Source organism: Xenopus laevis, chromosome 5L, assembly GCF_017654675.1.
Source record: "Xenopus laevis strain J_2021 chromosome 5L, Xenopus_laevis_v10.1, whole genome shotgun sequence".
Taxonomy (NCBI): domain Eukaryota; kingdom Metazoa; phylum Chordata; class Amphibia; order Anura; family Pipidae; genus Xenopus; species Xenopus laevis.
Genome location: NC_054379.1, coordinates 169,737,762 through 169,847,838, shown reverse-complemented (window position 1 = coordinate 169,847,838; position 110,077 = coordinate 169,737,762). Strand labels below are relative to the sequence as shown.

General features: G+C 45.2%; 6 protein-coding genes and 1 non-coding gene across 16 annotated transcripts; 5 read left to right on the top strand and 2 right to left on the bottom strand.

The window, feature by feature from the left end:
* Positions 1–12,416: 12,416 nt before the first annotated feature.
* LOC121393969 (late cornified envelope-like proline-rich protein 1) lies at positions 12,417–12,839 on the top strand. Its single transcript, XM_041563835.1, has one exon. The coding sequence runs from the start codon at positions 12,417–12,419 to the stop codon at positions 12,837–12,839; it is 423 nt and encodes a 140-aa protein (XP_041419769.1).
* A 2,667-nt stretch (positions 12,840–15,506) lies between these two features.
* Positions 15,507–15,578, top strand: trnae-uuc. Its single transcript has one exon. It is a non-coding gene; the product is annotated as a tRNA-Glu (tRNA).
* A 216-nt stretch (positions 15,579–15,794) lies between these two features.
* Positions 15,795–31,640, top strand: snx17.L (sorting nexin 17 L homeolog). 4 transcript variants are annotated; one of them, XR_005961426.1, is made up of 17 exons: positions 15,795–15,953; positions 16,247–16,382; positions 19,492–19,566; positions 19,963–20,080; positions 20,389–20,453; positions 21,417–21,527; positions 21,618–21,708; positions 22,037–22,124; positions 22,194–22,263; positions 23,448–23,540; positions 25,577–25,780; positions 26,257–26,373; positions 27,871–27,948; positions 28,051–28,122; positions 29,493–29,534; positions 30,215–30,753; positions 31,083–31,640. XR_005961426.1 is itself a non-coding variant. In XM_018261867.2 (16 exons), the coding sequence occupies exons 2-16, from the start codon at positions 16,323–16,325 to the stop codon at positions 29,690–29,692; spliced, it is 1,359 nt and encodes a 452-aa protein (XP_018117356.1). In that variant the 5' UTR covers positions 15,795–15,953; positions 16,247–16,322; the 3' UTR covers positions 29,693–29,707. The 4 variants fall into 4 exon arrangements, 3 of the variants coding, with proteins under 3 accessions (XP_018117356.1, XP_018117353.1, XP_018117355.1); XM_018261867.2 differs by lacking the exons at positions 30,215–30,753; positions 31,083–31,640 and adding an exon at positions 29,618–29,707; XM_018261864.2 differs by having other exon boundaries at positions 15,796–15,953; positions 30,215–31,640.
* A 4,314-nt stretch (positions 31,641–35,954) lies between these two features.
* Positions 35,955–42,334, top strand: preb.L (prolactin regulatory element binding L homeolog). Of its 4 annotated transcripts, none has more exons than XM_018261905.2 (10): positions 35,955–36,172; positions 38,168–38,323; positions 38,556–38,757; positions 38,904–39,124; positions 39,481–39,561; positions 39,733–39,857; positions 40,312–40,485; positions 40,564–40,636; positions 41,189–41,348; positions 41,480–42,334. In XM_018261905.2, exons 2-10 carry the CDS (start codon positions 38,189–38,191, stop codon positions 41,572–41,574), a joined length of 1,266 nt encoding a protein of 421 aa, XP_018117394.1. In that variant the 5' UTR covers positions 35,955–36,172; positions 38,168–38,188; the 3' UTR covers positions 41,575–42,334.
* A 4,950-nt stretch (positions 42,335–47,284) lies between these two features.
* Positions 47,285–63,465, bottom strand: abhd1.L (abhydrolase domain containing 1 L homeolog). Of its 4 annotated transcripts, XM_041563666.1 has the most exons (11): positions 63,360–63,464; positions 62,905–63,091; positions 59,657–59,794; positions 58,695–58,855; positions 57,929–58,111; positions 55,817–55,862; positions 55,553–55,665; positions 54,759–54,932; positions 52,644–52,692; positions 51,813–51,978; positions 47,285–48,038 (listed from the first exon to the last, which is right to left on the bottom strand). In XM_041563666.1, exons 3-11 carry the CDS (start codon positions 59,762–59,764, stop codon positions 47,869–47,871), a joined length of 1,170 nt encoding a protein of 389 aa, XP_041419600.1. In that variant the 5' UTR covers positions 59,765–59,794; positions 62,905–63,091; positions 63,360–63,464; the 3' UTR covers positions 47,285–47,868. The 4 variants fall into 4 exon arrangements, with proteins under 4 accessions (XP_041419600.1, XP_041419603.1, XP_041419601.1 ...); XM_041563669.1 differs by lacking the exon at positions 63,360–63,464 and having other exon boundaries at positions 62,905–63,112; XM_041563667.1 differs by lacking the exon at positions 63,360–63,464 and having other exon boundaries at positions 62,920–62,990.
* Positions 63,466–67,289: 3,824 nt separating this feature from the next.
* cgref1.L (cell growth regulator with EF-hand domain 1 L homeolog) lies at positions 67,290–74,139 on the top strand. The gene is made up of 6 exons (XM_018262194.2): positions 67,290–67,444; positions 70,590–70,679; positions 71,089–71,151; positions 71,687–71,757; positions 72,167–72,291; positions 72,997–74,139. The coding sequence occupies exons 1-6, from the start codon at positions 67,305–67,307 to the stop codon at positions 73,456–73,458; spliced, it is 951 nt and encodes a 316-aa protein (XP_018117683.1). The 5' UTR covers positions 67,290–67,304; the 3' UTR covers positions 73,459–74,139.
* Positions 74,140–81,591: 7,452 nt separating this feature from the next.
* Positions 81,592–97,755, bottom strand: emilin1.L (elastin microfibril interfacer 1 L homeolog). Its single transcript, XM_018262176.2, has 8 exons — positions 96,356–97,755; positions 90,444–90,569; positions 89,738–89,952; positions 87,315–89,471; positions 86,549–86,674; positions 85,987–86,004; positions 84,983–85,117; positions 81,592–84,320 (listed from the first exon to the last, which is right to left on the bottom strand). The coding sequence occupies exons 1-8, from the start codon at positions 96,547–96,549 to the stop codon at positions 83,995–83,997; spliced, it is 3,297 nt and encodes a 1,098-aa protein (XP_018117665.1). The 5' UTR covers positions 96,550–97,755; the 3' UTR covers positions 81,592–83,994.
* Between the last annotated feature and the right edge of the window lie 12,322 nt (positions 97,756–110,077).

The window sequence follows — 110,077 nt, the reverse complement described above, 5'->3', positions numbered from 1 at the left end:
TCATTTATATCATAAGCACATCTGTCTTGGGACTCGTATAATATGGTCTTTAGATAATACCTGAGCACAATCAACAATGTATTGTAGGTATTTCTGTTTGTGTCCCTTTAAAATATGCAGCAACCTGTTGATTTTAACTAAACACAAAGCCTAGTATTTCTATCTGAGAGGAACTTGTCTGGTGGTCCCATTGTGGATTGTTTATTTAGGAATATCTGATTTGCTTCCTGGTACTACTTGCCCTTTTATTTTTTTTTAGTAACGAGGTTTATTTAGGGTGTTATGAATTTGTCCATCCATATATTTCAGACCGTGTTGAGCTTGTTTGGGTATCCCCTTTGTAAATATATATATATAATATATTTATATATATATATAATACACAAAAGCCATGAATATCCTGTAAATTATATCCTTATAAACGGTGAGTTCTGATGTCATCAGTTATAAACGGTGAGTTCTGATGTCATCAGTTATAAACGGTGAGTTCTGATGTCATCACTTATAAACGGTGAGTTCTGATGTCATTTCTGTCACATGACTCACTGAAACTTGTGTATTATAATAAATAAAGTACCCCCAGTTGTAAAATATAAGGATATTAGAAATTACCTCGGAGTTCCATGACCTGTATAACAACATTTGGCCTTCGGCCTCGTACTTTTATATGGTCATGAAACTCCTCGGTAACTTATAATATCCTTATATTTTACAAGAGGGGCTACTTTATTCACTATATAATGTATTTATTTAGCCGGATATTATTGTTTAGCATTGTGACCATTGCTGCTTTGTCGGTGCTACAGCTGATTTCCAATTCATTGGTTTTTTTGCGTATAAAAATAGTGCCAATAGCGGGTTTTCGAATTTTGCCAGATTGGGACATGACTTCCACCTGGTTAAGGAGGATTAGTAGAGGTTCTAGTTGGAGTGAGATGGGAGCAACATCTGAGCAACCCTCTAGTAAATTTGTATGTGACGGCAGGACCACATCGGATGTAGAAAGTCGCTGGGATGTGACTGCGTTTTGGACACTCATCAGGTACAGCCTGATTTATGTTATGGAATCTAAAGTATGTTCTATGGAGATACCTGAATTGGATCCTTTGGTCTCTCACACTTATCAAAGAGTCATAAGATGATTCTACCCCACATCTCCAGTGATAGGGATGGACTGGCTGATAGGGATGGCTTTAGTAGCCCCCCTGGGGGGGGTGTATATTCCTCTAGCCTTGTGGGATCTGTGTCTAATTGGGGTGGGGTAGTTGGACAGTAATGCCGTGTCTTAATTGTAGGTATCGAAATAGCAATTTGTTTGGGAGGTTAAATCTGGCTTTGAGATCTTCCAATGTTAAAAGTTTGCCTCGATCAATTACGTCTCCAATATATTTTATTTGGAATTGTGCCCAGAGTGAGGGATCTAGGATGGCTCGGAGGTGTGGTAGTTTGGGGTTAAACCATAGGGGTGAAACCTGTGAGCAATTGTTTTTATCCCTAGGGAAGTGTTTTTGAGCTAATCTCAGTCAGTTATTGTGGCCCTCGTGGTTTGTTCTTGTTAAAGGAGAAGGAAAGGCTAAAAATAAGTACGTTTTATGAGAAAGGTCTATATAAATAGACAAAACAAACACCACGGGGCCCATTTACTTAGTTCGAGTGAAGGAATAGAATTAAAAAAAACTTCGAATTTCGAATGTTTTTTTTTGCCTACTTCGACTTCGAATCGAACGATTCGAACTAAAAATCGTTCAACTATTCGACCATTCGATAGTCGAAGTACTGTCTCTTTAAAAAAAACTTCAACCCCCTAGTTCGCCACCTAAAACCTACCGAAGGTCCCTATAGGCTTTGGAACAATTTTTAGGTCGAAGAAAAATCGAACTATTTGCGGTAAATCCTTCGACTTCGATGTCGAAGCATTTCCATTAATTAACCCTCGATATTCGACCATAAGTAAATTTGCCCCCACATTTCTTTCCTTCTATTGTGTACTCATGGGCTTCTGTATCAGACTTCCTGTTTTCAGCTTAAACCTCCAGGGCTAGGGCTTGAGCATGCTCAGTTTGCTCCTCTCTCCCCTCCCTGCTGTAATCTGAGCCCAGAGCTATGAGTGAGCAGGGAGAGACTCAGGCAGGAAGTGATGTCACACCAAGCTAATATGGCAGCTGCTATCCCAAAGAAACAGAGAGTTTCAAGAGCTGATTACTCAGGTATGGTAAATCATTCTACAGAATAAATACAGTGTAATAGTTGCACTGTTGTGGCTAATCTATTGGCAATAAACTGCCTCCGTAGCTTTACTTTTCCTTAATACCTAATCCTCTGTGAAGCAGGTTTTTTTAATGCCTCCGAGGATCCCACTAAATGTGACTCAAGTATAGTGGCTGCATTTGAGCCTGTCGGTGAAGCCCACAACCATGACGTGGCGAGTCTAGCTGACAATTAGTACATACGCATGTTGGGTGCAACTAGTCCCCCGGCATTTATGGGGAGTTGTAGTGTGGCTAGGGAGACTCGGAGGGCAGAGTTGGCGCAGTAAAGTGATGTAAATAGCGAGTCTATTTTTTTATAGAGGGAGTGGGGGACTGGCGAAATACATATGTAAATCGTTGAATTAAGAGCATTTTAAAAAGGTTGATTCTTCCTAGAGTCGTCAGCTGTGCCCAAGTTTTGATTTTGCCCTCCAAGCTAACAATGTTACATACTTATATACAGCAGGAGGGCTGCAAGTTGGGCATCTCTGATTTATTTACTCCCTACTAGATGGGGTGCCAGCCCTCCAGCACTATAATGGGAATCCAGACCAGCAACGTTACACACAGATGAAGGAAAACTGACTCTGACCCAGGGAGAGGTGCGGGGCTGCTCCAATCTAAATATGTGTTTTACTTGCCCTTTAAATTCTATTTGGGCTGTAAGCGTGACTGGTACCAACAGCTTAGCTCGGGGGCGACCAGCAGCTTTATACATCTCATTCCCTAATGTGTCCTGCAGCCTCACCCCCTGCCAACCCTCCTGCCAACACATTCAGTGACCGGGATGAGCTCATAATGCAGAGACATTAAATCTTGGCTTTTTCTGTTTCTCTGCATCTCTATCCAATTATAATTGTCTGAATCACTTTGGGGACTCCCATGGCCCTGCTGCTAATCCCACTGTATATGTATTATACCCCCTTATATATTCATATATAGTGATCATATCCCCTTATATATTCATATATAGTGATCATATCCCCTTATATATTTATATATAGTGATCATATCCCCTTATATATTTATATATAGTGATCATATCCCCTTATATATTTATATATAGTGATCATATCCCCTTATATATTCATATATAGTGATCATATCCCCTTATATATTTATATATAGTGATCATATCCCCTTATATATTTATTTATAGTGATCTTATCCCCTTATATATTTATATATAGTGATCATATCCCCTTATATATTTATATATAGTGATCATATCCCCTTATATATTTATATATTGATCATATCCCCCTTATATATTTATATATTGATCATATCCCCCTTATATATTTATATATAGTGATCATATCCCCTTATATATTTATATATTGATCATATCCCCCTTATATATTTATATATAGTGATCATATCCCCTTATATATTTATATATAGTGATCATATCCCCTTATATATTTATATATAGTGATCATATCCTCTTATATATTTATATATAGTGATCATATCCCCTTATATATTTATATATAGTGATCATATCCCCTTATATATTTATATATAGTGATCATATCCCCTTATATACTTATATATAGTGATCATATCCCTCTATATATTTATATATAGTGATCATATCCCCTTATATATTCATATATAGTGATCATATCCCCTTATATATTTAATACATTCCTCCATAGTGTCGGCACTCACGAAAAACGATCTTCGCTTGCCTGGGTGCAGAAACAATAATTTCATCCACAACGATCCCAAGGAATCCGCACTCACAGGTCTTAAATAAAATTAAAAATATTTATTAGAACAGATGACTAACGTTTCGGCCTCTCCGAGGCCTTTCTCAAAGTGTTCAATCTACAAAAAACATGCCTTATATACACACAATCTGGCGGGAAACAATGGTAGCTCTGACGTTTGTTGCTCGTCAGAACCAGAGCGACTAATTTGTACTAGACAATCACAAATCCATTGTACATCGTTATAAGATACGCATTGCAGTTAAGTCTGACAATATAATAAATACAAGTTAAAACAATTTAAAAACCAATATATCAGGGCACTGTATCATAATAACTATTTTGTAACCATATGCTGATTGTTTATACTAATAATTTATAACAGTGTTACCAGTGCCACTGATGTAACATTCTTTGAGGATGTATAAAAGGTCCTGACTGTAACGCTTCCTGCTGCTTCACTTATTGCTCCCTAATGCTACAACTTTAATCATATGTATCCCCACACTAAATAGTCTTCCCACTATCTATAAGAAGTGTGTAGACTCTATCTTACAAATGATAGTGTAGTTAACCCACTAGGTGCTGTTTAATAGAAATTGGCCGCTGTGGTGCCCGACTGGAACATCTGTTAACAAAATATCCTAAACACCTCCCCTCGTGACACTAATCATGCGTATCTCTATAGAAACCCCCATAATACGTTAATATGTGGTTAATCAAAATCCTCCGTGCTGTCTATCATCATACCGTAGTTTCTAACTGTGTAAACAACTCCCATATTGATCAGCAAAAAATAATAACATACAATCATGATTAACCACATATTAACGTATTATGGGGGTTTCTATAGAGATACGCATGATTAGTGTCACGAGGGGAGGTGTTTAGGATATTTTGTTAACAGATGTTCCAGTCGGGCACCACAGCGGCCAATTTCTATTAAACAGCACCTAGTGGGTTAACTACACTATCATTTGTAAGATAGAGTCTACACACTTCTTATAGATAGTGGGAAGACTATTTAGTGTGGGGATACATATGATTAAAGTTGTAGCATTAGGGAGCAATAAGTGAAGCAGCAGGAAGCGTTACAGTCAGGACCTTTTATACATCCTCAAAGAATGTTACATCAGTGGCACTGGTAACACTGTTATAAATTATTAGTATAAACAATCAGCATATGGTTACAAAATAGTTATTATGATACAGTGCCCTGATATATTGGTTTTTAAATTGTTTTAACTTGTATTTATTATATTGTCAGACTTAACTGCAATGCGTATCTTATAACGATGTACAATGGATTTGTGATTGTCTAGTACAAATTAGTCGCTCTGGTTCTGACGAGCAACAAACGTCAGAGCTACCATTGTTTCCCGCCAGATTGTGTGTATATAAGGCATGTTTTTTGTAGATTGAACACTTTGAGAAAGGCCTCGGAGAGGCCGAAACGTTAGTCATCTGTTCTAATAAATATTTTTAATTTTATTTAAGACCTGTGAGTGCGGATTCCTTGGGACCCTTATATATTTATATATACTGATCATACCCCCTTATATATTTATATATAGTGATCATATCCCCCTTATATATTTATATATAGTGATCATATCCCCCTTATATATTTATATATAGTGATCATATGCCCTTATATATTTATATATACTGATCATATCCCCCTTATATATTTATATATATATAGTGATCATATCCCCCTTATATATTTATATATATAGTGATCATATCCCCCTTATATATTTATATATACTGATCATACCCCCTTATATATTTATATATAGTGATCATACCCCCTTATATATTTATATATAGTGATCATATGCCCTTATATATTTAGACAAATACAAGAGTCCTCTGCACTCAACTCATTATCAATATATTTAAGACAGAGACATTTTGTGCTACTGCTACTGAAAAATGCCTTACCCTTTAAACAACACAGGGATTGTTTGTCCATATTTTGCAATATATTTAAGCTGAAGAACTACATCAAAGTCATCCCATATCTGGCCAGTCCTACCCTCAACTTTCATCTGATTCATTAAGAATTCAGCTCTCTTGCTTTCCACTGATTGGTTACCAGGCAGTAACCAATCAGAGACTTGAGGGGGGGCACATGGTCCATAACTGTTGCTTTTGAATCTGAGCTGAATGCTGAGGATCAATTACAAACTCACTGAACAGTTATGTCCCATGTGGCCCCCCTTATAGTCACTGACTAACTCAGAGTTAGAGAGCTGAAAAGCAGGAAGTAGTGTTCTGGCTATTATGTTACACATCCACTCACTCCAGCCTTTATACATTACATTTTTGGCTAACTAACTATATCAGATACATTTTTATTTTGCACAGACTATTTATTTAGCCAGTTTTTATTTTTACACCGAACTGTTCTTTTAAGACCTACCCTCAAATCCATATGCGTCATCCTCCCCTGTGGATAATACAACAACCCCCCAACACATGATTAAACACCTTAGGGGCCCTTAACAACAATTTCCAAATGCTGACAGACCCCTAACAGGCTTACATCCCACAGGTCGTGTAGGGCAAGCAGAGAATGGCACACATAAGCAGCACTGGGCAAGCAGAGAATGGCACACACAAGCAGCACTGGGCAAGCAGAGAATGGCACACACAAGCAGCACTGGGCAAGCAGAGAATGGCACACACAAGCAGCACTGGGCAAGCAGAGAATGGCACACACAAGCAGCACTGGGCAAGCAGAGAATGGCACACACAAGCAGCACTGGGCAAGCAGAGAATGGCACACACAGGGAGGGAAGGTAGAACAGAGCAGGAGACAGGGAAAGCTCTCAGTCTAATATGTACTACATACAGTGACACAGTGCTGGGGCCCCATTAGCATTTTGTATAAAGTGAGAACAGGAGAACAATGTGGCAGTTTCACTCTGGGTCTCAGGTAGAACAGTACAGGGGCTTTAGGATAGAAACAATAGAGGGGTCTCAGGTAGAACAGTACAGGGGCTTTAGGATATAAACAATAGAGGGGTCTCAGGTAGAACAGTACAGGGGCTTTAGGATATAAACAATAGAGGGGTCTCAGGTAGAACAGTACAGGGGCTTTAGGATATAAACAATAGAGGGGTCTCAGGTAGAACAGTACAGGGGCTTTAGGATATAAACAATAGAGGGGTCTCAGGTAGAACAGTACAGGGGCTTTAGGATAGAAACAATAGAGGGGTCTCAGGTAGAACAGTACAGGGGCTTTAGGATAGAAACAATAGAGGGGTCTCAGGTAGAACAGTACAGGGGCTTTAGGATAGAAACAATAGAGGGGTCTCAGGTAGAACAGTACAGGGGCTTTAGGATAGAAACAATAGAGGGGTCTCAGGTAGAACAGTACAGGGGCTTTAGGATATAAACAATAGAGGGGTCTCAGGTAGAACAGTACAGGGGCTTTAGGATAGAAACAATAGAGGGGTCTCAGGTAGAACAGTACAGGGGCTTTAGGATATAAACAATAGAGGGGTCTCAGGTAGAACAGTACAGGGGCTTTAGGATATAAACAATAGAGGGGTCTCAGGTAGAACAGTACAGGGGCTTTAGGATATAAACAATAGAGGGGTCTCAGGTAGAACAGTACAGGGGCTTTAGGATATAAACAATAGAGGGGTCTCAGGTAGAACAGTACAGGGGCTTTAGGATATAAACAATAGAGGGGTCTCAGGTAGAACAGTACAGGGGCTTTAGGATATAAACAATAGAGGGGTCTCAGGTAGAACAGTACAGGGGCTTTAGGATAGAAACAATAGAGGGGTCTCAGGTAGAACAGTACAGGGGCTTTAGGATAGAAACAATAGAGGGGTCTCAGGTAGAACAGTACAGGGGCTTTAGGATAGAAACAATAGAGGGGTCTCAGGTAGAACAGTACAGGGGCTTTAGGATATAAACAATAGAGGGGTCTCAGGTAGAACAGTACAGGGGCTTTAGGATAGAAACAATAGAGGGGTCTCAGGTAGAACAGTACAGGGGCTTTAGGATATAAACAATAGAGGGGTCTCAGGTAGAACAGTACAGGGGCTTTAGGATATAAACAATAGAGGGGTCTCAGGTAGAACAGTACAGGGGCTTTAGGATATAAACAATAGAGGGGTCTCAGGTAGAACAGTACAGGGGCTTTAGGATATAAACAATAGAGGGGTCTCAGGGAGAACAGTACAGGGGCTTTAGGATATAAACAATAGAGGGGTCTCAGGTAGAACAGTACAGGGGCTTTAGGATATAAACAATAGAGGGGTCTCAGGGAGAACAGTACAGGGGCTTTAGGATAGAAACAATAGAGGGGTCTCAGGTAGAACAGTACAGGGGCTTTAGGATAGAAACAATAGAGGGGTCTCAGGTAGAACAGTACAATACAGGGGTCAGTTAATGTCTGTAGTAACACCATTTAAAGGGGACCCGTCACCCAAAAAAAATATGTATAATCCTATTTTATCACATTAGTCAAGCAAAATGAACTTTAATTACACTGTATAAATGATCTGAATCTTGTCTCCTTCAGTCTGGGAATTCATAATTATAACAAGCAGGCAGCAGCCATATTGTGGGACACTGTTATTAAGACAAGCCTTGTATCATCTCAGAATCTTGTTTGTGCACCAGAATGGGGGACCTGATGTCCATCCCCATGTCCTGGTTACACAATTAAATGGTGAAGAGATTGGGGGACCTGATGTCCATCCCCATGTCCTGGTTACACAATTAAATGGTGAAGAGATTGGGGGGAATGTGGGGAGAGCAGTGACATGTAGGAAGTGCTGAATGGAAAGTGAAAGTAATTGCCTAAGGCCTAGAGGAGGGGCAGACTATATTTGATTGACAGATGAGATATTTAAATGAGCTATAAATGCTTTAATAAAAAATAGAAATTGGTTTTCATGTTTAATTTGAAAAGGACTTTTATTATACAGATTTATGTGTCTGGGTGACAGGTCCCCTTTAAGTAGTGATCAGACACAGCAGGAAGACTTTCTTTCATGTGGGGGGCCGCACAAGGGGGGTTGTGTCCGCCAGTTGGACAGAGCTGATATAGAGGAATAGGATTGTGTCCCACCGAGTTGTTGTTTGTCACATAATATAAAGAGAAGCTGGTGAGGAAATTGTATGAGTTGTCGGAGAGGGGTGTGGGGGCTCTATAATAAGAATAACGGGGCGCAGTTATAATAAAGTGAAATAATAATAATAATAATAATAATAAAGACCCAAATTAAAAGGTGTGACATTCAGTGCTGCTTTCATTGAGCAAAGACACCCACAGTCTGGCTCTGTATCTAGTGTTGCCGGGGCCGGTATTACAAGTTACTGCCAGTGGATCTGTAACACCATCTGCAGAATCCCTTGCCCACCGGTGACCACTTACATTTTCTCCAGCTTCTGGTGATGCTCCGCCCCTTTTTGCACCAAAGTCCGCCCCTTTAGTTCCCGCCCCCACCACTGCCCGATCCTTTTTTTTGTTTAAAAGGTGGCACCCCTTTCTGTATCTGGGGGGGCATGTTGGGAGAATAAAACAATGACTCTCATGTGACATTACAGCTGATTAAAGGGGAAGTACAGATAATCTACTTTATAAAAGGGGAGGAACCCCTAAATGTTCCTCTTTAGAGCTGTAGGGTAATACATCACTTAGTGAATTTGGGGAGTGGGGACCCCGAGAGTGAGACTGAGATAGTGACAGACAGGACATATTAGGAATGAGGCAGTCAGTGTGGGGTTAATAATCCCCAGGGCACCCACTAGAGGGGACTACATTACCCTGTTCTGTCTCCTCCTCCAGCTGGGGAATGGTTCAGTCCAATGTATCACTGGGTCTATTTGCCCATCATTGTGCAGAGGAGACACAGAGTGAGACTTACAGTTCTGCTACATCACAGGTTCAGCTGGACAAGTAATGAGGGGCAAGTAATGAGGGGCAAGTAATGAGGGTCAAGTAAAGAGGTGCAAGTAATGAGGGGCAAGTAAAGAGGGGCAAGTAATGAGGGGCAAGTAATGAGGGGCAAGTAATGAGGCGCAAGTAAAGAGGGGCAAGTAATGAGGGGCAAGTAAAGAGGGGCAAGTAATGAGGGGCAGGAGGGCAGTTAATTTCACCCCCGGGCACATTAGAGAGGGGGGGGTCAGGTCAGACACAAAGGTTAGACCTGCAGAACATTTGCCCCAAGCTCAGCTCAGACGTCACTAACTGCCCCCCTGGAGTTGTCTGTTTGCCCCCCGGGGGCATTAGGGGGGTCCTGGCCCAGAGTCCAGAGCTGCAGCCTGAGTGTCCCCTGAATTACAATATGGGGGGGGGGCCCAGTACAGACTGTTCCCCCACCCTTGGCTGGAATCATGGGGCCCCCCTGCTGCCTCTTCTCTCCCCTCCCCCTCACTCCTTCTGATCCTGATCCCTAATAGTCCCCCCCCCTCTCATCAGCTCCTCATTCATCTGTGCTCCCCCCCCCACTGTAACCCCCTCACTGCCAGACTGAGTGTAACCCCCTCACTGCCAGACTGAGTGTAACCCCCTCACTGCCAGACTGAGTGTAACCCCCTCACTGCCAGACTGTGTGTAACTCCCTCACTGCCAGACTGAGTGTAACCCCCTCACTGCCAGACTGAGTGTAACCCCCTCACTGCAAGACTATGTGTAACCCCCTCACTGCCAGGCTGTGTTTAGTCCTCTCACTGAGTGATTATGACCCTTCTGGACTTTTCGCCCTTTGGTTATAGGGACATATATTTTTTCTGCAGATTTTCATGAAAAAGCAGAGGAGAAGGGGGGACAGTTTAGTGATGGGGGAGATGCGGGTGAGTTGGAAAGCAGGTGACAAATTGCAGTGAAACCTGCAGAGGAAAGGACCTGTGTGGCCCCTGAGGGTGCAGAGAGGAGCCCCATGCAGGTCAGTGAGAGAGATGCAGAGCCCATTGCTGAGCCTGTTTCTGTGGCTGCTCTGGTGCTGCTCACTGGGCCCCCCACTGTACAAAGGGCAACCAGCCCACACTCACCTGGGAACCTGCAACACCTGTGTGGGTTGGGGGAGGAGCTCATGGAGGCTACAGAGGAAGGTGAGGGAGGGGAACACAGGGTTATGCTTAATACTCCGATTGCTGTTGGTTCTTTGTACAACTGTAACTCCCTGCAGTGTAGAAAAAAGCTGGTTGATGATCCAGTGGTGATGGCAAAGGCTTTTAATGTAATCGAAATACTGCGGAAGAGGAGAAGAGCTGAGTAACATTGAAGGGGTGGTTCACCTTTAAGTTAACTTTTAGTTATTCTAAGCAACTTGGCCTTCATTTTTTCTTTTGTATAGGTTTTAAATTATTAGCCTTCTTGTTCTTGTTCTGACCCCATTTAAAAACAAAAAAGGCTACACATTTATCTTTATTGCTACTTTTTACTACTCATCTTTCTATTCAGGCTTCTTCTATACATATTCCAGTCTCTTATTCACGTCAGTGCATGGTTGCTGTGGGAATTTGGGCCCTAGCAACCAGATGGCTGAAATTGCAAACTGAAGAGCTGCTGAATAAAAAGCTAAATAACTCAAAAACCACAAATAATAAACAATGAAAACCAATTGAAAAGTGTCTCAGAATATCCCTCTTACATCATACTAACAGTTAATTTAAAGGTCAACAAGGTGCATTAGACATGTACCCCATTTATCTCCGATTGCATTTTAGAGAATAGTTGCACTCAATGCTGATACATCCCATAATAAATCTCCTGTTATGCACCCCAGGGGGCATTTGGCGGGGAACTGCTGTCTGAAGGTGTTTCTCAAGGTGTGTCTCAAGGTGTTTCTCAAGGTGTGTCTCAAAGTGTGTCCCAAGTTGTGTGCCAAGGTGTGTCCCAAGTTGTGTGCCAAGGTGTGTCCCAAGTTGTGTCTCAAGGTGTGTGCCAAGGTGTGTCTCAAGGTGTGTCCAATGTGTGTCTCAAGGTGTGTCCCAAGGTGTGTCTCAAGGTGTGTCCCAAGATGTGTCTCATGGTGTGTCTCAAGGTGTGTGCCAAGGTGTGTCTCAAGGTGTGTCCCATGGTGTGTCTCAAGGTGTGTGCCAAGGTGTGTCTCATGGTGTGTCTCAAGTTGTGTCCCAAGGTGTGTCTCAAGGTGTGTCCCATGGTGTGTCTCAAGGTGTGTCTCAAGGTGTGTCTCAAGGTGTGTCCCAAGATGTGTCCCAAGGTGTGTCTCAAGGTGTGTCTCAAGGTGTGTGCCAAGGTGTGTGCCAAGGTGTGTCCCAAGGTGTGTCTCAAGGTGTGTCCCAAGATGTGTCCCTAGATGTGTCCCATGGTGTGTCTCAAGGTGTGTCTCAAGGTGTGTCCCATGGTGTGTCTCAAGGTGTGTCCCAAGATGTGTCCCATGGTGTGTCTCAAGGTGTGTGCCAAGGTGTGTCCCAAGGTGTGTGTCTCAAAGTGTGTCTCAAGGTGTGTCCCAAGATGTGTCCCATGGTGTGTCTCAAGATGTGTCCCATGGTGTGTCTCAAGATGTGTCCCATGGTGTGTCTCAAGGTGTGTGCCAAGATGTGTCCCATGGTGTGTCTCAAGGTGTGTCCCATGGTGTGTCTCAAGGTGTGTGCCAAGATGTGTCCCATGGTGTGTCTCAAGATGTGTCCCATGGTGTGTCTCAAGATGTGTCCCATGGTGTGTCTCAAGGTGTGTGCCAAGATGTGTCCCATGGTGTGTCTCAAGATGTGTCCCATGGTGTGTCTCAAGATGTGTCCCATGGTGTGTCTCAAGGTGTGTGCCAAGATGTGTCCCATGGTGTGTCTCAAGATGTGTCCCATGGTGTGTCTCAAGATGTGTCCCATGGTGTGTCTCAAGGTGTGTGCCGAGGGCCATGTCAGTAAGGAGTGCAACTAAGTCAGGTGTAATGTAATATGGATTTGTTCTCCCAGAGTTGGGGGGAATTAGCTGAGGAGGAACTGGAGAGAATAGAGAAGGAGGAAAGGAAGGAAATGATGAGTCACAAGGAGGAAAGAAGAAAAGCAAATAAGGTTTCCTCTGCACTTTCATCCAGGATACAGGATTACACTTAGTTCCCAGGGTAATTGTGAGGCTGATTTGGAATCAGAAATAACTGAGGAAGAGGAGGATAGAGGGTGTCAGAGTCGCCAATTAGCTTCTGCACAGTAAATGTGTGTATGGCTTTAAGAACATTTTAATTTCCAAATTTTATAATATGCAAATGTAATTGTCTTTTCTTTATTGATTGTATGCCGTGTTATCTTTGATTTTATTATTAATTTAAAAAAATCCTATCTGATACCCTGGGCTCCCAGCATTCACCCCAGTTCTTAAACTGCACCTCCCACCCCCACAAAGCAGCACAGAGTGGGCACAACTGATTGTTTCCCAATTCCCGAGCCCCTTGTAGAACCGGCCGAAGCCTCAGGGAAACTTGTGTGAGGGATGAGCTGAGTCGGCAGGAACAAGGCGCTGAATCAGTTAATTCTACAGGAACAGTAAATTGTCCTCTTGTTACTGAATCATTAAGGGAAAGTGGATTATTGGGAGAGAATTAATTAGTGGGAGTGGTGGGGGGAGGCCATAAATAAAAGGGATCTAATGGTTGGGGGAGTCAGTGACTTATTCTCTGCTCTTTGTCTCCCTCTGTACAGCTCTGGGGGTGCAGCCTTGGGGGGCAAAGTATAATGTTTGTCCTGCTGATTTACTGATTTGATGGGGGAAGCCTGTCGGAGGGCCCCATACATGGGCCAATAAGTTGCTGACTCGGTCTGTCGGCAGCTTTTATCAGCCCGTGTGTGACCACCTTAATACAGTGGGTGTAGAGTAGAGAGATGTATTAGGAGAAGATTGTGGTGTTACAGACAGGAAAGTGTTTGAGGATAGTGGGGAGTGGAGATCTGGTGATACTGACTACCTGACACTAGGGGGCACCACTATATAAATAACTGATGAAGATCAGTCTGTGAGGATTGGCAGCTGTTTCAGTGGGGCAGTCTGGGAGGGGGGGGAGGGTGATATTGGGGGGGGCAGTGATATTGGGGGGGGGGTCAGTGATATTGGGGGAGCAGTAGGTGATGTTTGAGGGCAGCTCAGGGGGAGGATAATGATGAGATTATCAGTGACATTTGTAACTAGAACTGGTCTCTTGTGTCACTAGAAAAATGTCCCTCCTGCCCCTCCATTGTCCTCTAGTGTCACTTGTATTCCTTATGTCTAGAAATGGGGGTTATGTGTATAAATGGGGGTTATGTGTATAAATGAGGGGTTATGTCTATAAATGGGGGGTTATGTGTATAAATGGGGGTTATGTGTATAAATGAGGGGTTATGTGTATAAATGGGGGGTTATGTGTATAAATGGGGGGTTATGTGTATAAATGGGGGGGGGTATGTGTATAAATGGGGGGGGTTATGTGTATAAATAGGGGGTTATGTCTATAAATGGGGGTTATGTGTATAAATGAGGGGTTATGTGTATAAATGGGGGGGTATGTGTATAAATGGGGGGGTATGTGTATAAATGGGGGGTTATGTGTATAAATGGGGGGTTATGTGTATAAATGGGGGGGTTATGTGTATAAATGGGGGTTATGTGTATAAATGGGGGTTATGTGTATAAATGGGGGGTTATGTGTATAAATGGGGGTTATGTGTATAAATGGGGGTTATGTGTATAAATGAGGGGTTATGTGTATAAATGGGGGGTTATGTGTATAAATGGGGGGTTATGTGTATAAATGGGGGGGTTATGTGTATAAATAGGGGGTTATGTCTATAAATGGGGGTTATGTCTATAAATGGGGGTTATGTGTATAAATGAGGGGTTATGTGTATAAATGGGGGGTTATGTGTATAAATGGGGGGGTTATGTGTATAAATGGGGGGGTTATGTGTATAAATAGGGGTTATGTCTATAAATGGGGGTTATGTGTATAAATGAGGGGTTATGTGTATAAATGGGGGTTATGTGTATAAATGGGGGGGTTATGTGTATAAATGGGGGGGTTATGTGTATAAATAGGGGGTTATGTCTATAAATGGGGGTTATGTGTATAAATGGGGGGTATGTGTATAAATGGGGGGGTATGTGTATAAATGGGGGGTTATGTGTATAAATGGGGGGGTTATGTGTATAAATGGGGGGGTTATGTGTATAAATGGGGGGGTTATGTGTATAAATGGGGGGTTATGTCTATAAATGGGGGTTATGTGTATAATAAATAAATGGGGGGGTATGTTAGATGAAACATTAATGCGCAGGGTCTGGGTCAAACCAAATCTGATACCCCAGAATGTGGAACCCCCCCCCCCTTGTCTCCTCTCACCCCCCCATGACAGAGAAGCAGGAGGATCAACTGAAACTGACACATCACATGGGGGGACGACACAGTGGGTTCATATAAAGGTCAGGAGAAGTTTGGGGGGGGTCCGGGGGTGCCAGAGATAAACTTGTCCCCAAACAAAAGGCTCCGACTGTTCTTATTTGAGGCACATGGAGTTTCCATGACAACCTGCTGCTCCTATAGAAGTGACACATGAGCGAGTCTTAGAATCACGTGTCTCCCATATGGTCTAGCGGTTAGGATTCCTGGTTTTCACCCAGGCGGCCCGGGTTCGACTCCCGGTATGGGAACTTGGCTTTTGCTACTCGGACCCGTGGGGTCACTTCAGTTTCTATTGGGGCACAGGCAACACTATTACCCCTGTGCAGTGTGTGAGTTGTGACATTAATAAATAACGTGTGTGTGTGCAGTTTGTCACTAGCAGCAGCCAATAAGGGAAGTGCATGAGAGAATAGGGGAGGAGCCACAGAGCGAGCGAGTTGTGTTATAACTTGAGAGGTGGGAGGAGCTGACAGAAAAGGTCTGTGGAAGGGATATTCCTATCCCGGGGCGGAACCAAGAGGGCGGGGCCACGTTTCCGGCCGGAGGGGATTGTTGCTACTCTACCAAACTGACCGGAAACAGATCCCGCGGAACAGAAGTGGTGCCAGAGTGAGGGAGAGCGGGTAAGTGTCTGGTTAGTACTCGGCCCGTGTCCTCAGCTGTCATCTCCCAGACTCCCTGTGTGTAACGTTCCTTCCCCTTATATTGGGCCCAGCCCCTGCCTGACGTGTCCGACCCCTCTCTGTTCTGTCACATCCCCCGACCCAGTCTGTACCTCCTGCTGTTCATTTCTCCACTCTCCCCCCAAGTGTCAGTTCTACCGAGTTCTACTCCCAGACTCCCCATGTTCCACCCACATCTCTGTATGTTACTCCATGAGACCCTCAGTCTGTAACCTCACTCTCCTCCTATCCAGGCTCTGCTCTATCCTATGGTCTCTGTCACGTGCCCAGTGGCCCCTGATTCATTACTGGAGGCTGCCCTGTCCCATCATGCATTTCTCTATCCCTGAGACGGAGTCGCGCAGTTCCGACAGTGGAGCCCAGTATCTGGTGAGTGGGACCAGCATGGGGTGTGTAAGACCAGTATGGTGGGACCAGTATGGTACGAGTGGGACCAGTATGGGGCGAGTAAGACCAGTATGGTGGGACCAGTATGGGGCGAGTGAGACCAGTATGGTGGGACCAGTATGGGGCGAGTGAGACCAGTATGGGCTGAGTGGGACCAGTATGGGGTGAGTGGGACCATTGAGACTAGTATGGGGTGAGTGGGACCAGTATGGGACGAGTGGGACCATTGAGACCAGTATGGGGCCAGTGAGACCAGTATGGGGCGAGTGGGACCAGTATGGGGCGAGTAAGACCAGTATGGTGGGACCAGTATGGGGCGAATGAGACCAGTATGGTGGGACCAGTATGGGCTGAGTGGGACCAGTATGGGGTGAGTGGGACCATTGAGACTAGTATGGGGTGAGTGGGACCAGTATGGGGGCGAGTGGGACCATTGAGACCAGTATGGGGCCAGTGAGACCAGTATGGGGCGAGTGAGACCAGTATGGTGGGACCAGTATGGGGTGAGTGGGACCAGTATGGTGGGACCAGTATGGGGTGAGTGGGACCATTGAGACTAGTATGGGGTGAGTGGGACCAGTATGGGGGCGAGTGGGACCATTGAGACCAGTATGGGGCCAGTGAGACCAGTATGGGGCGAGTGAGACCAGTATGGTGGGACCAGTATGGGGTGAGTGGGACCAGTATGGTGGGACCAGTATGGGGTGAGTGGGACCATTGAGACTAGTATGGGGTGAGTGGGACCAGTATGGGGCGAGTGGGACCATTGAGACCAGTATGGGGCCAGTGAGACCAGTATGGGGCGAGTGGGACCAGTATGGGGCGAGTGAGACCAGTATGGTGGGACCAGTATGGGGCGAGTGAGACCAGTATGGTGGGACCAGTATGGGGCGAGTGAGACCAGTATGGTGGGACCAGTATGGGGCGAGTGAGACCAGTATGGGCTGAGTGGGACCAGTATGGGGTGAGTGGGACCATTGAGACTAGTATGTGGTGAGTGGGACCAGCATGGGGTGTGTAAGACCAGTATGGTACGAGTGGGACCAGTATGGTGGGACCAGTATGGGGCGAGTGAGACCAGTATGGGGTGAGTGGGACCATTGAGACTAGTATGGGGTGAGTGGGACCAGTATGGGGCGAGTGGGACCATTGAGACCAGTATGGGGCCAGTGAGACCAGTATGGGGCGAGTGGGACCAGTATGGGGCGAGTAAGACCAGTATGGTGGGACCAGTATGGGGCGAATGAGACCAGTATGGTGGGACCAGTATGGGCTGAGTGGGACCAGTATGGGGTGAGTGGGACCATTGAGACTAGTATGGGGTGAGTGGGACCAGTATGGGGGCGAGTGGGACCATTGAGACCAGTATGGGGCCAGTGAGACCAGTATGGGGCGAGTGAGACCAGTATGGTGGGACCAGTATGGGGTGAGTGGGACCATTGAGACTAGTATGGGGTGAGTGGGACCAGTATGGGGCGAGTGGGACCATTGAGACCAGTATGGGGCGAGTGGGACCAGTATGGGGCGAGTGAGACCAGTATGGTGGGACCAGTATGGGGCGAGTGAGACCAGTATGGTGGGACCAGTATGGGGCGAGTGAGACCAGTATGGTGGGACCAGTATGGGGCGAGTGAGACCAGTATGGTGGGACCAGTATGGGGCGAGTGAGACCAGTATGGTGGGACCAGTATGGGGCGAGTGAGACCAGTATGGGCTGAGTGGGACCAGTATGGGGTGAGTGGGACCATTGAGACTAGTATGTGGTGAGTGGGACCAGTATGGGGCGAGTGGGACCATTGAGACCAGTATGGGGCCAGTGAGACCAGTATGGGGCGAGTGGGACCAGTGTTGGACCAGTGAGACCAGAATGGGGTGAGTGAGACTAGTGTTGGACCAGTGAGACCAGTATGGGGCGAGTGGGACCAATATGGGGTGAGTGAGACCAGTATGGGGTGATTTCTAGGCAATTCTCCAGCCTTTTTAACTCTTTCACTTTAGGGCTATTTGCTGGGGGCAATGTTTAGTTGGGAAATGTCAGACATTGTGTGTAATTATATAGGGGGCACTGAAATCCCCCCAAGCTTACCCTTCCCACACACACGTGTATCAGTTCACTACTACAGACTTACACTGACCCCTTTATACGGGGGAATTGTCACTAACAGTTAGTTGACTCCACTATAGGGATCTTTTATTTATGAATCCAAAATGTGTGTCTCTCTACTGCACAGTGCGGAGCTTTGCTGAAAGCAACATATTGTGCTCACTATTGTCCAGTGTTGCAGCCTTGTGTGTGTGTCACACTGTTGTGTCTCGTGCCCTCGTTTTATTTCATTCCTCGTGCAACACAATCACCCAATTCAATCAAACTGTCCAGAGTGTCCAGACCAGTGAGTGTAGGAGTGTCCAGACCAGTGAGTGTGAGTGTAGGAATGTCCAGACCAGTGAGTGTGAGTGTAGGAATGTCCAGACCAGTGAGTGTGAGTGTAGGAATGTCCAGACCAGTGAGTGTGAGTGTAGGAATGTCCAGACCAGTGAGTGTAGGAATGTCCAGACCAGTGAGTGTAGGAATGTCCAGACCAGTGAGTGTAGGAATGTCCAGACCAGTGAGTGTGAATGTAGGAATGTCCAGACCAGTGAGTGTAGGAGTGTCCAGACCTGTGAGTGTCCAGACCAGTGAGTGTGAGTGTAGGATTGTCCAGACCAGTGAGTGTGAGTGTCCAGACCAGTGAGTGTGAGTGTAGGAGTGTCCAGACCAGTGAGTGTGAGTGTAGGAGTGTCCAGACCAGTAAATGTGAGTGTAGGATTGTCCAGACCAGTGAGTGTGAGTGTAGGATTGTCCAGACCAGTGAGTGTGAGTGAATATTGTGCAGTATATGGAAACAATATTGGGAATATCAGTTGGTGTGAGAATAAATCAGAAGAGGAGGATCATTTCCTGTTTGTGCAGGTGCAGATGTGCTGAATCAGCAGATGGGGGGGGGAAACGCTACATCCTGAATTTGTACCCGGTGTGACCCCTGAGATTAATAACCAGGGAAGCCACTCCCACTGCAGTGTATACTATCCTGAATATTATCCTCCTCCCTAGGCCTACAATATCCATGTGAATGGAGTCCTGCACTGCCGTGTGCGCTACAGCCAACTCCTGGGCCTACACGAACAGGTGAGTCCGACCCCACTAGGGTCAGCCGAGTCCGACCCCACTAGGGTCAGCCGAGTCCGACCCCACTAGGGTCAGCCGAGTCCGACCCCACTAGGGTCAGCCGAGTCCGACCCCACTAGGGTCAGCCGAGTCCGACCCCACTAGGGTCAGCCGAGTCCGACCCCACTAGGGTCAGCCGAGTCCGACCCCACTAGGGTCAGCCGAGTCCGACCCCACTAGGGTCAGCCGAGTCCGACCCCACTAGGGTCAGCCGAGTCCGACCCCACTAGGGTCAGCCGAGTCCGACCCCACTAGTGCCATGGAGAGCCCTGTGACACGTTGCTATGGGAGACAGAGGTGGGTCCTGTAAGCTGCTGAATATACTGACCCCCTATCCCAATCTCTTCCCTTGTGCAGCTGAAGAAGGAATATGGGAACAACGTCGTCCCTGCTTTTCCTCCCAAAAAGCTTTTCACCCTGACACCAGCAGAAGTGGAGCAGAGAAGGGAGCAGCTGGAGAAGTATATGCAGGCAGGTGGGTACAGGTATATGTTACCTGCAGTCTGCCCCTCCCACTACTGGGTGACATCAAAGGAGGGGGGTATGGGATGTGGATTCTGGTGACTGAGTAATAAAGTTGCATGGCAGTTTAGCCTCCAGCACAGTCTGCAGTTTGTGTTGATTACAGAAGCATGTGGATTTCATATATTGCCAGTATTACAGAGACTTACATGATATGGGACACTGAGCCTGCCATTTCCTCTGAAAGAAAAACAAATAGGGGTGACGCATGGCTCCCTAAATGTTTAGTTACTGCCAGTGACCTTTGTCTTGTGCCCACAGTGCGGCAAGATCCGGTACTGGGAGCCAGTGAAACATTCAACAGCTTCTTGCGCCATTCCCAGCAGGTGAGCCATTCCCAATTGCCAGCAGGTGAGCCATTCCCAATAGCCAGCAGGTGAGCCATTCCCAATTGCCAGCAGGTGAGCCATTCCCAATTGCCAGCAGGTGAGCCATTCCCAATTGCCAGCAGGTGAGCCATTCCCAATTGCCAGCAGGTGAGCCATTCCCAATTGCCAGCAGGTGAGCCATTCCCAATTGCCAGCAGGTGAGCCATTCCCAATAGCCAGCAGGTGAGCCATTCCCAATAGCCAGCAGGTGAGCCATTCCCAGCAGGTGAGCCATTCCCAATAGCCAGCAGGTGAGCCATTCCCAATTGCCAGCAGGTGAGCCATTCCCAATAGCCAGCAGGTGAGCCATTCCCAATTGCCAGCAGGTGAGCCATTCCCAATAGCCAGCAGATGAGCCATTCCCAACTGCCAGATGAGCTGTTACCACGCCACGCTATGGGGGTAACACAAAGTGGTTTAGGGGTGGGCTTGCTTGCTCGGGATCCCACCCATAATGTAACTGTTGCTTTGCAGCCTCTTGTATTATGTTTATTTCTTTATAGCAGCCCATGTGTACCCAGAGCTGTGCACCCCTCAAACATAATTGGGGTACAGTTACTGGATATGAAACAATGAGAATTATGCTAGGAGTGCTAGAAATTTCCATACAAAAGTAAGAATGAGTCCCTGCCCTTAAGAGCTTACAGTCTATGGTGGAGGAGATCAGACTCAGCCTGGGGTTTTTCGCTAAACTGAGGGGAAACCAGCAGAGTGGGCAGCATTACCTGTGCCCCTGGTACTCCTGTTACTCTTCTGTTACTGCCCAATACCTGCAATGGCTGGCTGAATAAATAATTCTAGTGGCAATCTCTGAGTAATCCCCGTGCCCAGGAGCTCCAGCAGATCCATACAGGGTGCAGCCGGGGCACAGTTAGTAGGACTTTATATCACTACCCCTCTGTTTATTCTCTGTACCCCCAGGAGACCCAGCAGATCCCCACAGAAGAAGTACAGCTGGAGGTGTTCCTATCTAATGGGCAGAAGGTCAAAGTGAGCATTCTTACATCAGACCAGACGGAGGATGTGCTTGAGGTACTCCCACTCTTATCCACATTGTCCATTAGAGCTCTAGTAGCACCTACTATTCACCTATCATCATCCCTTTTGTTTCCTCTTTCCCAGGCTGTGACCAGCAAACTGGATCTTCCAGAGGATCTGATTGGCTACTTCAGCCTCTACCTCATTAAGGATACAAGTGACGGCTCATTCTCCTGTGAGTAACTGCACGTCCCCCTCAGCCTGTGTGTTGTACAACTGTGAGTAACTGTGGCTGGGTCTGTGTGTTGTACAGCTGTGAGTAACTGTGGCTGGGTCTGTGTGTTGTACAGCTGTGAGTAACTGTGGCTGGGTCTGTGTGTTGTACAACTGTGAGTAACTGTGGCTGGGTCTGTGTGTTGTACAGCTGTGAGTAACTGCACGTTCCCCTCAGCCTGTGTGTTGTACAACTGTGAGTAACTGTGGCTGGGTCTGTGTGTTGTACAGCTGTAACTGTAACTATTGCATTCCTATTCCTTAATATTCCTCTCTGCTTTTACAATTAGTTGTAAGGAAGTTACAAGAGTTTGAATTGCCGTATGTGTCCCTGACCAGCCTGCGCAGTAGAGAGAATAAGATTATCCTCCGCAAGAGGTAAGTGTGTGACATATACAGGGGCTACTGTATAGGAGCATGTGACTACTATATCCCTGTGTTTCACAGTTACTGGGACTCCTCCTATGATGAAGATGTGATGGAAAACAGAGTTGGGCTCAATCTCTTATATGCGCAGGTAATTGATTCACCTCCTGTTCTCTAAACAAACAATCCTAATATTATCAACTGATCCCTTCCACTCCCTTTATCAGCTTAGTCGCTCTTCTCTATACTTTCTATATTTCATTACTGTCCCTTATATATATATATATATATATATATATATATATATATATATATATATATATATATATATATATATATATATATAGTGATCATATCCCCCTTATATATTTATATACAGTGATCACATCCCCATATATATTTATATATAGTGATCATATCCCCCTTATATATTTATATATAGTGATCATATCCCCCTTATATATTTATATATAGTGATCATATCCCCTTATATATTTATATATAGTGATCATATCCCCTTATATATTTATATATAGTGATCATATCCCCTTATATATTTATATATAGTGATCATATCCCCCTTATATATCTATATATAGTGATCATATCCCCTTATATATTTATATATAGTGATCATATCCCCCTTATATATTTATATATAGTGATCATATCCCCTTATATATTTATATATAGTGATCATATCCCCCTTATATATCTATATATAGTGATCATATCCCCCTTATATATTTCTCTTCTTCAGTGGAACCAATCCCAACTTGTCTTTCCCCATAACTAATCCCTTCCGTTCCCTTTATCAGCTTAGTTGTTTTTTTCTGTACATTTTCTATTTCATTCAAATCCTGGGTGATTACTGATGCCCAAAACCTCACAGCAAATTCTAGTTGTGGTATAACCAGCTCTGTATAAAGGGGAAGAATGTCCGTCTCTTCTTGTGACTATTCATCATTTAATACAGGACAGTTCCAGGCTTGCCCTGCATTGATTGGTCAGTTTATTAGTCACATGTTTTGCATTGCTAATAGGAAGTAGGAACTGTACTTTGGAAAATGTCAGAGAAGGAAAGTTCCGTACACACAGTAAATCATTCTTTATCGCCTATTTCAGTGCAAATACGGAAGAACCCCCATTTTACATTTTTCAGGGGACCAGAAAAAAAGTGTAAAATCAAGGAAAATGTGAAATCAGAGATATGTATAGAGTATAATACTTAGGTGGGACCCCTAAAGAAAGATATAAGTTGAGGGGAGATGTAAAACTGAGTGTAACTGGTGAGTAAGAATCCCGTGTCTCTCATGTGGCTGCTCTGATTTACAGGCAGTCTCTGATGTGGAACGTGGTTGGGTGCAGGTAACAAAGGAGCAGCATCGGCAGCTGAAATCACTGCAAGAGAAGGTTTCCAAAAAAGAGGTGATACTTTTACCTACTAAATTCTCCCAGCCCCCAACCTCTGTGTTGCACTTCACTTACACCCGCCTCCACTCTCCTGACATCTCCTGTTGTGTCTGTGTGTTACCTACCTGTGTGTGTGTGTCTGTGTGTCACCTACCTGTGTGTGTGTCTGTATGTTACCTACCTGTGTGTGTCTGTGTGTTACCTACCTGTGTGTGTGTCTGTGTGTTACCTACCTGTGTGTGTCTGTGTGTCACCAACCTGTGTGTGTGTCTGTGTGTTACCTACCTGTGTGTGTCTGTGTGTCACCTACCTGTGTGTGTGTCTGTGTGTTACCTACCTGTGTGTGTCTGTGTGTTACCTACCTGTGTGTGTCTGTGTGTTACCTACCTGTGTGGTCTGTGTGTTACCTACCTGTGTGTGTCTGTGTGTTACCTACCTGTGTGTGTCTGTGTGTTACCTACCTGTGTGTGTCTGTGTGTTACCTACCTGTGTGTGTGTCTGTGTGTTACCTACCTGTGTGTGTGTCTGTGTGTTACCTACCTGTGTGTGTGTCTGTGTGTTACCTACCTGTGTGTGTGTCTGTGTGTTACCTACCTGTGTGTGTCTCTGTGCGTTACCTACCTGTGTGTGTCTCTGTGTGTTACCTACCTGTGTGTCTGTGTGTTACCTACCCGTGTGTGTGTCTGTGTGTTACCTACCTGTGTGTGTGTCTGTGTGTTACCTACCCGTGTGTGTGTCTGTGTGTTACCTACCTGTGTGTGTGTCTGTGTGTTACCTACCTGTGTGTGTGTCTGTGTGTTACCTACCTGTGTGTGTGTCTGTGTGTTACCTACCTGTGTGTGTGTCTGTGTGTTACCTACCTGTGTGTGTGTCTGTGTGTTACCTACCTGTGTGTGTGTTACCTACCTGTGTGTGTGTTACCTACCTGTGTGTGTGTCTGTGTGTTACCTACCTGTCTGTGTGTTACCTACCTGTCTGTGTGTTACCTACCTGTGTGTGTGTCTGTGTGTTACCTACCTGTGTGTGTCTGTGTGTTACCTACCTGTGTGTGTGTCTGTGTGTTACCTACCTGTGTGTGTCTGTGTGTTACCTACCTGTGTGTGTGTCTGTGCGTTACCTACCTGTGTGTGTGTCTGTGCGTTACCTACCTGTGTGTGTGTCTGTGCGTTACCTACATGTGTGTGTGTCTGTGCGTTACCTACCTGTGTGTGTGTGTGTGTGTCTGTGCGTTACCTACCTGTGTGTGTCTGTGCGTTACCTACCTGTGTGTGTGTGTGTGTGTCTGTGCGTTACCTACCTGTGTGTGTGTCTGTGCGTTACCTACCTGTGTGTGTGTCTGTGCGTTGCCTACCTGTGTGTGTGTCTGTGCGTTGCCTACATGTGTGTGTGTCTGTGCGTTACCTACATGTGTGTGTGTCTGTGCGTTACCTACCTGTGTGTGTGTCTGTGCGTTACCTACCTGTGTGTGTGTGTGTTACCTACCTGTGTGTGTGTCTGTGTGTTACCTACCTGTGTGTGTGTCTGTGTGTTACCTACCAGTGTGTGTCTGTGTGTTACCTACCTGTGTGTGTGTCTGTGTGTTACCTACCTGTGTCTGTGCGTTACCTACCTGTGTGTGTGTCTGTGCGTTACCTACCTGTGTGTGTGTCTGTGCGTTACCTACCTGTGTGTGTGTCTGTGCGTTACCTACCTGTGTGTGTGTCTGTGTGTTACCTACCTGTGTCTGTGTGTTACCTACCTGTGTGTGTGTCTGTGTGTTACCTACCTGTGTGTGTGTCTGTGTGTTACCTACCTGTGTGTGTGTCTGTGTGTTACCTACCTGTGTGTGTCTGTGTGTTACCTACCTGTGTGTGTGTGTGTGTGTGTTACCTACCTGTGTGTGTGTCTGTGTGTTACCTACCTGTGTGTGTGTCTGTGTGTTACCTACCTGTGTGTGTGTGTGTGTTACCTACCTGTGTGTGTGTGTCTGTGTGTTACCTACCTGTGTGTGTGTCTGTGTGTTAGTCCCATGCTCCCGGGTTGGTAACTGTATATCATGTCATTCTCTGCAGTTTATTCAGCTGGCACAGACCCTCAAGTATTATGGATACATAAAGTTTGAGCCGTGCATCACTGATTTCCCAGAAAAGGGTTGCCATGTGATTGTGAGTGCCGGCAACAATGAGCTCAATTTCCAGGTCAAGTTGCCCAATGAGCAGATGAAAGAAGGAAGCTTCAAAGTGACCCGAATGCGGTGCTGGCGAGTTACTTCCTCCGTGAGTTTCCAGCCACAAAATAGAAGATTTCTGGGGTTATGGGGGCATTGGGCAAGTTCTACAAGGGGAGAGAAAGGGATTGGCTGCAGTGTGGGGGTGCTCTATAGGCTATTGAGGAAAGTGGGATATAGTGACAGGGGAAAGTGTTAGGAAATAATGGCAAACACATGTATCTATCTCTAGATGATATAGTGAATAAAGTACCCCCTCTTGTAAAATACAAGGATATTGTAAGTTACATCATCATATAAATACACAAGGCCGAGTGGTTTTATACAGGTCATAGAACTCTGAGGTAACTTCTAATATCCTCTAATATTTATTATAATACACAAATTTTAGTGAGTCATGTGACAGAAATGACATCACTAGTCACCGTTTATAACTGATGACATCACTAGTCACCGTTTATAAGGATATCATGTACAAGATATTCATGGCTTTTGTGTATTATATAGATATTTACTATTTATTAGATGCCTTTCAGCAATGGGAGTGGAAGTCCCAATGAGACAGAAGTTCGCTTGGAGCTTGCATTTGAATACCTGATGAGCAAAGACCGATTGCAGTGGATCACTATCTCCAGCCCCCAGGTGAGGCTTCTGTTACTGGGAACATTGTTGCTGGGAGTTGTTGCTGGGAGTTGCTTCCATTCAACCACAGGAGCATTAGTGACGTTGGGCCCTGATGTTGGGGATCAGGCTCACGTGGGGGGTTCCATCCCACGGGGTTCAGTTGGGTTGAGGTCAGAGCTCAGTCAAGTTCTTCTCATCATCAAACCCATTGTGTATGGACCTGGCTCTGTGCATGGCGGGGCATTATTGTGCTGAAACAGAAAAGCCCCCCCAAAAAAAACTGTTACACAAAGTAGGAAGCATGGAATTGTCAGGAATGTCATTGTAATATGTGGTATCACCTGTGATGGCTATAGGTGTGGCTTAAAGGAGAACTAAAGCCTAACTAAAGAAGTAGGTAGAAATGTTGTACATGATGTTTTGTGCTTCTGTACCAGCCCAAGGCAACCACAGCCCTTTAGCAGTAAAGATCTGTGTCTCCAAAGATGCCCCAGTAGCTCCCCATCTTCTTTTCTGCTGATTCACTGATTCACATGCTCTGTGCTGCTGTCACTTACTGAGCTTAGGGAGCCACTCACAATATACAGTACACATAGAATAGAAATGTCACAATATAAGGCTGATTAGTCATTAATACACATAATTACTACATGGCAGCACAGAAACCAGTGCAATTAGCATCAGAATTGAATAATCAGCAAACCTGTAGCATCAGCTTATATTACAGCCAGGGAAGCTCATTTTCTGCTGCTGGATAATTAGTGACGAGCCCTAAGCTTAGCTTCTCAACAGCCAATCAGAGCCCACTGAGCATGTGAGTGTCACAGACACTTTCCAAGATGGTGACCCCCTGTGACAAGTTTGAAGTCCTGGATCATTGCTGCTATTGACAAGCTCAAACTTTAGCCTCCTGCAATAAGTTCACTATAGAAAATAGGCCATTTTTAGCCACATTAATTTTTAGGGTTTAGTTCTCCTTCAAAAAGCCAATTCCAATCATTATGAGGACTGTCCTGATACGTTTGTCCATATAGTGTAAGTTTTCTTTATTTCTCTTCCTGTGATGTCATCAGACACATGTGAGCTGCTCATATACATTGTCCCACGTAGGATTGGGCTTGTGTCACATATAGCAGGGAGACTGGCCAGTAAATGCCTCTTGGTGTTGCACCCTGGGACTATTGTAGCGTAATTTCTAGGTGGCTACTGTACCCCGTGATAAAGGTACCCTTGCCCGTGATATTCCTTGAGATACATGTGTGCTGCTTCCTCAGAGTAGCCATTGATTTGCCAGAGTTGGGCCACAAGCTCCGAGAGCCAAGACATAACATGTGACTGATGCCTCACTAGCCACGTGGCTGGCACTTCCTTGGTGCCCAGGAGGGGCTGCCCCATAATAATAATATCCCTGATATTAACCATTGAGCTGCTTTAGGCTGAGCTGTTATTGGTTGATTCTAGAGGCGGAGTCACTGTGCACTTCCTGGCATTATTGTCCGGCTCCTCTTCTTTCAGGCCATAATGATGAGTATCTGTCTCCAGTCCATGGTGGATGAACTGATGGTGAAGAAATCTGGAGGGAGCATTAAGAAAGTAAAGGCTTATTGTTGTGTGTCTGTGGGCTCAGTGCTGGGGGGAATCACACTGCTCCCCATAAGTTTTGCTTGTACTTACCAGAGGTTTATTGTTTTGCAGTTGCTGAGGAAGCGACAGTCATACCTGCGCCGATCTGACAGTCAGCAAGCCGTGAAGTCTCCACCCCTGCTGGTGAGCAAGTGACACTCACTTTGGTTCCCAGGATAGATTTGGGCAACCTCACTACAAGCAATGGCTGATGTGGGGGGACCTGCAGGGCCACAGGTTCAGCACTAGAGGATATATATATATAGAGAGAGAGAGAGAGAGAGAGAGAGAGAGAGAGAGAGAGAGAGAGAGAGAGAGAGAGAGAGAGAGAGAGAGAGAGAGAGAGAGAGAGAGAGATAATCTGTTCTCTCACTGCCACAGACAGGGTTAATTGTTTCTATGAATAAAAGCTTCCTGCGCTGAGTCCTCACTTCCACTTTCCATTTATATTTATATACCCACTGTGTGACATCAGGGCTTGGGTATAGAAGTAATTGCGCTGGGAGGGGGCAGGGTAGTCATGTATCATTTAACGTATATGTCTCTTATATCACTTCCCAGACACTCGGCATAAGACTTCATGTTAAAGGGATTTGCCCTCACAAGCCCCATTTTGCTAGAATCCCAAATAATCGTACAGAGACACTTATTGACAGTGCTGCATTGGTAGTGGCTATACTACAGGTTGGGATTAGGGTTGGGCGAATTTGACCCATTTCGTTTCGCCAAAAATTCGCCACCAGTAAAATGTCGCAGATGCCCATTAAAGTCTATGGGCGTCAAAATAATTTTGTCGCGCAGCGAAATTTTTTTGACGCACGCTGCCATAAAAGTCTATGGGCGTCATTTTTTTTGCCGAAACGAGGCGAAAAAATTTGTCCATCCCTAGTTGGGATTTTAAAGTTCAAGTTAACTTTTAGCATGTTAAAGACTGGCTAATTCTAAGCAACCTTTCAATTGGCCTTCATGTTCTCTCTTTTTTTTTTTATAGTTTTTGAATTGTTTGCCTCCTTCTTCTGACTCTTTCCAGCTTTCAAATGGGGTCACTGACCCCATCTAAAAACAAATGCTCTGTAAGGCTACAAATGTAATTGCTACTTTTTATTACTCGTGTTTCTATTTAGGCCCCTCCTATTCATATTCCAGTCTCTTATTCAAATCAATGCATGGTTGCTAGGGGAATTGGGAGCCTAGCAACCAGAATGTTGAAATGGCAATCTGGAGAGCTGCTGAATAAAAAGCTAAATAAGTCAAACACCACAAATTATAAAAAAATGAAAACCAATTACTAATTGACTCAGAATATCACTCTCTACATCATACTAAAAGTTAATTTAAAGGTGAATAATCCCTTTGATTTCTGTGAGTTTTTGAACTAACCCTAAATGTATATCTAGAATCCCTGCCACAAAGCAAGACTGTGCTGCTGTTTGTAGCAGAAAGAAAACACATGACTCACAGTAAAGACCCTCTCCCTAGCTGTAGTTCTCTCATTATTTCTCCTCTCCCCACAGGATTCGCCGGACTCCAGCAGAGAGCCCATAGTCAAGTTATCGGTGAGTGTTTATGCATTAATTCATGTATGTTTTACCCCTCCTTTGTCTGTGACACTGATCTCTGCCCCTCTCTCATTGCACAGAGTAAGCTCAGCTCAGTCTCTGATCTCTGCCTCTCTCTCATTGCACAGAGTAAGCTCAGTTCAGTATGTGACTGATCTCTGCCCCTCTCTCATTGCACAGAGTAAGCTCAGCTCAGTCTCTGATCTCTGCCCCTCATTGCACAGCGTAAGCTCAGCTCAGTCTCTGACTCTGATCTCTGCCCCTCTCTCATTGCACAGCATAAGCTCAGCTCAGTCTCTGATCTCTGCCCCTCATTGCACAGAGTAAGCTCAGTTCAGTATGTGACTGATCTCTGCCCCTCTCTCATTGCACAGAGTAAGCTCATCTCAGTCTCTGACTCTGATCTCTGCCCCTCTCTCATTGCACAGAGTAAGCTCAGCTCAGTCTCTGATCTCTGCCCCTCTCATTGCAAAGAGTAAGCGCTGATCTCTGCCCCTCTCTCATTGTAAAGAGTAAGCTCAGTCTGTGACTCTGATCTCTGCCCCTCTCTCATTGCACAGAGTAAGCTCAGCTCAGTCTGTGATCTCTGCCTCTCAGTCTGTGACTCTGATCTCTGCCCCTCTCTCATTGCACAGAGTAATTCAGTCTCTGATCTCTGCCCCTCTCTCATTGCACAGAGTAAGCTCAGCTCAGTCAGCCTTCGGGGGATCAGCACTTCCAACTCGACTGGGGACATGAGCGCTGACGACTTCCATGGCAATTATGCCTTTGAGGGCATCGGGGATGATGATCTGTGAGCCGGCACAATGGCAGTGGGCACAAGATACCAGCACTGGGAAATCTCTCTGTCCCTGTCATAAAAAAAATGTCGACCCATTGGGGTGGGGCTATTAGGCCAGTGGGAGGAGCATCAGCATGGCTCTCTGTGCCTGTTTTTGCTGCAGTATTTTAGGGAACGTGTGGCCTCCACGTTCCGCAAATCCTCTGAGCTTGCACTTATCCCCAAGCTATTTGCACAGAATGGAGGCAGCAATGTGCCAGAAATCTTTTGCTAATCACCCCCCCCCTCCCCATGTATCAGCCCCCCATATTCTTATTAGAGATCAGTGACAAGGGAGGCTTGTGTCCCTCTGAAACTGACAGTAGCCAATTGCCAGTGAGGCCCCCCTGTAGGGTGTAGGTCTGTGACCAAATGTAACTGACATTGGATGTAAAGGAATCACATCTGTTTAAACATTGATTCACCTCCAAATTAGACCACTTCTTACTGCTTCCGTCCTTTGAAGCCTTGTAACCACAATTAAATATAAGGTAAGAAAAAGGTCATACGCAGAATTACTGCAAAAATTCCAGGTGCTCTTTTATTCCACTACATGTTTCGAGCTGCCGCTCTTTGTCAAGTGTTGACAAAGAGCGGCAGCTCGAAACACTTGACAAAGAGCGGCAGCTCGAAACATGTAGTGGAATAAAAGAGCACCTGGAATTTTTGCAGTAATTCTGCGTATGACCTTTTTCTTACCTTATATTTAATGATTGGATGTAAAGGTCCAGTGCACTCACTGCTGCAGGCTGTACTGCTCCCAAGTGGGTGACAGTTAATTACATGCCGCTTGCCATTTTGCACATTGGGAATCATTGGGAATGCATGCATTCATAGTCTTATACAGCCACGCCCACAGCACCTGATAGGCTCTGCTCGTCACCTGACTTGCACCTGTTCAACCTGATTGCTGGTCCTCCCTCTGTCCCTGATCCTATTGGGCCAAACAGAAGCAGCTCTGTGACCAAAGGGTTAAACACGGGCTGATTGTATCTACAGATTTGCCAAATGAGTGTTACGTAGGTATGTACAGATATATATATATGTATAAATCTCTTTTTCTCCTCTGCTCATAAATCATTTCAGCCAAGCGATTTTATATAGAATGCCGCTGGCATATTTACCGTTCCTCCCGATCAGTAGCATTAATGTTTAATATTAATAATTCATTTTAACTGACAATGTAAAGCTGCCATATGGCTTTGTTAAGAGGTCTCTGCTTTGTTTCTATTCCTGTCCAATCATTACAAAGTGCTAATGACAGTAAATAGACGTCTCATTAACTTGTCGCCTGTTGCTGGTTTTTTTCCCCCTTAGGAGGGTCATGTGATCATTGCAGCAGCCATCTTTGTACAATATACGGTTACATATGAGATATGAGAGGGGAGGAGAGAGTTCAGCCTAGAACCCACCAGAACCCACTGGTCTCCTCTGGTTTTGGGTTGGCCCACAAAATACATTATTATTATTATTATTATTATTATTATTATTATTAGTGCCAACATATTCTCAGAATGGGGGAGACAAGTGGGTGTTTTAGTCGGGAGAGAAAGATTCCAGTTGAGAGATGAAATAGATGGTTTGGGCTTTGATTAGATTTGGATTGGCATTAGGGAGAAGTTTGGGAGGAATGGGGTGCAGGGGCAGATTGTAAGCTCAGGGGAGAGTTCTGAGACTTGCTCTTCAGTCACAGGGAAGAAAGAGTAACGTCAAAAAATGGGAAATACACAACCTTATCAGCGAGGTGCTAATCTACTGGAATCAACCCATAAACCAATTCATGAACAAATAGGCAAGAAGGGATTGAACCCTCATAAATAAAAAATGTACTTACCACAGATGCAGAGAAAGCCTGCCCCAGAGTATCATGGGAGTTCTTAGATAGACTACTGGCTGGCTTCAGCCTAGGACCTAAAGTCAGACAAAAAATAATGGCACTTTTTGAAAAGCCTTCTGGAAGGATAAGAGTAAACTGCATCTTATCAGCCAAAGTTGAGATATTTAATGGGACAAGACAGGGGTGACCCCTCTCATCAATCCTATTTATGACGGTGATGGAAATACTCTTGGCACGTATAAGAAAGAATCCAGATATATCAGGTCTAGCAATAGAAGACCATCTACTAATGTGCATTACTAGTAATCTCTCTTCACAACATTGTTTCCCTAATGAAAACTTTTTGGAGAACTCAACCAAGTAATTAAAACAAAAATGTTCCTTTAAATGGGCACAACCTAATACTTAATGTTACTTACTTATTTCAAGTGCTCCCAATATTCCTCCCTCGTGCCTTCTTCATGTTGCTAATATCATTGATAAACAAATTCATTTGGAAAGGGAAAAATCCTAGACTGAAGCTTAGCCTTCTAACTCTCTCAAGTGGGTTCTTTTCTGATCCGACCCATACCCGCCCTCCATGAACCCGTGCCCGCCCGTAACTTCCGGGTTCCTTTTATAGACCCACCCCGCTGATGGGGTGGGGAAAAAGGGGAATCCAGCAGACTGGCAGGTGCGAGGTTGGCCCGATCCTGTCCGACCCGCGGGTCCTGTGTGTATGGGGCCGGCCCGCACATCACTAATATCTTATCTCTGTCACTGCTGAGCAGAATCTCTGGGTTTCATTAAGGGTGGTGGCACACGCTGCTACTTGGGGAGATTAGTCACCCAGCAACAATTCGCCTCTTCTTTGGGCAACTAATCTCATCTAAATGCCTTCCTGCTGGCAAGAATGTAAATCACTGGCGAGATGGCTGAAGGAGAGGCGAATTGTTGTTGGGCAACTAATCTCCCGAGTAGTAGCGTGTTCCACCATCCTAAAGGCAGCTGTTAGAATTGATGCAATAGTTACTGATGCTGCTGAGAAATGGATCAACTAAATGGATCGACTAAATGTACCAGTTTAGAATCTGCACCTGAATTACTGAGCTGCCAGACTCCAACACCAGAGACAGGAACCATCAACTTTAAAGGAACAGTTCAGTGTAAAAATAAAAACTGGGTAAATAAATAGTCTGTGCAAAATAAATAATGTATCTAATATAGTTAGTTAGGCAAAAATGTAATGTATAAAGGCTGGAGTGAGTGGATGTGTAACATAATAGCCAGAACACTACTTCCTGCTTTTCAGCTCTCTTGCTTTCCACTGATTGGTTACCAGGCAGTAACCAATCAGAGACTTGAGGGAGGCCACATGGGACATAACTGTTGCTTTTGAATCTGAGCTGAATGCTGAGGATCAATTAGAAACTCAACAGTTATGTCCCATGTGGCCCCCCTTATAGTCACTGACTAACTCAGAGTTAAGGTGGCCATAGACGTAACAATTACGATCTTTCTTGGAAAAGATCTTTCCTAGAAAGATTGTTCGTTTCAATACACACGTGTAGAGCTAAATCGTCAGATATACAGGTAGATATACGGGAAGAAACAATAGAATTCTACCTGTATCTGATGATTCAGCACTAACAATGGCCGATGTTTGGGTCCCTTCAAAGGCACCCGATCAAAATTTTCCGTCCAGCCCGATCGACGAGCCGACCGATATCCAAGTCTTCTGCCGATATGGGTCGGCTCTTTTCCCACCATACACGCAACGAATATCGGACGAAAATTCGTTTTGTACGATATTATCTGTGCGTCTATGGCCACCTTTAGAGAGCTGAAAAGAAGGAAGTAGTGTTCTGACTATTATGTTACACAGCCTTTATACATTACATTTTTGGCTAACTAACTATATTAGATACATTTTTTATTTTGCACAGTCTATTTATTTACCCAGTTTTTATTTTCACACTGAACTGTTCCTTTAAACTGGAAAAACAGTAAAAAATAAATAATGGAAAGTAATTGAGAAAAGTATATTTCTGGGAAACAAACTGAAAACAACTGAACTGAAAAAAGTGTTTGGAAGGTGAACATCCCCTTTAATTACTGATAAACCTAAATGTAAAACATACAAGCTCTTATTGGAGGCCCTCCCTGAGCAAAGAAAAGCTTTGTGCCAGGCCTGGGAAAAAGAACTAAATGTAACCCTCAGCCAGTGGGGGAAATATTCAAATCTCAATACAAAATATTCCTCAAGAAGTAAAGAAACAAAATACAAATTGATTACAGGGGGCACTAAATACCATTTACACACACACACCAGGCACTATTGATCTTGAACATTTCAGTAGATGAGAAAGAAAATATTTTGGACCTGCTCAGTCTACATCTCACTCTACGTCTCCTTCATTCTGCAAAAAAATTGTTCCTAAAAAGTGGAAAACTACACTCGCTTCTAAACACTGGATAACCCACACAGAGGAGATTAGGCAAATTGATGAAATCACCCAAATAATGTACAAGCAAAGCGCTGAGTATAGGAAAGTGCGGCCCCCATGGACAAACGTTATTAAATCTTTGGGTTAATACACAGGAGGCCCATCAGCTTAGAATCCTTTTTAGTCATTTACAACTGGGCTCATTAACCACTTTAGAAAGATTGTGGACCAGTAAGTACAATGCTACGAATGACTTGTTGTCAGACTTTGCTTTAATATTATAATCAATGCTTCATAAATATAATGTAGAAATGTCCAAGGACTTTCACTGCATTTATTGACCCCCTCTTCCCTCAAACGTATAAAGTGATGCACTTGCACAGGCCGGGAATTGAACCCACATAATACCCACCACTTACACAGGTTCTTGCCCCACCCAGGGGCTTTAATCACAACAAACCCCAAGTAGCAAATATCCCCCACAGCCAACAGAGGCCTTTGTGAACTACATGGAGTCAATGTGAAGGTTCAGGCAGCTCAGAAGTATAAATTCTGGGTCCCACTATAGTGCGGCTCCAACCAGGGTCGTCTGAGGGAAAACCAGGAATCCTAACCAGTGGGGTTACATTCAGGGGGGGTAACTACAGAGGAGGAGGGGGGGGCAGGAGGTATAGGGGCCCCATGAGGCCCTAATTCATATACAATTAAAATAAAACAGACCAACCGCCAGACATTTTGGGGGCCTGAAAATCAGTGGTGTATTTAGTGGGCCCCAGGCTGCACAGTCCTAGTGCCCACCCACAGACCCCATGTGAGTGTTAGGGATCTGCACCCCCAGTGCTCCTCACAAAGTGTCTGGGTCACATGCCGCCCCTGATATCCCTAATATTGTGTCACCAGCCCTTCAGTGTTATGTGGGGCCTCTGGATTCAGTGGCTTCTGCCCCAGTCATTGTACTTCCCCTTTATCTGCAGCAGAACCTCGGGGGCGGGGCAAGTGTCAGAAGGTGAAGGGTCACTGAGGTCACAGGGAGTCTGTTGGGCTCTGGGGCCGCCCCTAATTCCCCAGCATTATCTATATAGATGTACATGTAACGGCTTCAGACACAAAGCGAAACCTTATGGCAGGAAGAGACAAATGTACATGTTCCATAGGGGAACACACGGGACGTGCCCACCAAACTAATGGAGCGAAGGAGCGACGCTTTGGCGGACAGCTGACGTGTCACAGGAGCGGGGCTGGAGAGTCACGTGATTGGACCGAGCTAATGAGCAACTCGCTCGGGCTGATTAAATAGCGGCCAGCTGGAGGCGGCGCATGCGTACTGAGAGCTGTGTGGTGCAGTTCGGAGTCGATAGCCGGCTGACAAAAGCGAGCGCGTGCGCATTCTTGGATGTGCAGCCTGGCGCATGCGTTGTAACCGCGCAGCCGCGCATGCGCACTCCGTGTGTCCGGTGGCAGATCCTCATCCTGACAGACAGATAGAGGGATGTGGGCGCAGAGCTGATACCGGCGCTACCGGCTGAGACCCGACCACTGGGGCTACTGACACGTACTGTAATGTAATGTATTGTCACTGTATTGTATTGTCACACTGTATTGTATCCCACTGTATTGTGCGGCTGAGGCTCGTCACTGGGCCGGGGAGGGACATATGCGACTCGGGCGCTTTATTATGACGTGTCTATTGGGGGTTACACGTTACTGCTCTATATTATACCCCCCATTTGTCTCTAATCCCCCCACTCATTCTGTCTTGTGAGAGGCCCTTACTGTACAGACGAGCTGAGCAACAGGACCCCAGGCACAGCCGCAATAACTCACTCCCCTTCTTTCTCTTTCATCCCTATATGTCACTATACGTCACTATATATCTCTATACGTCTCTATATATCTCTATACGTCTCTATATATCTCTATACGTCTCTATATCTCACTATATCTCACTACTTGTCACTATATATCTCTATACGTCACTATAAATCACTATATCTCACTATTTGTCACTATAAATCACTATATCTCACTATTTGTCACTATATATCGCTATACGTCACTATAAATCACTATATCTCACTATTTGTCACTATAAATCACTATATCTCACTATTTGTCACTATATATCGCTATACGTCACTATATATCTCTATACGTCTCTATATCTCACTATATCTCACTATATCTCACTACTTGTCACTATATATCTCTATACGTCACTATAAATCACTATATCTCACTATATCTCACTACTTGTCACTATATATCTCTATACGTCTCTATATCTCACTATATCTCACTATATCTCACTATACGTCACTATATATATCACTATACATCACTATATCTCACTATACGTCACTATATATATCACTATACATCACTATATCTCACTACTTGTCACTATATATCTCTATACGTCACTATAAATCACTATATCTCACTATTTGTCACTATAAATCACTATATCTCACTATTTGTCACTATATATCGCTATACGTCACTATATATCTCTATACGTCTCTATATGTCACTATATCTCACTATTTGTCACTATATATCACTGTACGTCACTATATATCTCTATACGTCTCTATATGTCTCTATACGTCACTATATCTCACTATACGTCACTATATATCACTACTTGTCACTATACGTCTCTATACATCTCTATACTTCACTATACCTCACTATATCTCACTAATTGTCACTATACCTCACTATATCTCACTATATATCACTATACGTCACTATATGTCACACTCAAAACAACTTCATCAGACAACCACAATCACGTATCTTCAGTTAATGTGGCAATTGCAACAATATAATATTATATACATAGTATTTGTGCATTAGAGCAAATATACATTGTCTATAGAGAGAAGGAAAAGGCAACAAGGAGCCAAATAATCAGAATGGGCAACGTCTCGGCACCAAGGCCTTTGTCAAGGGGATTCTTGGGGCCATTCTGATTATTTGGCTCCTTGTTGCCTTTTCCTTCTCTCTATAGACAATGTATATTTGCTCTAATGCACAAATACTATGTATATAATATTATATTGTTGCAATTGCCACATTAACTGAAGATACGTGATTGTGGTTGTCTGATGAAGTTGTTTTGAGGGTCCTTACCTGACATATTGTGTAGTACAGAGGGGCCCAACAGATAGATGGGGATCTACCAGGAGACCTTTAGTTGCTGATCTGTAGATCTCAAGACTCCTGTTTCATTCTTTTCATTCTCATATTTATTATGTTTAGTTCACATAAGAAATAGTTGTTTGTTAAAGATAACAATATACATTTTCAGTATTTAAGTAATATTTCCCATGGAGCAGAATACTAACAATGTTTTTATGGATGTAGATCATAATGGGACAACATGACTAAAAGTAAATCCGGTGTTAGTAAAGTAAGGGCCCTCCTGGTGTATATTGGGTTACTCGATGCAGGTCTTCTGCACCTCTTACCATACACAGCTATAATAGATTTCTCCAAGTTGTGTGCCCTCCATTGATCTATATTATTGTGTCTCTTTCATCAGAAACAGACCAGATCCAGCAACATGGGCCGACGACGTCACCCCATTCTGTACAGCGCCCCTTTCCCCTTGTACTCCGTGCGCATAGACCCCATAAGGGGAATCATCATCACAGCCGGCGGGGGAGGAGCCTCAAAAACTGGCATCAAAAATGCTGTGGTGAGTTTCCTTTCTCCCTTCCCCCATTATGCTCTGTTCTCTTCCTGCCCCACCCCCATCACCCCCTTCTACTTCTCTGCAATTGCCCTGCACTGCCTAATATACAGCCCCTACCTACCCCACGGCACCTACAGCTTTATGGCAGCGCAGGGGTGGGGCTGTACTGCAGGGGTGGGGCCGTATTGCAGGGGTTGCAGCAGAGGGGCACCAATAATCTCTCCTCCCCCCCCAGCTTTTCCTGGAACTGGAACAGATTTCGGGCAGACTCAGCGCGTCCCTCCTGCACTCGCTCGACACTGAGACCAGAGCCACCATGAATATGGCAGTAGCCGGGGATGTGATCGCTGCCGGACAAGACTCCAACTGTCACATTCTGCGCTACCAGGTCCATTCACAGGACGAGAGGAGGGACAAGATGAAACAGGAAAAGGCTGGTGAGACCCCCAATTACTTATTGCTGATCTGTAGGGAGAATCTGCCCCCCCCGGGTTAAATCTCCATTCAGAGATATACAGAGTCGATCCCCCCCCCACCAGGCATCAGTGGCACACACGTTGGCAAATGTTTCTTTTGTGCCCAGGAACCAACGACAGAACATCCAGAAACAGAAGGTGCTCCAAAGCCAATATTGAGGGGGGCAGCGAGGGAACCAAAAATGAGACCCCCGACGTCTCTATTGAGCTTCTCCACACGGTACAGACCGACACCAGCACCGACACCCTCCAAAAAGCCGTGTACTTCAACCAGGACTGTACCAAGCTGCTTACGGGGGGAGTGGATGGCTACCTGCGCGTGTGGGAGGTATGTAACAACGATATTGCAACTCCCCTTGTCTGGGGCCCCTCCCCTGCCAACAGCGAATAGTGAGAATGCTGTGTGTGGGCCCCATGGGAGCTCTCTGCTTGCAGCCACCCCAAGTAAAGGCAAACGTGGGGTATCTTCATCTCAGGATAGTACCCCCCCATTTCATCAGTCGTTGCTAGGGACTGTCACCCAAACAACCACCCAGCAGTTTAGATCTTACAAAGGCCAATTCCAGCGTGTGAGTGAGTGTGTGAGTGTGTGAGTCAGTGAGTGAGTGGGTTGTTGTGTGAGAGTTGTACTTGTGGTTCTGTGGGTCGGAGAGAAGTCACAAATCTGCCCCTTTCCTTTCCCAGTTCCCCGGGATGAAGAAGCTTCTGGACTTCAAAGCTCATAATGGTGAAATTGAGGATATTGCCTTCAGTCCAGGAAACCAGGTAATGCCCCAGCCGGTGCCTAGTATCTATCTATCTATCTATCTATCTATCTATCTATCTATCTATCTATCTATCTATCTATCTATCTATCTATCTATCTATCTATCTATCTATCTATCTATATATACACACCCAGTGCTGCGACTTTACCCCTGTTTGTGTTTTGTGCAGGTGGTGAGTGTGGGACAAGATTTCCGCTGTTGTGTGTGGGAGGCAGATCAGCTGCTCCTGGAGTTGCACTGGAACGAGAACCTGCCCAATATCCCTGATAAAATGTACCGATACCGAGCCTGCAGGTAAGTTCTACTGCCCCCCTACTGTACACTCAGCCTATACTGCCCCTTACTATACAAATAGTGGGAACATTTACCGACCCTGCAAAGCTCTGATGTGCTACACGTAAGCTGCAGTCCCACACAGCTGATATTCATACAGGATTGGAAGAGCACAGAGCACCAAAAGAAGTAGAAATGTATTAGTCATCATTAACATCCAAAAACATCCAAGACCAGACATAATAAGGGCTGCCCGCTCTACGCGTTTCGTTTCTTCCTACCAATTCATCAGAAGCTTCCTTATTATGTCTGGTCACGCTGTTTTTGGATGTTAATGATGACTAATAAATGTCTACTTTTTTAATGAATGAACTCAGGCTTCTTTTGGTGCTCCATGCTCTTCCAATCCCCTACTGTACAGACATTCAGGGGGAGCTCAGTATTATTTGCTGATGTTCTAGTTTTCTGGTTTCAGATTTGGGAAAGTGGCGGATCAGAAAGAGGCGCTGTGTCTATACACTGTTCAGATCCCGTATAAGAGAGAGCGACGCCCCCCACCCTGTTACATCACTAAGTGGGACGGACTTCGTTTCCTGCCCCTCGTTACCCAGCCGTGTGGGAATGAAGTGATCTCCTGTCTGACAGTCAGGTGGGCTAAAGGGAGGTGCAATACCTGTCTGTGTATTTAACTGCCCCCTCTAACTGTCGGTTTTGTCTCCCCCTCCAGTGACTGTGGCAAGTTCCTGGGCCTGGGCACGGTGACCGGCTCTGTGGCTATTTACATTTCCTTTTCTCTGCAGGTTGGTCACCAATGCATTGACTTGTACAAGTTGTATAATATATAGTGAATAAAGTACCCCCTCTTGTAAGTTATAAGGATATTATAAGTTACCGAGGAGCCCGAGTGTTTTTATACAGGTCATGGAACTCCGAGGTAACTTCTAATATCCTTATATTTTACAACTGGGGGTACTTTATTTATTATAATACACAAGTTTCAGTGAGTCATGTGACAGAAATTACATCACTACTCACCGTTTATAACTGATGACATCAGAACTCACCATTTATAAGGATATAATTTTCAGGATATTCATGGTTTATGTGTATTATATAAATATATATACACATGATGGTTAGTTTAGTCCTGTCTATAGTGGGCTCCCAGGGAGGCAGACTGGGTGCTGAGACTTGGGGTGTTACAGGGTGTGGGACACAAAGCAAAGGTCAATCAGGTTACCCAAATGCACACACCTTATAATAAGTTAACGGGAACTGGGAGATACTGGGCTGGGCAAATAAAGGGGCGGGGCAGTTGTTCGTCCTCCCCTGATCCTGTTCTGCCCCCGCAGAGACTGTACTACGTGGAGGAAGCGCATGGCATTGTGGTCACAGATTTGGCTTTCTTTCCGGGGTCCCAACGATGCCGAACTCTCCGGGGGAACAATGAGACGGCCCTGCTGAGTGTGGCTGTGGATAGTCGCTGCAAGCTCCACCTCCTGCCCAATAGACGTAGGTCAACTCTGCTTTGCCTTCATTTCCTGTCCTCTGATTGGTTTACAGCCAGGCAGCATGAATGGGGCTGATGGGTATTAATTTTGTTGCATTATGGGCAATATTGATTTGTATATGTTCTGTCCCAGGAACGTTCCCCGTGTGGCTGATGTTGCTGCTGTGTTTCATATGTGTGATCCTTGTGCTGCTCCTCCTGCAGCAAATCTTCCCGGACTTCCTATAGAGACCCCGACCCGCAAGATACTCGCACACGTTGTCCAGAACTGTTTCATGGGCCCCTTACATGGGGGCGCAGGAGAGACTGTAATGGGGCCACTCTCCGTAGGGTTGGTGAGTTCAGCCTCTCTGTGTTGCTGCACGTGATTGGCTGTTAGGGAGTTGATCATGTGCAAGAGAAGGAATGCCCCCGGGCACAGTGGGGCTTCGGAGCAACAAGTCTGCCATGTTTATATGGGGAACCCACAAAATTCAAAGCTATGAAGGACCCAGGGGTCTCCCTCTTTTTCTGATGGACTAAAAAACTCTAATGTCTTAATAAGTACCCCATTTATTACCCCTCCCCCCCCCAAACACACTGAGCCAAACCCAGTCCCATCTCTGCCTAAAACTCCTTTGCTTTTGCGTTTCCCATCAGCCACTGGTTCCCAAGTGGGATTGAGCGTGCATCATGGGTAATCCTAGTGATTCTACATGGCGGGTGGGGAAGCTTTCCATTTTACTAAAAATACCCATTTTAATGTAACTTTTCCTTTAAATCTGTCATTTTATTCATCTCTGTGTGTGCCAGGCAATTGGGGGCATGTTGAACCCAGAGAATATTGGGGGAACAGCAGCTGCCAGTGTGTATAAATATGTGCCAGGCTATGGGGGGGACGGATGCATTAGCCAGTAAAGATTTGGGGGGCTGTGACTGCTCGAAGCACCTTCTTTCTATTTATGTCATTTTAAAAAATTATAAACAATGAACTGGATCTCATTAGAAATTGGGCGACTGTTCTTGTCTTTTTATTGCATCGAGCTCCCCGTTTCTGTTGTCTCACTCCATAGATTTCCCTGTTCCCCAGTCGGCCAATCAGAGCTCCCGTGGGCTGGGAGTACCTGAGTTTATTTGGGCTCAGGAATGGTATCGGGAATATGATCTCTAACATATGAACCTACATAGAAAAGTCAATATTCCTATACAGTTAAAGGGGAAATCACCTTCCAATGGTCTTCATTATTTGTTATTTTGCAGCCTGCGCTATCTGCTTGTCTGACTTCAGTGACCCCCCCCCCTCCCCATAGACTCTGAGGGGTCAGTTTTATTGTTGGTTATTGTCTATATTTCTATTTCCTGTACTGTTCCTCTCGTTTATTCTGACTGCTGCTTGGTTGCTAAGGTCATAAAAGCCCTAGCAACAGAATTGGAGTTGAAAGAGGTGCAGTAGCGCTGCCTCCTTTCAGATGGTCTCTTTGTACAAAAGATGCACCTATCAACTATTTCAGCAGAATCCCAAAACCTTCATGAAGGATTTGGCCAAATCCCTAATCGGAACCCTAATTTGCATATCATTGGCTGAATTTGAAACCTCAATCCTGCATTCAGTTCCTCCCTACGTTGTACACGGGGGTGCTGATCCACAAGGGAACCCCCAAATTGCAGCAGAACTCTTGAGACCTCCCCAAGTACAGAATATTGTCAGGAACCCACCCACGGCTCTCATCCTGCGTTATTGTGGGGGAGACACGTGAAAGGCAGAGTGGGTTAAATATCTCTGATTGTGATTGCTCATTCTATTTGTTGAGAAATAGACCAAACTGCCATTTTTTATTCCAAAGCAGATGACACAGAGCATTGGGCAGCGCCGGAATGTTTGTCCCTTATTCAGTGGGACCCACTCCATGATAATAATCTGCATATTCATTATGGGCGGGAGGTGCGTTCTCTGTCCCCAGTTGTCATGAGTAAGGATGGAATGCATTTTGGGGGTCTGAAAAATAATTTGCTGTAAGGCCTAGTAATATCTAGTTACACCACTGGTTCTGGGGTCCTATCACTCAGTGTTGCACCGTCCCACCCCTCCCAGTAAATCCAGTGCACGTTACTCATCGCTGGCAGATCCGGTAATGATGGAGTCAAACAAATCAAAGTCCCTAATACAAGTCATCCCATCCCTGTATCTCACTGACTGATACCGGTCCCATGGGGGCCCCTACATCGCATGCACCGCCCAGTGACCAATGAGTAAATCCGTGTGTTCATATGTGTCACTGGCAGTCCTGTTGCATGGCTACAATCAGGAGCTACTTTGTGCCTCACCATTAGTAGGATAAGGAAAGTTGAGTCGTACTGGGGAGACGGAGGCCGAGGCCATTGTATGTGCAGGGAGAACAACAGGGAGTGTTAGGGGGTTACCAAGTACTTACTGGCTGATTAAATGGCAACATACCTGCACTATGGGAGAACGGGTCATCTGCAGCACTGAGACAGAGAAAAGGGGTCCGAATGTGGCTAAGTTTGAAATCAGGGCTGGCCTGAGTGTAGTAGTCCTCACAGGAGGGTAAGCCCCATACCACTGAGGTATGCAATGAGTAGTCCCATACAGTGTGAGCAGAGACTTACCTGCAGTATGTGATCCACATTTACTACCTTCCCAATGACCCGACTGTGCCTACAAGACAAACCTGTAGCTTCAGTTTCCAGTAGGACAATATACGAGAAGTGCATGGGCGGGACCCAAAGATACTCGCTGCTCAGTGTCTCTCCTCAGCGACTTGTTTAGTGAATACTAGAAGAGAATGTAGTTGAGCAGCTCCTCCAAAGACCACGTGGACTCGGACGTTCCATGTAGTGGAGAAGCTGAGTGTGGCCCATAGAGGAACCAAGGAGCCCTGTGCATGCCAGATACTTCAGGAGCAATATCCTGAGAGAAAGATGGAGGCGTCCATGTGCAAAGTCAGATATGAATGGGGCCCTGCCACCCCCAATCTATGTTTCATTCGCGGAGGAATTACTTGTCAGACCCTTGTTGGCCTTTTTATTCAATACTCATAAGAAAAAGGGGAAGACCTTGAATCATTTTCTCACTGTTCCATTAGCCCATCAGAAACTTGGTATTGGCTATAGGGCTCAGAGAGGCTACCAGCAGAAGACTTTCTATTGGAGATCTTGCAATTATTTATGAATATATAGCAGGAGGAAGTCATGAGGGTTTGAGCTCTTCATTCCGCAACCTGCTTTAGTTGTGTCTATACAACATGGCTACAACTGAGTACTTACCCTCCCAGTGATACTCCAACAGCCAGCACTGGGGCATCAGCAAACTGTTTATGGACATGAGACACCACTGCACTCAGGTCATCAGTATTAGCAGCACAGAAGGTACGAGGGGTCTACAGAAACATTTATAGGAAGCATTAGATTTAGCCTCTCTGTTCATCCCAATACTCTTCTTGCCATTGTCTCTGTTCTTACCCACCAGTCTTCTAACCATCCTTTCTGTTCATACCCACCAATTTTATAACCATCTTCTCTGTTCATACTCGCCAATCTTCTAACCATCTTCTCTGTTCATACTTACCAGTCTTCCAACCATCCTCTCTGTCCGTACCCACCAGTCTTCTAACCATCCTCTCTGTACATACCCAACAATCTTCTAACCACCCTTTCTGTTCATACCCACCAATTTTATAACCATCTTCTCTGTACATACTCAACAGTCTTCTAACTATCCTCTCTGTTCATACTCGCCAATCTTCTAACCATCAGAAATTAGAATTTACTATTCGACCCTTAATAAATCTGCCCCATAGTTTATAACTTGGATTTATATTATTTCTGCCAAAGTGCATGACCTGTAATTATCAACATTGAACCTCATTTTCCAGTTTGCTGCCCAGTTTCCCAACTTCCCAACAGTGGCAGAACTACCAGGGAGCAGGGGGTGCGAGCGGGCCAGGGCCCGCACCCCCTCAGGGCCCGCTGGCAGTTTGTACGCCGCTTATTCCCGGCCAGTTTCGGGTGTACGGAGGGGGCGGGGGGCCCGGCTGGGCGTCCTGTGCCAGGGCCCACCCCCCTCTAGTTATGTTTCTGCTTCCCAAAGTGGCAGCATCCTGCATGGAACCTATAGTTCTGCACAATTTAGTCTCATCTGCACAAATAGAAACAGTACTTTCAATGGCCACCTCCAGGTCATTAATAAACAAGTTGAAAAGCAAGGGACCTAGTACAGAGCCCTGCGGTACTCCACTAACAACACTGGTCCAATTAGAAAATGTTCCATTTACCACCACTCTTTGTAGTCTATCTTTTAGCCAGTTCTCTATCCAGGTACAAATACTATGTTCCAGGCCAACATTCCTTCATTTAACCAGTAACCTTCTGTGTGGCACTGTATCAAATGCTTTAGCAAAGTCTAAGTAAATCACATCCACTGCCATCCCAGAATCAAAGTCTCTACTTACCTTCTCATAAAAAGAAATTAAGTTAGTCTGGCAAGATCTATTACGCATAAAACCATGCTGGCACAAACTCATAGTATTATGATTTGCTCTGAAGTCCAGTATCTTATCCTTTATTAACCCTTTGAAAAGCTTTCCTACCACTGACGTCAGACTAACTGGCCTATAGTTTTGAGCCTGAGAACGGGATCCTTTTTACAAGGGGTTTGGCAATCACTTGGCTGAGTTTGTTTAGCACTCTAGGATGAATAACATCTCGTACTGGACCTTTGTTTTCCTTTATACATGTTCTAGTCTCTTTTGAATTTCCTCATGTGTGAACCATGCATCATTAGTTGTATTACTAGAATTGGGACTATTAAGAAGGAAACCTTCATTAAGTGGTTCCTCAGTAGCGTAGGCTGTTCAAAATCTCTGCCTTTTCCCTGTTCTCGTCAACAAATTGACCTCCCTCTGATATTAAGTGTCCCACCCTTGCTCCATTTATTTACACATTTATAAAATCATTTTGGATTCATTTAACTCCTCGCTGCAATACCCTTTTCCACCCCACCCTCGTATCCTTTCGGAATGATCTCAGAGCCGTTGGCTACATCAGGAACAAAACAAGAACTTGGGGTGCACAGAGACTGGTAAAATGGGGGAGCTTTGGTTAATGACACTGGATGTGATATGTGATGACATCGGTATTGATGAACCAATGGATGAGTCACATGACAGACTTGCCTTACAGATGTAGGAGCAGTAGAACACCCATAGGCAGAAGCCACGCCCAGCAGGACAGGGGAGAGTAACAGGGTCCAATTTTGGACAGCTCCCCCTGTATAACACACACGGCTCCCCCTGTATAACACACAGACACACACACACCCCTGAATAACACACAACTCCCCCTAAATAAGACACAGCTCCCCCTGTATAACACACAGACACACACAACTCCCCCCTGTATAACACACAGACACACACAACTCCCCCTGTATAACACACACAGCTCCCCCTGAATAACACACAACTCCCCCTAAATAAGACACAGCTCCCCCTGTATAACACACAAAGTAACACACAGCTCCCCCTATATATATCTGTGATATAGTGCTACTGTATATAGCATACTGTATAATTATAATATACATTTCTAGTACAGAGAGAGAAACTACAACAAATTAAAATATGAAAAATGAAAGTGACAGTTGATAAGAGACACAGGAGGAAGGTGGACCCTGACCTGCAGAGCTTACACTCTAAAGTGGATAACATAATACATAACACACACAGAGTTGCCCCTGTATAAGTTTATAAAACTTTAAGGGAGGGACCTCTCCTACACTGCAGTGAAACTCCCATATATATATATATATAAAATGTTTTCCCCTTCCCACCCATAATTTGCATATGCCAATTAGGTTTAGGTTCGGTAACAAAAGTATCAACAATGAAGCATCGCGTGAGTTGAAGGGAGTCACCCACATAGAGCCGCAAGGGAAATCAGATTAACACTGTGAGTTCCTTTATTGGAAAGTAATAGAGAAATGAAAGGTAATTGTGCACTTACCCCCCAACTTACTCTTACTGCCCCCCAGAGGTGACAGTTATATCAGACCTGAGACTACAACAGTAATGAACACTTTCTTCTTACCCATCATCCCATTCTTCAATAGCACCTGAGTCTCTGGAAGCAGCCAGACATATTGCAATTTAGAGTGTTAGCTCTTGGGTGTGGAGTTATCTTTACAATGAGGTATTTATATAATACTTGTGTAATACATATACATGGGGCCAATATCCAGTCTCCTCTAGTTTAACACAATGGAGCGCAGTTCTAAAGGCACAAACATTCCCACTTGATCTCTGTCCAATTCTGTTTCAGGCGGAACCTTCCTCAGGATCAATAGAAATGAGGCAGAAATCACACAGAACGTGTTTCTTACACTTCAACTAATGAGTAATTAATGCAGTGGGTTTGTTGATTGGACTTTTGGGCTCCATGAAGGGGAAGGGGTTGGAGACAGGGTGCAGCGCTGGGCCCTTGGGTTTTGTTCTTCCCGGGGCCCCTGAGTGGAGTGTGTCTGTGCCCCTATGTTTGTCTATAGTGATCCAAAACTGCCACCACAAACTGCTGAAACACCCGGTCCATGTAGCGCTGGTGGTTTGGGACCAGATCTTCCAGGAAACCAATATGTCCCCCGTGGGTGGTGATTAGCAGAGCAACGTTGGGATTGGACGACACCTCAGCCAATGGAATTGCTGCAACAGGACAGAAGAGCAAGAAGCAGAGTTAGAACTGTCAGAACATTCAAACAAGCACAGTGAGAAGTAGTTGTATTTTACAGGTAGGGAGAGATGGTGCCTATAGTAACAGTGGATAATAGTCTCTGGGAAGGGAGTGTGACTGTGGGATAGCAGGTATAGTAGGGAGAGAAGGTGCCTATAGTAACAGTGGATAATAGTCTCTGGGAAGGGAGTGTGACTGTGGGATAGCAGGTATAGTAGGGAGAGATGTGTCTATAGTAACAGTGGATAATAGTCTCTGGGAAGGGAGTGTGACTGTGGGATAGCAGGTATAGTAGGGAGAGATGTGCCTATAGTAACAGTGGATAATAGTCTCTGGGAAGGGAGTGTGACTGTGGGATAGCAGGTATAGTAGGGAGAGAAGGTGCCTATAGTAACAGTGGATAATAGTCTCTGGGAAGGGAGTGTGACTGTGGGATAGCAGGTATAGTAGGGAGAGATGGTGCCTATAGTAACAGTGGATAATAGTCTCTGGGAAGGGAGTGTGACTGTGGGATAGCAGGTATAGTAGGGAGAGATGTGTCTATAGTAACAGTGGATAATAGTCTCTGGGAAGGGAGTGTGACTGTGGGATAGCAGGTATAGTAGGGAGAGATGGTGCCTATAGTAAACAGTGGATAATAGTCTCTGGGAAGGAGTGTGACTGTGGGATAGCAGGTATAGTAGGGAGAGATGGTGTCTATAGTAACAGTGGATAATAGTCTCTGGGAAGGAAGTGTGACTGTGGGATAGCAGGTATAGTAGGGAGAGATGTGCCTATAGTAACAGTGGATAATAGTCCTCTGGAAGGAGTGTGACTGTGGGATAGCAGGTATATAGGGAGAGATGGTGCCCTATAGTAACAGGGGATAATAGTCTCTGGGAAGGGAGTGTGACTGTGGATAGCAGGTATAGTAGGGAGAGATGTGTCTATAGTAACAGTGGATAATAGTCTCTGGGAAGGAGTGTGACTGTGGGATAGCAGGTATAGTAGGGAGAGATGGTGTCTTATAGTAACAGTGGATAATAGTCTCTGGGAAGGGAGTGTGACTGTGGGATAGCAGGTATAGTAGGGAGAGATGGTGCCTATAGTAACAGTGGATAATAGTCTCTGGGAAGGGAGTGTGACTGTGGGATAGCAGGTATAGTAGGGAGAGAAGGGAGTGGATGTGGATAGAGGTATAGTGGGGAGAATGCTATGTAACAGTGGTAATATCCGGGAAAACTGGGTGAAGGTATAGTAGGAGGATGTGCTTAGTAAAGGTAATAGTCTCTGGGAAGGGAGTGGACTGTGGGATAGCAGGTATGTAGGAGAGATGGTGCTATATAACAGTGGATAATAGTCTCTGGAAGGGAGTGTGACTGTGGATAGCAGGTATAGTAGGGAGAGATGGTCTATAGTAACAGTGGATAATAGTCTGGGAAGGGAGTGTGACTGTGGGATAGCAGGTATAGTAGGGAGAGATGTGCCTATAGTAAAGTGGATAATAGTCTCTGGGAAGGGAGTGTGACTGTGGGATAGCAGTATAGTAGGGAGAGTGGTGCTATAAGTAACAGTGGTAATGTCTCTGGGAAGGAGTGTGACTGTGGGATAGCAGGTATAGTAGGGAGAGATGTGTCTATAGTACAGTGGATAATAGTCTCTGGGAAGGAAGTGTGACTGTGGGATAGCAGGTATAGTGGGAGAGAGTGTCTAAGTACAGTGGATAATAGTCTCTGGAAGGGAGTGTGACTGTGGGATAGCAGGTATAGTAGGAGAGATGTGCTATAGTAACAGTGGATATAGTCTCTGGAAGGGAGTGTGACTTGGGATAGCAGGTATAGTAGGAGAGATGTGCTATAGTAACAGTGGATAATAGTCTTGGGAGGAGTGTGACTGTGGATAGCAGGTATAGTAGGGAGAGATGTGTCTATAGTAACAGTGATAATAGTCTCTGGGAAGGGAGTGTACTGTGGGTAGCAGGTATAGTAGGGAGAGATGGTGCCTATAGTAACAGTGGATAATAGTCTCTGGGAAGGAGTTGACTGTGGATAGCAGGTTAGTAGGGAGAGATGTGTCTATAGTAACAGTGGATAATAGTCTCTGGGAAGGGAGTGTGACTGTGGGATAGCAGGTATAGTAGGGAGAGATGGTGTCTATAGTAACAGTGATAATAGCTCTGGGAAGGGAGTGTGACTGTGGATAGCAGGTATAGTAGGGAGAGATGTGCTATAGTAACAGTGGATATAGTCTCTGGGAAGGGAGTGTGACTGTGGGTAGCAGGTATAGTAGGGAGAGATGGTGCTATAGTAACAGTGGATAATAGTCTCTGGGAAGGAGTGTGACTGGGATAGCAGGTATAGTAGGGAGAGATGTGTCTATAGTAACAGTGGATAATAGTCTCTGGGAAGGGAGTGTGACTGTGGGATAGCAGTATAGTAGGGAGAGATGGTGCTATAGTACAGTGGATAATAGTCTCTGGGAAGGGAGTGTGACTGTGGGATAGCAGGTATAGTAGGGAGAGAGTGCCTATAGTAACAGTGGATAATAGTCTCTGGGAAGGAGTGTGACTGTGGGATAGCAGGTATAGTAGGGAGAGATGGTGCTATAGTAACAGTGGATAATAGTCTCTGGGAAGGGAGTGTGACTGTGGATAGCAGGTATAGTAGGGAGAGATGTGTCTATAGTAACAGTGGATAATAGTCTCTGGGAAGGGAGTGTGACTGTGGATAGCAGGTATAGTAGGGAGAGATGGTGTCTATAGTAACAGTGGATAATAGTCTCTGGGAAGGGAGTGTGACTGTGGGATAGCAGGTATAGTAGGGAGAGATGGTGCCTATAGTAACAGTGGATAATAGTCTCTGGAAGGAGTGTGACTGTGGGATAGCAGGTATAGTAGGGAGAGATGGTGTCTATAGTAACAGTGGATAATAGTCTCTGGGAAGGAGTGTGACTGTGGGATAGCAGGTATATAGGGAGAGATGATGTCTATGGTAACAGTGGATAATAGTCTCTGGGAAGGGAGTGTGACTGTGGGATAGCAGGTATAGTAGGAGAGATGGTGCCTATAGTAACAGTGGATAATAGTCTCTGGGAAGGGAGTGTGACTGTGGGATAGCAGGTATAGTAGGGAGAGATGGTGCCTATAGTAACAGTGGATAATAGTCTCTGGGAAGGGAGTGTGACTGTGGGATAGCAGGTATAGTAGGGAGAGATGGTGTCTATAGTAACAGTGGGATAATAGTCTCTGGGAAGGGAGTGTGACTGTGGGATAGCAGGTATAGTAGGGAGAGATGATGCCTATAGTAACAGTGGGATAATGGTCTCTGGGAAGGGAGTATGAGTGTGGGATAGCAGGTATAGTAGGGAGAGATGATGCCTATAGTAACAGTGGGATAATGGTCTCTGGGAAGGGAGTGTGACTGTGGGATAGCAGGTATAGTAGGGAGAGATGGTGCCTATAGTAACAGTGGATAATAGTCTCTGGGAAGGGAGTGTGACTGTGGGATAGCAGGTATAGTAGGGAGAGATGTGTCTATAGTAACAGTGGGATTAAAGTCTCTGTGTATAGTATAGAAGTGAAAGTTTTTAGCTGATATGACTTTTCCTTAATTGCACTAATTACAGGGATCAGAATTATCGCCACTATATGAAATCAGTGGAAATAAAGGAGCAGTTAATGCTGGGGCTCCCTGCTCTCTGCTGCCCCCTGGTGTTGCACATAAATACCCCATTAAAGGGAACTAGGGTGCAGACTATGAGGAACTCACCATCGCTGGGGGAGAAGGGATCGTCCAGTGAGCAGAGACAGAGCACAGGGGTCTGGATTTTCCCGAGTCGATGGTCTGGACTTGCTTTACGATAATATTCATCACAGGACTGGTAGTCGTAGGCAGGCGCGGTGTAGCGCTCATCGTATTCCCTGAGAGTTTGCGACTGGATTGGGAGATGGGGGGAACAGAGTTACAGGACAGAGCTGAGAATAGTTAGAAGTTTCGTTATGTTCCTGTGGGAGGTGAGTGGATGAGCAGTAGGGGCATATTTGTTTAGGGTGGTTTTGTTCCCCTTTAAAGTGAATGTGTCTAATGGGAGTATTATAAGGTGAATGTTTAATGAGGTTCCTTGTGCTTTTGTGCCATTGCCTCTATGTTCCTGACTCTGACTGTAGTGTCAGCCTTGCAAAAGTCTCCATTGTTCTCTGTCTGGTTGCAACCTCCTTCATCTCCAGCCATTGGTCTCCTATAGTCTACAATAACTGGAGATGTGACCATATATAAAAAGAACCAGGGGTAACACCACCAGGACCCCTCCCCCCCCCCCACCATGGATCTGTATAGTCCTGACCCACAAGAACCCTCCTAGATCCTATAATGCTTGTGTCTTGCCCCCACCCCACCACAGTAACTTCATCTTCTGCCAAGTGCTCTGGCCACAAGATTACCAGCAATGGGCAAGACTTCTTGGAGGGCAATAGAAGTGGGTAAGAGCCCAGAAGGAGGAGGAGCAGACGTGAGGCCGGTTGTAGTTACTCCAGTTAAAGAGACAATCAAGTAGAGGGAAGAACCTGCTGAGACTAGAAGTAGAGAGAAGTCACCCCTCACCTCAAGAACATGATCTACATCAACCTTCTGGGAAATGACCGAGTAATATCTGTAAGGAGAGAAAAGACTGAGCCACCAAAGGGAGAACTGGAAAGAGCAACCAATAAGGGCAACACTCAAATAGAAATATGACTATGAAGATTTTCATTCATCCAGGTCATGGTATATCTACTATAGGTCAATCTATAAGAACTGGACTTGCTGAGTAATCAATGAAGACGTTTCACTACTCATCTGAGCAGCTTCTTCAGTACAACTGACTGGTGTGGGAAGTTCTGGGCATATAAACTCTTCCACTAATCCAATCACAATGGGACATTGTAACTCTTCAGTGAGACTCACAGAGGTGTAGATTTTGTGTAGTTACTGTGATAGGATTATCCAATGTGTCATGTGACTCCTAGATACAGCTGTTACTTGTGAGAGTTACATGAATGGATGTGTGACGTGTTCTGAATCCCCCGGGTACAGATGTTAGAACACATTGTATGTAGCAGACAGGTGGTGTCGAAGGCCCCCGCCTCTGTTCAGGGATGGTTTCTCCACCTTGACATGAATCGCCTCTTTCACTCCTCGTTCAAACCAGCGTCTTCTTTATCCAAGATTTGGACCTTGTTATCTTCAAAGGAGTGTCCCTTGTCTTTTAGGTGTAGAAAGACCCAAAGGATCGAACACCAAAAGAAAAACAAAGCAATGTGGTATCCGGAGTCCAGTGTAGTGAGGAGAGCTCAGATCTATACATTGGGGAGACAAAACAACTGCTCACCAAGCGAATGGCTCAGCACAGGAGGGAGAACTCTACAGGGCAACACTCAGCTGTCTTTCTACACCTAAAAGACAAGGGACACTCCTTTGAAGATAACAAGGTCCAAATCTTGGATAAAGAAGACGCTGGTTTGAACGAGGAGTGAGAGAGGCGATTCATGTCAAGGTGGAGAAACCATCCCTGAACAGAGGGGGGGGCCTTCGACACCACCTGTCTGCTACATACAATGTGTTCTAACATCTGTACCCGGGGGATTCAGAACACGTCACACATCCATTCATGTAACTCTCACAAGTAACAGCTGTATCTAGGAGTCACATGACACATTGGATAATCCTATCACAGTAACTACACACAATTTACACCTCTGTGAGTCTCACTGAAGAGTTACAATGTGCCATTGTGATTGGATTAGTGGAAGAGTTTATATGCCCAGAACTTCCCACACCAGTCAGTTGTACTGAAGAAGCTGCTCGGATGTGAAACGCCTTCATTGATTACTCAGCAAGTCCAGTTGTTTTAAATTTACCTATACTAGATATACTCAAATAGAAAATAAAGGGGAACTACACCTTTTTTAATTAAGACAGATAATTAGTTCAACCGAAGGATGTATTCACCAGACATGTTATATATTGGCAAATACAAGACATAATAGGGAGCCCTGCTCATTAGAGTGTCAAGTCCAAGATCAGCTGAAAGGCTACATTTCTCTCCTCGTGTTGGGGCTCCATACTTGCTATAGCGGGGAACAGACACTCATTGGGGGATGTAGAGTCCAGCATAAATGGGTGGGCTGTTATCAGTACTCAGAAGGGTCCTCTGTCTTCTCTTTGCATTGCAACAGGAATCCTACTGCCAATTATTGGTCGTGACAACAAGAACAACAGCAAACTGTCAGCCTTGCAAGACCAAAAGCCAACTCATTATTCTAAGTTTGCACCCAATAGTGACGCAGCATCTGGATGAAGAAGCACCATGTGATCTGAGCAACAACAACTCACTGCCATATTGAAGAAAATCACCATCTTTAGAACAGTGACCACTTGGGTCCATATCAGAGCGGTGGTTCTGTCCCAGAGATATATCATGAGGATTTCACATAAGGGACTGCACCCTGTTACTGTGGCCCTATTGAGGTTCACTTTACTTCACTATGGATCCCAGTTCTGTTCTTGAGATTATTTCTGTTTCACTGGAATTTCTCTGAACTCTGTTTCCTTTCAGGTAGTAACACTACAGAAATATTGGGGGTATATGGCAGAAACACTGAGCACCTCATTTACATGAAATCAGTTACGAAATTGCCCTTTGGTTAGTTATCCCATGATGAAGACAAGAACACCTACCTCCTCATCGTCTTCTTTACCCCCTGAATGATGGTCTTGTGGAGCAGCCAATGATTGAGGGGCTTGGACAGAGATATATCTGACTGAAACAAGTTCCACAGAGGAGACAAAGAGACAGCAGCTTGGAGATGTGAGGAGGCACCATAATCAGCCAAATAGTTAAGGAGGATCACCCTAACAAAGGAAATAATAAATTATCAGCCTGGGGCTAAAAGGGTATTTGGGTCATAGTAGCAAGTATCACTCAATTCCGTGTAACCTGCCCCTGGATAAGTCACAAAATTTGCATGGCACCCTGAATTTATACAGCAGGGATTCTTAAGCTTTTGTACATGACCCAACGTGGATCCCCATTCATCTATGTGGGTCATCAACACCCTATAAACAGAGTGAAACTCCCTCTTAAACCATTCCTAAAACTAAGAATCAGCCCCCCAAAAGATCACACAGGACATTGTTTCTTAGCCTTTCTTCCAGGGAACCCAAATAAAGTCACCAAATCTGCTTCACTGCCCATAGGACATTATGGAGACCCAAGTGTTCATGGATTGAAGGATCTTACTAGCTTTCAACTGACAAGCCTTGAGGGGGCATCCAGGAGCTCCTACTGGGAGGAATTATTGTTCCCTCAGCTCATGAGTATTGGGTTTGCCCAATTTAGAGGAATACACCTAGATGGTACCAAACAATGAGGGGCTCCAAGCCAAATTGAAAAGGAAAGTGTATTGGTGAAGAAGGTAAGATCTTGATCCGTTTCCATGACCCTCACACAGGCATTTCCATGAGACACTTACGCTCCCAATGACGAACCAACAGCCACGAGGGGAGCTTCAGGATATATACTCTTCAAATGACAAACCACCGTCCTCATGTCTAGGGTGTAGCCCACACACAGGGTTTTGGGGGTCTGCAGGGATAAAATAAAAGAACCCAAGTTCTAGTGCTAGCAGGTCTGTAACCAGGTCTGGTACAAGTAGGTTACAAGGAAGAGACATGAGTCGGCATTAACTGTGGTTCCTACTTGTTAGTGGGGGGGACGGGTTGTAGGTGGGACTCACCAGGACTTGCTCTCCACCAAATCCCCGATTATTAATCACAACGGCTCTGCAGAGAGACAAACAGTTGAGTAATGCAGGAAAGGGGTTCTGCCAATCCAATACCCTGATAACCTTCCCATTTGTGCATGTAAGTTTCCCTCCCACATAAATTGTAAGCTCTTTGACACGGGACCGCCTTTAACTTTTAACACTTGTGTTATTAAATATAATGATATGGAAATGGACCAAAGTTAGTCCTGAATTCACCTGCTTTGTGTGAGAACCTACTGACCAACTAGCACAACTGAAACTCACCTAATTAACCACATGCCAACACTACAGGGAGCAAGGAATGTGCATCCAGGTTGGTGCCACCAATATACAACTTGTGTGTGGTTTATGGATATAGAGACCAGTTCACATCCCCAAAGGGAACATTGTATGTAAGTTGCCAATACTGCTATTCAGCTGGAATTCTGGGATGTGGTTTTCATAAAAACACAGCGCATTGGGTCAGTTTTGGCACTTGCGGTAGTAAATCACCCATTTAGTCATTTAATCAGTAGAAGCAAAGAATGAGGACAGTCTCACCTGTATCCTGCCTTCATCTCACTTGTATCCCACCTCCATCTCGCCTGTATCCCACCTCCATCTCACCTGTAACCCACCTCCATCTCACCTCCATCCTGCAGGTATCCCACCTCCATCTCGCCAATATCCAACCTCCATCTCATCAGTATCTCCCCGGTATCCCACCTCCATCTCACCATTATCCCACCTGTACTCCACCTTTATCTCGCCTGTATCCCACCTCCATCTCGCCAGTATCCCACCTCCATCTCACCTGTAACCCACCTCTATCTCACTTGTATCCCACCTCCATCCCACCTGTATCCCATCTCCATCTCGCCTGTATCTCACCTCCATCTTGCCGGTATCCCATCTCGCCAGTATCCAACCTCCATCTCATCAGTATCTCCCCGGTATCCCACCTCCATCTCACCATTATCCCACCTGTACTCCACCTTTATCTCGCCTGTATCCCACCTCCATCTCGCCAGTATCCCACCTCCATCTCACCTGTAACCCACCTCTATCTCACTTGTATCCCACCTCCATCCCACCTGTATCCCATCTCCATCTCGCCTGTATCTCACCTCCATCTTGCCGGTATCCCATCTCGCCAGTATCCAACCTCCATCTCATCAGTATCTCACCGGTATCCCACCTCCATCTCACCATTATCCCACCTCCATCTCACCTGTATTCCACCTTTATCTCGCCTGTATCCCACCTCCATCTCGCCAGTATCCCACCTCCATCTCATCGGTATCCCACCTCCATCTCACCGGTATCCCACCTCATCTCACCGGTATCCCACCTCCATCTCAATGGTAACCCACCTCCATCTCACTGGTATCCCACCTCCATCTCACTGGTATCCCACCTCCATCTCAATGGTAACCCACCTCCATCTCACCGGTATGCCACCTCCATCTCGCCTGTATCCCACCTCCATCTCATCGGTATCCCACCTCCATCTCACCGGTAACCCACCTCCATCTCGCCTGTATCCCACCTCACGTGTATCCCACCTCCATCTGATCGGTATCCCACCTCCATCTCACCTGTATCCCACCTCACCTGTATCCCACCTCCATCTGATCGGTATCCCACCTCCATCTCACCTGTATCCCACCTCACCTGTATCCCACCTCCATCTCGCCTGTATCCCACCTCCATCTCGCCAGTATCCCACCTCCATCTCATCGGTATCCCACCTCCATCTCACCGGTATCCCACCTCATATCCCACCTCCATCTCACCGGTATCCCACCTCATCTCACCGGTATCCCACCTCTATCTCAATGGTAACCCACCTCCATCTCACTGGTATCCCACCTCCATCTCACTGGTATCGCACCTCCATCTCAATGGTAACCCACCTCCATCTCACCTGTATCCCACCTCCATCTCATCGGTATCCCACCTCCATCTCACTGGTAACCCACCTCCATCTCACCGGTATCACACCTCCATCTCACTTGTATCCCACCTCCATCTCGCCTGTATCCCACCTCCATCTTGCCTGTATCCCACCTCCATCTCGCCTGTATCCCACCTCCATCTCACCTGTATCCCACCTCCATGGCTGCCTTCGCAAGGTTCAGTATATAGATTTTTTGACTGTTGCCATTCAGACCAGGAAGAATAATAGCAATTGGGCGAGTGGCACCATCAGGGAACTGTGAACTTTCCTCATTATCTTTCCAGTCAAGCGAGAGTTGCCCCCCATCCTCAGCCGCAATGACTTCACTGGGGGAAGAAGGAGTAGTGTAAAAAGTCCACATGATATTTACCCAAACCATCTCCCTAGAAAGCCAAGACCATCTGGGTCACAGTCCTCTCCTATAATGCAGACATTAAAGTCAGTAACCTATGCCAATGCAGCGATGATCCAAGAAGACTGAGAAAGATTAAAATTCTGTGTATACAGAATACCCTGTAGGGCCCCCTAACTTGCATGGATTCAGTTCTCAAGCCTTGGTCACTACTACTGGCCTTGAGGTCAGAGCCACCTGTTTGGCTGGAAGAGCAGTTCTATGTTTTTCTGTGCTGTGTAGCGATCTCTCTATGGTCTTCCTCTGGTAACTCCCTTTTACTCCTGGACTCCTTCATAGGGTTCCCATGTGAAGTCTATAAAAATTCTGTGATTTCTTTTTCTACTGAATTTCCCCACAGGACCAAGTGATTGAGGGTGATGCTACCACCAGGCTCTCTCTCTATTAGAATTCTTAGACACAGTTCAGCTTATTGCTCTGTGAATCCATATTGACATTCTCCCATTTTTTTTACCCTAATTTGATCTGGGGGGAGCAGTTTCATTGCAGTCACTTACTTTCTGTAGGACATTATGGGCTTGCGCACAAAGTGGATCCACAGTGCAGTCTGCATCCTCCCTTCAAAGCACCAGATGGTGGGGTAGAACTTCTCACTGACAACTGGGCAATATCGCTCCAAGAGCAAGCGGAGAGGCTTGGAGGACACAATGGTGGGTTTCTGCAGCAAAAAAACTCATGAGTTAAGCTTTAACTGGTGTCCAACTCTCCATTATTACAGGAGTTTGGCTGAACGATACCCACCAAGCCCAAAGTAAATTCCCTGCTGTCTCATCAAAGCTGCCTCCATCTACAACTGGATAAGGGCTCATGGTTAGTAAGTCATTATAAAGGGCCAATCTACATGGAACTTGAATAAGACAGGACTTGTATGGAGCTGGGTCAATAGTAAACAACTAGAGAACAGGAGGGCCTGGTAAGGATCAGGGTTTGGGGTCCCATTACAGAAATCAGAGTATTTTGGAGTCAGAATACCCTCCTGAGGTAGGAACTGATTTGATTGCTGGCTGGGGCCCCAGTGCATGGGATTACTATCCACGATGGATGGAGTCAATGTCTCCAAGAGAAGGTGAGACATTGAGTCATGAACCATGAACACACCCCCTTGCTCTCAGTTGGGGGAACATTTAGTGGGGAATATCAGCTGGTGGCCTTTGGCCAACTCAGAACATCAGGCAGATGGGTGTGACACTTGTGAAGCCTATCAAAGCCTTCCTGTAAGCTCCACCCCTTGCCAGAGCAGTCAAATGCTGCCATGAGTCTGCAGTTAGTAGTGTGCTCCTCATTTGGACTAGTTACACCTAACAGGGCAAAGCCTGTTAACTTAACTCATCAATGTACCCTCAGTCTATACACCACATTTACTGTATGTAACGACCCCTTAGGAAATCATTAGAATTGTTTTGGTGAGTTGGCTACACAAAGACCCAGAACCCCCATATAAGAGACCATAGCAACCTACCTTACACATGCACATCCAGTAATAGCCAAGGATGGCTGCTGTGACCCCCAGTAAGAATGACGGAAGGGATGGGCTCCAACATCCAGTTGTACCTTCAGGGGTCTCCATGATAACTGGACTGAATGCCCCACACAGGTCCTGCCCCCAAAGCACATGCAGTCATTAAACAATGTGACACAGTGACTCCAAATTGCACCCCCCCAAAAAAAATAATCTATTAATGGTTCTTTCTCCCCCGAATGCCCCCCAATGTCAGCGACTTCTGTGTGGCACTGTATCAAATGTTTTAGCAAAGTCTAAGTAAATCACATCCACTGCCATCCCAGAAGCAAGGTCCCTGCTCACCTTCTCATAAAAAGAAATTAAGTTAGTCTGGCAAGATCTATTACACATAAAACCATGCTGGCACACACTCATAGTATTATGATTTGCTATGAAGTCCAGTATCTTATACCTTAAATGGGTTGTTCACCTTCAAACACTTGTTTCAGTTCAGTTGGTGTCAGACAGTTCACCAGAAATAAAGACTTTTACCAATTAGTTTCCATTTTATATTTGTGACGGTTTTTCTAATATAAGTTTAAAGTTTCATTTTTCACCTTCTAAAGCAGCTCTGGGAAGGGGGGTCGCTGACCCTGTAAACTGATCTTAATTGATACATTTAGTTGATACATTTCTTATCTTTGTCCCTGCTGAGCAGAATCCCTGAGTGACATTAAAGGCAACTGTTAGACTTGATACAATAGTTACACTTATATTCTCCATAGATCTGACTGAGAAATGGACCAACTAATTGTAACAACTAAATTTATCAACTAAATGTAACAAATTGTAACAGTTCAGATGCTCCTGAATCACTAACTGACCTTCAGACTGGGCCCCCTTAGCTCATAACAAGGTTACAGATATATAGAAACATTGGGGTGTCACCCTGCTATAGTTCCAGGGGTACCCAGGGTACAAATAAACACTCACCCCAAATCTCCCCCTAACTGGCCTTCAGACTGGGCCCCCTTAGCTCATAACAAGGTTACAGATATATAGAAACATTGGGGTGTCACCCTGCTATAGTTCCAGGGGTACCCAGGGTACAAATAAACACTCACCCCAAATCTCCCCCTAACTGGCCTTCAGACTGGGCCCCCTTAGCTCATAACAAGGTTACAGATATATAGAAACATTGGGGTGTCACCCTGCTATAGTTCCAGGGGTACCCAGGGTACAAATAAGCACTCACCCCAAATCTCTCCCTAACTGGCCTTCAGACTGGGCCCCTTAGCTCATAACAAGGTTACAGATATATAGAAACATTGGGGTGTCACCCTGCTATAGTTCCAGGGGTACCCAGGGTACAAATAAACACTCACCCCAAATCTCCCCCTAACTGGCCTTCAGACTGGGCCCCCTTAGCTCATAACAAGGTTACAGATATATAGAAACATTGGGGTGTCACCCTGCTATAGTTCCAGGGGTACCCAGGGTACAAATAATCACTCACCCCAAATCTCCCCCTAACTGACCTTCAGACTGGGCCCCCTTAGCTCATAACAAGGTTACAGATATATAGAAACATTGGGGTAACAGTCACCCTGCTATAGTTCCAGGGGTACCCAGGGTACAAATAAGCACTCACCCCAAATCTCCCCCTAACTGACCTTCAGACTGGGCCCCCTTAGCTCATAACAAGGTTACAGATATATAGAAACATTGGGGTGTCACCCTGTTATAGTTCCAGGGGTACCCAGGGTACAAATAAGCACTCACCCCAAATCTCCCCCTAACTGACCTTCAGACTGGGCCCCCTTAGCTCATAACAAGGTTACAGATATATAGAAACATTGGGGTGTCACCCTGCTATAGTTCCAGGGGTACCCCGGGGAACTGGGTGGGGGGGTGCACCCAGTAAAAAGAGCGGGGGGGTTCTGGGTAATTGATCATTATCTGTGTGGCCCCTGGATGAACTGAATGGAGGAAAGAGAATTCTATGGACACAGATTTCTGTCTCAGAATAAAACCTGGGAATGTTTCCGGATGTCGGAATGGTGATGTTTATAGTGGGAATTCCACAAACACAGAGACAAATTCAGGCCAGAACTGCTCTTGTGCTCAGTCACTTCTGTGGGGTCCCATTAAAGGAACAGTTCAGTGTGAAAATAAAAACTGGGTTAATAAATAGGCTGTGCAAAAAATAAAATATTTCTAATATAGTAAGTTAGGCAAAAATGTAATGTATAAAGGCTGGAGTGACTGGATGTGTAACATAATAGCCAGAACACTACTTCCTGCTTTTCAGCTCTCTAACTCTGAGTTAGTCAGTGACTATAAGGGGGGCCACATGGGACATAACTGTTCAGTGAGTTTGTAATTGATCCTCAGCATTCAGCTCAGATTCAAAAGCAACAGTTATGACCCATGTGCCCCTCCCTCAAGTCTCTGATTGGTTACTGCCTGGTAACCAGGGTAACCAGTCAGTGTAAAGCAAGAGAGCTGAAAAGCAGGAAGTAGTGTTCTGACTGACTTGTTATACATCAAATCACACCAGCCTTTATACATTACATTTTAATTACTATATTAGAAACATGTTTTATTTTGCACAGCCTATCTATTTACCCAGTTTTTATTTTTACACTGAACAATTCCTTTAATATACAGACAAATATACATGATACCCCCACATATCAGCTATACTGTAGCACAGCAACTGTACCCCGAGTGATACCCCAAACCTTCAGCAACATATATCATTCAGCAGTTATTTGAGCTGTCGCCGTATACAGTACAAGGGGATATATATATAACTCCCAGCAGGCCGTATACAGTACAAGGGAATATATATATATATATAACTCCCAGCAGGCAGTATATGGTAGAGGGGGCAATAATGACAGGGCAGTATCTACAGTCAGGATTTCACTGAAGGAATATAGAGAAATACAATATATCTCAGCAGTGCAGTGGCCACGCCCTTCCTTCCCACCCAGCCAATCATTTCTTTGTTACTGGCAATTTAAAGGGGAACTTTACCCTTTCTGTGCATACAGTATACTGTATATATTGCTATCACTCTCTACAAATAATGAGTTAAATAGATTCCACCAATAAGCATTGAGCAATAGAGTGCCCCCTATTTCACTAACCATTTAATGCAAAACAGAAGAAACTGCTGCTATGCAATTGGTCAGTTGTAGCCTGCTGATCATCTCACAGGGTTCCCTGCAGAGGATTGTGATGTGTTGGTGGGTGCTTACCTCTGGGTGCTTTACCTCTGGGTGCTTTATCTCTGGGTGCTGTATCTCTGGGTGCTGTATCTCTGAGTGCTGTATCTCTGAGTGCTGTATCTCTGGGTGCTGTACCTCTGGGTGCTCACAGCCACGATATCCAAGTGATCTTTGTGCTCCAAGGAATCTCAGAGTCCAGAAATGATTCTGTGCAGAACTATAGGGGGACAGGGAATATGACTATTGGGGGGATTGAGAAAGAGGGGCAGGTAAGATAAGGAAGGGGGTACAACACCTGGTTATTATAAACCAATGCCCCAACTGGGCCCTGGAGCTGTAATATCTGTAATACAGACCTAATGGGACATGGGCCTAAACCCCAATCAATCATTAACACAGAGGTGCTGGGGACCTGGGTTGAGGCTGCTCTTACACACAATGGAGGAGTTTTGGGGTGCTGGGGTTCAGCCTGCCCTACCCTTTACCTTCCCGCTGCTGCTGCCACCAGATCCTCACCCCTCCGCCTCTTTCACTTTCACTTCCAGCAGAACCAGAGGCAACCAGGAGCTTCCCTGACACCTGCAGGCTGGACACGGTACTGCACTCATTGCTGGCTCTGCTGATTAGTGAGTCAAGAGTGACTTTATTGTCATTTCATCCATATACGTTTGTACAATACACAGTGAAAGGAAACAACGTTCCTCTAGGACCCTGGTGCTACACACAACATAGATGTACCGGACAACAGACAAAAAATATGTGCAACATAATAATCTGCAACTGGTGCGAGACAGGACAGGACAGTGCAGGGACAAGACACACTCAGCAGATGTAATATGTACAGTAAATAATGCTAAACGTCAGACATGATGGTGTATCATTGGGATATGACAGTAGTAAGAACATGATAACATACCTCCCAACATTTTGGAAGTAAAAAGAAGGACAAAAATTTTTTTCTATGGGGGACTTTGCGTGTAGAAAGGAACAGTCAGGTGTAAAATTGGTGGTGTAAATGTTAAGGCTGCTGCATTTGCAGATGACTAATTGGTTATTATTACAAATCTGACCACATCTTTGTTATGTTTAGTTAAAGAATTAAATGAATTTGGGAACTAGTTTAATAACTAAACATGTCAACGGATTTAGGACAAAACTAAAGCTACATTTTCTTTTAAATGGTAAAATGTCAGTATAAAGTATCTACATATACAAATTCCAAAGGCTCTAAGTAGTTTATCTGATCTGAACTATAAACTATTATTAAAGAAGTGGAGAAATCGCTGACTTCCCGGTCCCTTAAAAACATTTTCGTGGTTGGCTCCGACTCGTGAAATAAATAGTGAAATAAAGACGATGATACTTTTTTTTGTTTCAGACAATTCCAATAGAGTTGCCAAAGAAGTACTTTAGAGAATTGAATAGAGATATTAGAGATTTGATTTGGCCTGGTTCTACTCGTAGGATCTCGTTAGTTAATCTCCACAGGTCCCAGTTACAAATTAAATTTATATATATATATATTACCAATCTTGTGTTCTAGCCAGAATTGTTGAATATAATAAAAAAGATTCAGAAGTACATTGGCGGTTTCTAGAAAATGATTGGGTAAACGGGATGCGACATTCATTAGTCTGGATTAAACAGAATCATCTTCCACTTAATATAGAGAAACATTTATCATTGAAATCAAGTTTCAGGATTTGGGGATTTATGAACAAGTCGGCACCATATTCTTCTCCGGTGATGCCAATAGGACAGAATATAGATCCCCCCCTGGACTATTGGATGTAGCTTTTAATCAGGCATTTGTTATCCCAAATTTGCAGCTTCATCGTGTTTTATCGACAGCTGGTGATTCTATCCGCCAATTCCTCAAAAACAGGGAGCTGTGAGAATGGAGAGACTGCTGGAGGGCCCCTCACATACAGAAACGTTTTACAAGAAGAAGTGAATGTGATGAGAGACCTCACTGAATTGGAGAAATTATGTGGTTCTGATAATTATACACTTAGGGGCCGATTCACTAAGGGTCGAATATCGAGGGTTAATTAACCGTCGATATTGGACTAGGAATTAAAATCCTTCGATTTTGAATATCGAAGTCGAAGGATTTAGCGCAGATAGTTCGATCGAAGGATAATTCCTTCGATCGAACGATTAAATCCTTCGAATCCAACGATCGAAGGATTATCCTTCGACCAAAAAAACTTAGGAAAGCCTATGGGGACCTTCCCCATAGGCTAACATTGAGTTCGGTAGCTTTTAGATGGCGAACTAGGGGGTCGAAGTTTTTTTTAAAGAGACAGTACTTCGACTATCGAATTTTTACTTTGAATCCTTCGATTCGAAGTCGAAGGTCGAAGTAGCCCATTCGATGGTCGAAGTAGCCCAAAAAAACTTCGAAATTCTGTTATAACTGTTCCTGGCAGCTAAATCTTTAATAGCCCCACATTGGAGAGATAAATGGGTAGAGAAGTGGAGATTATCTGTAGCCATAGAGATAAGTCACATGGAGGAACTTACGGCATTAGTCAATAATAAATATGTACAATATGCTGAAATATAGTCAAGGTGGTTCAGATACTTGAAGGTGGATAAATAATAAATCATTTCAGTGATATATCAGTATTTGTTATGAGTTATGTTCAAGCTTAGAAAATGGTAGAATTAAAGATGAATGAAGTATAACACATCATAGTCCTGAATTAACCCCTGGTGAACTGTTTAGTTTATTGGTTAATATTAAACCCCTATAGATCCTATGTACGTATACTTACACTTATTTATACTGGATAAATATATACAAAATTAATATTCTTGGAAAGATGTATGTATATGCAATCTGCAGCCTATTATACAACTTATCACGGGTGCCTGGTCCAGTATGGAAGGAGTTAATAGGAGGTATTTGCCCATTGTCCCATAATAACCTGCACTAACCTTGGGTATTTGAGTAATTACTTCTTTATCTCTCTCCCAAGAACTATGTGTGTATCTGTGAGTGTGTGTGTGTGAGTGTGTGAGTGAGTGTGTGTGTGTGAGTGTGTGTGCTTCTGTATGTGTGTGAGTGAGTGAGTAGGAGTGTGTGTGTGAGTGAGTGACTGTGTGAGTGAGTGTGTGAGTGTGTGAGAGTGAGTGCATGAGTGTGTGTGAGTGTGTGTGTGAGTGAGTGACTGTGTGAGTGAGTGTGTGAGAGTGAGTGCATGAGTGTGTGTGAGTGTGTGTGTGAGTGTGCTTGTGTGTTGGTGAGTGTGTGTGAGTGTGTATGAGTGTGTGTGAGAGTGTGAGTGTGTATGAGTGTGTATGAGTGAGTGTGTGTGTGTGAGTGTGTGTGTGTGCTTCTGTATGTGTGTGAGTGAGTGTGTATGAGTGTGTGTGTGAGTGAGTGTGTGTGAGTGAGTGTGTGTGAGAGTGAGTGTGTGAGTGTGAGTGTGTGTGTGTGCTTCTGTATGTGTGTGAGTGAGTGTGAGTGTGGGAGAGTGAGTGTGTGAGCGTGTGTGAGTGTTTGTGTGAGTGTGTGTTTGTGAGTGAGTGCGTATGAGTGTGTGAGTGTGAGAGTGAGTGTGTGAGTGTGAGTGAGTGTGTGAGCGTGAGTGTGTGTGTGAGTGTGTGTGTGAGTGTGCTTGTGTGTGTTTGAGTGAGTGTGTAAGTGTGTGTGAGTGAGTGTGTGAGTGTGTGAGAGTCAGTGCCTGAGTGTGCTTGTGTGTGTGTGAGTGAGTGAGGGGAAAAGCAGAATACAGGGGAGTAAAAGTGATCTCTTTATTGGCTGAGTAGCTCTACACAGTGGGACTGTTACTCAGAAGTGATATAACTGTGTGATATGGTCATGGGTGATGGTTACAGATAGAGGGACTGGCAGGGAGAGGGTTACAGAGAGAGGGACTGGCAGGGAGAGGGTTACAGATAGAGGGACTGGCAGGGAGAGGGTTACAAAGAGAGGGACTGGCAGGGAGAGGGTTACAGATAGAGGGACTGGCAGGGAGAGGGTTACAAAGAGAGGGACTGGCAGGGAGAGTGTTACAGAGAGAGGGACTGGCAGGGAGAGGGTTACAGAGAGAGGGACTGGCAGGGAGAGGGTTACAGAGAGAGGGACTGGCAGGGAGAGGGTTACAGATGAAGGGACTGGCAGGGAGAGGGTTACAGATGAAGGGACTGGCAGGGAGAGGGTTACAGATTGAGGGACTGGCAGGGAAAGGGTTACAGATTGAAGGACTGGCAGAGAGAGGATTACAGATGGAGGGAGAGGCAGGGAAAGGGTTACAGATGGAGGGAGAGGCAGGGAGAGGGTTACAGATTGAAGGACTGGCAGAGAGAGGGTTACAGATGGAGGGACTGGCAGGGACAGGGTTACAGATTGAGACTGGCAGGGACAGGGTTGCAGGGAGTTCAATAGAGATAGGAGATTGGTAGTGGAAGGGTTACTGCTGATGCAGAGGCTGCGTGTGGCAGTGCCAGGGTTAAAGCTGATGTGTCCAGGGGCGGGGCAGCACTGCAGAGAGGAGGTGACACTGCAGAGGATCAGACTGACAGTTGCACAGACAGACAGACAGACAGACAGACAGCTGAGGTGAGTGCCACGACTTATATCCGTCTGTGTGTCGTTGTGTATAGTGTGTTATATGTGTGTGTTACTGCTGAGTGTGCATAGATATTATATATATATAGTGTATATAGGGACAGACGTGTGAGTGTAGGTGCAACTCTCTATTTAATCACAATACAGTCAGAAATAAATGGGGGGGGAGGAGAAATGTGGGTGTTACAGTCAGTTGGTGAATTAGTGACTGGTGAGTGTGAGTGTGAGTGTGAGTGTTAATCCTGTTATTTACAGACCTGCTGAATATACAACTGTGTGTCATTTGTGTGTCTGGATTAATAGTCAGAAATATTTATAAAAAGGGCAGATATTGGGGCAGAGAAATTAGGGGTAGCTACTAAACGGCAGATATGAGGGATTGGGGTTCATGGGGAGTCACATGGGTCACCTACACACTCACCCTAATTATAGAGAGATCAGGTCAGGAATAGGGATAAGGGCCTGAGGGTGACTTAGGGCTGGGTGAGGAGAATGTACTGAGTACAGGTAAGTGAGTGCAGGTACGTGAGTGAGTGCAGGTAAGTGAGTGAAGGTAAGTGAGTGAGATAAAAGAGACTAAATGTTTTAGAGTTCAGGTTTATGGCCTCTGTTGTTGGACCAATTGACTCATCATTATTGTGTTTGAGGGAACTGATTGACTTATGAAGCTGAAGTGGGAGATCAAGGAAAGAAGATTGGGGGGCAGGGGGTATGTGCCCGGGACAGACTGGCAGATAATATTCACTAGGGCAACTTGGCAGCAGCAACGTGAGACAAAGAACAGATGAATGGAGGACATGGGGTGGGAGACAGTTCCTCTGCAACAATCAGGTAGGAGTGAACTATCAGTTAGTTGTTGGATTTGCAGATGTGTTGTCACATAAGGGGCAGAAGTTGTGGTGTCCAACAAAATTGTGTTTAGTGGGAAGCCCAGTTCTAGAATGGAAGGTAAAATATGAGTAGAAGGGGACAGTATGACAAGATGGAGACAGTAGGACAAGATGGAGACAGTAGGACAAGATGGAGACAGTAGGGCAAGATGGAGACAGTAGGGCTAGATGGAAAGAGTAGGACAAGATAGGGACAGTAGGACAAGATGGAGAAAGTAGGATAAGATGGAGACAGTAGGGCAAGATGGAGACAGTAGGACAAGATGGAGACAGTAGGGCAAGATGGACACAGTAGGGCTAGATGGAAAGAGTAGGACAAGATAGGGACAGTAGGACAAGATAAGGGACAGTAGGACAAGATGGAGACAGTAGAACGAGATGGAGACAGTACGGCAAGATGGAGACAGTAGGACAAGATGGAGACAGTCGGATAAAATGGAGACAGTAGGGCAAGATGGAGACAGTTGGACTAGATCAAGACAGTAGGACAAGATTGAGACAGTAGGGCAAGATGGAGACAGTAGGATAAGATGGAGACAGTAAAGCAAGATGGAGACAGTAGGTCAAGATGGAGACAGTAGGGCAAGATAGGGACAGTAGGACAAGATAGGGACAGTAAGATGAGATTGAGACAGTAGGAGAATATGGAAACAGTAGAACAAGAAAGAGACTGAAGGACAAGATGGAGACAGTAGGGCAAGATGAGACAGTAGGACAAGATGGAGACAGTAGAGCAAGATGGAGACAGTAGGGCAAGATGGAGACAGTAGGACAAGATGGAAACTGTAGGGCAAGATGAAGACAGTTGGACTAGATCAAGACAGTAGGACAAGATGGAGTCAGTAGGACAAGATGGAGACAGTAGGATAAGATGGAGACAGTAGGACAAGATGGAGTCAGTAGGACAAGATGTAGACAGTAGGATAAGATGGAGACAGTAGAACAAGATGAAGACAATAAGCCAAGATGGAGACAGAAGGACAAAATTAAGACAATAAGACAAATGGCAACAGTAGGGCAAGATGAAGAAGAGAGAACAAGATGGAAACAGTAAGGCAAGATAGAGAGAGTAGAGAAAAATGGAGACAGTAGAGGAAGATGGTGACAATATAACAATATGGAGACAGTAGGACAATATGGAAATAGTAGGGCAAGATTAAGATAATAGGGCAAGATAGAGTAGGTAGGACAAGATAGGACAAGATGAATACCATAAGCCAAGATGGAAACAGAAGGACACAATTAAGACAATAGGACAAATGGCAACAGTAGGGCAAGATGAAGAAGAGAGAACAAGATGGAGACAGTAAGGCAAGATAGCAGCAACACAACAAGTAGGGCAAGATGTGAGAAAGAGAACAATACAGTATGTTGACAGTAAGAATTTGTATAAGAGTTCTGCCCAACCACCTTTCAGGTCTTGAAATATAACTCAGTCATATGATAATGGATGGGCATATGGGCCTGTTCTGTCTGATTTTCACCATTTGGGTGACACTGGCAGATCAGGGTGGGGGATTTTGAATATTACAATTTTGGAAGAAGAAGAGTAAAAAGTGGACAAGGTATTCTGTATAGAGATGGGGCACAATGGGCAGTTGTGTTTATTATAGGTTTTATCAGAGGGAGACACCTCAGGAGTGTTCCACCATCTGGACAGTTGGACACACAGGCAGACAAGTATTGGGTATAAGGGGGTCTGGAATAATGGAGGTTGTTCTTACTCTCTGACTATGATTAGTAGGAGTGTTGGTGCATCGATCCTCGTCAGGGTTACTGCAATCCCTATAGAGACTCATAAAGTAGTAGTTTGAGGAGAGCACTCAGAAGCAAAATGATTTAATCAGAGACTAAATAACACACAACATGTTTCAGGCCTAACGTGTCCTTTCTCAAAGTCCTGAAACATGTTGCGTGTTATTTAGTCTCTGATTAAATCATTTTGCTTCTGAGTGCTCTCCTCAAACTACTACTTTATGGTATAAGGGGGTCTCTGCAGATAGTTAATGTACTAACATGCAAGAAGGTACCCTGGACAGAGACAGACTACATTTATACATAAATATACTCACTGGATGGAACTAAACCTGTAATAAGATTAATGGCATCAAAATTCTTGGGTGGGACAACTGAGCTGGTAAGGTAGACAATTGCTTATTTGAGGATATAGCCACCACCACCAACTGGAGACTTAGGATTGCTCAGGCTGGTAAGTACCAATGTTATATTGTTATGTTTCCTTTTAGGGGCTCCAAAATGAGAGGTGTTTGTGCTCTGCTGCTGCCTATACTTCTGGGTCAGGGATGGGCCGCTCCTCGGACAATACAAGGAGGCAGGTGAGTGAGAGTCTGACCTACAGCTGTTAAAGGGACGCTGGGAGTTGTAGAACAACATCTGGAGGTTGGCTAATTTCTTATTTATTCCCCTGGGCAGGGGGCAATAATAATCATGTACATATGGTTGCCCCAACTGCTAATCACAAACTCAAAGCTTTGCCTCATGCTCGGCTGCCAGGGGGGTTTAGAACTGATCGTATTGACCCCTCTCTCAGGGTGCTGATGGGTAATCTTAAAGAATCTGATGGTGTCTCAGCCTGGAATGCTAATGGAGCCCCAGAGGTTGGTATGAACAATTCCCATTGCTTACCTGGAGGTGTGGAATAGAAGGAGAGTCCCTGTAGCTGGGCATATGTGGCATGTGATTTGTAGGGTGCCATCTTATTCATACATTCTGATTCTGCCCCAGGTCTGAGCAAGATGGCAGCGTACAGATCAGAAACCCATTCTCCAAGGGACCTGAAGAGCTCAGGTAAGTCTTCTCTTTGGCCCTACTACTCCTACAGATTTGCTCTGTGTGTGACCAATTCAGTAGTGCTAGCCAATCAGGATAGTGAAAATTTCCAAGAACAAGACCCACCTATAGCCAATCAGAGCAGCAGAACAACTTCTCACAGCCAGTAGCATTATCTCAGAACCTGCCCCCTGCTCAAGCCCCGCCTATTTACAGGATCTTCTGTTACTGACCTCCACCCTTAAAATGCATGTGGAATGTGCTCCCCAGAGAACAGGGTACTTGATGCATTTGCCCACAAAGTGGGTAAAACAATCCCAAGAGTACAGGGTTGGGACAAAAACAAATTTGGACTACTAACTCTTTTTGCAACTAGAGTCACGTGACTGGGGTAAACTTACTCAAAGTGCCCCTCTAAGTGTTTTTGCAGTCTACGTGAATGTTTTTTTTCTAGTGGAGAAGGAGAGGCACTTCCAGTAAGTATTTTTGGGATTTATCTCCCTTTAAGCAGTATTTTCCACCCAGCCTAACCCAGCCTTATTCTTGGTTGCAGCCTCCTGCAGGAGTATTTGAAGAAGAAGGACCCACTGGAAACCAATGCCTCAAACCTAAAGAGAGAGACGGGTAAGAGACCATGGCCCATAATATTTGTGTTCAAATACAGACAGAACTTTGCTCCACAGGGGCCACTTTTCATTTAGGTTTGAAAAGCAGTGTTGGCAGGGGCTGCGTGGGGAAGAGAAGTACTTTGGGATGTAAGTTCCACCAGGTACCTACCTATTGCATCACATGGAATCAATAAGCCGCAACCATAGAAGAAGCTTCTTTTCTTCTTAGGGTGATGGAAGGGGGCAAGGCTGAAGTACTAGACCCATAGCAACCAATCAGAAGAGCATGGCCAGTAATTTGTTCATAAGAGCTTCCCAAATATAGTCCTACAGGATACAGGAGGCTAAGCAGATGCTTGGAGACTACTATGCATTTACTAGTCTACCATACTGATTGCCCCTCTGGTATTTTCCTTCCCACCCAGCTATTCTTCACCTCTTCCTCCTCCATGACTATGACAAGAGTGGGCATCTCGATGGCCTGGAACTCATGCAGCTTCTCAGTGGGATCCTGTCTCACACATCACAGGGAGAACCAACCCATGAATCTGTAAGTGTAACTAAAGTCATTCAGTTCTTCTTCTTCTGGGACTGGAACTGCTCTCTGGTTGTCAAGGTCAGCTACACATGGCAACACGTCCCACCAGCCCTGCAGGTTATAGAAAGAGGAAAATTATCCCCCCTCTAAGGGGGAATTGGCATTCTGTGGGGGTCACATACCTGCCTCTTTTATTAGGGGCTAAGGACCTGCACCCTAATGCTCATTTGCTTAAATAGAATTAGCCTTTCCTCACGCTGCCTTGATTCTAATGAGGCTCTATTTGCTCTTCCACCCAAGGCAACTTATTGTTGATTCTGGCGTGTTCTTCCAGTGTTTGCACCCATGTTTGCTAAGTAAATGCAACTGCTGCAAAATGTGCAAGCAGGTCGGCAATTGGAGGTGCTTAGTTTCCCTTGACAATCTACAGGTACTTAGGCTTCACTCACCTGTTCCTGCCCCAGACTCAGATACAAATATTGAGTGAGTAGAAGCTGCTACTCAGCTGTGGATTCAGTAATGCGAGACATTAGCCAGTAATATGATCATTCTCAGAAGTATGTAAGGGGATGCCACTTGGCCAGTGTGATAAGCTAGTAATGGATGGAGAGCCATTAGCCAGAGAAAAGAATATTATCAGTCCCACAGGTGTGCCACTTGGCCAGTAGTATCATAATCTAAACCCTCTCATCTGTCCCCTCCTTTTGTTGTCTGTAGGTAATACATATGGTGGATGAAGTCTTAGAGAGACAAGATCTAAACAGGGATGGACTTCTAAGTGCTCCTGAGCTTGTGACTCCACCAATCTATGCATCTGAGGAGGATGTCTCTCAAGACAATGTATCTATGGCCATCCCACCACCTCAGGAACCACAGGGACTGGACAACTCAGAGACTCCTACAGACACCAATGAGAAACAAGATGAGAAGCTGCAGGTAAGACCTTTGGAAGTTCAGGCTCTGGAAGTTGAAGATACCCTCTCCAAGCAAGAAGCCGACCATCAACCTTCACCAATTGAGTCTCAGGTTTTACCCGAGCAAGAGAACAAGGAGAACAAGGAAGAGGACAATTTACAAGAAGGGGAAGATGACGCTGACGAGACTGTTTGGGACATCATAACAGGAGAAGATGGACAACAAAAGGAAGAGACTGAAGGGAGGACAGAGGATGAGATATGACTGGCAATGGAATGGAACTAATGCTACTTGCTGCCTTGTGCATGGAGGCCTTCCCTGAGGAGCATGTTCAGGAATAACAGCCGGTGCCCCAGAAGGATGACGAGACAAAGGGGAGTAGCATAGAACATAGTGTTACTGGGCATCAATAATGGTAACGTTAGAGGAAGGGAACAAAACTGATCTTATAATTCCTTTCTTGCGGTTGTACCCTCTTGCGGGTAAGAGCAAGCCAACCATGTGGGCAATTCCCCAATGCAATTATGATGTAAATAATCTTATTTCAATGCAAATTTATGGATTTCTCTTAAAATGTATTTTATTTGGAACAAGTCATGGTTGCACAGGCTTCAGATGTGCTGATGACCTCTAAAGAGCATTAAAGTGCCCTGTCTTGGTCTCCGCTGGCTGGAGATGCATGGAACGCTACAGAAAATGTGTATAAGGTCCATAATGTGATTAGCTTGTTACTACTCAGCACATAGTATATCCCAAAAACATGGACTTGTTATGGACCATTAATAAAGAACATCTTGATCCCAAGCCTCAGGCAACTGCTTCTTCTTATTGGGTTGAGATTATTGGTGAGTGCCTGGCCGTGTCTGTTCCCTCAGAACCACTTATTTCTGCTAATTCTCAGGTTTCTTGTAATAATAATAAATGTCTAATAAATAATAAAATATGCTGGAGGTTTCTAGTCCTACTCTGTCTTCTCCAAATCCTGTGTCCCCATTCCTTCACCTTAATAAGGGTCCCACAAACACACATCCCCTTAGGCTTCACCAGAAGGAAAGTGAATGACTGGCTTGTGTAAGAGAAGAAGAAATTGACTAAATGGAGACAACACTAACTGTAACAGGAAGAGATCACCTGACCAGAAATACTGCAGCTCTAACTGTAACAGGAAGAGATCACCTGACCAGAAATACTGCAGCTCTAACTGTAACAGGAAGAGAACACCTGATCAGAAATGCTGCAGCTCTAACTGTAACAGGAAGAGATCACCTGACCAGAAATACTGCAGCTCTAACTGTAACAGGAAGTGATCACCTGACCAGAAATACTGCAGCTCTAACGGTAACAGGAAGTGATCACCTGACCAGAAATACTGCAGCTCTAACTGTAACAGGAAGGGATCACCTGACCAGAAATACTGCAGCTCTAACTGTAACAGGAAGAGATCACCTGACCAGAAATACTGCAGCTCTAACTGTAACAGGAAGAGATCACCTGACCAGAAATACTGCAGCTCTAACTGTAACAGGAAGAGATCACCTGACCAGAAATACTGCAGCTCTAACTGTAACAGGAAGAGATCACCTGACCAGAAATACTGCAGCTCTAAATGTAACAGGAAGAGATCACCTGACCAGAAATACTGCAGTTCTAACTATAACAGGAAGAGATCACCTGACCAGAAATACTGCAGCTCTAACTGTAACAGGAGGAGATCACCTGACCAGAAATACTGCAGCTCTAACTGTAACAGGAGGAGATCACCTGACCAGAAATACTGCAGCTCTAAATGTAACAGAAAGAAGTGTGGAAGCAAAAGACAGAACTCTGTCTATTGATTGGCTCATGTGACCTAACAAGTATGTTGGTTTGTTTGTGTGCACAGTGAATCTTACAATCCCAGGGGGTGGCCCTTATTTTTTTAAAATGGCAGTTTTCTATTTATGATTACCCAATGGCACATACTACTAGAAAAGTATATTATTATGAAAATGGTTTATTTACATGAAGCAGGATTTTACACATGAGCTGTTTTATGTGATATCTTTTTATAAAGACCTACATTGTTTGGGGGGTATAGTTTTCCTGTAATAATGCTGGGGGGGGAGGGGTTACTTTGCTGTTGTCCATAGTTACACATATAACAGCCCCGCGCCTGCCACTGTGGGGGGGGGGTCCTTACGTGTCAAACAGCGTCACAGGAGCCATTGGAGATGTTTATGAAGCAACAAGCGCATGGCGTCCCCCCTACACATTAGTGCCACCGAGCCCTCTGTCCTGCAAGTCTGACACCATGAAGCTGTGGGAGGAGCCAGGGGTAAGAGAGCGGGGGAGAAAGGGGTAAAAGGGTTGGTCAGGGCAGGAGAGGAAGGAGAGGGGGTAGAGAAGTGGGAAAGGGAAGGTGAGTGGGGGATAAGAAGAGCAGTAGGAGAGAGGGGCAGAAGGGTGGGAATATGTGGAGGAGAGGGAATAGAGATGGGGAAGAGCAGAGGAATTCTTATCAAGACAAACTGGGAAAACTTCCCTCCCTGTAGCACCTGTCAGTGTGTGAGAATAAAGCATGGGGGCGGGGCTTGTGCTGAGAGCTCCCTGCAACACACTCTGTGTGATAATGAGGCTTAGGGGCGGGGTTTATATCAGAGAATCTCATTGGCTCATACTGACACAGAGAGGAATATGGGAGTTACTGGCCCTTTAATACTGAGGGGGGGTCTAGCATCTTCACATTCCCCAGCCCATGGGGGTGGAGCTATCATAGAATTGTATGTAAATAATGAAGTAATAATACAGAGCTCACATAGACACTCCCCTTATAAATAACCAAACTGACAGTCCAATCCATTGTTCCATCTCATAAGGAATATACTCCCCCCCAACCCCCTGACCCTAGTGGCACATTCCAAAAAATTTAGCCCCGCCCACATCTGCCCCACTGGCTCTGACACTCCCACCTGCCTCTTCTCTCAGCTTCTGTAGGCTGTCACACCGGCCCCGCCCACACTGGCGAGCATGTGACCGCAGCAACACGCCCCCGCGTGTTCCTCCTGTACTCGGTCATCCGGTTAAAGTGGTGGGCGGGGCTATCTTTAGGTGGGAGGAGTCGGCTGCTGTGGAACAGTATGTGTGAGGATTGGGTTATATCTTCCCTAATATACTATATACCCTGTGCCTGAGGGGCAGAGCGTCGCACAGCTGCTTCCTGTGTTTACGACAATCAAATCCCGTTTCCTTTGTAATGGGCAAAGTCAGTGGGTCTCTAATGATGTGCAGCCATCACGTGGTATTACTGTGCGGCCCGTCATTGGCCCATGATACACACGTGATATAACTGGGCCCCTCTGGGTTATCGGTGAAGTAATAGTGTGACTCTGGGGCGTTTCCCAGCAATGTCCACTAGTCACGTGTCAGTGAGATGTAGGAAGCAATGTCGGGTGTAAGTGGTTATAGGGCTGTTGGGAGGGTTGTCATTTGCCGCCTCACACTTTTAAAGGAGTTGTTCACCTTTGAATTAACTGTTAGTATGATGTACAGAGGGATATTCTGAGACAATTTGTAATTGGTTTTCATTTTTTATTATTTGTGGTTTTTGAGCTTTTTATTCAGCAGCTCTTCAGTTTGCAATTTCAGCAATCTGGTTGCTAGGGTCTAAATTCCCCTAGCAATGATGCATTGATTTGAATATGAATAGGAGAGGACTGAATAGAAAGATGAGGAATAAAAAGTAACAATAACAATATATTTGTAGCCTTACAGAGTAGTTCTATGTTTTAGATGGGGTCAGTGACCCCCATTTGAAAACTGGAAAAAGACAGAAAAAAAGGCAAATCATTCAAAAACTATAAAAAATAAATAATGAAAACCAACTGATTAGATAAAATCTAAAAGTTCACTTAAAGGCGAATCACCCTCTATTCAGTCCACAATAAGTAACTTACATACATGCTGCATGGCTGCACATAAATCAGTTGAGTCTGCAGCATGAACTGATTTCTAAGTAGCCATGCAGGATGTCAATTCAATATGTGGCCGCTGTTAAAGGAATGAGGTGGCCACACTTGCTGTTGGGCATCTGAATGGCATCTGTTTTGTGCACTGGTTTATTAACACACAAATACAACTCTGCAGTCACATTCCATAAGGGCCCAGCTAATCTTTACTGCTGAGCCACAAGCACCGACATCTTATTTGCCTCCTGCCCAGCCCGGGCCAATTAGTCCTCTAATTGTAAATATAACTGTCAGCTCTTGTGGCTAATTTGCTGCATTCCGACAGGGATCCGCCTCTGGGCAGAGACTGGGGGCCAAGCAGATTCCACGTGAGATTTCCATCATGACTCTATGGGATGCCACTGGGATTCCAGAGTTAATGTTACCTGTAGGGTGAATATTCCCTTTAATACACAGTAATGGGGTTGTGTAGTGTTAGGGGGAAAGGTCTCTACTCGCTGTACACAGACATGGAACAAACCTTATTCATACAACTGCCTGTGCCGACACATCACTCCACTGCACTCCAGTAACTTTAGTGAGGTCTGCTCCATCTCTTCCTGTCAGCTCCTCCCCCTCGCATCAACTCCTCCCCCTCACGTCAGCTCCTCCTGTCTGTAATCAATTTATTACCAATTAGTGATGAGCGAAATTTTTCACTCAGTTTGGCTGCAAAAAAGACGTCCATAGACTTCAATGGGTGAAAAAAAATTGTTGCCCATAGACATTTCGGCTAATTTTCACCATTTTGCAAGTTTTTCATCAGAGTCGCCCATCACTATTACTAATGTAATGTTTGTTGAGGATGTCACTCTAACACAGCCAGGTACATGTGCTGGACCAATATCTTTACTGTAAGGACAGTCAGGTTATGGGATTCCCTACCAAGAGAGGGGAATGAGTGATCCATTGGTGGGGAGGAAAGGAGATCTCACCATCAGCATAGGAAGGGGTTCTTTACTGTAAGGGAAGTCAGGTTATGGGATTCCCTACCAAGAGAGGGGGAATGAGTGATTCATTGGTGGGGAGGAAAGGAGATCTCACAATCAGCATAGGAAGGGGTTCTTTACTGTAAGGACAGTCAGGTTATGGGATTCCCTACCAAGAGAGGGGAATGAGTGATCCATTGGTGGGGAGGAAAGGAGATCTCACCATCAGCATAGGAAGGGGTTCTTTACTGTAAGGGAAGTCAGGTTATGGGATTCCCTACCAAGAGAGGGGGAATGAGTGATTCATTGGTGGGGAGGAAAGGAGATCTCACCATCAGCATAGGAAGGGGTTCTTTACTGTAAGGACAGTCAGGTTATGGGATTCCCTACCAAGAGAGGGGGAATGAGTGATTCATTGGTGGGGAGGAAAGGAGATCTCACCATCAGCATAGGAAGGGGTTCTTTACTGTAAGGACAGTCAGGTTATGGATTCCCTACCAAGAGAGGGGAATGAGTGATTCATTGGTGGGGAGGAAAGGAGATCTCACCATCAGTATAGGAAGGGGTTCTTTACTGTAAGGACAGTCAGGTTATGGGATTCCCTACCAAGAGAGGGGAATGAGTGATTCATTGGTGGGGAGGAAAGGAGATCTCACCATCAGTATAGGAAGGGGTTCTTTACTGTAAGGACAGTCAGGTTATGGGATTCCCTACCAAGAGAGGGGAATGAGTGATTCATTGGTGGGGAGTAAAGGAGATCTCACCATCAGCATAGGAAGGGGTTCTTTACTGTAAGGGCAGTCAGGTTATGGGATTCCCTACCAAGAGAGGGGAATGAGTGATCCATTGGTGGGGAGGAAAGGAGATCTCACCATCAGCATAGGAAGGGGTTCTTTACTGTAAGGGAAGTCAGGTTATGGGATTCCCTACCAAGAGAGGGGGAATGAGTGATTCATTGGTGGGGAGGAAAGGAGATCTCACCATCAGCATAGGAAGGGGTTCTTTACTGTAAGGACAGTCAGGTTATGGGATTCCCTACCAAGAGAGGGGGAATGAGTGATTCATTGGTGGGGAGGAAAGGAGATCTCACCATCAGCATAGGAAGGGGTTCTTTACTGTAAGGACAGTCAGGTTATGGGATTCCCTACCAAGAGAGGGGAATGAGTGATTCATTGGTGGGGAGGAAAGGAGATCTCACCATCAGTATAGGAAGGGGTTCTTTACTGTAAGGACAGTCAGGTTATGGGATTCCCTACCAAGAGAGGGGAATGAGTGATTCATTGGTGGGGAGTAAAGGAGATCTCACCATCAGCATAGGAAGGGGTTCTTTACTGTAAGGGCAGTCAGGTTATGGGATTCCCTACCAAGAGAGGGGAATGAGTGATTCATTGGTGGGGAGGAAAGGAGATCTCACCATCAGTATAGGAAGGGGTTCTTTACTGTAAGGGAAGTCAGGTTATGGGATTCCCTACCAAGAGAGGGGGAATGAGTGATTCATTGGTGGGGAGGAAAGGAGATCTCACCATCAGCATAGGAAGGGGTTCTTTACTGTAAGGGAAGTCAGGTTATGGGATTCCCTACCAAGAGAGGGGGAATGAGTGATTCATTGGTGGGGAGGAAAGGAGATCTCACCATCAGCATAGGAAGGGGTTCTTTACTGTAAGGACAGTCAGGTTATGGGATTCCCTACCAAGAGAGGGGGAATGAGTGATTCATTGGTGGGGAGGAAAGGAGATCTCACCATCAGCATAGGAAGGGGTTCTTTACTGTAAGGACAGTCAGGTTATGGGATTCCCTACCAAGAGAGGGGAATGAGTGATTCATTGGTGGGGAGGAAAGGAGATCTCACCATCAGTATAGGAAGGGGTTCTTTACTGTAAGGACAGTCAGGTTATGGGATTCCCTACCAAGAGAGGGGAATGAGTGATTCATTGGTGGGGAGTAAAGGAGATCTCACCATCAGCATAGGAAGGGGTTCTTTACTGTAAGGGCAGTCAGGTTATGGGATTCCCTACCAAGAGAGGGGAATGAGTGATTCATTGGTGGGGAGGAAAGGAGATCTCACCATCAGTATAGGAAGGGGTTCTTTACTGTAAGGACAGTCAGGTTATGGGATTCCCTACCAAGAGAGGGGAATGAGTGATTCATTGGTGGGGAGGAAAGGAGATCTCACCATCAGTATAGGAAGGGGTTCTTTACTGTAAGGACAGTCAGGTTATGGGATTCCCTACCAAGAGAGGGGAATGAGTGATTCATTGGTGGGGAGGAAAGGAGATCTCACCATCAGTATAGGAAGGGGTTCTTTACTGTAAGGACAGTCAGGTTATGGGATTCCCTACCAAGAGAGGGGAATGAGTGATTCATTGGTGGGGAGGAAAGGAGATCTCACCATCAGTATAGGAAGGGGTTCTTTACTGTAAGGACAGTCAGGTTATGGGATTCCCTACCAAGAGAGGGGAATGAGTGATTCATTGGTGGGGAGTAAAGGAGATCTCACCATCAGCATAGGAAGGGGTTCTTTACTGTAAGGGCAGTCAGGTTATGGGATTCCCTACCAAGAGAGGGGGAATGAGTGATTCATTGGTGGGGAGGAAAGGAGATCTCACCATCAGCATAGGAAGGGACTCTTTACTGTAAGGGCAGTCAGGTTATGGGATTCCCTACCAAGAGAGGGGGAATGAGTGATTCATTGGTGGGGAGGAAAGGAGATCTCACCATCAGCATAGGAAGGGGTTCTTTACTGTAAGGGCAGTCAGGTTATGGGATTCCCTACCAAGAGAGGGGGAATGAGTGATTCATTGGTGGGGAGGAAAGGAGATGTCACCATCATCATAGGAAGGGGTTCTTTACTGTAAGGACAGTCAGGTTATGGGATTCCCTACCAAGAGAGGGGAATGAGTGATTCATTGGTGGGGAGGAAAGGAGATATAACCATCAGCATAGGAAGGGGTTCTTTACTGTAAGGCCAGTCAGGTTATGGGATTCCCTACCAAGAGAGGGGAATGAGTGATTCATTGGTGGGGAGGAAAGGAGATCTTACCATCAGCATAGGAAGGGGTTCTTTACTGTAAGGCCAGTCAGGTTATGGGATTCCCTACCAAGAGAGGGGGAATGAGTGATTCGTTGGTGGGGAGGAAAGGAGATCTCACAATCAGCATAGGAAGGGGTTCTTTACTGTAAGGGCAGTCAGGTTATGGGATTCCCTACCAAGAGAGGGGAATGAGTGATTCATTGGTGGGGAGGAAAGGAGATCTCACCATCAGCATAGGAAGGGGTTCTTTACTGTAAGGACAGTCAGGTTATGGGATTCCCTACCAAGAGAGGGGAATGAGTGATTCATTGGTGGGGAGGAAAGGAGATCTCACCATCAGCATAGGAAGGGGTTCTTTACTGTAAGGACAGTCAGGTTATGGGATTCTGTGGGCAACACACAAAGAATCCATGAATAAGGAAACTCACAGGATGAAATGCTTATTCCATAAAAATAAAATATAACTAAGTCTTTATTCCATAGAGAATCACAGTGCAAGTGTATAGGTAATAGTTAGGCTTCAGGTGTCAGTGAATCCTGTAGTGTGACACTGCATTGTGTGTGTGGCAGGAAGGAGTGCGGCTGTTTTACTAAAATCCTGTGTATTGTTCCGTGAACTTTCTCAACCCAAACCCACAGTCACAGAACAGCCGAGGCTACAACTCTTATCAGTGATACACCATTTTATAGTATCTCACTAACAGACTAACTAGAGAGGAAAACTGCTGTGGGTCTAAAGATATGGATCAGAAGATATAGAAGGGCAAGATGGAGACAGTAGGACAAGACGGAGACTGTAGATGAAGATGAGGACCGTAGAACAAGATGGAGACAGTAGGACAAGATGGAGACAGTAGGACAAGATGGAGACAGTAGGGCAAGATGGAGACAGTAGGACAAGATGGAGACAGCAGTACAAGACGGAGACTGTAGAAGAAGATGAGGACCGTAGAACAAGATGGAGACAGTAGGACAAGATGGAGACAGTAGGGCAAGATGGAGACAGCAGTACAAGACGGAGACTGTAGAAGAAGATGATGACTGTAGAACAAGATGGAGACAGTAGGACAAGATGGAGACGAAGGGCAAGATAGAGACAGTAGGGCAAGATGGAGACAGAAAAACAAGATAGAGACAGTAGGACAGGATGAAGACCATAGAACAAGCTGGAGAGAGTAGGACACAATAGAGAAATTAGGACAAGATGAAGACTGTAGAACAAGACGGAGACCGAAGGACAAGATGAAGACTGTAGGACAAGATGAAGACCGTAGAACAAGGTGGAGACAGTAGGACAAGATGAAGACCATAGAAGAACAAGATAAAGACAGTAGGGCAAGACAGAGTCAGCAGGACAAGATGAAGACCATAGTACAAGACAGAGACAAAAGGACAAGATAGAGACAGTAGGACAAGATGAAGACCACAGAACAAGATGGCGATAGTAGGACAAGATAGAGACAGTAGGATAAGATGAAGACTGTAGAACAAGACAGAGACAGTAGGACAAGATGAAGACAATAGGGCAAAAAAGAGACATTAGGACAAGATGAATACCGTAGAACAAGGTGGCGACAGTAGGACAAGATGGAGACAGTAGGACAATATGGAGACAGTTGGAGAAGATTAAGACAGTAGGACAAGATGAAGACCGTATGGTAAGATGGAGATAGTTGGACAAGATGGTGACAGTATAGTTTACCTCATAAATAGTAACCCCCCACATGGAACAGGGACATGAGCAGCCGGTGGGCGCAGAACAAACTGGGAAGCTCAGACAACTATTTACGGTGACTGGAGTAAGATTGCAATTGGTTGCTTCATAGTCACAATCTGGTTGGCCACTTATTAACTGACAGGAAGGGTTACTGGCCACGCCTCCTTTCTCATGCAGTCCCAGAAATCTGGCCAAGCCTGGTGGGTTAGCCAATGAAATCCCCTAATTATTTTACATGTTGCTGTCTGACACTTTGGACCTTTATTAACGGACACTGAAAAATTTAGTTCTTTTAAAAAATTCTTGTGAAGCAATTTGGGTTTTTGCACTAGTTTACCCTTAAATCTCACAAGTCATTGGTGGGTTTTGATGGGCGGCTGGTGTGGGGAACTTGGTTTCTTTCTGGATGATGGTATCTCCTCCGGCTCCACATGAGCACCCATCAAATCCCAAACTCGTCCCTATGCACCAGGTGCCTCTTTTATCTCTCGGTGTTAGAATCCTGCATGGGCCACTTGGGTTCTGTCTGCAGATCCATGATCCAGTAGCCCATGATCCAGTACTTCAGGCCTCATATTAGCCAGATACAATAGGCAAGGATGGTTCCTTGTCTGTAGATCAAAGTGTCAGAAATAATTCCATACAGCAAATGGGTGTCGCGCCCCACTTCTCATTGCCCATTGTGTGGGCCACGGGCACCTCAGTCATTGGATGCCCAATGGGCAAAGCTTTTAAGAGAAGCAGCAGTGATGTATATGTGTGCCAGGCTGTGAATGCATGTGCCAAACGCTCAACACTGATAAGTTACCCCAAAACATTGTATTTCTGATGCCCACCCTAACCTCCCCCATTTATCTACCCAATGTGCCATAGGAAGCCAATATATATAGAGTGAGTAGGCACTTCCTATGCCCGTGTAACTGTGTTTCCCTCCCCCATAGAACATTTGGGGTTTCTTTGTCCTCATTAATATAAAAAAAAGAATTTAAATAAAAAACATTGGGGATAAAAAAGCCATTTGCAAAGGGTAACATTTCTCTTTGGGACCCCCGTTCTGTCACTGATGGTATCAATGGTTTCTTGTGCCGTCCCCTATAGGAATGGAGACAATGGTTCCAGCCGAGACGGGCACTGCTCATGTTAAATCTCTTCTCCGTCGTAGAGTAAGATGCCACTGAATACAGTCAGGGGCTCATCCGAATGCCCCACTCTGCCCATGACCAAGTCTATGCAGACAGTGTCTCCGGCGTTCAGCTGCAAAATGATATTAAAGATTCCTAATGATCCTGGGGTGATCTTGGTCTCCACAAGGGGTTTCTCCAGGCCCTCGGGCTCATACCCTGCCGAATCTGTACGGGCAATGCCAAGGTTGGACTTGGACAGCACCGCTTCCAGCTTCTCATTCTGGTACCCGGTCAGGATGCCGCTAATAAAGTAACGGCCGCTCAGCGGAGCTGTGAAGATACCTGCAAAGTGATATATGTGTTATACTGGAATAAGGGTGTGTGTATATATATATATGATTTTAGGGGGCGGCTTGTTGCCCAACCACATCCATTCAGGGAACAGTGGGGTATTGAGTACCAATAAGTATTTTTGGGGACAAGGGCAAAGAGAAATGAAAGGAAACTCCAGGTGCAACACTTTCTCCTCAGCATTTTGCCCAAATATTCGTTATTCCCCCTGCACCAGAAACTTCCAGCTGACTACTGATTGTCTCCTGATTGGCTACTGTGTATAATTCCCTCTCTGATACCACTTACCCCATTTCTACTCTTCCCTCTGTTCTTTCACCATCCACTTATCACCTCTTTTCATCTTTTCTATTCCAACTTGTCTTTCCTCTTCTACATTCTTCCCTCTCTCCTTTCCTTCAACTTCTCTTTCCTTTAATTCCATGTCCTTCCCTTCATTCTTTCTCTCCATTATCTGCCCCTTTCACCTTCTCTCCTGGACCCGTTAATCCTCACATCCCACCCTCCTTACTCCCCATTCCCACGTGTATTTCTTCTCTTTCCCTCATTTTCTTCTTCTCCAACAACTTTTTCTTCTTCTTCTAGACTTTATAGACTAATTATCGACAACTTGGTGGTGTAAAACTATTGTCTGTGCACAACATGGAACTTACCAATGGACGGATCATAAGCGTTGCCATCATTCACCAGGACCTTATCAAAGACAATGGTTCCAGGATCCAGCTGTGGGTAGGTAAGTGCAGCAGAGAAGGCAATGTTTGGGGTAATGGCCGACTCCCCAATTGGACCTGCAGGGACACACAATGCACAATATGATTATTACACCAGGGGGTATCCTCCCTCTAGTTGATTACAAACAGGGTCTTGTATCTACCTCAGTCTACCCCAGGTACTGTGCATTGTTGTTACCCTCCTGAGAGGGAATTGAAGGTGTGAGTACAGAGGGCAATAGGGCAATAAAGGTTTAGAATACAAGGACAGAAATAGGGCCTCTGATTGGCTGCAGATGTTGAATTTGGGAGTAGAATATGTTCTGTAGGGGAAACATGGCAGCACGAAAGAACCTCCATATGCTCAAACTCCTTAACTGTCAACTGGATGGAGAAAAAGCCTCCAATTTATTCATATTATTCCATATTATGGAACAATGTTGAGGATTGGAATATCATGTAGGCATGGGATGTGCATTATGGGTACAGATGAGATTATTCTACTGCATTATGGGTATAATGGAAGGATATAGGGTAGAAGGATTATGAGAAAGGGAATGATGGGATGGAAGGAGCTGCTGTACACGTTACACATAATTTCTAATCTCCTATTGATCTAATTTCCTATTGACTTTCCTTAATCAGTGAGAGCAAAATAACAGGAAACATTCCCTTTAATTACAATCATAAAGGAAAATGTATCCCAATAAATTCAGCCACAAGGTGAGACCTTTCATCATGGAATTTCCTGACACTGTGTCTCATTCTCTGGTATCTATTTAAAGGCACATGAACCCAATTATATCTAGAAAGGCAGTTTGCACTGCAGGGAGGTTACTGGCCAATAACTGTGATGTATTAGATCCTACAGGGTTAAGGCACAATGCCCATTTGCTGGGTGAAGTTTAGGGATATTTCCTTGGGTGCCATGAAGACAATTGCTGTACCTTGTTCTCCTCGTAGACCTGAAGCAAAGAAGGGAGAAAAATGAAATCATTAATGATAAGTGCATAATAATTCCTTATTATATTGAAAGGTTATCAGGGATGTACTTGATTTAGGAGTATTTACATAAAGAGATAGTGAGAAATTCCTGTGACAGGCTGATATAGTGATTGGAAAGGGGTGGCTCTTCTTCTGTGGCCTCCATCTTCTCACCCAGTTGGATGTGTCAGGCGAGCCTGGTGTTAATAAGGCCCAGTGAAGAGTTTTGCTATAGATGGAGCTAGAGAGCAGGAGGGAGCTCCCTTGGGCACCACTGGCCTAAAGGGAAGGGACCGAAGTACTGAAGAGATTCAGGCTTAGCATATTGCTATCTGAACAGATTCCATTGGAGTGGATTCAGACCACTAGCTGGTTCCTACAGTTGCTCCTGGACTCCTTTGAGTATATTAATGTCCGGGTCAACACTTACCAACCTAGGATCTCCACAGTGTTGTCACAGAACCCTGCTCTATACTAACATAACTACAATTATGTTTATTTCCAATATATATATATATTCCTTACCTGGGGGTCCCACAGGACCTTGTTTGCCTTGGGCACCATCTTTTCCTAGGGGTCCAGGAGGTCCTTGTCGACCTGGAACTCCTTGTCTTCCCTGAGGACCAGGAGGTCCTGGAAGTCCAGGGGGTCCTACATGAAGAGAAGATTTTTGATAGCTTTATGGTGTGGGGTATATTTTCCAAGGGCAAAGGGTAACAATACATGAAATACAAAACAACCTGCACTTGCAGAAGTGTGACCATAAGAGGGCAGTATATACCCATGTGCAACATAAGTCAAAGAAAGCAATATAGAGATGGATGTTGGGGTACCACACACCATTAGAAGTCCTGAGTAAAAATAAGTAACTGTGTATAATAAGCCTCTCTCATCACTGGCAGTCACATTAAGCAGAGATCACATGTTCCCCATTAATTTGTGGCACCATTTTGTTGCTTTATAATATATACAGTGCACCTAAATATTGGGTTGCTTCTTTTGAATTAAGGGTACATTATTAGTAGTAGTGTTTTGTCTTATAATTATGTCCATGATGAAAAAAGACTCTATTCATAACAAATGCCAGCATTGGACTTGCCCATCAGAGTACCATGAAAACTCCCTGTCGGCTGAGGGGTTAGTGGGCCCCTCTATTCACCTAACCATTGGGCCTTGAAGAGAAGTGGACCAAGGTTTTCTGGTGGACCCCAAGCACCCCAGGCCAGCATTGGTAAATCCTGACTTTATTCTGTTGTGGTAGGTCTGCTCTAGGTATAATAAAATGCCTCACCCATGAAGTCTTGGAAAGTGAAGTTCTGGAACTCAGAGGACAGAACCAACATGGAGCTGTTCAGTGTGCTGATCCTCTTGTGGATTCCATTCAGTTGGCTGTTGTGGAGTTTCTCAAACCAAGAGCTGTGAGTGCGCAGGGTGCTATTGACCTCCTGAACACAGTTCCACAGCCCAGATACATGTTTGTTCAGGTTTTCCTTTATCTTGTGCAAGCTCCCTGCCACTGTATCAAGCTTCACACAGATGTTCTCCAGCTTGGAGACTCTATCTTCCAGGCCACTGGCAGAACGTCTACAATCCTGTGTCTCTTCCAACACGGTGGTCTGAAACTTTTCAATCACTTTTTGAACATTATCAAATTTCTCAGTGTTTTCCCCTATGTGCTCTGTAACCTCTTCTTGGATCTTATTGATCTCTGTGATGATTTTGTCTTTGGTGGTTCCCAGCTCATGGATGTCAGTATGGTGCTTCCCAACTGTCTCCTGAAGGTCTTTGATGGTATCGTTTATGGAGCTAAATGAAACAATAATATTAGATAGCTCTCCTTGCATTGATTTGAGATCAACGTTAGAGCTTCCACCAAACACGCTAAAACCATCTAGAGGCTTATTGGAGCCAGACTGTTCTTTGCCCTCCTCTGTTTTCTTCTGAATAAGATGGCAAACGCCTGTACATTCGGCCACCTGCTCCTTCAGTTTTCCAACTTCCTCCTGCAGATTGGAGCATACCTGCCCACAACTCTTGTAATCAAACTGTATCATCCTAGTAAGGGACTTTATGCTGTTTTCCAGATCCACCATCTTTCCATTGGTCTTGTTCTGATAGTGGGAAATGTCTCTGCTTGCGGAATCGTATGTTTCACTCACATCAGAAGACATTTTGATCAGAGACTCTGCATTGGCATCCACCAAGGCCTTGACATTCGTCAGCTCATCCTCCAAGCCTGTAAGGGTGTCTTGTAGGGAGTTTCCAGACAGCCGTAGGTCTGTGATCTCTGAAGTGATTATACGAATCTTATCTTCATTGGCCTTGACTCTCTTCTCTATTTCATTGACCGAGTTCTTCACCTCAGAACTTCCACTGCGGCACTGATCGGCACAACTCTTGGCTGTGTTTGTTACCTGTTTCTTTAGCTTTTCTATGTCCTGAACAACATCATCAAGGACCCCTTCGTTCCTCCCCTGCATGTTCTTGAGGGACTCTATATCCAGCGCTAAGTTGGTCATAGTCTGACCTACTGAGTCTGCTGAGTTGTTCACCAGTTCAGACAGAAGAATATTTATTTTCTCCTCATTGTTAGTAATGCGGTCTTCCAAATCAACCCTCAGTTTCTGAATTTCTTCCTGCAAGTAATTTTGTAAATCATTCTTGTAATGAACATATTGGTCCTCTAGGCTTCTTTGAGTGGTGTTCATTCTACCCTCTATGTATTCTAGGTGGTTGTGCAGGTTTTGACCCTTTATAGAGTTTCCTACATTGTCACCTCCACCCAGCTGGTTGTCCATGCGCACAGTTAGTTCAATGACTGAACCAGAGAGTGTCTCGGCCTTTGTTTCCATGTCTTCTACTTTTCTGTGGAGATCAGCAACGTCAGCACAGCAGTCCTTGGGCAGGCGATTGGAAACCTCCACCACATGCACTTGCATCTTCTGGATGGCCTCCCTGTTATTTTGATCTATAGAGTTGATGAGTTTCTCCAACCCTTTTATACGATCCCTGTCCTCATTCTGCTGATTCCGGAACCCTTCCACCCCTGATAGGCAAGCGGAGCAGGACTGTTGCATCCTTCTTTCCACTTCCTTCAGGATGTCTACCCTTAGGTCTGTAAGCTTCTGGGTCATTGTGTTGTCTGTAACACCTGAATGTTTATCATTTTTATTATTCAGATTGTCTAGCTCCTGAGAGGTGATTCTGTTGTCGAGCACAGTCAGTTGCCTCTGTATATCATTAAGGGTCTCCTTCATGCCAGGCTGCCCTGGTACTGAATCTGACAGTTGCTTCCCATTCAGGGCAGTCTCAACAGTCAGTCTGATCTCTGACTGGTACTTCTCATGGAGCCCTTGCATGGTGGATTGCAAGCTCTGCAGCTCCTTGCTTAACTGTTGGACCTTGTCTTCAAGCTGCTTTACCTTTTCCGAGTCCCCTTGCCCGGGAGCTGAGGAGAAAAAGTATAGAGAATGAGTGAATAAGTAACATCTATTTTCCTTTTTTCTATATATGTAGAAGGAGAGATCTAATAGGTTGGTCTATGACTATTTCACCCATGACTTCCAGGGCCATCACCTACAGACATTTCAGGCAGAAGAATGGAATTATAAAACAGAAGTCCCTCCATTATGTGAGTGTTCTAATCCTGGCCCATGTGGTGCTAAACAGGTTACCTAAAATAGAGACAAATGGGCTAATCTATACTTGACTCACTTTCTCCTCTGGAGCCACTCAGAGAGTTCCCACCACTGGACCCAGACAGGTTTGGCCTCACAGGCTTGGGCCTTGGCTTGGAGGTAGTAATTTGCGCGGTTCCTGTTGGCCCATCCATACAGTCATCCCCAGAGTAGCCATGACAGCACTTCCACTCCATGTCGGATACTGTCTTGTAAGCTACTTTGTATCGTGGTCTCATGTAGCTGCGGTACCTGATGGACGAGCAGAATAGAGTTACAGAGGCAGATCTCCACTAAACAGAACCTGTTATCTCAGCCATGTTTCCCTATTTAACGCCAACCATGGAGAGAAGAAACCACTAATGTAGAGAAGAACATTAATCATGGCTCCTTCCTGTATCGTCAGACTATTTTCTATTGACTAAAGGGGCACTGCCCAGCTGTTGGTATAGTTACCAAAAATGTATTTTCTTGCTGGGCTAAAACAATGGTGACCCTATTGCTGAAGCATAAACAGGGACAGTAGTCTACCACCAGAGGGCACTGTTAGGCTTTAGGTCATATTTCATATTCTGTATGGCAGTATGGCAGCTTCCACTCACAAAAAGAAACACAAATATGCAAATACATAAGTGTTGTGTGCTTTACTGGTCTATTATAGAAATGCTCTCACTGCTGGGCCCTCACAGATGGTCTTTATTATATATTTAATATGAATTCCTCCAACAGCTAGTGATACTTACAGGATAGAACGTGGGCACTGAATCTGCCCCCAGGTGCAGGGTTGATATTCGGGCTTCACGTAGGCCTCGGCTCCATCCTCCACCATACAGCTGACAGTCCGTGTCACCACATATGCGCACCAGTTCCTAAGGGGCAACAGACAATCCGTCAGGAACGAGGTACAGAAATATCATTATAGTGTCACACGGGTACATTTAATCTGGTAGCCATTCTAAGCATGACAGAGACCCCTCTTTCCGAACGTAATTTTTTTTAAAGTTTTTATTTAACATTTTCAATAAACAATCCATAGCAAAACAAAGATAAGAAATGAAAGAAAAGAAGGCAAAGATAAGAGGTAGGAGTGAGCCCAGTTGACCATGTTGAGCCCAGTCACTCTGGAATCTAGATGGGTGAGCGCAGCCCTGGAGTCTTATGTTCTAACCAAGAGCCTCATATCCCTTTAAATTTTCCAGGGCACCCCTATGCCATGTATACAAGTTATTGCTTGGCTAGTGCCCTAATTATTAGTCAACCAGTCACCAGGACCAATGAGCTGCACCAACAAGTAGAAAAGAATGCCCCAATATGACCATCCAGATCCACCACTCCCTTTATGCCAAATACCCCACCGACTCCACTACAAGCCCCGCCCACTTTATGGCCTGTGTCACTTGTGCCCCTCCCCCCGCGCTACTGACCCCTGATTGGATGACAGCCCTGGTGCTATTCTCTATCAGTGTATCTATATTATCAGTGTAGCACTCATAGAGAAATGCCCTTCTGCTCCATGAATCCTCATCTGTGATTGGGCAGTTGGAAAATTGGAAAATATTCTGTATGGCTAAGAATTTACCCACAAACACAGAGAACATCCACTCTCCATACACACAGCGCACTGCTCACACTCAGACCCTTGACTCGAGCACTGGTGGGACCAATGCCAACGATGTGCCACCCAAAGTGAATACATTGACTTAATAAAAACTCAGTCCAAACATCTGCCTTCAGTCGAATTCATTGGCTGCAACTGGATCAGTTACCAGAGTCTCGGCCAGTGTGATTGCAATCAGGCAGGAGCATCAGTGCTTGGGCCATAGAGACGGTGACCATGGGACACCAGGCTTTTCCTCTGCCAGGCTACTTTTGCCCAGGGGTTTCATGAGCCCTTCAAGAGGTAAAGACTATAGGGCTAACAATGCACTTGGGCCGGGGGGGGGTTCTTGGCTGAAGAGTGTCAATCAAAGCTGCAAGACTTCTAACACAAGGATCTTGGGGCCACTGGTTTCAGGAGAGTGTTGCTGGTAATGAGCTGCCGCCCATATATCGCTGTGCCCTTGGGCATTATATAGATTTATTAGAAGAGGATTTGTTACACTTATTAGCTTTTGGGGTAACCATGCACCTTAACCAAGGTTCCTCAGGGGGTCAGTGGGTCCAGCTGGGGCAGCAGGTGATGTTCCAGGGGGCACCAGTCCAATCTTTCTGGGGCATAGGGTTTTTTTTTACTGGCTTGGCCGATAAAAATCATTCGTGATGCCAATGTTATTAATAGAAAAAACGGCAAGAATATAGGAAGGCCGGTGTTTTATTCCAGAAAAGGTGTCAACCCTAGTGGGGCATAAAGGCCTATACATCACATATGGAACGGCCAGAGAGAGAAAACGTTGGGACATAAATCCCCCAAACTCTGTCTGTATTTGCTCAACAGGGAATGGAATCTGTGACCCCCGGGGGAGGGGGGATTGTTTATAGGAGCAGATTTACTGTCTGTTATTCTTGGGGGGATGTTTGACATGAAATGTGAATTGTTGGTGTAAACTGTTTAGATAAAATGCCCTGGTGTGATTCCTGAATACTTTGTATTTCATTGTCCTTGTGCCTCCCAGTGCTTCCCAATGGCTCATGCTGTCTGTCCTCACCCCTCACTGCCCAACGGCCTCCCCATTCTTTGGTTGTGAAGAAATAAGTCCCAATTTGTCCCACTGCGGCTGGGAAATGAGCTATTTCTGCTGGTGTATCTGATGCATGTGGGTGACGGGGGCGCTGCTGGGGCGCAAGCTTTTGGGCTGACTAATCAGGAAGTGGAAAACATGACGCAATCGCAAGATAAACTCAATGACGTCAATGAAAGAGATTTCCCAGCTCTGGTCTCTTTATTCCTGGCTCCTAAATGAACCCGTTTCTCCCCAAATCCTGATAAGGGCCACAAGTACAACCCAGGCCTGGACTGGCAACCTGTGGGATCTGGCAAATGTCAGCTGGGCGACTGTAAAATGCCGTAGACTATTTATCGGCCCTCAGGGGCCTGTTTGGATCTCTATGTACTAGAAATGCCGGGGCCAATTTACAGTCCCAGACCTGGTACAATGGCCGGGGGTCACAGGGTCTCGCATAGTAACTGCCACTGACAAAGGACACAGGCCCAGGAGCTTCAGCCTTTTGTAAAGGGTTAAACAGTGGCGGCACCCAGGCAGCTCTACAGTGGGACTGGCCCTCAGTATCACGGGGCCCCTCAGTGCAGGTATCAGCACAAAGGGACATATTACAGTTTCATTTAATACACCAGCAATGTCCAACCTGCAGCCCTCCAGCTGTTGCACCCCACTGACACCCACCTCTTGCCTCTTAGGAGCAGGGTGGAATGATAATAATTATTAGGGTGGGGACCCAACAAGGCGTGTGTGACACAATCACAGGAATGACAGTTATTTTACATAAGGCCAGAAAGGGTTAATCAGCGTTTGCTTTTATCGTGTCCCTGTAGGCAGGGGGCGCAATAGAGGCTGGGTGGGAACTGTAGGCGGCAGGGTTGCCAGGTTGGAGGTTTTCCAGCCAAATTGGGCTACTAATTTAAAGCCCAGGCGGGTTTTGAAAGTACAAACAAGCCAAGGTACAGATTTGGGCTACTTTTTGGGTGTTTGACTGGTTTGAAAATCAAAGTTTTAGGAGAGAAATGCTTTCTGGCAGGCTGCTGTTTTTCCTTCTCAATGTAACTGAATGTGTCTCAGTGGGACATGGGTTTTTACTATTATTATATCACTCCAACTTGCAGTACAGCAGTAAAGAGTGACTGAAGTTTATCAGTGCACAAGTCACATGACTGGGGGCAGCTGGGAAACTGACAATATGTCTAACCCCATGTCAGATTTCAAAATTGAATATAAAAAAATCTGTTTGCTCTTTTGAGAAATGAATTTCAGTGCAGAATTCTGCTGGAGCAGCACTATTAACTGATTCATTTTGAAAAAAATTTTTTTTCCCCATTACAGTAACCCTTTAAGCATTCTCACATTTTCCAGTGACTTTCCTCAATTTCAGACAATTTGGGGGCAAAAATCTGCTGGCCACCACATTGTCTAGAGGCTGAGCTGTTTTACCAATATTTATTGAAATTGTATTTGTATTGTTCTTATGGGGCCCCTATATCTCCTGGGCCCCCTCTGTAGTTATACCTGGTGATGGATGAACTCCCCCATTGTGCTTCATGGAAAAATTGGAATTATTTATAATCTATATTCATTTCTTTTTTTACATTGTTTTTCCACTGCCCATATTGTGCTATTTTTGGGCTACTTTTGAAGTGACTCTTAGCAAGTTTTGGGCTGTTTTTTTAGCCGACTTTGGCTGATTTTGAAAATTAGACCTGGGAACCCTGATAGTGGGGGGGGGGGATTCTTGCCTCGTGTGTCTGAATTGAATGAAGGTAAAAGTGACTGAGTGGAAAGTAATGGGAAGGAAGAGGGGGAAGGAGAGGAAGGAGCGGTGGATCCATTAAAGTGAATGTAGCAAAAACTGAATAAAAGATCAGACTGAGGATCTGATTGGCTGCAAATGAGCAGATCTGGGCCCAATCTGGCCACACACGGGGCTAAATCAGGCTGAACCAGTAGTTGGGACCATAGAGTGGGGGAGCCCCTCACACAAGGATTATATTCGGGATTTTATGGGCCACGTTGGGCTTCGTTACACTGATCATCTGTGTCTTGTTGTGTGAGAAGTTGGGGGCCCAGTGTTACACTGAACAATAAGCAGTTTGTCTATATGTTCATAAATAATGTGTCATTTTACATCAATTCTAGTAAAACCACTGGGGGGGCTGCAGACAATGGGGGTGTGAATGTGGTTTCCCAGCTGGGCCGGAGCAGACACCCCAGAGAGAGCGATGATATTGCTGTATAAATATGTACTCATCAAACTGAAAGAAAAACCCAATTTTGCTATTTTTGGAACTGGCCCCATGCCCGGAGCACATTAGGAAAAAACAACACGTGTCCCAATGATCTCTCACTGAGCTGGACTGGGCTCTGCCGCAGGGGCCAAATAATCTCTGTTGTACCCCCAAATCCTAACCCAGGCCCAGGACATGTCACACTTGGGATCAGCACTGCCACAAAGGGGCCTCTCTCCTAAATAACCCACTAGGGGTGACAGTTTTGCACCCAGAAGTACAATATACGCTGCTCCAATCTGTCCCACACTGACAGTTGTACAAGCACAGGGTTAAGGACACATGGGGCCCATTAACCCCTGCCTTGCACACCCTTTTCATGTTGCACCCACTGAATTTGCACCCTTTGTAGGTCACACCCACACTGACGGCATCAAAAACACAAATGCAACTTGCAATGGACTCGGCAATATGGAGGAGGGCAAGTTCTGACACTGCTGCTTTGTACCCACATTTGTATGTGTATTGTACATATAGATAATAACCAGACTGTCCCTCCCACTGCTACAGCTGCACCAATCACTGCTGCAACGGCTCCCTAGGGTCCTAAATTATGTTTCCTTTCTGAGAACATTTATAGATTCCACTACCACCCCCTAGGTTCCCTGCTAGTAATACAAAGTATAGTACCACCCCCTAGGTTCCCTGCTAGTAATACAGAGTATAGTACCACCCACAAGGTTCCCTGTTAGTAATACAGAGTATAGTACCACCCACTAGGTTCCCTGTTAATAATACAGAGTATAGTACCACCCACTAGGTTCCCTGCTAGTAATACAGAGTATTTTACCACCCCCTAGTTTCCCTGCTAGTAATACAGAGTACAGTATCCCCCCCCCTAGGTTCCCTGCTAGTAATACAGAATATAGTACCGCCCCTAGGTTCCCTGCTAGTAATACAGAGTAAAGTACCACCCCCTAGTTTCCCTGCTAGTAATACAGAGTATAGTACCGCCCCCTAGGTTCCCTGCTAGTAATACTGAGTATAGTACTGCTCCCTAGGTTCCCTGTTAGTAATACAGAATATAGTACCGCCCCCTAGGTTCCCTGTTAGTAATACAGAGTATAGTACCGCCCCCTAGGTTCCCTGTTAGTAATACTGAGTATAGCACTGCTCCCTAGGTTCCCTGTTAGTAATACAGAGTATAGTACCGCCCCCTAGGTTCCCTGTTAGTAATACAAAGTATATTACCGCCCCCCAGAATAGCAGAATAAAGCACTGCCTCCTGGCTAATCTACTAGTGATACAGATTTGAGTAGAGCTTTCTATGTTCCCTACAAACAATACTTAGTAGAGTACTCGCCCTTGGGTTCCTTACAAGTAATACTGAATAGAATAAAGAAATGTAAGCCTGCTGATCAAGCTGTTACATGTAGTGCACCTATGCTATAGTGATGTACTATGACTGAGGCGCTGCACAAGGACAGAGGGGTCCAGATTCCTCCTGGTGATACTAACAGGGCCTGCGCATTTTATAAACTCAATACAATAAAATCCACATAAGGTTTCCAGAAGGTGCAAAAAAAAAAAAAAATCAACATATTTTGTGTAAATCCATAGCAAATGAAGACAACTTTGCCCAGCTGCAGAGACACAGCACATGCAATAGTGAGACCTATACTGCCATAACCTATAGCTCTCGGTGGCCCCCAGTACCCCAAAAGTCCTAAATACAAAATGACTGACATGCTGGGTACTTACCTGTGCCTGCTGGCTGCCCGAAGTCCATTCTGTGCCTGAGTTACCCCCTGTGCCGTCATCACTTGGGTTTGAGGGGCAGCTCCCCCTGTATAAAGGTTATAGCGGGAGGGGAAGTTTGTGGTGTGAACCCCCCAAATATTTACAGATATTAAACAGCTGATGAGGAGAAACAAAGTCCTGACGCTCATTTTCATGGCTGAGAATCAGCAGAGCAACTGCCTGAAAGACAAAGACAGAGATCCTACAGTTCCCAGCACAGACCCAGCTGTTTCTCCTCAGCGAGACTTCAGTGGTTCTGATCCAAAATGGGCCTTCCTCGTGGTCACTATACACATATAGCCCTCAGCACTCTCTATATCCTCATATAGCCCAAAGGACTTCTCCAGTGGTCACTTTATCTTCATATGGATCAGTGGGACATCTCCAGTGGTCACTATATTCTGCTATAGCCTGAGGTCTTCAGTGCCCAACAGATCTTCAGACAGATAAGTGTGAGGTCCCCAGTGGTCAGTATCTCCTCATATAGATCAGAGGAAGGTCTCCAGCTGCAGCCTCCTCCTCCTCCTGACTTCAAACAGATCCACAGGACTTCTATATAGACTTAGTTCCACCAATCACATGCCTCCAGAGTACAGACTCTTTAACTCTTCTATTCTGCAGTCCCTACTCACCTTTAGATCAGATAGGGCTCATTTAGTGCTCACCCTTCTCGCACCTCCTCCACATTGGTGATAGTGATGTCCCCAAGTTCGTTGTTGCTGTCTCTGTAACCTCAGAGATGTTGTCTCTCCAGGTCCCAGTGCTGCTGTCTCTCCAAACCTCAAAGATTTTGTTTCACCAAACCTCGGAGCTGTTGTCTCTCCAAACTTCGGAGCTGCTGTCTCTCCAAACCTCAGAGATATTGTCTCTCCAAATTTCAGTGCTGCTGTCTCTCCAAACCTCAGAGATGTTGTTTCACCAAACCTCAGAGATGTTGTCTCTCCAGGTCCCAGTGCCTGTGAGTTAGAACTCAGTGTTAGTGCCCGTGAAGCTCCCAGCTGGATCAGTTGGGCTCAATAACAGATGTGACCCGTGAATGTGTTCTCACTCTGGACTAACCAATGAGATGGAGGCAGTTGTGAAAGTGTCGCCAGCTTTGGTCACATCTAACATGAACAAGAAGGGCGGCTGAGGAGACACCATCAAAGCTGGACCCAGTTGATCTCTGCTGATCCAGTTGCAGCTCTTCCTTGTGCTTTGCAGTCTCAGAATATGTTTGATGGGAAGTTTTGTTGGTGGGGTGTCGGTACCCTACAACTCTCCCCTGTGCCCCTCTCACTAACTGATGTCACCCCCCTCCACAGAGTGACCTCCAGCTGGAGCCCACCCCAACCTCTCTCCAGCTCACCAAAGAGACAGTAATCAGAATCCCCTGTAGCAAGAGGCTGACCAGAAGGGGGAGGAGAGGAGGAGAGAGGGAAATCCTAAAAGGAGAGAAAGATGCAGTATCCCCCCCCCACCCCTTCCCAAACTTCCTGCCCCTCTCACATCCCCAGATGCAGGATTAGAATCAGCTTAACCCTCACAATGCTCACTACTGTGCAACCCCGGCTCCCCCTCGGCACCGCTTGCTCTAATGAGCCAGATGTTACTTTGTACCCAGTCCCTACAAGAACTTAATGTGCCATTGGGTTTTGGGGGAAGTGTGGTGCTGGTTATGGGGTTAGGGTGCTGGTTCGACCCCCACTGCTTTAGGACAGACCCAAGATAAATGCCCTTGGGTGCTGGAACATGCGCCAGATGCACAAAAGTAGAACAAGAGTCGCCTGTTAGAGGGAACTCCAGCCAAAAACTCTTCTTGTCCATAATAAAGAGAATGTGACATCCCCCCCATGCATTAGTGCTCAATGCATCCAATCACCACGCAGCTTTATTTCCCCAGAATAACAGGCAGTCACTGGCACCTTCCAAATACTCATCTCAGCCTGGTTGTGGCACCATTTTCCCCAGTCAGTTTAGGGGATGAGTTTGGCACAGGGGCATGGAGTTCACTAAGTGGCAGTCAGTAGCATGTGGAGGTGCAACACGCAGACCATTAATGTGCTGCCCACTGCAATACTACTTGGCCCCGGAGTTTCCAGACGTGCGACCAATATTTCCAGGGGCCCCAAGTATCCCAAAAGGCTTAAAGGATTGGCATGCTGGGTACTTCCCTCACCCCCTGGCTGCCTGATGTCCATCCTGAGTTGCCCCTTGGTCATCACTTGGGTTTGTGGGACAGCAGTGCTGCAGATATTAATGGGCCCAATTAAGGCCCCTGCAACACTGGTAAGATATATTGAAATTTCTCCTTATTTAGGGCCTTGCTGGGCCCCCTACACTCCTCCCCCCCCCCCTTGCAACTGCTGGGTCTGCTAGTTACACCCCTGCAGCTCCCCTGTATTAAGGTAATATTATATATATTATATAAAGGTTATAGTGGGAGACCCATTCTCTCCCCAACCCACTGACACTACATCCCCCCAGGACTGACAGGGACCCCTGCAGCTACTGCCTGATCTGGAGGTGTCGGTTGCTTCAGGGTTCCTCAATAGGCGCAGCAGCACTCAGGCTGGAATGGAGGGCAAGATGGACTGAGCGGCACCAAGAACAACTATATGGAAGTACAACTATATATACGTATATGTACACATGATCAGTCGCATATATATATATGTATACAGTCATATGAAAATCTGGCTGTGAACAATTTGAGTACCCTTGTAATTTTATTATTATTATTAACATGTATTTATATAGCGCCAACATATTGCGTAGCACTGTAATTTTGCTAATTTGAATGCATGTAACTGCTCAATACTGATTACTGGCAACACCAAATTGGTTGGATTAGCTGGTTAAACCTTGAACTTCATAGGCAGGTGGGTCCAATCATGAGAAAAGGTATTTAAGGTGACCAATTGCAAGTTGTGCTTCTGTTTGACTCTCCTCTGAAGAGTGACAGCATGGGATCCTCAAAGCAACTCTCAAAAGATCTGAAAACAAAGATTGTTCAGTATCAGGGTTTAGGGGAAGGCTACAAAAAGCATCTCAGAGGTTTATTAAACTGTCAGTTTCAACTGTAAGGGATGGAATGAGGAAATGGAAGGCCACAGGCACAGTTGCTGTAAAACCCAGGTCTGACAGGCCAAGAAAAATACAGGAGCGACATATGCGGAGGATTGTGAGAATGTTACAGACAAGCCAAAGATCACCTCCAAAGAGCTGCAAGAAGATCTTGCTGCAGATGCAGGTGTATCTGTACATCGTTCTACAATTCAGCACAATTTGCACAAAGAACATGTGTATGGCAGGGGGATGAGAAGCCCTTTCTGCACTCACACAAACACACTCGCTTGTTCTATGGAAAAGATCATTTACACAACACACAGGCATTTGGGAACAAAGAGCTTTGGACTGAGGAGACACAAATTGACTTATTTGCTCATAACAAAAAGCGCTTTACATGGCGGAAGAAGAACACGACATTCCAAGAAAAACACCTGCTACCGACTGTCACATTTGGTGGAGGTCCCATCATGCTGTGGGGCTGTGTGGCTAGTTCAGGGGCTGTGTGGCTAGTTAAGGGGCTGTGTGGCTAGTTCAGGGGATGTGTGGCTAGTTCAGGGGCTGTGTGGCTAGTTCAGGGGCTGTGTGGCTAGTTCAGGGGCTGTGGGGCTATTTCAGGGGCTGTGTGGCTAGTTCAGGGGCTGTGTGGCTAGTTCAGGGGCTGTGTGGCTAGTTCAGGGACTACTAAGGCCCATGTTAAAGTCCAGGGTTGGATGAATTCAACCCAATATGAACAAATTGTTCAGGATAATGTTCAGGCATCAGTCACAAAGTTGAAGTTAAGCTGCAGGGGTCGGATATTCCAACAAGACAATGACCCTAAACTCACTTGGAAATCTACAAAGACATTTATGCAGAGGGACAAGTACAATATTCTGGGGTCCCCCGACTTGAATATCATGGAAAATCCAGAATCCAGACACTCATCAAAGGCTATAGGAGGCGTCTAGAGCAGGGATCCCCAACCTTTTGAACCCGTGAGCAACATTCAGAAGTAAAAGGAGTTGGGGAGCAACACTAACATGAAAAATGTTCCTGGGGAGCCAAATAAGGGCTGTGATTGGCCATTTGGTAGCCCCTATGAGGATTGTCAACCTACATTGAGACTCTGTTTGGCAGTGCACCTGGTTTTTATACAACCAGAACTTGCCTCCAAGCCTGGAATTCAAAAATAATCACCTGCTTTGAGGCCACTGGGAGCAACATCCAAGGGGTTGGAGAGAAACATGTTACTCACGAGCTACTGGTTGGGGATCACTGGTCTAGAGGCTGTTACATTTGTAACTAAGTATTGATGGAATATCTCTGTTGGGGTGCCCAAATTTATGCACCTGTCTCATTTTGTTATGATGTATATTGTATATTTTCTGTTAATCCAATAAACTTGATGTCACTGCTGAAATACTACTGTTTCCATAAGGCGAGTTATATATTAAAAGAAAGCTCAGCCAATGAGAAACAAAAGTCCAAAGAATTAAGAGGGGTTCCCAAACTTTCTCCTATGACTGTATATCCTGTATATAGTGGACAAGCAGTTTTGTCCCACTCAGGAACAAGGCAGAATAATTTGCTGATGGCACATTTGGCTGCACTTTCAGGGGTTTGACATAAATCTTTTATATTGGGGGTTTCCGCTGGATCATTTCAAGGAAACGCTGATTCCTGTCCCCACGGGGTGATGGGTTGTTACTTGTGGGGGATACAGATATATTTATGGATTTCCTTTCCTTCCCGAAATGTTCCTCGGGCCCTTGATCCAGACCAAAGAGGTGAGAACATTTCTATAAAGCTTTGCTGTTTGTCAGCAGTTGGAACGGGCCAGCGCTGAGTTGGGATTATGGAAACCATCTGTCTCACTGAGCATAGAGCACCGCCCACAACTCTAATGGGGAACAGAGCTAGCAATCTATCACCCAAAGTGCTCCCTTCCATAGCCAGAGAGGTGACCCCTCCCACTGGAGTCCTTGGGGCCCAGGTGCTGCTGAACTACAACTCCCAGCATAGTACATTTTATAATTAAGGGTGAAAGACTGCTGGGAGCTGTAGTCCAACAACATCTTGTGACACACGGTTAACAAACAGGGCACTCAAGGGTCATGAGGCAGTACCTGGCACTGTATGGGTTACAGATCCCAGGTGATAGTTGGGGACATTCTTCAAATGCTCAGCATTTCCCTCCCCACAGATCCAGCTGGTCCCTCTTGCCCCAGGCTCCTGCCCCCTCTCCTCCCTCCCCCTCCTGCGCCTTTATCCCCCGGGGCAGTTAGGGCCTCAGTGTTAGAAATTGGAGCTGGGGCCACACTCATTGGAAGGTGCCATTGCTCCCAGCTCAGGGGCCACCACAGCTGTGCCTTTCCCTGGACACATACATTTATATATACAGTATATATATATATATATAGCAACACTGTCCCTTTAATTGTACTCACACCAATCACTTGCCTTACTGGTCCAGTAACCATCAATCATCTGCCCTTCCTGCTCTTGTGCCCCGGGGTAAACCGGAACATGATACTCACCTCTGGCACACCCAGGGTTAAGGTATAGGTGTACTCAGCACTGTACAGCAACACTAATATCCCAGTGTCAGGCCATATATATATATAAACTCAATTGCTGCTGTGCATTAATGCTGGGGTCTCTGCGGATAAATGCTGGGGTCTCTGCTTATAAATGCTGGGGTCTCTGCGTATAAATGCTGGGGTCTCTGCTTATAAATGCTGGGGCCTCTGCATATAAATGCTGGGGCCTCTGCATATAAATGCTGGGGTCTCTGCGTATAAATGCTGGGGTCTCTGCGTATAAATGCTGGGGTCTCTGCTTATAAATGCTGGTGTTTCTGCGTATAAATGCTGGGGTCTCTGCGTATAAATGCTGGGGCCTCTGCATATAAATGCTGGGGTCTCTGCGTATAAATGCTGGGGTTTCTGCGTATAAATGCTGGGGTCTCTGCGGATAAATGCTGGAGTCTCTGCGTATTAGGGATGCACCAAATCCACTATTTTGGATTCGGCCGAACCCCCAAATCCTTCGAGGAAGATTCGGCCGAATACCGAACCGAATCCTAATTTGCATATGCAAATTAGGGGTGGTAAGGGGAAAACATTTTTTACTTCCTGGTTTTGTGACAAAAAGTCACACGATTTCCCTCCCGCCCCCAATTTGGTTCGGCAGGGCAGAAGTATTCGGCCGAATCCTGGCCAAATCCCGAACCGAATCCTGGATTCGGTGCATCCCTACTGCGTATAAATGCTGGGGTCTCTGCGTATAAATACTGGGGACTTTGCACATAAATGCAGGGTTCTCTGCGTATAAATGCTGGGGTCTCTGCGTATAAATGCTGGGGTCTCTGCGTATAAATGCTGGGGTTTCTGCGTATAAATGCTGGGGTCTCTGCGGATAAATGCTGGAGTCTCTGCGTATTAGGGATGCACCAAATCCACTATTTTGGATTCGGCCGAACCCCCAAATCCTTCGAGGAAGATTCGGACCCGGAATACCGAACCGAATCCTAATTTGCATATGCAAATTAGGGGTGGTAAGGGGAAAACATTTTTTACTTCCTGGTTTTGTGACAAAAAGTCACACGATTTCCCTCCCGCCCCCAATTTGGTTCGGCAGGGCAGAAGTATTCGGCCGAATCCTGGCCAAATCCCGAACCGAATCCTGGATTCGGTGCATCCCTACTGCGTATAAATGCTGGGGTCTCTGCGTATAAATACTGGGGACTTTGCACATAAATGCTGGGTTCTCTGCGTATAAATGCTGGGGTCTCTGCGTATAAATGCTGGGGTCTCTACGCATAAATGCTGGGTTCTCTGCGTATAAATGCTGGGGTCTCTGCTTATAAATGCTGGGGTCTCTGCGTATAAATGCTGGGTTCTCTGCGTATAAATGCTGGGTTCTCTGCGTATAAATGCTGGGTTCTCTGCGTATAAATGCTGGGGTCTCTGCGTATAAATGCTGGGGTCTCTACGCATAAATGCTGGGTTCTCTGCGTATAAATGCTGGGGTCTCTGCTTATAAATGCTGGGGTCTCTGCGTATAAATGCTGGGGTCTCTGCGCATAAATGCTGGGTTCTCTGCGTATAAATGCTGGGGTCTCTGCGCATAAATGCTGGGGTCTCTGCGTATAAATGCTGGGGTCACTGCTTATAAATGCTGGGGTCTCTGCGTATAAATGCTGGGGTCTCTGCTTATAAATGCAGGGGTCTCTGCGTATAAATGCTGGGGTCTCTGCTTATAAATGCTGGGGTCTCTGCTTATAAATGCTGGGGTCTCTGCTTATAAATGCTGGGGTCTCTGCGTATAAATGCTGGGGTCTCTGCGTATAAATGCTGGGGTCTCTGCTTATAAATGCTGGGTTCTCTGCGTATAAATGCTGGGGTCTCTGCTTATAAATGCTGGGGTCTCTGCGTATAAATGCTGGGGTCTCTGCGCATAAATGCTGGGTTCTCTGCGTATAAATGCTGGGGTCTCTGCGTATAAATGCTGGGGTCTCTGCGCATAAATGCTGGGTTCTCTGCGTATAAATGCTGGGGTCTCTGCGCATAAATGCTGGGGTCTCTGCGTATAAATGCTGGGGTCACTGCTTATAAATGCTGGGGTCTCTGCGTATAAATGCTGGGGTCTCTGCTTATAAATGCTGGGGTTTCTGCACATAAATGCTGGGTTCTCTGCGTATAAATGCTGGGTCTCTGTTGGGGGTGCCAAGTGCATCATGTCCATCTGGGTCCTTTTCATACAGTGATACAACTCTAATCCTTGAGCAGACGTCTAATATAAGGGTCCCCCCTGGCTCTCACGTTCACTTGCAGGGCTCTATGCCTGTACCCCCTCCTGTACCCCTCACTCTCTCTAACTCTCCATCTGTCTCTCTTTGTCTCTCCCTCTCCATCTAGTCCAGTTCCTTGGTGAGTAGATTTCCCAGAAAACCACATTTTGTGCTTCCCTTTAATTACATTTTCATTCATTCTCATTTCTCTCCCATTTAGGGACATTTTTATATTCGCTATTTCTGTCCGACTCAGTTACAGACAAAACTCACAGATTGAGCGATAATTCTTAACTGTCTGCAAGTCAAAGTCTTAAGGGGTCTATTGAAATCTTAGGGGTGTCAGTGATGAGATCTGCTTACAGAGTTATTTTACCCCCTGAACCCCTGATATTTTACCTGCACCCCTATTTATCCTGCTCCCTGGTTTCAGTCCAATCTTTCCCTCCCAGGAGAAAATGAATGACCATGTGATGCCAGTGTGAGTGTTTGGTAGAAGAGTGTGAGTGGTTGGTAGAAGAGTGTGAGTGTTTGGTAGAAGAGTGTGAGTGGTTGGTAGCAGAGTGTGAGTGGTTGGTAGAAGAGTGTGAATGGTTAGTAGCAGAGTGTGAGTGGTTGGTATTAGAGTGTGAGTGTTTGGTAGAAGAGTGTGAGTGGTTGGTAGAAGAGTGTGAGTGGTTGGTAGAAGAGTGTGAGTGGTTGGTAGAAGAGTGTGAGTGGTTGGTAGCAGATTGTGAGTGGTTGGTAGAAGAGTGTGAGTGGTTGGTAGCAGAGTGTGAGTGGTTGGTAGAAGAGTGTGAGTGGTTGGTAGAAGAGTGTGAGTGTTTGGTAGAAGAGTGTGAGTGGTTGGTAGAAGAGTGTGAGTGGTTGGTAGAAGAGTGTGAGTGGTTGGTAGCAGAGTGTGAGTGGTTGGTAGAAGAGTGTGAGTGGTTGGTAGAAGAGTGTGAGTGGTTGGTAGAAGAGTGTGAGTGGTTGGTAGCAGAGTGTGAGTGGTTGGTAGAAGAGTGTGAGTGGTTGGTAGCAGAGTGTGAGTGGTTGGTAGAAGAGTGTGAGTGGTTAGTAGCAGAGTGTGAGTGGTTGGTAGAAGATTGTGAGTGTTTGGTAGAAGAGTGTGAGTGGTTGGTAGCAGAGTGTGAGTGGTTGGTTTGAGTGTGAGTGGTTGGCAGAAGAGTGTGAGTGGTTGGTAGAAGAGTGTGAGTGATTGGTAGAAGAGTGTGAGTGGTTGGTAGAGGAATGGGAGTGGTTGGTAGAAGAGTGTGAGTGGTTGGTAGAAGAATGGGAGTGGTTGGTAGAAGAGTGTGAGTGGTTGGTAGACGAGTGTGAGTGGTTGGTAGAAGAGTGTGAGTGGTTGGTAGAAGAGTGTGAGTGGTTGGTTTGAGTGTGAGTGGTTGGTTGAAGAGTATGAGTGGTTGGTTTGAGTGTGAGTGGTTGGTTTGAGTGTGAGTGGTTGGTTTGAGTGTGAGTGATGTAACTGAAGGAGAAGGTTCATTTAGTTGTGTCCTGCTGTGATTACAGAGGGGGCACATGGGGGCAGTTGTTGGCACTGGGGGTGGAAGTTTTGGCTATTAAATGCCAATTACAATGTCGCCCACTGGACAGATGGAGCTCCCCCCTCAGGTGCCCATAGTGTGCCCCTCCCTGCTCCCCTATATGGGCTGATACAGTCGTTACGAGGGGCAGGAAAGGGTTACGTGGTTTTCCCGTCGGTGTCCCAGAGACGTGACTTCACCCTCAGGCCATATAAGGAGCCCCCAGCACCCCGTCTCCCAGAATTATCGCTGGGCTAATATTAGCACTTGGGATAAACACAAAAGAAATAACTTCACTCGTAGCGATGGGGGGAACAGTCTGGAAAATCCAGGCCCACTTCACATTATTCCATTGATTAAGATGTTCCACCTGAGTGTCATCTCTCAGCAATGACAGTTAGAATCCCTGGCACCCGGGATCCAGCAGTCTGATTGTATTCCCTGTATTCACTGGGATTAACTCCCCCCACCCTGTATCTTGTGTCCCACAGTGGCCCCCACTCTCCCATCCCTCTCTCTCCATTGGGCCCTGTATTACATGAGGTACTGATATCTGTCACCGACCAATGAAAACTCGTGGATGAGCAGCTTTACTGTGCCTCCCCCTGTCACCCCATCTTCTCCTCCGACCCCTCTTACTGTGCACCTTTTATTTGCCCCTCTCCCATAATCTCTATTTGCTGACCAATCAGGATAGTATTTTAAGCATTTTCACTTATGCAAATCCAAACTATTCTCCAGCAGTAGTAGATTTATGGTCAGGATCCCCCAGCATTAGTAGAGTTATGGTCAGGATACTCCAGCATTAGTAGAGTTATGGTCAGGATACTCCAGCATTAGTAGATTTATGGTCAGGATCCCCCAGCATTAGTAGAGTTATGGTCAGGATACTCCAGCATTAGTAGAGTTATGGTCAGGATACTCCAGCATTAGTAGATTTATGGTCACGATACTCCAGCATTAGTAGATTTATGGTCACGATACTCCAGCATTAGTAGAGTTATGGTCAGGATACTCCAGCATTAGTAGATTTATGGTCATGATACTCCAGCATTAGTAGAGTTATGGTCAGGATACTCTAGCATTAGTAGAGTTATGGTCAGGATACTCCAGCATTAGTAGAGTTATGGTCAGGATACTCCAGCATTAGTAGAGTTATGGTCAGGATACTCCAGCATTAGTAGATTTATGGTCATGATACTCCAGCATTAGTAGAGTTATGGTCAGGATACTCTAGCATTAGTAGAGTTATGGTCAGGATACTCCAGCATTAGTAGAGTTATGGTCAGGATACTCTAGCATTAGTAGAGTTATGGTCAGGATACGCCAGCATTAGTAGAGTTATGGTCAGGATACTCCAGCATTAGTAGATTTATGGTCACGATACTCCAGCATTAGTAGATTTATGGTCACGATACTCCAGCATTAGTAGAGTTATGGTCAGGATACTCCAGCATTAGTAGAGTTATGGTCAGGATACTCCAGCATTAGTAGAGTTATGGTCAGGATACTCCAGCATTAGTAGATTTATGGTCACGATACTCCAGCATTAGTAGATTTATGGTCACGATACTCCAGCATTAGTAGAGTTATGGTCAGGATACTCCAGCATTAGTAGATTTATGGTCACGATACTCCAGCATTAGTAGAGTTATGGTCAGGATACTCTAGCATTAGTAGAGTTATGGTCAGGATACTCCAGCATTAGTAGAGTTATGGTCAGGATACTCCAGCATTAGTAGAGTTATGGTCAGGATACTCCAGCATTAGTAGATTTATGGTCATGATACTCCAGCATTAGTGAGTTTATGGTCAGGATACTCAGCATTAGTAGAGTTATGGTCAGGATACTCCAGCATTAGTAGAGTTATGGTCAGGATACTCCAGCATTAGTAGAGTTATGGTCAGGATACTCTAGCATTAGTAGAGTTATGGTTAGGATACTCCAGCATTAGTAGATTTATGGTCACGATACTCCAGCATTAGTAGAGTTATGGTCAGGATACTCCAGCATTAGTAGATTTATGGTCATGATACTCCAGCATTAGTAGAGTTATGGTCAGGATACTCTAGCATTAGTAGAGTTATGGTCAGGATACTCCAGCATTAGTAGAGTTATGGTCAGGATACTCCAGCATTAGTAGAGTTATGGTCAGGATACTCTAGCATTAGTAGAGTTATGGTCAGGATACTCCAGCATTAGTAGATTTATGGTCACGATACTCCAGCATTAGTAGAGTTATGGTCAGGATACTCTAGCATTAGTAGAGTTATGGTCAGGATACTCCAGCATTAGTCGATTCATGGTAAGGATCCCCCAGCATTAGTAGAGTTATGGTCAGGATACTCCAGCATTAGTAGATTTATGGTCAGGATACTCCAGCATTAGTAGATTTATGGTCAGGATACTCCAGCATTAGTAGATTTATGGTCACGATACTCCAGCATTAGTAGAGTCATGGTCAGGATACTCTAGCATTAGTAGAGTTATGGTCAGGATACTCCAGCATTAGTAGATTTATGGTCACAATACTCCAGCATTAGTAGAGTTATGGTCAGGATACTCTAGCATTAGTAGAGTTATGGTCAGGATACTCCAGCATTAGTAGAGTTATGGTCAGGATACTCCAGCATTAGTAGAGTTATGGTCAGGATACTCTAGCATTAGTAGAGTTATGGTCAAGATACTCCAGCATTAGTAGATTTATGGTCACGATACTCCAGCATTAGTAGAGTTATGGTCAGGATACTCCAGCATTAGTAGATTTATGGTCACGATACTCCAGCATTAGTAGAGTTATGGTCAGGATACTCCAGCACAGAGGTGAACCAACCTTTTTTACCTGTGAGCCACATTCAGTTTGCAAAAAGAGTTGGGGAGCAACACAAGTACAAAAAAGTTCCTGGGTGATGCCAACTAAGGGCTGTGATTGTCTATTTGGGGGCCCCTATGTGGAGTGGCAGCCAGGGAGGCTCTGTTTGGCAGAACACTTTGATTTTATACAACTAAATGTTGCCTTCAAGCCTGGAACACAAAAATAAGCTCCTGCAGCACAATTTATATACAGTATATACAGTGAGGAGGAGTAGTACAGTATATACAATGAGGAGGAGTAGTACAGTATATACAATGAGGAGGCATAGTACAGTATATACAATGAGGAGGAGTAGTACAGTATATACAATGAGGAGGAGTAGTACAGTATATACAATGAGGAGGCATAGTACAGTATATACAATGAGGAGGAGTAGTACAGTATATACAATGAGGAGGAGTAGTACAGTATATACAATGAGGAGGAGTAGTATAGTATATACAATGAGGAGGAGTAGTACAGTATATACAATGAGGAGGAGTAGTACAGTATATACAATGAGGAGGAGTAGTACAGTATATACAATGAGGAGGAGTAGTATAGTATATACAATGAGGAGGAGTAGTATAGTATATACAATGAGAAGGAGTAGTATAGTATATACAATGAGGAGGAGTAGTATAGTATATACAATGAGGAGGAGTAGTACAGTATATACAATGAGGAGGAGTAGTACAGTATATACAATGAGGAGGAGTAGTACAGTATATACAGTGAGGAGGAGTAGTACAGTATATACAATGAGGAGGAGTAGTACAGTATATACAATGAGGAGGAGTAGTACAGTATATACAATGAGTAGGAGTAGTACAGTATATACAGTGAGGAGGAGTAGTACAGTATATACAATGAGGAGGAGTAGTATAGTATATACAATGAGGAGGAGTAGTACAGTATATACAATGAGGAGGAGTAGTACAGTATATACAATGAGGAGGAGTAGTACAGTATATACAATGAGGAGGAGTAGTATAGTATATACAATGAGGAGGAGTAGTATAGTATATACAGTGAGGAGGAGTAGTACAGTATATACAATGAGGAGGAGTAGTACAGTATTTACAATGAGGAGGAGTAGTATAGTATATACAATGAGGAGGAGTAGTATAGTATATACAGTGAGGAGGAGTAGTACAGTATATACAATGAGGAGGAGTAGTATAGTATATACAGTGAGGAGGAGTAGTACAGTATATACAATGAGGAGGAGTAGTATAGTATATACAATGAGGAGGAGTAGTATAGTATATACAGTGAGGAGGAGTAGTACAGTATATACAATGAGGAGGAGTAGTACAGTATATACAATGAGGAGGAGTAGTATAGTATATACAGTGAGGAGGAGTAGTACAGTATATACAATGAGGAGGAGTAGTATAGTATATACAATGAGGAGGACAAACACCCAGCAGTATTTGAACTAGGGATGCACCTAATCCACAATTTTGAATCTTCA

Coding starts and splice junctions, on each gene's coding strand:
- LOC121393969 (XM_041563835.1), top strand. CDS start 12,417: ATGTGTCCCATGGTGTGTCTCAAGATGTGTCCCATGGTGTGTCTCAAG.
- snx17.L (XM_018261864.2), top strand. CDS start 16,323: ATGCATTTCTCTATCCCTGAGACGGAGTCGCGCAGTTCCGACAGTGGA. Junction 20,081..20,388: donor GGAGAAGTATATGCAGGCAG/GTGGGTACAGGT, acceptor TTGTGCCCACAG/TGCGGCAAGATCCGGTACTG. Junction 26,374..27,870: donor TCACTATCTCCAGCCCCCAG/GTGAGGCTTCTG, acceptor CTCTTCTTTCAG/GCCATAATGATGAGTATCTG.
- preb.L (XM_018261905.2), top strand. CDS start 38,189: ATGGGCCGACGACGTCACCCCATTCTGTACAGCGCCCCTTTCCCCTTG. Junction 39,125..39,480: donor GCTACCTGCGCGTGTGGGAG/GTATGTAACAAC, acceptor TTCCTTTCCCAG/TTCCCCGGGATGAAGAAGCT. Junction 40,486..40,563: donor ATCTCCTGTCTGACAGTCAG/GTGGGCTAAAGG, acceptor CTCCCCCTCCAG/TGACTGTGGCAAGTTCCTGG.
- abhd1.L (XM_041563666.1), bottom strand. CDS start 59,764: ATGGAGACCCCTGAAGGTACAACTGGATGTTGGAGCCCATCCCTTCCG. Junction 58,856..59,656: donor ACTGGATGTGCATGTGTAAG/GTAGGTTGCTAT, acceptor TTTTTGCTGCAG/AAACCCACCATTGTGTCCTC. Junction 55,863..57,928: donor GCCATGGAGGTGGGATACAG/GTGAGATGGAGG, acceptor GTCTCTCTGCAG/AGCCGTTGTGATTAATAATC.
- cgref1.L (XM_018262194.2), top strand. CDS start 67,305: ATGCAGAGGCTGCGTGTGGCAGTGCCAGGGTTAAAGCTGATGTGTCCA. Junction 71,758..72,166: donor AAACCTAAAGAGAGAGACGG/GTAAGAGACCAT, acceptor CTTCCCACCCAG/CTATTCTTCACCTCTTCCTC. Junction 72,292..72,996: donor GAGAACCAACCCATGAATCT/GTAAGTGTAACT, acceptor TGTTGTCTGTAG/GTAATACATATGGTGGATGA.
- emilin1.L (XM_018262176.2), bottom strand. CDS start 96,549: ATGAAAATGAGCGTCAGGACTTTGTTTCTCCTCATCAGCTGTTTAATA. Junction 90,570..96,355: donor CGGGCAGCCAGCAGGCACAG/GTAAGTACCCAG, acceptor GTTGCCCCTTAG/GAACTGGTGCGCATATGTGG. Junction 84,321..84,982: donor CGCTTATGATCCGTCCATTG/GTAAGTTCCATG, acceptor ATCACTTTGCAG/GTATCTTCACAGCTCCGCTG.